The sequence below is a fragment of the Myotis nattereri genome (genome assembly GCF_964212035.1).
Source record: "Myotis nattereri genome assembly, chromosome: 7".
NCBI classification, from domain to species: domain Eukaryota; kingdom Metazoa; phylum Chordata; class Mammalia; order Chiroptera; family Vespertilionidae; genus Myotis; species Myotis nattereri.
Window position 1 is genome coordinate 73,451,176 of NC_138082.1, and position 111,325 is coordinate 73,562,500.

General features: G+C 40.4%; 1 protein-coding gene across 2 annotated transcripts; it reads right to left on the bottom strand.

The window, feature by feature from the left end:
• Positions 1 to 40,581: 40,581 nt before the first annotated feature.
• Positions 40,582 to 100,598, bottom strand: SPOPL (speckle type BTB/POZ protein like). 2 transcript variants are annotated; one of them, XM_081095928.1, is made up of 12 exons: positions 98,547 to 100,598; positions 62,813 to 62,949; positions 62,510 to 62,631; positions 62,114 to 62,265; positions 59,340 to 59,467; positions 57,521 to 57,616; positions 53,993 to 54,170; positions 53,857 to 53,912; positions 52,097 to 52,219; positions 46,056 to 46,198; positions 45,917 to 45,970; positions 40,582 to 42,696 (listed from the first exon to the last, which is right to left on the bottom strand). In XM_081095928.1, exons 2-12 carry the CDS (start codon positions 62,888 to 62,890, stop codon positions 42,552 to 42,554), a joined length of 1,275 nt encoding a protein of 424 aa, XP_080952054.1. In that variant the 5' UTR covers positions 62,891 to 62,949; positions 98,547 to 100,598; the 3' UTR covers positions 40,582 to 42,551. The 2 variants fall into 2 exon arrangements, with proteins under 2 accessions (XP_080952054.1, XP_080952055.1); XM_081095929.1 differs by lacking the exon at positions 98,547 to 100,598 and having other exon boundaries at positions 62,813 to 63,958.
• Between the last annotated feature and the right edge of the window lie 10,727 nt (positions 100,599 to 111,325).

Below are 111,325 nucleotides of genomic sequence, written 5' to 3' on the forward strand. Positions count from 1 at the left end.
TGAAGCAGCAGCTCACCTGTCAGCCCAGGTCTGTGGTGCGGCGGTGTGAGTCTCCCCTGGAAGCTCTGCCTACAGTGAGTTCCCTTAGTCCTCCCAATGATGCTGTAAACCACTTAACAAGTGGCTATAAATCCTGCCTTAAACGCACCAAAGTCAAGAGGCATTTCTGGGCCCAGCTGGCATGGCTCAGTGACTGAGCAAAGACCTATGAACTAGGAGTTCACGGTTTGGTTCCAGGTAAGGGCACATGTCTGGGCTCGATCCCCAATGGGAGGGGTGCAGGAGGCAGTTGATCAATGATTCTCTCATCATTGATGTTTCTATCTCTCTCTCCCTCTTCCTTCCTCTCTGAAATCAATAAATATTATATATATATATATATATATATATATTTTTAAGGGAGCATTTCTGTGTGTGTTTTTTAAGTCAGGCGCTAAGGAGAGATAGGCTCTCAGAGAGAAGTAGAAACAGGTCTTAAGACTGATGTTTAGATATTAAAAAATTATGTGTGGCTCAAACATAGTAGGTCTCAGGACAGACTAGCAGGAGTGGTAAATTGAGGAAGTGATATGAGAACAAATGTTAAAGTTTCCTGTATGTCACACTAAGGACATTGTGCCCCTATTTTGTAGCTAATGGGGAGCAGTATATTCACATGTGTGTGTCTGAATGATCAGCCAGGATAGGCGAGGATAATAGTGCCAAAATCGCAGTGGTTTACAACGGGGCAGGTTTGTTTCCCCACCGTTCTTTCTACATGTCTGATACAATCAGGCCCCAGCTCAGCTCCAGCTGGCTTCACTCTGGGACCCACCAAGAGAGCACCCTCCACCTGGAACCTTGAAGGTCTCATGGGAAAAGGAAAGAGAAGTTAGAAAACCATGTGTGATTTACAACAAGATGGATAAAGCTAGAGGACAAGATGCCAAGTAAAATACACCAGAAAGAGAAGACAAATACTGTATGATCTCACTTATATTTGGAATCTAATAAAAAACCCAGAGAAACAGAGTAAAAATGTTGTTGTCAGGGGCTGGGGCGGGGGTCAGGGTGGGGATGTTGGTTTAAGGCAAAAACTTTCAGCAATAAGATGCCTAAGTTCCTGGGATCCAATTGTATTTTAAACTTGAAAGTTGCTAAGAAAGTAAATCTCAGATGTTCTCATCACACACACATAAGCAATGGTAACTAGAAAGAAAAACTCACGCAGGCCATCACAGCCCCTGCTTGGACATGTCGCTGGATATTGCCATTTCATTAACCAAAGCAACTCATACAGCCAAGCCTGACACCAGAGCAGGAGAGAATCCCACCCACACTCAGGAATAGGCAGGAACAGTTTGAACTGTCCTCGCCGGTTTGGTTCAGTGTTTGATCATTGGCCCCGGACCAAAGGGTCTCAGGTGCCATTCTGGTGAAGGGCACGCACTTCAGTTTCAGGCTGGATTCCCAGCCCCCATCCAGGCACATGGGAGAGGCAACCAATCGATGTGTCTCTCTCACATCGATGTTTCTCTATCCCTCCCTTCCACTCTCTCTAAAAATCAATGGAAAAAAATATCCTTGGGTAAGGCTTAACAAAAAAAATAAATAAAAGAAAAGAAAGAAAGAAACAGTTCTGAACAATAATACATTGTCCACACTCCAGGAGGCTTGCAGAGACTAGATTGGAGAGGAATCATAGTAGCAATGAACTCTGACTCCACCCTTGCACAGTGCTGAGCACTTGTTATACACCATCTACGGAAGATGTGCTGGGGTTCCAGGGACCACAGGGCCCACGACCCACTGCGGTTCTTGGCTGCATGCAGGAGAGAATTCAAACAGTGGCCAGCATAGAGTTTAAAGGGACAGTGAGTTCAGTGAGATGGCGAGTGGGCTACTCCACAGACAGACCAGCCCTCTTCAGTGGGATTTGCGTCCTTCATTGACGTTCATTTAATTGGGAGGTGGGGTACTCAATGTGGGGGAGCACTATTTGGGGTCTCCCCAGGAAAGGGGTGGAGATTCTCAGAGGAGCTCCGTCATCCATTAGGGGTCCTTAGATGGACTTTCCACTTCTGATCCCAGGGATGCGGGCATGTCGCATAGCACGCTAATGAGGTACAATGAGCAGATAACAGGCTAGGGGTGGCTGTGAGCTGAAATGTATCACCATGTGGGATCGAGCTGGTCTCTGCTGGTTTTAAGCCATAAATCTGGTGGGGGAGTAGCCCTACTATCTTCCTGACAGTTCTTGTAGCTTTTATCAATTGCAGCGGTTTTGCCACCTACCCTCCCTCGTGTCCATTCTGCTGTGCTGGCCACAGGACGGAGAGGCCAAGACCAACGAGGCCTTTGGGAGGCCTTTGGCTTCTGGGGGGTTTTAGGCTAAAACCCATGACGTGCCATACTCAGTTATAAACCCTATTCCATGTATCCTCTCCTTTAATCGTCATACTAATATTATTCCCAGTTCACAGATTAGCAAACTGAGGCGACGTAGAGAAGAAAAAGAATTTGACCAAGTCCAGACAGAGTGTAGCCAGCAGATCTGCACCTGGGCCGTGTGACATGCGATCCCTGGCCTCCCTCAGCCCTATGGAAGCTAGTGGAGACCTGTGGGGGGAGAAGAGGGAGGAGCTTCAGACACAGACAGCAAGGAAGATGCCTGCCTTGCTCATAGAGTGGAAATGAGTGGTGAGAGAGAAGAGTTAGGGCAAGTGGCAAATGGTGAGCAGCTTTAACTCACCTTTCACTAACACAGTGAGTCAGAAGCAGCCCATGTGTGAGGGAAGGTAGGTTTTGGACATTTAGGTTTGTTATTCCTGTAAGACATCCAGATAAATGTTGGAAAATATAGTTTGGGATCCAGGAAAAAGATGAGGAATAGAAATATAGGGAAACATGATTGCCTAGGTTTTTCACTGCAGTCATGATGTGGGAGAGATTACATCCCAGGTATAAACTAGCTTACAATGGTTAAATGGCCAATTCTAAACTGCTGCAGCCAGAGGAAAGTGTGCAATTGTATAAATCAGAGTAACTGGGTGGATTGCTCCTGTAGACTGAGGGAGATGTTTCAGGTGACGCTCAGTCTGGAAGTGACTCACTTCTTGTCAAAAGTCATTCAGTAGCTGGCAACTAGTTTAGACATTTTGTAGAATATGTATCAAGGAAAGTAAACCTCTGGCTCTTCATACTTGCACGGATCTTTAATGTAGCTAAGAGAAACCAAAGTTGGGAGCTATATGGAGCTGGCATAGACTCTGCACTTAGTCTCAGGATTAGACAGAATAATCAGGGTTATTTTTCTCATAAAACAAAGCCTAGTGTAGGTAATTAGGGGGGTTGGTTCAGGGATCAATGAATGGTCTTTTCTTCCTCATTTATAATTAGAAGAGCACAAACTTTTGCACAGCATGCCCCTAGCAGACTTACAGTTCTTTCTCACGGGCAGAAGTGGGCCACTTGCTTACCCCTCATCTAGTTCAAACGAAATTGGAAAATAGAATATGTGGGGGTAAAGCAAGTGACAAGAAGAAGAGAGCTGGGGATATTGGAGGTGGGTCATTTGGAATTACCTGTCACAGAAAACTTGGCATTACAGTCAAATTAACCAAAACACCTACAGTTTTGGTACCACTTCCAATGTGTAGGGTTTTTTCTCACACCAAGTAATTCCTGTTTGATACCAGCTTAATTATGACACTGTTTATCCAGAGATAGCATAGATTTCCACAGAATAAGGGCTCCGTCCCTCAAGACTGGCGCCCCCCACCCTCTTGCCGCCCATCACAAGTCCAGGTTATCACCTGTGTATCTGACCAACTAACTACGGATTGGAGGTTACAAAGGTCCCCTCCTTGTAGGCAATTATTTGATTTGACTAATTCACTAGATCAGTTCACAGGCCTCAGAATACCACTGTACTTATTACATCCTCGGTTTATTATTGAAGGATACAACTGAGGAACCGCCAGATGGAGGAGAGGCAGAGGGAGGTATGTGGGAAGGGCTCAGAGCTCTCATGCCTTCTCAGGCCTGCCACTCTCCCAAATCCACATGTTCGCCAACCTGGAAGTTTAAACCTAAAGCCATCCTTTTGGGTCTGTAGTCTTGATTACACAGGCATAATCAATTAAATGATTAGGTGATTGATCTACCCGCCAGCCCCTAACCCAGCAGTTCTCAACCTGTGGGTCGCCAACCTGTGGATCACGACCCCTTTGGGGGTTGAACGGCCCTTTCACAGAGGTCGCCTAAGACCATCGGAAAACACATGTATAATTACATATTGTTTTTGTGATTAATCACTATGCTTTAATTATGTTCAATTTGTAACAATGAAAATACATCCTGCATATCAGATATTTACATTACGATTCATAACAGTAGCAAAATTACAGTTATGAAGTAGCAATGAAAATAATTTTATGGTTGGGGGTCACCACAACATGAGGAACTGTATTAAAGGGTTACGGCATTAGGAAGGTTGAGAACCATGGGCCTAACCCTTCCTGGGAATGCAGGAGACTGAAAATTCCAACCTTCTAATCACAGGACTGATTTCTCTGGCAACCAGCCCCCACCCTTAGTAGCTTTCCAAACGTCACCTCATTAACATAAACCCAAGCGTAGATAAAAAGAGTTCCTTAGGAATATTAAAATACCTTTATCCCTCTTATCACTCGGAAATTCCAAAGATGTTAGTAGCTCTATGCCAGTAATGTGAAGGAAGACCAAACATATATTTATTTAAAAATCACAATATTGCCCAGTGTGACTCAGTGGGTTGAACTTCGTCCTGTGCACTGAAAGGTTGCTGGTCCAATTCCCTGGCCAGGACAAATGTGGGGTTGCAGGCCCAACACCCAGCTGGGGGTATGCAGGAGGGAGCCCACTGATCTCTCTCTCTCATATCAATGTTTCTCTTTCTCTCCCTCTCCCTTACCCTCTCTCTAAAATCAATAAAAACATTGTTTGATATTGTGATTTTTTAAAAATCAGTTATCACACACCTAACATCTTCCCCAGAGAGAGCAGCAACCAGAGAGTCAAATGCACACCATCCATTTCCTGCAGGTGTGTGTCTCCCCTCCATCTAGATTAGGGGACCGAGAGACTCAGCTTCATAAACAGAGGTTCTCAACACAGAAGCCTTCCCCCTTGCCCACCCTCCCCCCCGCCCCCCCCCCAACCCCTACTCTGAGCTACTGAGCCCAGTGACTAAAAAGGCAGGCTCCAGAGTCAGGGGGGCACAGATTGAATTCTAGCTCTGCCCTTTCCAGCTGTCGACCTTGGGCAAGTTAACGTTTAAAACCCTCATGTTACTCATTTGAAAACGGAAATAACAGTATTACTTCTCTCCTGCTATCACTATGAGGATTAAATGAAAAACACTAAATACAATGGCTGCACTCAGTAAATGTTAACTGTTATTAACATTAATAGTAGCAGCAAAACTTTTCAAATGTAAAGATACTCCAACTCTATCTCAACTTTGTCCCCAAAGTCAAAGTTAGCAATGAACAGTATGCTGAGTAGTGATCTCCTTTCATTTGCATCTAACACTGACCCCATGGTTTGCTGGGATCCATCCTTGGTTCTCTGTTACTGTTGGTGTCTGAATGACAAACTCTCCCCTACGTTTTTACGAGACTTGTTAAAAAAAAAAAAAACTATGCCATCCCTGACTTTGGTGATCAGTCCTGATAATATATCTAGTAACTTCATTAATGGCCTGTGGTAGTATCTTGCCAAATTCAATTTGCAAAGACAAGAGCTGTATAGCCATTTCTTTTCATCTTGTTTGTAATATTGCCCATTAAATAGAAGATGTACCATGCCAGAGCTTGCTCGTTTCAAAGCAAATTATAGGAGGTGACTAAATTGTGCATGAAGAGAAAGAGTCCCATGTTTCACCAGCAGAGCCCCAGAATCAGACATCTGCTTTCTGACAAGCTGACAGATCCAAAGAATTGAAACTTGATGAATCTTAATGCTGTCTGTCATCTACACAATGTTCTTCAATTATTTCTTTGTGGAGGGAAAAAAAAATGACTAATGATAATTCCTACTAGAGGATCATTTGCATATTCAAGCTCAAGTGTTTTATAGAGAAGAGAATGTCAATTTGTTGAGAGGACAAACTCCTTCCCTCCAGATTAAAATGCTGTTTTCCACACACTGCTCCATTAGGCTTGCCATTGAAACCCAGGGAGAGATGAAATATAATTCATGAGTCGGGTCCAAATCTATTTTCTCATTTCCCAAAAAAATAAAAGAGTGTCCTTTCGTCATCTGTTAGACTAGACTTTTCAAAGACATGCTCCGCAGCTGCCATTGTTCATAAACGAAAACTGATCTGATACAATTGGCCTAATCACCACTTCATCTGAGAACATGAGTGGGCGATTACACCTAGTGTCACCCACACAAGCAGCTCTGACACCGGGGTCCTTTGGAAAATGCTGCTCCTGAAATAAATGCAGGCAGGTGCCTGGAGACTTCAGCCTCAGGGGCCCAGGGAAGCTGAGCCAGGGCCTCTAGTGGGCCATTCACAGGCCAACGGGCTGTTCTGCTGTCCAGGTGAATGGGTGTCAGGACATCTGTCCTTAGACCACGGGCAGCTGCTGGCCCAGGTTGCCACCTTCCAAAGAGGTGGAGTTGGAAGGAATCCACCGCTGTCAGGCTCTGGCTCCCGCAGTCTGACTGGTTGACAGTGTGATACCAGGGACATATCAGAGGACTGGCTGCTGCTAGGAGACTGCACATGTGCTTTCCTAATTGCAAGGGGAAACCAACATTATCATGCCAGTTTCGAAGCAGCAGCACCACCCTCTCTACTGTGAGCCACACCCTCTGACAGCATGAAGCCAAGCCGGGCCTGGGCTGCCTCCGAAGTCCACTCAGGAGCAGGGAGTGGGGCCTGAAGGACAAAGAGGAGAGGGTGTTTCTCGTGAATCAGGCCCACACGTTTGAAACACCACGATGTTTGTAGCAGTTTCCTGAGTGGCCTTAACAAAGTATGCAACCTGGGTAACTTAAAACAACAGAAACTCATCGTCTTACATTTCTGGAGACTGGAAATCTGAAATCAAGGAGTTCTCAGGGCCATGTTCCCTCTGAAGCTGTAGGGAAGAATCCTTTCTCGCCTTCTTCTGGTTCTGGTGATTCCTGGTATCGCGTGGCTTCTGACAGTGAAACTCCATCCTCTGCCCCACCACGGGGCCTTCTTCACTGTCTCTCATGGCCTTCTTATGAGGACACCAGGCATTGGATGTAGGACCTACCCTCATTCAGTATGGCCTCTTCTTACCTTGTCTACCACTGCAAGGACCTATTTCCTAACAGGAAACTTCACCATACCGTGTCATTCACCTCAGCACATCTTTTTGGGAGATACAATTCAATGCACAACATTGGCGCATAAAAAAGGAATAGGAAGCGTGTAAGAGAATATAGAGGAGAGGCTATTTCTGAGAGAAAAAATATCATGAGTCAGGCCATGGGACTTGAAACACCCTGATGCTTGTGCAGAAAAACAAACAATGCAGTTCTCTGGATTCCCCTCCCTGCCTTCACTCCCAGCAGACCCCCGCCTCCCTCTGCTGTACGATCTATACGTGTAAGATGACTTGTTCATTGCATATACAGAAAGGTCACTAATATAACCACAATACCTGCCCTTAACATTTGCAGGGTTCAGGTAAGAATACAAATAGAGCCCATCCAGCATTTGTCTAATTATTTCAAAGTTATATTTCATGGTACAAACTGTTAACTAAAATATATTCGGTTCTCCTATTTTGACAAATACACCTTCACTACTACAACATTTAAAGAGAAATTGGAAAGCTTTGGTTTTGATTTGACTGAAAGTCAGCAAAATATCAAAGATAATCTGCCTGGGTGTTCTGTGGGTTGGGGATGTTAGAATAAGTACCGAAATAAAGATATACATAGTCCATAAATTATCATGTATTTATTCTATAGAATTTATTTTTCTTGCCTTAATTTCAGAAAATGTACTAATTATGTTGTTACCAAGCTTTTCACATAATTTGTGTTTTATTGACAGAATTGCTAAATCAGACCAAATTCCTTGAGTGATTATTGTTCTTAAGTAGTTTTAATGAATTTTAATCTTAAGAAACTTCACTTAGCTGAGGCAAGAGCAACTGGTATTTTCAACAAAATGCTTAAATCAATGCCTAGATTCAGATATGATCCATGAATTTTATAGACCATGTTCAAACATAATTCATTTGCATATGAAAATGTATAATTTTTACAGAAAAGGTTATACTATATTTAATATCATCATAAAAATTGCTATACCATATCAGTTTTGGCCATTATTTAAAGCAATATTTAGAGCTATTCCTCATTTCTTAAGTTTTTCTTATTTTAAATATTTTAGTATTGAGATGTTTACAAAGAAAACTGAAAATAGCAGTATGTTCTCAGAGTTGTTCAAATATCTCTTTGAACAGGACTATACCATAATCTATAACAGCCAGAAGACAGCCTTCTTAAGAATTGGTTTAAAAATTATTTAAACATATTATTTTCTTCTCCTTAATGTCTTTTCTGTTTCTGACTCTTAATTATTATTTTGATATTGTGTTGACATGTCACTTTGCTTAGTAACTCACATATAGTTTATTTTCTTTTGATTATAACAATACATTTTATGATTTAAATTTATGAACCTTGGGCCCTAGCCAATTTGGCTCAGTGGATAGTCCATCGGCCTGCAGACTGAAGGGCATCGGGTTCGATTCTGATCAAGGGCACATGCCAGGGTTGTGGGCTTGATCCCTAATAGGGAGCATGCAGAAGGAAGCCAATCAATGACTTTCATCATCGATGTTTCTGTCTCTCTCTTCCTCTCCCTTCCTCTCTGAAATCAATAAATATGTTAATAATAAAAATAAATTTATGGACCTTGGTCTTAGAAAGGATTTTATGAATTTGACCCCAAAGACAAGGAAAGTAAAAACAAAAATAAATGAATGGGACTATATCAAACTAAAAAGCTTCAGTACAGCCCTAACCGGTTTGGCTCGGTGGATAGAGCGTCAGCCTGTGGACTAAAGGGTCCTAGGTTCGATTCCGGTCAAGGGCATGTACTTTGGATGCAGGCACATCACCAGTAGGGGATGTGCAGGAGGCAGCTGATCGATGTTTCCCTCCCATCGATGTTTCTAACTCTCTTTTCCTTCCCTTCCTCTCTGTAAAAAATCAATAAAATATATTTTAAAAATAAATAAAATAAAAATCTTCAACACAGCAAAACCAACTGCCAACAAACCAAAAAAGCAACAATCAAATGGGAGAAGATATTTGCAAACAACAGCTCCAACAAGGGGTTACTATACAAAATATATAAAGAACTCAACACCAAACAAACATTCAAATTAAAAATTGGTCAGAAGACCTGAACAAACACTTCTCCCAAGAAAACATACAAATGACCAACAGATATATGAAAAGATACTCAACGTCACTAGCTATTATGGAAATAAAAATCAAAACTACAATGAGATACCACCTCACATCTGTTACAATGGCTATTATCAACAAGTGTTGGAGAGGTTGTGGAGAAAAAAAAAACTCTCATTCACTACTGGTGTATATGTAAACTGGCACAGCCACTATGGGAAATGGTATGGAGGGGCCTCAAAAAATTAAGAATAGAGGCCCTGGCTGGTGTTTCTCAGGTTGGAGCAACAGCCCATGCACTGGAGGGTTGCATGTTGGATTCCCGTCAAAGGCACATAACCTGAGTTGGGGGTTTGCTCTTAGCCCCTGGTCCAGGCCCGTGCAGGAGGCAACCAGTTAACCAGTTGATGTGTCTCTCTCACCTCCCTCCCTCTCTCTCTCTCTCCTTTCTACTCTCTCTAAAAGCAATGGAAAAAAATATCTTCAGGTGAGGATAACAACAGAAAAAAAGAATAATAGAGCTACCATATGAGCCAGCAATCCCTCTTTTGGACATCTACCTGAAAATTTTGAAAACATTTATTTGCAAAGATATATGCATCCCTATGTTCACTGCAGCATTATTCATAGTGGCCAAGACATGGAAACATCCCAAGTGGCCCTTTATAGATGACTGGGTAAAGAAGCTATGGCATATATATATATATATATATATATATATATATATATATATATATATATTATAGCAACCAGTTGTTCTGCCGTTAGGTCTATTTGCATATTAGGCTTTAATAAAACCCTAATATGCAAATCAACCTAATGGCAGAACAACCAGCAGAACGACTGGTCACTATGATGTGCACTGACCACCAGGGGGCAGACGCTCAACGCAGGAGCTGCCCCCAGCCCACAGGCCCCAGGCCAGCCAAGGTTCGTGCCAGCAGGGGGCTCCCCAATCACCCCGCGGGTCACCCCTCAGAGGGAGGCAACACGTGGTGGGGGGCGGGACCAGAGATTGGGTGGCGCCAGGCTGGCCAAGGTTGGTGCCAGTGGGAGCCCCCCCGATCACCCCGCTGGTCCCTCACAGATCAGCCCTGATCGCTGGCCAGGCCTAGGGACCCTACCTATGCACACATTTCATGCACTGAGTCTCTAGTATACATATATATATATACATATACATATACATATACATATACATATACATATACATATAAAATAAACAAACGGAACTACATCAAACTAAGTTTTGCACAGCAAAGAAAACCATTAACAAAATGCAAAGACAACCCACTGAATAGGAGAACATATTCCCCAATACATTTGAAAAGGGCTTAATATCTAAAATTTATAAAGAATTTACATATTAAACACACACAAAAACACAAAGCAAAAAGAAAAAAATACACAATCCAATTTAAAAAATGTTCAAAGAACCTGAATAGACACTTCTCCAATAGTGCTATCCCGGCAGTGATATCCCAAAAGAACATATATACAAACTTTGAAAAATTATTAATCCCAGTGGGCTAGATCTGAAAAAAAGAAACATATATATAATGGACTACTCTGCCATAAGAGAAGATGAAACACTGCCATTTGCAACGTGAGTGGACCTTGAGTATATCATGTCAAGCGAAATGTCAGACAGCGAAAAATTAAGAATGATATGATTTCACTCACGTGGGATATAAAACTAAAAGCAACAAATGAACCAAGACAAACAAACAGAAACCCAACAGACACAGACAACAGTATAGTGCTTACCAGGGGGAAATGGAGGTGGGGAGTAGTGAAGGGTAGAGGGGTTGAGTGCATTTTGATGGAAAGAGATTTGACTTTGGGTGGTGGGTACACAATGTAATATACAGATGATGTATTATATAATTGTACACTTAAACCTATATAATTTTATTAACCAATGTCACCCTAATGAATTTAATAATAAATAAATACATGTATATGTCTATGTATGTGTGTGTAGACAAAACACTTGGGATTTTTTTATATTACAAAGTGTTCTTCTGTGATGGATTCAGTGCTAATTCTTGTGACCCTTCTAAACCACAAATTGGAACACCAAGAGAAACCAAAAAATGAATGCTGGACATGACAAGGAAAAGATACTTCATTCAGCAAAAATCTAGTGCATTCATGCCATGGCAGCAGAGAGGAAAGATTGGACAAAATAATTTATTTGCCTTTTCTCTTAACTAAGTGCTCCTCAAATTCAAATCTTTCTCAAGCTCCAAAGTAGTGTCTGGTTCCAAAGTTGGCAGTTATTCAATTCCAAAATTGTCACAACCAACTATGCTTTCAAGGATATGGGGTAAGACATTTGGTATCTCAGAGACATGATATGTGGGCCCTCTAATACAGAAGGCTCAGAGAGACACCCCTCTGGCCCAGGTATAAGGACGATACTGCAAATAGTCATCAATTCCCTGGGACTCTGTTCAGTATAGCTCACTGGCTCCCGGGCTCACTACCATAGGAACCTGACTGACAATAGTGGCCAGTAAGATCTCGAACATTTCTCATAGCAATATTTTTTTCTGATATATCTCTTTGGGCAAGGGAGACAAAAGAAAAAATAAACAAATGGAACTACATCAGATTAAGTTTTGCACAGCAAAGAAAACCATTAACAAAATGAAAAGACAACCCACTGAATAGAACATATTCCCCAATACATTTGAAAAGGGCTTAATATCCAAAATTTATAAAGAATTTATAAATTTATATAATTTATAAAAAAAAACACGAAATGAAAAAACACCACAATCCAATTTTTAAAATGTTTAAAGAACCTGAATAGACACTTCTCCAAAGAAAACATACAGAGGGGCACTAGACATATGAAAAGATGCTCAACATCACTAATCATCAGAGAAATGCAAATCAAAACCACAATGAGATATCACCTCACACCTGTCTGATTGGCTATCATCAATAAATCAATAAACAACAAGTGTTTGGGAGAATGTGGAGAAAGGGGAACCCTCATGCACTGTTAGTGGGAATACAGATCGATGTAGCCACTGCGGAAAGCACTTTGGAGTCACCTCAAAAAATTAAAAATGGAATTGGCTTATGACCCAGCAATTCCAATTCTGGGAATTTATCCAAAGAAACCCAAATGACTAATTCAGAAGAATATTTGCACCCTTATGTTCACTGCGGTGTTATTTACAATAGCCAAGATTTGAAAGCAACCCAATCGTTCTTCCTACATGTCTGATACAATTATACCCCAGCTCAGTTCCACTTGACTTTCAGACCCACTAAGAGCCCACCCTCTCCCTGGAACACTGAAGGTCTCATGGGAAAGGGAAAGAGAAGTTAGAAAACTATGTGTGGTTTATAAGATGGATAAAGCTGGAGGACATGATGCCAAGTAAAATACTTCACACAGAGAAAGACAAATACTGTATGATGTCACTTATAAATGAATATAAAAATGTTGATCTCCAAGAAACAGAGAGTAAAATGGTTGTTGTCAGGAGCTGGGGAGATGGGGGAGCGAAGAAAAGAGGGAGATGTTGACTAAAGGGAACTGTTCTATGACCCATTGATCCTATTCTGGGAATATATCTGAAGAACCTAAAAACACTGCAGCATTACTTACAGTAGGCAAGATTTATAACCAGCCCAAATGCCCATCCTATATAATAAAACCCTAATATGCCAATTGACTGAATATCAGAACGACCAGCAGAATGACTGGTCTCTATGAAGTGCACTGACCACCAGAGGGCAGATGCTCAACACAGGAGCTGCCCCCAGGCATTGAGGCCCCCCAAGAGGGAGGTGACCAGCAGCTGCGATCAGAGGGCGGGGCCAGCCAGTGGGTAGCACCAGGCCCCCAGCCAAGGCAGGTGCCAGCGGAGTCCCCCCAATCACCTCACCCACTGGTTGCCCTACAGATGGCCCTGATCGCCAGCCAGGCCTAGGGACCCTACCCTATATATATTGGGAACAGTCTCTTAGATTTAAAAATTAAACCCTGGCAAGGCAACTCTAACACTGAAAAAACATGATGATGCAGCGATGACATGCATGGACTCTAGTTTGCACATTTTGTGGTCAGCCCTGATTCTGACACTTATAACTGTGTGACAAAGCCAATTATTTAACTTCTCTCTGCTGCAGTTTTTCCACCCATAAGATGGGGAGAATGGTACTACTACCTCAGAAGGATCATGTTATGTACTACTTTTTATAATCAGGCCAAAAAAATGTAGTTGTCCATACAACAGCAAGATGCCTTTTACCTGTATGAAAAGTATGGTCACTGGTGCATGCAGCATCCCAAATTGCAAGAGGGGTGTCCGACTGCTGGTTTAGGCCTGACATCCCTGAGGGATCCCAAATTGCAAGAGGGTGCAGGCCAGGCTGAGGGACACCCCCGACCCAGTACAGGAATTTTGTGCACTGGGCCTCTAGTCAGTAGATAAGTGGATAAAAAAAGCTGTGGTACATTTACACCATGCAATACTACTCGGCCATAACAAAGGACATCTTACCCTTTGCAACAGCATGGATGGACCCGGAGAGCATTGTGATAAGTGAAATAAGCCAGTCAGAGAAAGACAGGTACCATATGATTTCACTCATATATGGAATCTAATGAACAAATTGAACAAGCAAAATAGAGACAGACTCATAGAGAGAGATCAGGCTGACAGTTTGTTGGAGGTGAGGGGGCGTTCTGGGAAAGTGGAGGTATTGAGCAAAAAAGAAAAAAAAGAGAAAGAACTCATGGACATAGACAACTCTATGGTGATTGTTGGGGGGGGGGGGCGTGGAGGAAGGTGGAAGAGGGTGGAAGAGGGGATGGAAAAATAAAATAAAGAAAAAATAAAAAGTGGCATTTCAAATAAATTGTGATGGGTATTAAAACAATTAGCTATACATTTGAAAAAAAATAGATTCCTACTTCCTACAAATACAAAAATAAAATGTATATGTACTGTATTAAGTATATAAGGAATAGACTGTTAACATATCTGAAGTAGGCCTAAGATGGTGCTGCTCATAATAAGTCTCATGCCAGCAAAACAAAACTTAACTATGTTTCAATGCTCGGGTCTCCCAGAAAAAGGCCTAGTTTGACCAATCACTGGTCGACTGCTCAGCACAAGGTACCTAACTTTGCTCCACTTCTCCAGCCAGCGAACGCCCACTAACATCCTGGTTCCTGCTCACTGTGATCTATAAATCTCTTGTCTTGTGCAGCTCTTTAGAGCTCTTTTCTATCTGCTAGTTTGTATGCTGTGCAATTCATGAATCACTGAATAAAAGCCTACTAGTAAATTGTCTGTGGAAAATTTTCTTTTACCAAGACCAACTTGACATTTTGGTTTATTGAACACTACACTCAATAACTGCGGAGTACACATGGAACATGCCCCAAGACAGACATGTGCTCAGCCATAAAACAAGTCGTGAAAAATTTGAAATGAAACCAGAGTAAGTTCATTGATCACAAAGGAATTAAATTAAAAAGCAATAACAGTAAGATATCTAAAAAAATTCCTAGGTACTTGATAATTAAACAACTTGATAATTAAATATACTTGATTCAAGAAATAAATCATAAGGGAAATTAGAAAATATTTCAAATTAAGAGATAATAAAAACACAATCTATCAAATCTTGCGGGAGGCAACTAAAGTAGTGCTTAGAGAGAGATTTATAGTGCTTATGTTTGAAAAGAGATAAATATAAAACAAATGATCTAAGCTTCTACCTTAAGAAGCTGCAAAAAAGAGAAAATCAAACCTAAAGTACATAAAAGAAAGGAAATAATAAGGATAAATCAAAATCAATGCAGTAGAAGACAAAAAGTAGCAAATCAGCAAAATCAGTTCACTCTTAGGAAAGATTAATAAAATTGATAAGCCCTGAGCAAATCTGATCAAGATGAGAAGAGATAAAACAGAAATTACCAATTTCAGGAATAAAGATGGGATGTTACTAAGACCTAACAAGTGAGATGGAACCAGGTAGGGGCCCACACCAGAGAAAAGAGGAGCTGCAGTGGCCCAGAGTGGGAGGTCAGAGTCCAAACAGGGTGGGGGGAAGATGTGAACTTGGGGGTGGGGGAGAGAGAGGAGACTACACTCAGGAAAGTGATCAAATAACTACATATAGTGAAGATAATGGGAGCAGTTTTCTCACTAGCCAAGAAGGGTCTGTAACTACCAAAGGGAGAAAACAAATGTGTGGGATTTGGTATTGGATGTGCAAGTGTCAATGCAAACCGTTGTTTTTGATATGCATATGGAAATAGAATAAATATAGAAAAAAGAAGTAAAGATATAAATGTAAATGCATGTGTGTGTGTGTGTGTGTGTGTGTGTGTGTGTGTACACATATACATATATTCAGGAGCAGGGATACACCAGTAGCACTAAGCATACCAAGTTCTCAGACCCTGGCTTCTAAATACCCTTCTCCACTGAAAGGAAGCGGGGTTACTTGAAGAATGATTTTCAGGCTGAGGCAGAAGAAATGTAAGTCTGAAACCTCTTGCTGCATCAGGGAGCGAGGAAGTGCTTAGTGAATATCAGGAGACAAAAAGGCACCCAAGGCAGCCTGAGTAACCAGGGTGGCCAAATCAGGGGCAATGCGACCATTAAAAGAAGTGATAGGAATGGATTATAACCCATTGGATAAAATAGAAAATCGTGTTCATACCGAGGCAAATAAACACGTAAATGAATAGGTAAAAAGTTTCATGAAGAGCGGGTACTTGCATGGTTTCAAAGTAACTCCCCACAAATGGCCTACATCTAGTTCAACCCGGAAGAACTCCAAGGGGTGGAGGGGGGGAAGGGTGCCCCCAGCCCCACTCAGTCGAAACCCTGAAGTATAATTTCTGAATCTATAGTTGGTTCTTCCCACCTGCATCCTCAGACTCAACCAACCCCAGATTAAAAACAGTATTTTCAACCTGCGGTAAGGAAACTGCGGTTGGGAATGTGAAAATACTGTTTCAATCCCAGGTTGGTGGAATCCGCAGAGAGAAAAGGCGTTGGTATGAAAGACCAACTCTACTTATTGAAAAAAAAAAAATTCACATGTAAGTGGACCCATGCAGTTCAAGCCCATGTTGTTTAAGGGTCAAATGAGATTACACGAGGATGGAAGAGTAACGTTCCAGTGGAAAGGCCTGCAGACAGCACCTTAATGAAATGATCCAGGTGAATATAAGCAGTAATGGGACCAAGGGGAGTCGCATGCCACCAGGTAAGAAACAATGAGGAGAATGGATTTATTTCTTTGAATTCCCACCAGTATATTCCTGTGTCTAACCTGAATTTAATCGTGAGGAAAAATGATCAAACCAACTCCAAATTGAGGGACATTTTACAAAGTAAAAGCAACATTAAACTAAGTATAACATGCAATGCTGAAGTGGATGCTTTTGTCATAAAGAATATATTTAGACATCGGCAAAATGAAGACTGCAGTCTCAGATTACAGTTTTAATGTATTGGTGTTGAGTACCTTATTTAGATAATTCTATTGGATAACATCCTTGTATGTAGGAAATTCACACTGAATTTCTATACAGGTTGTGGAGTACCAGGTCAGTAACTTCCTCTCAAAAAATCTAGGAAAGTAAGTTATTTATTCTGTACTTGCAGCTTCTAAGTCTGCAATTCTTTCAAAAAACATTTTTAAGACATCTACATAAAATAAGAGTATATAAAGTACACTCCAAATATGAATATAGAAAAACAAAACTACGGGCAGTTTTACATACATACCTATGAAAACAGGCCGGCACAGCTTTAGATGAACAGTGGTTACATTTGGGAAAGATGGTGGGGGAAGTTAGGAAGGATTCTTGTTTGCGATTAAAAATACTTCTGTATGTTTGCATCTTTATACAATGATAATATTTTCATACATTGCTTATATAAAATGGGAAGGAGGAGATAAAACTATCACTGTTTGTAAATGATATGATTATATACTTGGAAAATAAAATTAACTTGAAAACTACTATAAGCAGTACGAGAATTCAATAAGGTAGTAGAGTAGAAAATTAATACACACAAATCAATAGATTTCATATATACCTGAAACAAGTTACAAAACGTAATAGGAAAAAAAGCCCATTTCTAATTGCAACAAAAAAGATATAACTTCTAGGGGGGAAGAAATAACAAGATGTCAATTCTTGCTAAATTAATTTAGAAATATAATATAATCTCAAAAGTATCAATAGGATCCTTTTTACAAACTAAGAAAAAAGGATATTCTGAAGTTTATATGGAAAAGGAAATAAGGAAAATAGCTTAAATTTTTTTGAAAAGTTTCTAGAACTATCATGTTAAAACAGATAATAAAGCCTTTTATGATGAAATCAGTGATATTACTTCAAGGATAGACAGTGGAATAAAATAAATATCCGAAATAGACTATAAAACAGTGGCATCTGATTGGGGAGTTGATGCACTTTCAACACGTGACGTTGGGAAATCTAATAGCCACCTAAAAATAATAATGGTTTAATTTTACATCCTACAATCTGATAATCCATAAGGACCAAATAATTAAATGTTTTTTTAAAAAATAAAGGCACTTGACTAGAAGAAAAGTTGAGAAAGATGTTTTATAAACTTAGAGTAAGGCTTTCTAACTATGATTTAAACTAGAAGCTATTAAAGAAAAGGTGGAAAAATGAGTATATTCACCTCCATAAAAATAAAAATTATTCAATAAAAACAAAAATATAAGCCAAGTCAAAATAAAAATAATTAAATGGGGAAACTATTTAAATTTATATTAGAAATATATTGCTAATCTTCCTAAAGAGCTTCTAGAAAATAATAAGACCAAGACCCACAACTTAACAGTAAAGGGAGAAAAGAGATGAATAAATAGGCTTTTTACAGGGAAAGAAAAAAATGTTCCTTAAATGAAAAAAAAAATCTAAGCTTTATTCATAGTAATAGAAATACAAATTGAAGACATACTAAAATATTACTTTATTCCTATTATATTGACAAGAATTCAACCATTTCACAAACATATGTTTGTGAGGCTGTAGGAAAAAGGCATTTTCATTCATTGCTTGGCTGGAGCACAAACTGACCCTATGGAGGCAACATGGCTATAACTCTCAAAAGTTCAATATAGTAACTATAAAATCTTAGAGGAATCCACAGGCAGCAAAATATCAGACATATGTCGTAGCAATATCTTTACCGATACAGCTCCTAGGGCAATGGAAACTAAGGAGAAAATAAACAAATGGGACTACATCAAAATAAAAAGCTTCTGCACAGCAAAAGAAACCATCAACAAAACAACAAGAGAGCCACTGCATGGGAGAACATATTTGCCAGTGTTATCTCCGATAAGGGTTTAATCTCCAAAATGTGCAGGGAACTGATACAACTTAACAAAAGGAAGATAAACAATCCAATCAAAAAAGGGCAAAGGACCTAAATAGAAACTTTTCAAAAGAGGACATAAGGAAGGCCAAGAGACATATGAAAACATGCTCAAAGTCACTAATCATCCAAGAGATGCAAATCAAAACGACAATGAGGTACCATCTCACACCTGTCAGAATGGCTATCATCAGCAAATCAACAAACGACAAGTGCTGGCGAGGATGCGGAGAAAAATGAACCCTCGTGCACTGCTAGTGGGAATGCAGACTGGTGCAGCCACTATGGAAGACAGTATGACGTTTCCTCAAAAAGTTAAAACTGGAACTCCCATATGTCAGAAAGGACATATGCACCCCTATGTTCATAGCAGCACAATTTACCATAGCTAAGATTTGGAAACAGCCTAAGTGCCCATCAGCAGGTGAGTGGATTAGAAAACTGTGGTACATCTACACAGTGGAATACTACGCTGCTGTAAAAAAGAAGGAACTCTTGCCATTTGCAGCAGCATGGATGGAACTGGAGAGCATTATGCTAAGCGAAATAAACCAGTTGGAGAAAGATAAATATCACATGATCTCACTCATGTGGAATATAATGAACAACATAAACTAATGAACAAAAATAGATCCAGAGACATAGAAGCATCAAACAGACTGTCCAACTTCAGAGGGAAGTGGGGAGGTGGGTGGTGAGTGGGGGGAGGGGGTAAGAGATCAACCAAAGGACTTGTATGCATGCATATAAGCATAGCCCATGGACACAGACAGTAGTGGGGTAAAGGCATATGCAAGGGGATGGGAACGGCCTGGGGAGAGGTCAAGGGGGGGGGGGGAAGACATATGTAATACTTTAAAGTTTAAACAATAAAGAATTTAAATTAAAAATGCAATACATTTGCCATTTGACTGGACAATTCCAATTTTGAGATATATATCTATATTTTTAAATATATCTTAATCATCAATCTGCACACATAGGATATAATGTCAGTCCTTTTCTTCTTAGCAATTATCCTTTTTATTCTTCTAAATTTTATTTTTTAATTTATTTTTCAATTACACTTAACATACAATATTATATTAGTTTCAGGTATACAACATAGTGATTAGACATTTACATAACTTAAGAAATGATCACCCCAATAAAACTAGTACCCATCTGACACTGTACATAGTTATTAAAAATATATCGACTATATATTCCCTATACTGTACTTTACATTCCCTTAACTATTTTTATAAATGGCAATTTGTACTTCTTAATCCCATTCACCTTTTATAATGTCAGTCTTATTTGTTAAAATATTGCTTATAACAGCAAAGTATTTTCCAATGAATTAATAGTCATCTTAAAATTATCATCAACCTGAAAAATTAGTCAATCGGGGCCAATAAAATAAGACATATTATACTCTTACAGTGGAATATTTATATACTTGGGTTTTTTTTAAAGGATGAGACATAAAATAAGTTATTACGTTTTTCAAAAAGTCAGGCACGGAACAGTGAGTATGGTATAACACCTTTATTTGCAAGAAAAAGAAAACTGAATGCATATTTTTATTTGCTTATGTTGAGGTAAAGATATTCTGGAAGGAGACACAGCAACCATTAAAAGGAACATTAGGCTTGGATGGAGATAAGGGTGGGAGCAAAAATAGTACTAATTTTAAGCACCCCATGGAGCATGGGGTAAAATCAGCTGGCAATATTTAACTCAAAACCCTGAGAGGCACAAACATTGACCAGAAAGATAGGAAATCACTAAACTTCAATGTAGATGAGAGATGAAGATACCCCTTATTATAACCAAGAGCTGCAAAAAGAATAAATATAGCCATCACTTAAAGACCTACCACAAATCTGAAAATAAGAAACATTTTTTAGAGGAAGTGAAGGAATGAAACACTGCCTGATTGGAAAACGCAAGCGAGCAGATGTCTGATTCAGGCAGAAGGATAGACCATGTGAGGAACATTTAATTTACAGATTAGCAAGATGCTGCCGCGTCATCTGTTTGCTCTGCTGGCTTCTCACCCTCATGGCTTCTAGCTCAGGAAGTTGGTTGAACGTGCTTTTTTGAGTTGAGAAATCAGAGCATAGGTCTTCTTATTAAAAAGACCAATTGTTTCAGCCTCGATAAAGATGACAGTGAAATTTAAAATAATTAGATCGTCCTTAAATTGATCAGATTATGTTCATCTACTTTTTCCTTACTATTTATGGCATTTGAAAGTCAATTTTTCTCCCAGGGAAATACTAAGAGATTTGCCCTTAAGAAGGTAGAGATTGATCTTCAAAACTTTGAATGTAGGAGAAGATCACAGGAAACTACACAATGTAGGTCTTTAAATGAGAACTGGTCTTATATTAAATAAATCTATTGGGCTGGCTTGCTCTTTACAATATTATGAGAAAACAAAAAGATCACAGTGAAAATATAGTTTGCTCCTAACTTTCCATTTCCAATGTATAATTAATGACAGATCTACAGAAGTTTACAAAGATTCTTGAAGGCTTGTCACACAGAATGAGTTGAACAGATTCTTAACAAGAGTTTTGCATTTGAAATATTGCATTGTGAATTTCCACAATGTCAGTGATTTCATTCATAATCACTGAAACAAAAGACACCTGTGTGTGTTTGTTTGTTTCTTTGTTTTTTATCTCAGAAATAATTCAAGCCCCATTTCTGATTTGTAAGACATAAAGAGATTTTCCTAGGGTTACCTTATATTTAAAGGGGGTAAAAGGGAAGAGACAAATTAAGACAAACTCTTTACTTAAAGCAATAGGTCTTCTTATTAAAAAGACCAGAATATCACAAATTTTTCTTTTGGTATCTCAGCGTCCTGTGTCCTTGTGATCCCAGTTTGCAAGGAGGAAATAAAAAGCTTGACAGGTCTCATGCTAATTTGAAAGAGAAAAGTCATTAAGCATAAGGGTACCCAAAGGCTTTGGCCAACATCTGCTCTAGGACGGAGCTGATCCATTTTGGAGAATTAAGAGTCCATAGCTAAGTACTAAAAGTAAAGAGTCAATTTCTGAGAGTAGCCGCATCTGTGGAATGGTTTATTCAAGTTTAGTGATTAACCAGAAGCTCTTAGCAGCGTTAGGAGTGAATTAATATCCCTTTTTTGAAAAACTGTTCTAACCTGTATTATCTCACTGTCTGGGGAGGTTTCAAGTTTTGTGAGGTTTGAAGTTTCTACAATTTGGTGGAGGGGCATTTTTAAAGAAAAAAAAAAAAGAACTAAGTTATTAATACAAAATTTGTTAGAAAAGTCAATATTTATTTTGAATGAGAGATGATAATAAATTATAAATTTATAAAAACTGATAAAGAAATCACAAAATTAACATAAACACAATGTTTTTATTAATTACCTGCCACACACTAAACTTTTTCATACAATTTTCATAACCTTTGAACACTTCTTCATATTGACAATTTTGTAATATATTATCTCTAGAAGTAACAGACACATAATTCAGTCTGAAACATGGCTGATGAAATTTGTGTTACAGTACTGATATTAAAAAAAGGGGGGAGGGATTGTTTGCAGGGCTAGCTGAAAAAGGTAAAGGGATTAAGAAAAACCAACTCATAAACACAGACAACAGTATGGTGATTACCAGAGGGAAAAGGGGCTGGGGCAGGTGGAAGAGGGTAAGGGGGGTAAATGTTGATGAAAAGAGATGACTTGGGGTGGTGAACACACGATACAGTATACAGATGATTTATTATAGAATTCTGTACCTGAAACCTGTAAAATTGTATTAACCAATGTCACCCCAATAAATTAAAAAAAAATAAAAATACAGCCCTAGTTGGTTTTGTTCAGTGGATAGAGCATCGACTTGCAGACTGAAGGGTCCCAGTCAGCAGCACATGTGTGGGTTGTGGGCTCGATCCCCAGTAGGGGGGCGTGCAGGAGGCAGCTGATCAATGATTCTCTCTCATCATTGATGTTTCTATCTCTCTCTCTAACCATCTCTGCCTCAGCCCCCGTTCGGCTGTCTGGTCTAATTAGCATATTACACTTTTATTATTATAGATAGATGATCACTTTCACAATTATATTTGTAACACTTATATTTTACATTCTATAGCTCATATTTCTACACCAGCCAGGGCTCCTCAGGGAGCAAGGCAGCCCCTCTGCAGGGAGGGTAATAGCTAAGAGTGCTTGAGTCAAAATGTTTTTTTCACTTAGAGTATTATCAGAGATATATAACTTTTAAATTTTTATTTATTGCTTGGATGCTCATACCACTTATCTTTCCAATTTGCCAGTGATCTGGTGTGCCTGCGTTTGGATATCTGTTCATGAATACTACCTGGAGCATTGTACATTTTCTCACTTGTAAAATTCACATATTTTTAAGGAAAATGATTGACATCTTTAATCACTGCTTCTATTCCAATTATGTATGTGGTAACATCAATTATAAAAACATTGGTCTCCTCAGTTTATCCTTTATGATGTCATGGCCACCAGTCTCAGCCGGGTCATTCATATTTTTTCTCCACATTTTCCCAAAACTCCTCTGTCCTATTCAAACCTATAGACTCAGAAAACTAAATATAGCGCAGGAGTCAATTCCATCCCTCTGTGTACTTTTGTACATAGTTCCAATGCGCACAGCCACACTATTTAATTTACATATTGTCTATTGCTATTTCCACACTAAATGGCATAGTTGAGCAGGTGAAATATTTACTTCAGTCCTTTACAAAGTAAGTTTGCTGACCCCTGTTTTAAATTCATCACCCACGCCCTTTATTTTGAATATATAACTTCACAAGGAATAATAAAAAGGATAAAATCAGTATATTAGCTTTCAGGCTAAAAACATATGTATAAACTAGAGGCCCAGCGCTCGATTGAAATCACTCGAGGTGGTGCCCCGCCCGGAAGACCGGGACCCACACCTGACTTCCGCCCCAGGCCTCCTCGGCCCCCTGCCTGTGTCTGCTCCGGGTCCCCCTGTGCCTGTCTCCATCTCCACTCTGGGCCTCACCTGCGTGGGCAACCTCCTCCTGTCTGGTCGTGACCCATTGCAGTGTCCTGGCCTAATTTGCATGGGCAACCTCCTCCTGTCTGGTCGTGACCCATTGCAGTGTCCTGGCCTAATTTGCATGGGCAACCTCCTCCTGTCTGGTCGTGACCCATTGCAGTGTCCTGGCCTAATAGAGAGAGAGAGAGAGAGAGAGAGAGAGAGAGAGAGAGAGAGAGAGAGAGGTCACTCTGCATTCATGAATTTCTCCCTCACACATTAGGGACAAACTTGTTTGGCATCTGTTTCCATTTCTCTTCTCTCCTGACTAGGACCTCACTAATTCCTTCTGCTTTCTCTTTTCCTTATCATTACCTTATTGTTATCATTACCTTAACATACTGACACTTCTCCCTCCATAAAGGAAAGCAAACCAAAACAAGAAACCAGTCCTAAACTCTGTCCCATTGCTACAATTCCTCTTTGCCATCTTAGCCAACATCCCATGTTTCATATTTGCAGCATCCATTTCCTTACTCCAATCCTACTTCTTTCCCTCTCTAAAGACTCCTGTCTTTTCCTCTCTCAAAAATTAAATTTGTATTTTAGCTTCTTATTCGACTGCTCAAAAGCATTTGACACTGTTAGCCATTCCTCCTCTTGAAACATTCCCTCTTCCAACATCTGAGGACACTCTTCTGGCTTTACCTTTGGGATCATTCACCCTCTTTTGCAAGCAGCTGCTCCTGTCCGTCTCTGCCCTGCCTTGCTTCTCTTCACCTGAGGCTACGCACACCGATTATCACCTGTATCCCGAGGATTCCTGACTTCATAACCCAGACCTCTCCCGCATTGAAGATTCACATAGCCAGCCAAATGCTCAGCAGGATCTGAAAACTCAACAGGCTCCAAATGAAAATAACTCCCTCCTCCCATAACTGCTGTGCCCCTTGTTCTCCTATGTCAGTGACCCATACTATTCTCCATCCAATTTCTCAAATAAAAAACTTGGGGTCACTTGACTCCTCTCTCCCTTCTAACATGTGCAGTTGGTTCATTTCCAAGCTCTCTCAGTATTTCCTCTCAGATCTCTCCTTTATCCAGCCCAGTGCTTCCAGCCCAGCACAGAGCACTATCATTCCTCACCTCTTCAAAGGGCCTCTCTACCCTCTTTGAGCCTCCTACAATCCATCTGAAGATCTAGTTTTTTTAATTCCTATCCCCCCACTCTCTCCCCTTTAGATTATCATGACAGAACCCCACTTAAAATCCCTAAGCACTCATAGTTAAGTTTGACTCCTCTAATAAGGCCTTTAAAAAAGCATGACCTTCACCGACTGGTTTAGTCTTCTCCTCCCTTCACACAGTAGGATATAGCCATGTTTCTTTCATTCCTGTAAGTGCTTCATATAATCCTTGGTCAAATTCTGAGGCTTTACACAATGAGCTGGACAACACTCCCGCTAGGCGGGACTTCCACTGTCCCGCCTCTCTCTCTCTCTCTCTCTCCCCCGCATCTCTCTCTCTCTCTCTCTCTCTCTCTCTCTCTCTCTCTCTCTCTCTCTCTCCGCATCTCTCTCTCTCTCTCTCTCTCTCTCTCTCTCTCTCTCTCTCTCTCTCTCTATTAGGCCAGGACACTGCAATGGGTCACGACCAGACAGGAGGAGGTTGCCCATGCAAATTAGGCCAGGACACTGCAATGGGTCACGACCAGACAGGAGGAGGTTGCCCACGCAGGTGAGGCCCAGAGTGGAGATGGAGACAGGCACAGGGGGGCCCGGAGCAGACACAGGCAGGGGGCCGAGGAGGCCTGGGGCGGAAGTCAGGTGTGGGTCTTCCCTGGGGCGGAAGTCAGGTGTGTGACTTCCACTGTCTCAATTTAGACAGCATTTCATCAGGAGGCTATGTGGGATCTCCACCGCCACCCCAAGGCTGAAGCTCTTATATGTGCAGCACAATTCACATGCTGAATTGAGTGGTTGAGCATTAACCTATGAACCAGGAATCACTGGTTCAACTCCTGGTCAGGGCACATGCCCGGGTTATGGGCTGGATCCCCAGTAGGGGGCATGCAGGAGGCAAACATCATGATGTTCTATCTCTCTCTTCCTCTCCCTTCCCCTCTGAAATCAATAAAAACATATTTTCAAAAAAAGAGTGTAGACTTCCTGAGGATATGGAACATCTGTACCTTGTTTCTCACTGTAAACATGTTCAGCACAGTGCCGGGCACTTCACTTAATTCACTATTGCTAGAAGTTAAACTGAATCACCTTTATTTTCATCTCTCTATTCTTGTCCTTGTGATCTGGGACAATTTCTGAACATTGTCTTCTACTGACTCAAACTTCTGTTATCATCTCCGGTAATTATCAAATTTAAAGCCTCTAATTTTACTACTCTTTTTCAATTGCATGTTATTTTCATTTTCCTCATTTTTTGCCCAATTTTTATAATGTCCTGACATCTTTTTAGCACTCCAAAAGTATACATTCTGAAAACCTTCTGCTGTGGTGGCAAATCTATTTCAGAGCAAAGTGAAAAGCAGAGTCATTGGGGTGCAGATTGCTCTTTTGTTTTGTTTTTTTGTGCTGTAATTAGTATTTCTAAATCCTATAATGTTTTTCTTTCTTTGACCATATCTCTTAAGGCCTGGCTTGAATTTGGGCAAAAGGGTAAGATTAGATACTACAGGAATTGTTTGGCTGTTATTCACAGGACTACACCTGAATCCTTTACAAAAGGACTAACAGTGGAAGGCAAGAGACAGGAGAGGTGAAAAGGAAGCTCTCCTTAGAGGAATGACAAACTTTTTTTTGCCACTACCCACTGCAGATGCATGCAAGCCTGCCTGTTACCAAGAGAGAAAAAAGTAGCCACAACATATTATGTGTAAGATTTCCACCAACGTATGTTCTATTTAAAAACAGTGATCAAAAATAAATCCCTCCTAGCCTCCTCTTAGAAACAAATGATTCTGAGGTGGTGAATGGAGACAACACAACATTCTAATATTCTAAAATAAATGATTAAGGCTGCTGATTGCTTCAGAGTAGAAGGGATAAGATTATATAGTTCATTTTAAGTTTAGAATATATGACCACTTGTCCTATCCTATATAATAAAAGCCTAACATGCTAAGTGTCCAGTCCTCCAGTCATCTATTCAACCAATCAAAGCATAATAAGCTAATGATATCTCTCCTACGGTGAGAGGCGGAAAGCGAGCTCAACTGCTCATTATGACATGCATTGACCATCGGGTGCAGACGCTTCGACCACTGGGTTAGCTTGCTGCTGGCATCCGGCAGATCGGGACTGAGTAAGATGGTCCAGACACACCCTGGAGCCCTCCCATGGTCCCTCTCCAGCTGGCCAACCTCCCGCGTCCCTCCCCGGCCCCGATCATGCACTGGTGGGGTCCCTTGGCCTGGCCTGCGCCCTCTCGCAATCTGGGACCCCTCAGGGGATGTTGGAGAGCTGGTTTTGGCCAGGCCGAAGGACCTCAGTGGTGCACAAATTCATGCACTGGGCCTCTATTTAACTATAATCACATAGACAATATTCTTAAGTTTTCCCACCTTTCTTTTATTCTTCCAAGGGGAATAATAAAAGGTTCACGAATATGTTCCTATTGGGTATATGAAAGGTTTTCCATTGTGTACTTCTGCCACTTTGGCTATCATTTTTCAGCAGTAATTGTCTTACTGTTACTAGGATGGTCCAGGAATGTACTGCCCCAAATCAGTTCTTTTTGAAAACAGCAAATGATCAAGTTGCTAGTTGAAATTAAGAAGGTGTAGGGAGGACTCAGGAAAGGTGATTTTAAAATGCTACATTAAAGTTACATGACATTAACATAACTCCTTTAATATTGATGCATATGTTAAAGTAAATACATGTGTAATACCTAACAGTTAAGAAATAAGTCTTTAGTAGATTGCAAAAAATATGGCTCTGCATAATTTTAAGTTATCATATAAAATACATGGCTTTTTTCAAAGTATCATAGTAATCTAAAAAAGAAGAGTTCAATATTATTGTGCTTCATTTGTCAAATTCCTTCTTTCTTTTAAATTTGATGTTTCAGCTCTGGACCCTGGCACCTCTTCTCTCCAGCCTTGTTAAAAATGTAAATGAGGGAGAACCAAGATGGTGGAGTAAGGTACAGACCTGTGCATGCTGCCTCCCACAACAACATTGAAAATACCAACTATAAGACAAAACAGCTATCATTCAGAACTATGGGAAAGCTGACCAAGTGGAAGTTCTACAACTGGAAGGAAAGAAAGAAGAGCATTGAGACTGAGTAGGATCTGCAGAGGCGCCAAGAACAGAGGTACAGAGTTGCGCGCCAGGCGGGCTGCAACTGGATGTGCGGTTTTTTTCAGCTGAAAGGGGTTACAGACTCTCAAATCCACTGAGCTTGTTTGGGGCGGGATTCTGAGGTCCCAGACCCCTACGGGGAGAGGCGGGACGGCCTTGCAGTGGGTCGGAAAGTGAGAGTGGCTTTCCCGTGGAGCTGCTCGCCAGCACTCGGGGACATGGAGACGTGGAGTCACGGAGAGGCGAGGAGTCGCGGAGACGCCATTGCTGTTTGCTCTCCCTGGTGATTCCCTGAGACCCCGCCCTACTCAATTTATATCCCCGCCCAAGCTGTGCCACTGGCACAAAAGGAACCACCTGTGCTTTTGCAGCTTAACCCAACAAACTGCAGATTTCAACTCCTCACACCCATAAGGGACACACTCGAGAAGCAGAATCAGGTTTGGAGGAAGCCGGAACCAGACCCGGCTGGGCTGGAAACATGGAACCACTGTACCAGCAAACGCACAAACAGGTCCACCAGATCCAGTCTCACATGGGACACCAGGAGACGGCAGACAAGCAGTCTGTGCACTTAGTAGAAAACAAAATCCAAGCAAGCATACCAGATATTCAGCCAGCAAGAACACCTAGAGATTTTGTCCAGCAAGGAGCCGCCCAACAAAAGACAGAATGCCAAACTTTGTGTTGACCAGTTAAAGTATGATGTCCAGAACCTGCAGACTGCTCTCAGAAACTTCCAACATCAGCAATACGCAAGGGAGAAGCAGGAGAGACAGCGAGAGGAGCTTCTGTCTCACACATTCACCCCCAACGTGGGATGCGGCGCCCCCTGTGAGGCTGCGCCGGTCCCTGCAAGGCTGCACCGGCCCTGGCGAGGCTGAGACGGCCCCTGTGAGGCCGAGGCAGTCTCTGTGAGGCTGAGATGGCCCCTGTGAGGTGGCAACTGCCCTTGTGAGGCTGAGATGGTCCCCGTGTGGCCAAACACAGGGACACGGTGCGGATGGAAATTGCTACATTTTCCATGTGTATGACCTGGCAACAAAAAGTGTACACCTATGCATGAGGACATTGGGGGGGGGGGGGAGTAAGGGCAGAGGGTGGGGTGGGAACTGGGTGGAGGGGAGCTATGGGGGGAAAAAGGGGGAACAACTGTAATAATCTGAAAAATAAAGATTTATTTTTAAAAAAATGTAAATGAATTCAGTAAAGCAGCAGAATACAAAATAAATATCCAGAAACCATTTTTTATATGCCAATAATGAATTATCAGAAAGGGAAACTAAGGAGACAATACCACTCAAAATTGTTTAAAAAATAATAAAATACCTAGAAATAAATTTGACCAAGGATGTAAATTTAACCAAGAAATAAATTTAACCAAGGATGTAACAGACCTGTACTTGAAAATTTATACTAGTAAGACACTGAAGAAGATACAAATAAGTGGAAGCATGAACTGTGTTTGTGGATAGGAAGAATTAACATCATTAAAATGTCCATACGACCCAAAGCAATCTACAGAATAAATGCAGTTCTTATCAAGATACCAATGACATACTTTAAGAGCTAGAACAAATATCTCAAGAACTTATATGGAACCACAAAAGACCCCTAATGGCAACAGCAATCTTGAGAAAGAAGAATAAAGTAGGAGGAATCACACTACCTAATATGAATTTATAAGGCCAGAGTTATCTAAACAGCATGGTACTGGCATCAAAAGAAACTATGGATCATGGAACAGAATAGATCCCAGAAATAAATCCATGCCCTTATATCAATTAATATTTGACAAAGGAGGCAAAAACATACAACGGGCTAAACGCAGTCTATTCAATAAATGGTGTTGGTAAAATTGGACACATAACATGAAAAAAAATGAAACTAGACCACCTTCTTACACAACACACAAGAATAAACTAAAAATAGATTAAGGACTTAAATGTTAGATTTGAAACCATAAAAATCCTCAAAGAAAACATAGGCAGGAAATCTAAGACATCTCTCATTCTATCTAATAAAAGACAAAAAGGGTAATTGACTGTACCTTCGCCACGCTTCCCATTGGCTAATCAGGGCGATATGCAAATTAACCGCCAACAAAGATGGCAGTTAATTTGCATACTAGGCTTCAAGTGGTGGAGCAAAGCCAAACATACCCAAAGCCGCCGAGCAGCGAGGCCTCATGCCCCCGGGATCAGCGGAGCCGCGAGGCCTCACAGCCCCGGGATGGGCAGAGCAGCGAAGCCTGATGGCTGGGAGGGGAGGTTGGGGGAGGGGCTCTGGCCAGAGCGAAGGCCTGGGTCCCGGGTGCCAGAGGAAAACTGGTGTCAGCAGCCAAGGGGAGGGAAGGCCTATTGCAGGAATCTCTTCGTGCACCAGGCCTCTAGTGTATATATATTTACATATCTTCTTGGGCAAGGGAAACAAAAGGAAAAATAAACAAATGAGATTACATCAAACTAAAATGTTTTTGCACAGCAAAGGAATTATCAACAAAATGAAAAGACAATCCAATGAATGTTAGGACATATTTGCCAATGATACATCTAATAAGGGGTTAACATCCAAAATTTATAAAGAACTTATACAACTCAACACCAACACAACAAACAATCCAATTTAAAAATGGGCATAGGACCTGAAGATCCTCTTCTCCAAAGAGGACATACAGATGGCCAATAGGCATATGCAAAGATCCTCAATGTCCCTAATCGTCATAGAAATGCAAATTCAAACCGCAATAAGACATCACTTCACACCTGTCAGGATGGCTATCTTCAATACATCAAAAGGCAAGAGTTGGGGAGGGTGTGGAGAGAGGGGAGCCCTGGTGCCCTGTTGGTGGGAGTGCAGGTTGGTGCCACCACGGTGGAAAACACTATGGGGTTTCCTCAGAAGTAGAACTGGAACTGACTTATGACACAGCGATTCCAGTTCTGGGCATTTACCTGACGAAACACTCGTTAGAAATAATATATGCGCCCCGATATTGCTTGCAATGTCAGTGACAATAGCCAAGATTTGGAAGGAGCCCCAGGGTCCATCAGCAGATGAGCGGATAAAATAGCTATGGTACATTTACACAGTGGAATAGACCGTGTAAATATACCATAAAAAAGAAGGAAATTTTACCCTTTGCAAGGCATGGATGACCTAGAGAACATTATGCTAAATGACATAAGCCAGTCAGAGAAACAGAAGTACCATATGATTTCACTCAGATGGAATCAAATGAACAAACTGAACTAACAGGTAAAATTGAGACAGACTCATAGAGAGCAAGCTGACAGCTGTTGGGAGTGGTGCTGGAAGAGGAAGTATTGAGGAAAACAAAAGAGTGCCCAGCAGGTGTAGCTCAGGGTTGAGCATCAACCTATGAACCAGGAGGTCACAGTTCCATTCCTGGTCAGGGCACATGCCCAGGTTGCAGGCTCAATCCCCAGTATGGGGCATGCAGGAGGCAGTTGATCAGTGATTCTCTCTCATCATTAAAGTTTCTATCTCTCACTCCCTCTCCCTTCCTCTCTGAAATCAGTAAAAATATACTCAAGATGAGAGAGAGAGAGAGAGAGAGAGAGAGAGAGAGAGAGAGAGAGAGAGAACTCATTGACTTAGACAATGGTGTGGTAATTGCAGAAGGGGAAGGTGGAAGAGACTATGGAGGGATAGTGATGGAAAATAAAGAAAAAAAAGTGTAATAGTGTAATGGCTTCCTGTGGTGCTAAAGCCTGGATTCTTCTGTGCTCCCAACACCTCCCTGTGCAATAGATTCCTTCTATCAAATTCTCTGTTGAAAGAAATGAGTGTGGTTTCTATTTTTCTGGTTTGACTCAGTACATTTATTCATTTTATATTTTCACTAGAGGCCCGGTGCATGAATTAGTGCAGGGGTGGGGTCCAGCTGGCCCGCCCCGATCAGGGCCAATTGGGGCCGGCCAGGGTGTGGGGCCAAGGGAGGTTGGCAGGCCAGCCCCGCTCCCAATCAGTGTATGTGGGGCCAATCTGGGATGGGGCTGGCCAGGGGCGGGGCCAGTGGGGGGGAGGGGCCACGGGAGGTTGTCTGGCCAGCCCTGCCCCCATTGGGCTGGTTGGCTGACTCCAGCCTGCGTCACAGTGACTGGTCATTCCGGTTGTTCCAGTTGCTTGGCTTTTATATATAGATTGATAGATAGGGGCCTTATCCTGTTTAAAGGGGAAAGAATGATTTTCACAGGGAAGTAGTCACTTTAAACTTAGGAATCTGTGTGGGCTCCTCCATGTAACTTGACTAATCTCATTGTTCTTTCTGCTTCTTACCTCCCATACTTGCTTCCCACCTACATAATGCCCAACCCATGCCCTGCTCTCTCCCACTCTTCATTCTTAGAGCATATGACATCTGTCTCCTGGAATCATATTCCCATAGATGCACAATAATTTTAAAATTTTTAAATCCCTCTTTATATAATGTTCCTAAGAATATCACAGGCCTGGCCAGTGTTGCTCAGTGGATAGTGTCCACCTGCACATTGAAGGGCCATGGGTTCAATTCTTGGTCAAGGGCACATACCTGGGTTGCAGATTCGATCCTGGCCCCAGTTGGAGCATGTGTGGAGGCAAATAATTGCCGTGTCTCTTTTATATCTCTTTATTTCTTTCTCCTTCCCTCCATCCCTCCTTTCCACTCTCTCTAAAAATCAATGGAAAAAATATCCTTGGGTGAGGATTAACCCCAAATTAAACAAAACACAAAAGAATATTCCAACTGTAGGATAGCAAAAAAGTCACTGGATTTTCCATCCAGAATTTGAATCTGTGTGACCTTGCTTGATTTACTGAGCCTCTTCCTGCACACCAGTGCCTTTGACAGTAAAACAGGAAAAAAAGATGACTTCATCAGGGCTATGAGCAGCAAATGAGAATAAAGCACATGAAAGGATTTTGTAAATATCTTCCACTATCTCTAAAAATCAATGGAAAACTATCCTCAGGTGAGGATTAAAATAAATAAATAAATAAATAAATAAATAAATAAATAAATAAAAGTAAATTGGACTACAGTGGAGCTTGGGTTCTCAAACTTTTTTTTTTTTTAAATATATTTTATTGATTTTTTACAGAGAGGAAGGGAGAGAGATAGAGTCAGAAACATCGATGAGAGAGAAACATCGACCAGCCGCCTCCTGCACATCCCCCACCGGGGATGCGCCCGCAACCCAGGCACATGCCCTTGACCAGAATCGAACCCGGGACCCTTCAGTCCGCAGGCCGACGCTCTATCCACTGAGCCAAACCTGTTTCGGCGGGTTCTCAAACTTAATGTGTTCTGGAAAGCTGTTTGAGAAGTGATTTGTTTGTAAACGGAATCATTTCCCCCATTAGAAATAATGTAAATTGAATTAATTTGTTCCAGACCCCCAAATAATTCTGTTTTAATCTTTCTTATAGACAGTACTAGAGGTCCGATGCATGAAACTCATGCAAGAGTAGGCCTTCCTTCCCCCAGCTGCTGGCATCAGCTCCCTCTGGCACCAGGACCCGGGCTTCCTTCTGGCCACCAGCAGGCACCTGGGACCTGGGCTTCCCTCACAGCCCCAGCTTCATCCAGAATGACATCCAGTCTAATTAGGATATTACCCTTTTATTATTATAGATGTCTAATGTACTGTTTAATCTATACACTTTTCTTAAATTTATCTAACTACCCCCTGCTAGCCTTAAAAAGATCACTTTCAGCACTTGTTTCAGGGGTGTCTTTCAGGTCAGTAAGCAGCATCTTCACTTTTTCACATATCACTGCCTCCAAAATGCTGTCACCAGCTGCTTTTCCTTTCTCCAAATCAACAAGTTTCTCTCCCTCTTTAATTGCCCGTGATCATTGTTTCTTTCACACCCTTAGCAACAATAACACTCTTAATGACTCTTTAAGTTTTAAAATTGTACTAATAGCCCATTTCACCAGCAACAAATGCAAAAAATTAAAATATTCATGTCCTAGCCAGTTTTCTCAGTGATTAGAGCATTGGCCTGAGGACTGAAGGGTCATGGGTTCAATTCCTGTCAAGGGCACATACCTGGGTTGCAGGCTCTATCCCCGGACCCGGTCGGGGTGTGTGTGGGAGACAACCAATCAATGTGTTTCTCTCACATCGATGTTTCTCTCTCTCTCCCCTTCCCTTCCACTCTCTCTAAAAATAAATGGTGAGGATTAACATAATATTCACAGCACAATTTCCTGAGATAATAATGCAATGTTTAGCAGTAAAATGATTCATACTGGCACATTCTCTCCTTTGTGGCCTGAGAGATGCTTGTTTTCAGGCTGTTTGAGCATGAAAGGGTTGTCAGGCCCAGAACTGAATTGTTCCAGATGGGAAACATTTGAGACTCAAGGTTTAACAGTAGTTACTTTTTCTTGGAACAAATGTAATATTAAAAGTTAGTAGCAAACGTTTTTCTCATTTGCAATTTATACTGGTTTAATAGCATTATATAGCCTTCATCTAAAACAGGGTTTCTCAATCTTAGTTCTACTGACGTCTGAGACTAGGTAATCCTTTGTTGTATGGGTCTACCCTGTACATTGTATAATGTTTAGTGGAATCTCTCCCTTTATCTGCCAATACCAGTAACACCCTCCTCCTCAGTTTGACAACCAAAACATTTCTAAACATTGCCAACTGTCCCGTGGGAGAAAGGAGGAGCTAAAGCACCCCAGGTTGAGAAACACTTATCTAACCAAACCTATTTGGAAAAATGGCACCTCATTTTAATTTTTTTTTTTTAAAGTTGGGTTTAAAAGAATATTTTGGAAACAATCTTTTAAAAATGCAGTTGGGTAATAAACATAACCTCTTAGAGATCCATGAACCCACAAACCCAGTGACAGTCAGTGGTTCTTATGCCAGTAATGATGTGTGCTATTAAGCGATGTTGAAGAGCCTAATCTTCCTGCCGAGTATTGTGGTTGGACTGCCCAACCAAGATGGGCTTTCCTCACACAATTAATACTTTTGTTACTTTTTTGGTAGGTATCGAAAAAACCACACTAATACTTTATACCTGATCATTATGTTGATATCTTTTGATGTCATTTATGTCAAGGAAATTCAGACTAAATATTAGTAGGAGCGTATATTTCAGAATATGACTCAGACATTCTGGGTCTGTACCTGTATAGACTACTTTTGAGTGACAGCAGGAGTCAGAATTTTATGAACATCGTGACTAAGTCATAATCAGTGGAAACTGCATATTATTACTATTCCTAATATGATGTTCTTAGGTACCATTGACTTTCTAGAACATTGGAAACCAAACTATAGCTATGTAAAACCTAAAAATTATTATTTAAAAAATAGATCCCAGCTCTCCAAACATGCCTTTTTTTAGCTTAGTTTATCAACAGGTTTCAAAGACCAATTTCCCATTCCAGATGTCCGTTAGTTTTCTTACTAGCTTAAGAGAATATTGATCAAAGCAGGGGGGGGGGGGAGGGGGAGAGGGGAGAAGAGGGGGGAAGGGGAGAGGCGGGGAGAGGTACAAGAGGGTAAAGTGGGGATAGATTGTGAAGAAAGGAGACTTGACTTCAAGTGGTGGACACACAATACAGTATAGAGATGATGTATTAGAGTTACTAGAGGCCCGGTGCACAAAATTTGTGCACTAGGTGGGGGTGGGGGGGGGGATCTCTCAGCCCAGCCTGCACCCTCTCGCAGTCTGGGAGCCCTCTGGAGATGTCTGACTGATGGCTTAGGACCTCTTCCTGCAGGGAGTGGGATTAAGCTGGCAGTTGGACATCCTTAGTGCTGCCACAGAGGCAGGAGAGGCTCCAACCACCGCCGCTGCACTTGCCAGCCATGAACCCAGCTTCTGGCTGAGGTGTTCCCCCTGTGGAAGTGCACTAACCACCAGGGGGCAGCTCCTGCATTGAGTGTCTGCCCCCTGGTGGTCAGTGTGTGTCATAGTGACTGGTCTTTCTGCCATTTGGTCAATTTGCATATTACCCTTTATTATATAGAACTAGTGGCCCGGTGCACAGATTCGTGCACATTGAAAGAAAATTAATTAGAAGAAATATTTTAATATCACTATTTGCCTTTTCTCTATAATAGAAGTGTCAACCAAATTCACAATCGACAGATCGTAACACACACGTGAATGGCACCAGCAAGAGTTTTCTATGCATTGCACATGCACAAATCAACTTAGTGCTTTATATCTATAGAATAGACTTGCTTAATTAGACCTGCTTTCTGACTTAAACTTTTTCCAGCCCAATGAAGCACCACAACTTCTCTTTCAGATAATTGTCAGCAATTCAGCAATAAATATCAACACTAAGCAGATTATTATTGTAGATCACACAGGGAGAACAAAGGGTAAAATATTTAACTGCAGCAGTGTTTGACTATATTCTGCGCAGTGAGAAAAACTTAAGTCATTTTCAAGGTCCACCATTTCTTCTTTTCAGTTGGGTCAAGTTTCTAAACTTTCTAAATCTCCATTTTCTGGCTAATGAAAAAAAAAAAAAAAAAGGATTCTGCAGAGACTCCTATCTACTTACTCCAGGACTTCTGTGAGGCTCAAATGAGATGAGGCACGGGAAAACACTTCACAGACATTCGGTTAATGTAAAATGTTTGCACCTGGCTATAAAGCAAGTCACATTCCTGGGCTGAAAAAACTCTAAGGGGGCTACTCACTAGGGAGAAAAAGCTGGGTACTGATATGTGACATTACCCAGTGCCCACAGTGAATGTTGCGGGGCTGGGCTGCATTTTGTGCCATGGGGTGTTGGCAGCATTGGCTGCGATTTGGTGGGGTGTTGCTCCGGGGTGATGGCAGGGCCTGTCTCTCACTGGAGGGAAGCTGAATGTTGCTTTGTTGGTGCCAGGTCTGTGGTGCCGTTTGTTTGTAAATGGCCAGTGCGAGTCACAGCAGCTCCTGTGTTGAGCGTCTGCCCCCTGATGGTCAGTGCATGTCATAGTGACTGGTTGGACAGTCAGAGGGACACTTAGCATATTAGCCTTTTATATATATACACTGGAAACCCATAATTATATTAACCACTGTCACCCAATAAACTCAGTTTTTAAAAAAAGAGCAAGAAAATATTGACCAAAGTATATTGCAAAACAGAAGCAGGTTGTAGTGATGGGCTACTTTTGCTGGGAAGACGGTAGAGATGTACTATCCTTTACATGTGTCTATTGCTAACTTTGTGGATACACGTCTCTAAGGTTGTAGAAAAGATACTTCCTGTTTCAGGAGAATTGGACTCACTTCCTCATCTATGATTTTGCATTCTGCTTAATCTTCCTTTGGGGGACTATGGGCCCTCTTTGAAGGACTTATGAACATTAATAATTCCACTTTAATCATTAATATTATACAATGCTCTGCTTCGGTTTAGGTAGGTAGGAGTTTAGGATACAGAGAGTGCCATTAAGTTGGGCCTAAGAGTTAGGGCCCTCTTATTTGCAGTCATACTATTGAATCTGCATGACTAGACCAGGCCCACCACTACATTGACTGCCATTTCCCTAGTTCAGTGATGGCAAACCTATGACACGCGTGTCGGAGGTGACACGCGAACTCATTTTTTGGGTTGATTTGTCTTTGTTAAATGGCATTTAAATATATAAAATAAATATCAAAAATATAAATCTTTGTTTTACTATGGTTGTAAGTATCAAAACATTTCTATATGTGACACGGCACCAGAGTTAAGTTAGGGTTTTTCAAAATGCTGACACGCGGAGCTCAAAAGGTTCGCCATCACTGCCCTAGTTTATCACATATTATACCTGGTCTGCGACTTCCCTTCTATCAGTTCTTTTGTTAACATTTGAATTTGTAAACTCTGCCAGGACAAAGCTTGAGCTAGCATTCCACACTATAAATGAGTATTCTCCAGTAAAATTTTCTTATTTTTTTAGAAGAAATCCACTTGAGGTATCAGTGTTTGCCTCATGTTTTTTTTTTTAAGATCTGAGAAACGGATATATATATATTCGTTTATGTATATGATCTGAGCCAAATTCCCCATCTTCATCATAACTAAGGAATGACATTGATAATGTGCCATTTCACAGTCCTTCCTGTTACCTCTGATGAAGGAAAGCTATACTGTCCAGATGGAGTTACAGGCACTAGATTTATCCCCCCACTTGTAATAACCAAAACTAAACGAAACCAAAAACAGATAAAATACATGAAACAATGGTTTTCATGATAAAATATGAGTTTATATTTTCAAATAAACACAAAATAGACCAATTAATTCTGAATAAGTAGTAACAACTTTATTTTAACACAAAGTGCTGAAATGCCAAAAATATTTTCAGCAACAAGATACCAAAAGTATGTATCTCATCAACATGAGCTGATTAAAAATGAGGCTGAAAAGTTCGATATAAGTCTTTATACATTTGAAATTTGAAAATCAATTTCCCCCAGAACTAATATTTAAATAATTTTAGCAGAATTTTATCTTCAAAAGTGGGACACACTTAAGTTTTATCTTCATTCTAAAAACCTGAATGCACAATTAACTGGGTTACAGTATACAATGATAAACTCTAACAACAGAAAAGAATTTAAATATAAGAATTCCTTTTCAAACATTAAGTCCATATACTGCAAGCATAAAACACGGTGTGATGATTTAATTCCTAGTGAAAAGGAAGTCCTGCATATGGTAGGCACTCTATATTTATTCAAATGGACCTAAAATTTACATCATTCCATGAACACTTAAATAAAGTAGAGCTCATAATCTGTATAAAAGAGGGTTGCAAAATACTCTTATTTGTGTGTGAAAGTGCTGTCTTTATTATCTGAAAACACTAAACCCACCCGCCCACCTTATTTTGCAAGAATATATTGAATATTTTTATTTTATTCACCAAAGAGCATGGAAGTCCAACTTGGAATAATTCAATACTTGAAGTATACTTGGCTATGAAAAAAGCTTGTGAGTTTAACAAAACAACTTACTGAAGTCCCCAGTGTTATATTTTAGTAACACTGGGTAGCATCTATGATTCACAATTTTATAAAGAATTTTGCTTAGGTTTTAAAACTTATGCACAAAACTTAAATGGGTAAGTAAATTAGTAATTATATTTTTGGCAATTTAAGCTCTAACTTAGGTATAGTTTTTTAAAAGCCAATAATGTTCATGACAACATTTTAAGAGATCGTTAATATTTTAAACTTAATTTTAGAATTAATGATGTCCTAAAAAGGCACTGTTTGTCATGCAGTAAATTAGTCACATTTTTGAGAATTATAATTTCCTCTATCAATCAATTGTCCCAAGTAAAGCACATTTAAATGGTATATTTCAACTAGCCTGAACTTTCAATGTTTAACTGAGTCCTATTTTTAGAAATTAACTCTTGAATATATCACACACAAGTCCAAGTGAAAACAAGTACATGTACACTCACACACACACATGCACGCAAACGTGCACACAGATGCCTAAATAACCACATAATACATGCAAGGTTCTCCAATTACTATTTTAAGACAATGACACACGAATATTCAAGGAGGTAACAATGGCAGCCATAATATTATGGCACCTTCATATTTGTGCTCCAAATACCAATACACATTAAAATTCAAAAACAAAAAAGGCACAAATATAGTGTTTCCCTATCTGAATCTAAAGAACAGTTTTCTAATGGTTACTTTTGTATTTATGTAATGTTTAAAACCAGTCACTACTTTTTAAGAAAAGTTCTGTTTAGGTGACAAAAGAGAAACAGGAGCAGGCTGATAATCAAAAGGCAAGACTGCTCTAGACAGAATCTGTGCCTACTGAAAACAATGAATTTTAAAAACAAAAAAAGGCTATTAGAGCACTTATTTCAGAACACATTAACAGTTTTCTATCACAGCCTCAAGAACCCACACAATACCAAAAATATACATAATAAATAAAAAAAATAAATCAGTTACCATATGGTTCTGTTAGTATAAAGGTAGGCATTATATTATCTGAAAAGTGGACATTTCTACAAACATGGATCTTCTTACAGCACAGTGTTTGACGTTTTTGGTACAAAATGTACTACCAAACTAAAATAATACTTATAATAAAACCCTTAAGATTTGCAATAAACATGAAAACAAGTAAGCGAGGGAAATCTGAAATGTTCATTATATGGTGTTATTAGTGAAGTCACTATAGTTAGAAATGTAGATTCAACAGTGAATTAATTCACAATGTGCCTCTGTGCATTTGATATACATGGGTTCACCAGCGTTTTTGTTTTTATTTTATATATATATATATATGACAACAAAATTCTATAGCCCGAGGAAGGAGTTTTTGTTTTCTTTTAAGACCCAGGCAAAATTTAAATTAAAATCTTAGTATATATGTATGTGAGCATGTATTTTTTAATTGTACATTACAAATTTAATTAATTCAATCTTATGGCAAAGTTAAGCAAGTGAATTTCTGCTCACTATAGCACTGATGGAGTCCACTAATATTTAAGAATCTTTCTTTTATCCCAAGGTATTCTTCCAATTTAAAACTTAAGTTAACAAAGACTCAACGAAATTACAAAGAGCAAAATAAAGATATCTGAAAAAATAAGGTCTTTCAAACTCGTTTGTTATGGATAACAAATGTGTATTTGACAGTGTTGTTCAATGTAAATATGAATCACTCTTGATGTATTAGAATTGCTCAGTGAGTATCTAACAAAGAAATACAAAAAACCTATTTTAAGACCTCAGGCTTAATTATTTTCTTTTTGTACTGAATTAAAAACTAAATAAACAAATTATACAAATTTTAATCTGGAGAATAGTTATGTATGCAAATATATAGGTATGTGCATTTTTTTCCAGTGACACACTTTTCCCCTTGTGGTCCAACATCAATCTTGCCTAAGAAGCATGCTGTCCCTATTTCAGGAAACCCGATGCAGAACAGACCTCCACTGTGAACAGAGCTATCCAACACTGAGCATGTGTATGTGTTTAAAGCTGAAATTCATTTACAATAAAGAACTGGCCCATGAAAAGCAGTTTATAAGGTTTATCCTGTTCACATTATGCAGAATTTCAGTATCATCCACAATGTTAGTACAGTAACTGAAACAGAAAGGAAAAACTAAGGGGATGGGGAAGGTTCAGAATGTGGCCTGACAAGTTTCTGAGGGTTTTCATAAAAGGAGAGACTTTAGTCTGCAAATAATATCAGTTTGTTGTTTTTAGGAGAGTAGACCGTCCAGGATTCACTTATTGTTCAGATGCCTTCTCCAATGTGTGATAAAAAAAAAAGAGTGAATTTAATAATGATTAACTGAAATGGAAATGAATTTAACTATAATGAAGGATATCTTTCTTATCTATTATCACAAACAGCCAGTTACCTCCATCTGTCTTAAAAAATTATTTCAAAAGTTAAGACACAATTAACTATACCTTATTAATTCCCTCAAAAGCAAAAAAATATATGTACCATTCAGCATACAAAAGTTACACATTAAAAGTGCATATATATCTCTCTTCATTGGCCCACTCATTAAATTTACATTTGGTCATCCTTACTTTTAACATGTACAGAATTCTTCATATAAATGTAGGCCACTATAAATTAAAAAAAATTAATTCAGCACAAAACATGCTTTCTTATTGAAATCTTATCCTCAATCAGTTCTCAGTAATTGTAAACTTGGATAAACCCACAAAGAAACACAAGCAAAGGTTTGTTATGCTTCTTAGTTTTCTGGACAGTTAACATATAAACATCACAAATTCTACTAAAAATCTGGGCCAACTCATTGCATAATTGCCCCTGAAATGAAAAATAAATTAGAACTGAAGCAGTGTATTGCCATAACTTACCTTGAAGGCAAGCAGGTTCTCCTGTATTTATAGAACTTAGACTGGAGACATTAACAGTTATCTCCAATACAAGTGCTTTTAAGAACCTAGTCTTAAACTTTGAGATAGCATAGCAAAAACCCTAGAAAATTAATTTTGCTTTTCTGAAGCTAATGGAAGATCCTTTTGAAACTTAATATCTTCAGTTGTCAATATTACTGCATTATGGAGCTAGTGCAATCCTGCATAGCCTTGGTCAAAATGACAAGGCACAATAAAAAAATTAAAGTATCATATGAACAAGAGAAGTCACTGGAGATAATTTAAGGCCTTGAAGTGAATTAGAGTATAGTCAGTCTAATTTAAAGCTGAAGAATAAACCATAAATTATCCACCTGAAATGCAAGCCATACGCTTTTTCAGCTTCTGCTCTGTAGACAACAGAAACAACTCTTGCTTATGGTTTGTCTATTAGAATCCTTCTGGACCTGGAGGAATAAAAGTCAATTCCATTTTTCTACAGTTCATGGAAGATTTCAGGACTGTTTTAGCCGTTTGCGTGGAATGCCAAACTGTGGACACTGTGCAGATGCTAGTGCTCGGAAGGCTTCTGCTACTAAATGAGGGTGAGATTGAATCATGGACTTCCACCCTGATGTTTCCATTATGTCCGTTGCTTGGCTGAAAAATAAAATTAAGAGATGTTTGTTAAAGAATACTTTTCAAAATGCATTACTGTATTGTCAATTTTTAAAATTTATGGATTTCATAATGTTTTGAACACTCTGCCTCTGTATGTATTCCAACCACTTGAATTCATTAAAATATCATTCACAAAATATCTTAGTAGTATTTCTGTAACAAATGAAACTATTAGAATTTTCTGGAAATTCTATTCTCCTGAAGCATGTGACACTTGTCTCCATAGTTTAACTTTCAAGAGCTCTTTTCCCTGGCTTACACTCAGGTTTTTTCTCAAGTTGCAACTTTTGCCTTCTACTCTTTTAACATTCATTATTCATCCTATCTCATCCATTCTTCATAATTTTAGCTATCATATTCAATGATGACAACTACTGATTTGCTAAATCCTAAGCCTCCTAACAAGGTTCATTCCCAACCACTTGTTCTCTTTACTTGGATGCGTTTCAAGTTCCATAAATTCAGCATTGTTAGATAAGAACTCAACATATCTCCCCAAACCTCAAATTCTTCCTCCCTTATTTCCAATCAGCTAATGCTTCCATCATCATCCAGTGATTCAAGTCAGAAACCTGGGTATAGGAGCTCCAGTGGCGCAATCGGTTAGCGCGCGGTACTTATAAGAAACCTGGGTATCATCCTAGACCAGTGATGGCGAACCTTTTGAGCTCAGCGTGTCAGCATTTTGAAAAACCCTAACTTAACTCTGGTGCCGTGTCACATATAGAAATGTTTTGATATTTGCAACCATAGTAAAACGAAGATTTATATTTTTTATATTTATTTTATATATTTAAATGCCATTTAACAAAGAAAAATCAACCAAAAAAAGAGTCTGTGTGTCACCTCTGACACGTGTGTCATAGGTTCACCATCACTGTCCTAGACCCTTTCCTCTTCAATCAAAAATCAAAACTCTGATGATTAATAAAAACACAAACCTATTGGGGCCTGGCCCAGGCTGCAATCTTTTACTGGATTAATCTTTGAGTAATGTCTTAAAAAGCCCTTAAAGTTAATTTATATGGCTTCCCAGGATCTTATCCCCGCCTGCTTTCTCTAGCTCAGCTTCTTCTCATAACCTCTCTCTCACTCTATACTATTGTTTCTTTTCACCCAATCTTTGCATACCTGATTCCCTTTTTCTGAGATACACGTTTCTACCTCTTCCCTCTTCTTTATCAAGGTAACTCCTACTAATGCTTTAGGTCTTTATTTATACAATTCCTTGAAAAGGTTTTCTCTGACCCCTAGATTAGGTTCGGTTCCTTTGCTATATGCTCAGATGGGTATGCTATACTTTACCTATCATCATACTTTACTTCAAATACTTGTTTAATTACTATTTATCTCCTGCTAAACCACAGACTCTGGGAAGCCAGGGAAAACATTTATCATGTTCACTATTATATTCTTGATATTGAGCACAGTGCCTTGGGCCGTATTTACTGAATAAATATAAATACCCGTAAAATGAATGTTCAATTACTGCCTTTAGGTTTCTGTACTTTAAGTTATCCTTTCTGTCTGAAATGCCTGTTATTTCTTTTTTAGTTCCTCTAATTCCTCTTCATATTTTAAGACACATCTGTCATCTCCAGTAAGCCATCCCTAAACCTTCAGCACATACCTTATCACACTGCTTACCATATTATAAAAAATAATATATTCATGTATTTGTTTCATTAAATTTCCATCGACATATGGATGATATATTCATATATTTGTTTCTTTCATTAGATACATTTCTATATATAAATGACATATTCATATATTTCTTTTATTAAACAAATTTCTCAAGAATAGGGACTTTTTCCTCATAACTGTTTTTAAAGGCAGCACATTAGCATGGTGCTTGAGTCACAATAGATATGAGGTACACATTTGTTAAACTAAACAGTAGCTAATCATAAAACTACCTTATTTGCCTGACATCAGAGTAACCAATGTGTTTATAATTTCAACTATAGTTGTTCAGAATCACACAGATATCTCTTAATATACCTGACATTTTCACTTATTTAACAAATATCTACTGAAGGTTTGTACATACAACAGCTTCTTCAGGGGATATTAAAATACTCTTGATATTTTTTGACATTGAAAAAGTTAAAAATGTAAAATATTTTCTTAACAGAATAAAACTAGAGCTTGTAAGTGGCTAAGTACAAAGGATCATAAATTGTCATTTGCTGTAAACACATTATGTTTTAAATTTAAACTGATTTTTGTTTAGATCACATACCATAACATATTATCACACTGATCAATATTCAGAAAAACCAATAAACTAAAAAGAGAACTCACAAACTGACAGGAATTCAGTTAACTTCACACATAGCAAAACAAATTAAAACAATAGGAAATAATTAAGTAAAAAAACATTAATTTTATTGTCTCTAACACTGACTTCTCTGACTTTCTTTTATCCACTTGTCTTTTTTGACATACTTATATCAACTTTTGCTAACTTGCAAAAATGAAATTTAAGGGTTTACAAGCAAAAATGAATCAAAAGATTCAACTTTCAACCTATCAACTCTATCCTTTTTTATTTTGAGTAATTATAAAGAATAGAAAATTCTCCCTAAAAATGAGAGAAGAAAACAAAGAAAGGAAAAATAAATTCTAATATTCAGAAAGCTTGGTCTTAGAAAAGATATAAGAACTATGCTACCTCTTACAGTTTTACCAGGAAAAGTAAAGATCAAATTACTCCCATTTTTAGAATATTAGGCAGCTGGCTTAATAAAGCATTCAATGCAAAGTACTTGGCTAACCTAAGAAGCAATGGGTTAGCATTCAAATGTGAAGACGTTTAGGGCAAATATGAAGGGTACATTCCTCAGAGAATAAAATGAACATTTTCCATATTCTTAGAAATTCTTTCTGAAGGGACAGGAAAAGGATCTCCAGTTGCCATTGAAATACCTGGACTCAACTACATACTAAGTGAGCATATGAGCTTCAGAAATTAGGGCATTCATCTCAGTTCACATTAGCAGCTGATCTACAAGGGGGCATAGCCTCAAGAATCCACTAAGTTAGTCAAATTTATTTTTTTTTTAAATAACCAGCAGTTTACTCCATATAAATAATATTTCAATTCCTACTTATTGTAGTTGAACAAAAGGCCTATGCAAACACTTAATTCTATGTAGGCAGATCAACTTTGAGTCAGAAACTGATGTCATCTTACTTGCTGTTCCAGTTTTTCCCATCTTTACACCCAAGCTGTCGAAGTACACTGCACCTGCATTGAAGATTTAAACACACTTAAAAAAGTTCGGTGACAAATGCTGAAGGTGTCATGCCGCTGAAATACAAGCATAGCTTACCTATTAATAAAGTCTATGGCTTGTGCTTTCAACTGTTCTGCACTGTGCAAATCTGCAAGGACAAGGGTATCAGCAACGTTTTCCACTGAGAGGTTACTACACAAAGCTTCTTCACACAGGACCTTCAGTCGTTCCAGTGCATACTATTCAAAAGGAAAACATAACCATTAAACATTCACTGAAAATACCAAGATTTTAAATACATGAAAGTTGGACTTAGGAAATAAAGTTAAAGCACGTTATACTTTGAACTAAGGGTATTTTAAAAGTCTCTAAATTATTTTTAACCTAATATGAAGAAAATATTAATGAATATATTCGAGAGAAAGACCAATTTTCTTTATGAAATTTCAATTTCCATAGTATAAAATACTGTATTTTAAAAATAGGGTTTTATTCTTAAAAAAACACACACACCTTATTACTTAATACTTTTAATGAGTACAGTTCTCTATTATTATGAACACTAGAGGCCTGGTGCATGAAATTCATGCATGGAGGGGGGGATCCCCTCAGCCCAGCCTGCACCCTCTTCAATCCAGGACCCCTCGGGGGATGTCTGTCTGCTGGTTTAGGCCCGATCCTGGGGACTGGGCCTAAACTGGCAGTCGGACATCCCTCTCACAATCCGGGACCGCTGGCTCCTAACTGCTCACCAGCCTGCCGGCCTGGTCACCCCTTACTGCCCCCCCTCTGGTCTGGTCACCCCCAACTGCTTCCCTCTGCCGGCCTGGTCGCCCACAACTGCTCTCCCCGCCGGCCTGGTCACCCCTCACTGCCCCACCTGCTGGCCTGGTCACCCCCAACTGCACCCCCGCTGGCCTGGTTGCCCCCAACTGTTTCCCACCTCCCCCCAACCCCCAATGGCCTGGTTGGCCCCAACTGCCACCCCTGCCCGCCTGGTCACCCATGCAGCCTGTTCGGTCGTCCGTCTGGTTGTTTTGGTTGTGATGGCCCCTGGCTTTTTATATATTAGGATGAATGTACCAACCAGTACACTCACTGCATGTTGTCACAATCCAATGCATGTAATACTTGAAGAATGAATTACAAAGCTAAAGAAGTCATATTCATAACCACTAAAAATCTTTAGTGTATATAACATCTTTAGTAGCTTTATTGAGGCCTAATTAACATACAATAAACTGCACTTATTAAAGTTTATACTTTGATAAGTTTATAGACATATAATCACCATTAAATCAAGATAGTGAACATATTCATCATCCCCAAGTTTCCTCCTACACCTTTGTAATCCTTCTCTTTCACCAAATCCCAAGCCAACGGCTCATATGCTTTCTACTGCTAAAATTTTATTCACAAAGTATAATTATTTTGAGATTCACGCCTGTTGCTGCCTGTGCATCAAAAGGTCAATGCTTTTGCCAAAACCGGTTTGGCTCAGTGGATAGAGCATCGGCCTGCGGACTGAGGGGTCCCAGGTTCGACTCCGGTCAAGGGCATGTACCTGGGTTGCGGGCACATCCCCAGTAGGAGATGTGCAGGAGGCAGCTGACCAATGTTTCTCTCTCATCGATGTTTCTAACTCTCTATCTCTCTCCCTTCCTCTCTGTAAAAAATCAATAAAATATATTAAAAAAATAAAAAGGTCAATACTTTTTATTGTTGAGTATTATCCCATTGTATATAAACACACCACAATTTATCCATTCATCTGTTAATGAACATTTGGGTGCTTCCAGTTTTTACCTATTACAAAGAAAGCTTCTATAAACCTTCATATATTAAGTCATTATATGGGCATATGCTTTCTTTTCTCTTGGATAAAAACCTGAAAGTTGGGTCATATGGCAAGTGTAAAATGTCTTAGGGAACAGCCAGTCTTTCAAAATAGTTGTACCACTTTATATTCCCATCAGCAGTGTATGACAGTCCTAATTCTTCCACAGCTCTTGGTCTTGTAATTTCTAGTTATGATGATATGTGTGTAAAAGAATCTTGTGGTGCCAAAACCGGTTTGGCTCAGTGGATGGAGCGTCAGCCTGCGGACTGAAAGGTCCCAGGTTCGATTCCGGTCAAGGGCATGTACCTGGGTTGCGGGCATATCCCCAGTGGGAGATGTGCAGGAGGCAGCTGATCGATGTTTCTCTCTCATCGATGTTTCTAACTCTCTATCTCTCTCCCTTCCTCTCTGTAAAAAATCAATAAAATATATTAAAAAAAAAAAAAAAGAATCTTGTGGTGATTTTAATTTACAGTTCTCTAATGGCTAATGATGTTGAGCATCTTCTGACACTGATTGACATTATTTTGGAAAAAGGCTGTTCAAATATTTTCTATTTTTAGAAATATCACTGCTCTTTTTTAAAAATTGAGTTTTGAGAGTTCTTTATATAATCTGAAATAAAAGTCCTTTATCAGATATCTTCTGAATAAAAGGCATTCATCAAATATATACTGTGCAAATATTTTCTTTCAAGCTGTTGCTAGTCTTTTTATTTTCCTGTGTCTTTTGAAGAAAAAAAGTTTTCAATTGTATTGAAGCCCAATTATCAAATTTTTAATTTTATGTAGTACTAGGGGCCCAGTGCATGAATTTGTGAACCTTGAAAGAAACTGTGGGCGGCGAGGTTGCGGTGGGCACAGGGGTGGGTTTCGGTACATCCTCCCTGCCCCTGCCCGGCCCCTCCCGCCATGGCCCCCAGTTCTCTGCTGGCAGCCCCGCTCCCACTGCCATCGCTTCCACGTGCTGATGGCACCGGCCCTGCTTGCACCCACTGATGGCGCGGAGCTTTTGGGGCTGGCTCCAGCAGCGGGTGCGAGTGGGGCCGGTGACAGCAGTGGGTGCAAGAAGTGGCTGCTGGCACCGATCACCCCTCAGGAGCAGGGGGAGATGGAGAAGCCCTGAGGGGCGATTGGGGCCTGCAGCTGCCACTCGCACCCACTGACAGGGTCAAGTGATTGGACCTGGCACCAGATGCCAGCAGCAGGTGTGAGCGGCAGCTCCAGCGCCAGCAGTGGGTGTGAGCAGTGGCACTGGCGCAGGACTGTGGCACGTAGGAGGCCTGCCTTGGGTCTGGTGCCCTCGTTCACCTGCCCCACCATCCCACCGCGTGGCCAACGCCTGCCACGTTCCGCGCCCTGCCACCTGCTGCCAACGCCCACATGTTCCGCACGCACTTCCTGTTGGTCAACACACGTCATAGTGGCCAGTTGTTCGGTTGTTCTGTTGTTCGGTCTATTTGCATATTAGGGTTTTATATATATAGATGTTTTTGGTGTCATAGTTAAGAAATCTTTGCCTAACAAAAGATCACAAAGACTTTTTCCTATGCTTTCTTTAAGAAGTTTTAGATTTTTAGGTTTATAATCCCATTTTGCATATATTTTTATATATGATGAAGTTCATCTACAAAGGTCACTTTTTCAAATGAGTTCAATCAAAGTTCACTTTGGGGGGCATTTGAGTATCTGACTTTTCCAGCACCATTTGTTGAAAAGACTGTCTTTTCTCCACTGTGTTATTCTTGCACTTTTATTAAAAATTAAGATATTCATATATGTGACAGTCTACTACTGTACTCTCTCTTCTGTTCCAGTGAATTATTTGTCCATGTTGTCACCAACAAAACACTGTCTTAAATACGGAGGCATTAGAATAAGTCTTGTTGTCAGACAGTGACAGTCTTTCAATTTGATTTTCTTTTTCAGTTCTTGATTATAGGTCCTTGTTAATTTATTGGGGGAAAAAGCCCATTAGGACATGTTAATTCTCCTAATTAATTTTAAGGAGAATTGAAATTTTAATAATATTCAGACTTCCAGTCCATAAACAAAATTTACCTCTCCATTTATTTTGACCTGCCTGCATTTCATTTAACAATTCATTGTAATTTTCTGTATACATATCTTGAACATTTTTTGTCTATGTATTTATTTATGCCTATGTATTTAATATAGTTGATACTAATGTAAATAGCATTTTTAATTTAAATTTTTATTGAGATAGTTATAAATTCGTGTGTAGTTGTACGACATACTAGATTCTATATACATTTGGCTCAGTTCCCCTCAATGTTAACATTCCGCAAAACAAGTGTAATAACACTTCACATATATACATATATACTAGAGACCCGGTGCACAAAAATTTGTGCACTCGGGGGGTCCCTCAGCCCAGCCTGTACCCTCTCTCAGTCTGGGACCCCCTCGGGGGATGACCACCTGCTGGCTTAGGCCCACTCCCCGGCAGATTGGGCCTAAGCTGGCAGTCAGACATCCCTCTGGCAACCTGGGAGCCCTCAGGGGATGTCCACTTGCCAGTGGGGAGCACGCCTAAGCTGCAGTCAGACAACCTTAGCGCTGCTGAGGCGGGAGAGGTTTCCACCATCACTGTTGTACTGGCAGCCGTCAGCCTGGCTTGTGGCTGAGCAGAGCTCCCTGTGTGGGAGTGCACTGACCACCAAGGGGCAGCTCCTGCATTGAGCGTCTACCCCCTGGTGGTCAATGTGTGTCAATAGTGACCAGTGACTCCCAGTTGCTCTGCTGTTAGGGTCAATTTGCATATTGCATTTTTATTATATAGGATAGAGGCCTGGTGTATGGGTGGGGTCAGCTGGTTTGCCCTGAAGGGTGTCCCGGATAAGGGTGGGGGTCCCACTGGGGTTCCTCGCCAGCCTGGGTAAGGGGCTGAGGGCTGTTTTCAGCCTGGCCACACCCCCTTCAGGTTGGGGGTCCCCTCTGGAGTGCCTGGCCAGCCTGGGTGAGGGGCTGAGGTCCGTTTTCAGGCTGGCCACACCCCCTTCAGGGAGGAAGGTCCTGCTGGGGTGCCTGGCCAGCCTGGGTGAGGGGCTGATGGCTGTTTGCAGTCTGGCCAAGCCCCCCAGCAGGGAGCCTCAACCCATGAAGGTGTGGCCAGCCTGGGTGAGGGGCTGATGGCTGTTTGCAGGCTGGCCACAGCCCCTTAAGAGTGGGGGGTCCCCACTGGGGTGCCTGGCCAGCCTGGGTGAGGGGCTGAGGGCCGTTTTCAGGCTGGCCACAGCCCCTTCAGGGTGGGGCGGGGGGGTCCTGCTGGCGTGCCTGGCCAGTCTGGGTGAGGGGCTGATGGCTGTTTGCAGGCTGGCCAAGCCTCCAGCAGGGACCCTCACCCCATTATAGTGTGGCCATCCTGGGTGAGGGGGCTGATGGCTGTTTGCAGGCTGGCCACGGCCCTCAGCCACCCACGCTTCCAGTGGAGGCTGGCTGGAAGCAGGTATCTGGGATTTATTTATCTTCTAGAATTGAAACTTTGTTGCCTTGAGTGGAGGCCACAGCTGACCAGGCAGGCAGGAAGCTTGGCTTCCTCCATCAACAGGACAACCAAGCCTCCTGCTTGCTCCACCTCCGTGGCTGCCGGCCGCCATCTTGGTTGGGGTAATTTGCATACAGTCACTCTAATTGGCTGGTGGGCATGGCTTGGGGCATGGCAGAGGTACGGTCAATTTGCATGTTTCTCTTTTATCAGATTTTGTATACACACACACACACACACACACACATACATTCACATATGCATATACATGGATGAACGTCACATGACAATACTTTTGGAGAAAGCTCCCAATGTGCTCTCAGGATTGAAAACTACTGGCTTTAAGATTTTTTGGTATTTTTGCACTGTTTCCCTATATTAAAAAAATCACCATCATAAAAGAGCATAAAATTATCATTATTTTCTCTTTCTACACTATTAAATTAAAAAAATCAATCTATAAACAGAGAATTAAATTAGTCAATATAAAAAATTTTCAATTATATATAATATTGTGTGTTCTTATAAAACAGTAAAGATACACTCAAAACTATTGAGTTTATAATTTAATCTCCCATAAAACAATTTACTTTCATATAAAGATATTTTTGTCTTATTGACTAAGAAAACCTCACTGTATGCTATTTTTTAATACTTTCAAGAGCCATCTACAAATAGTATAAATCAATCCAGTATTTCAAGTTATTTGGGGTTTTCATTTGATGACAGCATTCTTGATATATCAAAGGCTTGAGGACATTTTTCAGCTCTTTAACACCTAATTACTTACTTTGTCTGCAGCTGCCAACAAGTTGTCAGCCATTTTGTCAAGGTTTGGTGCTTTCCCTGTGTAAATGAATCTCATCATTTCTTTAAAAACCTCGGGGTCTACATCGTTTATTTCCACTCGATTCTGATATTGAAAACAACACATAAGAGTTATACTTAAAGAACACAGACACACAAACAAACCAAGGAGAAACTTTGACAGTAATTTAAAAGCCCCAAATCTGTACAACTCAAATATAGATTAAACTCTATTTTAAAATTTATCTTTGGTAAGCTACGCAGGCAAAGTGAAACAGGCAGGTCTAAAAGGAAAGTATATGTACCAAAAACTACCATGTAGAAATATAAATCCAATTTCTTACTTTAAAAGAGTAAAACAAAAATCTATAGGCCAAACGAAATACATCTGCATGCAATTTCTGACCTCTATCTTAAAGATGTCTATTAAGTTTTTCTTTGCAGAATTCCTAAGCTGTACTACAATGCCTAAGATCCTGTAACCACCTTTAAGTAAAAGAATGGCCAGGTAAATGAGATAATTCCAGAGCACCCATTATATCTCAGAACTCTCCCTTTTGCAAAATGGCATGTACTATTATCTATGGCACCTCACCTCTTTGCTTAATACATGCTCAAGTCCAAAGAGGACCAGTTCTTTTTTATTCCTATATCTTTGTAAATTTGGTTTCTCTCCTGGGATTAATCAAGCTAAATATCAAACAATAAACAATAGTAAACTTTTCTGACCCTTTGCTGACAATAGCACTTGACACATCATTGATGTCTGCTTACTTGGAAGTGATCAGAAAGTTGATTATAGTACCTGCCCAGACCAACAATCAAAGGAAAGGAAGCAGCTATTTTGTTGCAGCCTCTAGTTCTGCAGAAAGAATAAAGCTGAACCCACATAAACCCTGGAGTCGTCCAATTGGAGCACTAAGATTCGATCACATGTAATGATGCAACCAGCAAAGAATCAACCTCTGAGCTTTAATCTGACATTTCAAGACGACAGGTGACAGAAAAACACCTGGGAAAACCAAATAGGTAATATCTTGATTACAGCTAATTTATAATAATGTAATTTATGCCATTTTTTGTTAAATCTAATAAAGAGCAACTTATTTTAGTGGTTAAAATGTAGGCATTATTTTTGCTCTAGAAAACAACTTCCAAAATCTACTCATAAAATCTAGAAAGGAGAAATATACTTCTATTATAAATAATATGTTTTTATTGCTTTTTAGAGAGAAAAAGGGAGAGAGATACAGAAATAGAAACATTGATGAGAGAGAGAGAGAGAGAGAGAGATATTGATTGGCTGACTCCTGCCCAGCCCCTACTGGGGGTCTAGCCCACAATCTAGGCATGTGCCCTGACCAGGAATAGAACCAAGAACCTCTTGGTTCATGGGCTGATGCTCAACCAGTGATCCACCCCGGCTGGGTGAGAAATACACTTCTTAATCAGAGAACTCCCAAATAGCTATGGCCAAGAACAGTCCTTTGATAACTACCCTTCTGTACAAGAATTACCTAATTATTTTTCTACCAAGTGGGCACCCAAATAGCTGTTATCTGGAATATTCACCCACTTTAGGTTACATCGACGGTTCTACTAGAGAACCCATTTTCCCCATCTTTCTATTTTTTTCTAAAATCACAGTATAACAATTGAGAACATGCACTGTTACTTTTAAAATATACAGTCCACTATTCTACTTTTGCACAAATTTATTGTTAACCCTTAAACTATGGTTACCTTTTTGCTTTCTTCCATTTCATGTTCAAACATTGCATTAAAAACTGGGGATCGAGCTGTAACAAGATTAAGCATCATTATTTAATGCACACATTTATAAGAGAAATGTACTATATTACCCAAAAGTAGAAAGTACCTGCAAGTACAGATTTATGAGCTCTAAATTCGTGTCCTCTCACAAAAAAACTGCAATCTGTAAATCTTGTGTTTTCCCAGAGATTACCTAAATCTTCTGCTAGTCGACATTCAGGAACCTTCAAAGTATTTGTATTAGTATGCCCTGATATATTTACTGAATCTTGGACCACACTCACCTAATAAAAAAGGGACAGTAAGAAAAACACTTTTACAATTTAATATCAATAATTAGTTACTAAGACTATACTTAAATATCTTATCATTAAAATTATTTGAATAATTAAATGCACTCCTGATAAAGATGCTAATACCTGATCACTGAATTTAAGGATACAATTTAAAGGTTATAAAACTACAGTCTATGATTTGCAATTTGGGAAGTATTTTAAGTGCTATTCCTACATGTTTCAACTCTGGTAAAACTGATTTAAATATATAGTTAAATTGATTTAAATTTTAAAGTATAAGAATTCTCACAAAAGCAACTGTAGTTATTAAAAGTTCATGGGATCTTTTATTTTTTAAAAATCAACAGTAAGAATACAAATATGATTTAGTTTTTCAGACCTTTTATTTACTGAATTCACTAATCAATAAAAACTGATATAATTTCAACATTGCTTTTATACAAACTCAAATATAAAATATGGATTAAATTATTACTCAATGGAGATGACCACTGTCTACTGAATATAATATTAAAACACTATTAAGTCTTGTACACCACTTTGAAAGAATTCTACTATAAGAAATTTCAAATTACGTTTAATAAACTGAAGAAAATACTACCTCAACAAGTAAAGCATATTTTTTAGAGTAAATAAATCATTTTTTACAAAACTGCTGTTAGTTAGCCATTGTTTTTAAGCTTTTAAGTTTTGTGGTCATTTTTTTTTTTTAAATCCTCATCTGAGGATATTTTTTCCATTGATTTCTAGAGAGAGTAGAAGGGAAGAGAGAGAGAGATGAAAGGGAGGGAAGACAAAGAGAGAGAGAAACATCAATGTAAGAGAGACACATTGATTGGCTGCCCCCCGCACATGCCCCTACTGGGGCTGGGGTTCCTGCAACTGAGGTATGTACCCTTGATCAGGAATTGAACCTATGACCCTTCAGTCTACGCCAACGCTCTATATATTGAGCAACCGGCCAGAGGTGTGATCATTTCTTATGCAGCAATAGATACATATGTTCATTTGAAAACATTTCATATGGCTTTTATTAAATAAGAATAGATATAAATAAGGACACATATAAATACAGTAAACTACGTAGAAAATGTAAATTACAAATATGTAAATTGAACCAAACTACTAACATGCTAACACGAAAAGTATAATAATAATCCAGTATAAAATATCTGGAGAATATTAAATCTTGGAAGTTCTCATTCATCTAGATGTATAAACATGTATCTCACTTATGTGAATGGGCACTTCTAAAGAAAAAATTTATTGAGGTATTTTTAATTAATCATTTTGTTTTTCCAACTTGCATTATTAACCTTTTGGAATCATATGTCATAGAAATCATCTAATCAATCACCTTATTTGGTAAAAGTTTTCAAAGTGAGAGCAAGAGAAGGTAACCAAAATGTCCTAAATCACACTGCTGGTCAATATCACAGGGAGACTAGACCTACATTCCCAGATTCCATTTTTTCAGCACTCTTTGTACTGCACAATATTTCTTTAGATATATGTTTTTTAAATTAGTAGTACTACTTTAGTGCAATTATGATTCAGAAAGGATTTATCACAACACTCTTTTGAGATGCTTTCCTAAATACAAGTGCCAAAATAGTGTGTATATAAAGATTCTCCTATTAAGTTTTTAATTATCCAAATAGTTTCTAAAACTTTAATAACTACAAAATAGAAAAAAGCATCATCAATCTTTACTTGATTGCCCTGTTACACCATTATCACTTAATGATACATAAACCAAATATGTTGGTGTTAACTCTCAGGATTTAGTTAGGGATCAGTTTTTTATCACATAGTATTTATTTGTTCATAGAAAGCATTTCTCTTGAGATTTCTAGACAGCAGGAACTCTATCAGTTCAATTACTTGCATAATGTATGCAGTGGAGTTATAAAAATGTAATGATATGTTTAATTTAGGAATGGATTTCTTAAATTCTATACATTGCCTATTATCCTAACTCAAAATAACACATTTAATGTAAAGATTTGGCAAAAATCTGGTAACTAAGGAAATAAAAGCATCAAAAAATAAAGCCATTATTATCAGGCTAGAACGTGATGTTACATTTCATTTGTATTTTGTATATGTAATTATAATTCAAAAGAATTTATATTATTGACATACATATCTATTGTCATAGCAACCACAAATTTTAATTAAGACATTCCATTCTCCAAGGGTATTCAAAGGACTATTTATTGAGAAGTTAATAATCTAATTAAAAATTGATATGCATTAAATTCTGATAATTATTTTCTTGATACCTATATTAAGAAGTTAGTTAAAATTTTAGTTTGTCCCTGGTACATATTTAAATACAGGTAATAAAACATTCTTATTGAATGGAACCTAGAGTAAAAAATTCAGAAAAAAGGCTGAGATTCTTTGCTGAGGTTAAATTGTTTTTCTTTCAAAATAAAAGGGCAAATGCAGAATACTCAAAATTGACTAAATACTGCAAAGCAAAGTCTCAAATTCATTTGACAGCTCTTTCCCAAATTTGCTTTTGGCTCAACTCAGACTACTATTCAGACTAAAAAGAAACATGTGCATGCTCTTCTCAACTGTAAGTACTCTGAAAATCTGGGTCTCCTCAAGTGTGGAATTAGGTGACGGAATTAGGTTCCAATTTTTAAAAAAAATCTCAATTCTCTAAATTAATTCTGAGAGCTAGGAATTTACAAAGGTGTATAGGACTACAAATTTTTCTGCTCTAGTTAACTACCTAACCATCCCTCACACTGGTTCCAAAGTAAAGTTTTAACAGTGTGATTCCACAACATCTTATAGAATAGTGGGTCTTAGATTTTTTGATTTTCCTAAATAGATGGTATCCCATTTTGAAATCTGGGTGAGAGAAACAATGTTGTCAAGTTTTCATTTTGCTATGAAAGAGCTTTTTAGAGAATAAAAGCCAACGTTCCAAGTATTTTAAAACTGAAAGAATATCTTGGCAAGAAAAAATAGGATGGGAAAAGGGTATCTTTCTAAATGAAGTAAGTTAATTTTATGAAAAATTCATATATATACCACCCAGTCCCCCTCGAATATATATAATAGAATGGCATGGGTCTGTAGACTACAAGGTTATTTAAAATCTTTTGGATTTAAGAAGATGAATTAACCTAAATAATTTTCTATTTTTCCTATTTTTCTACTTATTCCTCAATTCCTGCCCTTTGTATCACTTTGGGAGAGAAGGCATAGAGCTGTTTACACAGTTAGGAATTTCTACCCCTGGCTACTTGATTTACAGTATGGAACTTGCAAGATTAAATTATGTCTTGCACAAAAAGGGTAGCACCAAACTGCCTTACCTGTCTACAGCACCACTTGCAGGGGAGGGGGAGGAGGCAGTTCTTTACGTGGGCAGTGCAATGCTTCCTCCTCTTCTGCAAGCAGTGCTGGAGATGCTGTAGAAGGAAGGGCAGCAATGAGAGGTGTGAAGAAATGGTGGAGGGCATGAGGAATGTCTGTTCAAAGTACTTTTTGCCTTCCTATGCCTAATATGGTGCCCAGGGTATAAATGTCTACATTGATAAAATGGCACTTAATTACAGTATCCAAACTGAATCTGATCAAAGCCAACTTAAAATGTAAAGTCCCTGTGGGCTCTATTTTAAGGTCACTAGCGTGCACAATCTAGCAGATAAAAAGTATACCTCAAAAAAGTGTATTTTCAATTTCAGCCTTTATTCTGAATTTCTTGATTGTCTAGGTTCCAATAAAACATGCTTAAGAACATACCTGTAAATAATATTTCAATTCTAAAAAAAGAAATATTACCTTAAAAAGTTAAAATTAAAAGTTAATAGTAAAAGTCTTTACAAACAGAATTTTAGCTATAGTAGTTTTTAATTGGATTACATAGCTTTTAAGATTTTTTAAAATTCTAAGATTACAAGATTTTTAAAAAAATTAACATGCTAAAATTTAAGATAACTACTAAAATTCTTGGAAATGTTATATTAAGAATACTAAAATTTTAAAACAATATGACATTTATTTAGAATACTTCTTAGAATCTCTATTGATAACAAATGTTTAGTTATTTTAAAAAAATTATTTAATAATCATTTATGCTCAAGATATTTGTGGTATGTACTTTATCAACCAAATAACTGTATTCATAACAAACTCATCATACACTTCATTTAACTTGTCTAAGTAAAAATAAGATGTACTATATTTGCACTATATCATCTCTGGGGCGATGTTTCAATTATTCTTCTAACAGCACAATGGCGTACAATTAGTTTGTAATCTTGCCAAGAAATCGTCCACATTTTCTACAAAGAAATCAAAGCTAACTTAGTAGTAATTAAGGAAGTTACTAAGTTTTCAAAACACTCATCTGTCTACAATAACCTATTGAAATATATTTAACACTGAGTTTACCTGATTATATCCTATTAACTGGCACTCCTTTGAAAATTATCAACTACTTTAAAATTTTTCAATAAAACTATGTAACCGATGCATAGTCTTTATAGTAAACTATACTGGTAACATAATTCTTGAATTCACTCCAAAGCTGAATCTCAACAATTTGTATACATAAAACTACATAATGATAACATGCAGACAGGGGCATACTTAAAAATTTGAGAAACTATTGCTAAAAACATTATTTTATTAAATGAATCCAACTACTTGAATGAATAAAAAGCTTCCCAATCTTTTTCAGGCAGTTCACTGTTCAAATATGGTTTCAAACTGGTAAACTACTAATAATGTCTTAATGTTTAATATGTCCAATTTGAATATGACAAAAAATATTCAGTATCTACGTCAGAATTATCCAGAATGATGAAGATATTTACATTTTTCAAATAAAAATATACACACCCATAGACACTCATAGTCTTCATAAAAGAAAGGAATGTTCAGTATGTGTTAGTGTAACGGCATATATAACTTACAAGTAGAGATATGACCAGATTTTTTCATAGTGTCATATCTCTGATTTCTAAGACAATCTAGTCAACTTTTATAAGTAAAATATTTTCAAATGAAACCTTATCAATTATCCCAGTTATTATTTTGTATAATATACCCAATATTGTTGTTGTTTATAATTTTGCTCCATTGCTAAATATAACCACGAAGTTCCATGAAATAAAAAAATGTACCCACCTCACAAAATAATGTAAGCTTGTCATCTGGTAAAAGACCATTAGCTTCATCAAGCAAAAAATCCCTTCGAATGAATTTTTTAAAACCCCAGTCCTTCCCTTGTACAAATCGATATGCTCTTTGGCTTTCTGGTGGGAAACAGAATAGAAGTTTAAATAAAACAAGTATCCAAGAAACATTTTTGTAAATGATAACACAATTAAGTGAATACGAAAAAATAGTAAGAAGTACAGATATTTGTGTTCATAAATAAAATGTGTCATTAGAGGTATATCAGGTAGAGCCAGATCATTCCCCAGCACTCATCAAATGAGCTCACTTTCAGATTCCTGAATTTCTAGGTAGAAGAAAATGCAGATCAAATCTCATGGAGAAGAAAGATCTAGGCCCTATAATAATAAAATAAGATCAAAATACACTGGCATGGGCATACTGTTCATCATCTACCATCAGCACCTGATTACAAACACAACTCTCATTTTCTTCTTCTCCCTTTAAAAGCAGATGCTCTAAGTCATCAGGAAATCCTTTAAACTTAAGCTTTCCTGGGATATCCATCCCACTGACAAGTTTTACTGAACCAGAAGATACCCATTAACTGATGAAAAAGCTAAATAATGTCACTTATCATTCCCAGGTCCTTAGACATAGTCCCCTAAAAACAATTTTCATAAAAGTCTGAAAGACGGTTTTTAGTATAATTTAATAAATAAATGTCTGAAGTAAACTGTATACTATGACATAAACAACATCCTCTACAATTAAGTATTCACTGTCTGTTACACAAAAAATTAATTGGAGGTGGAACCAGTAGTAAATCTAATTGCAACACACTATGTTATGGACTGAATGTGTGTATCCCATCAAAATTCTTATGTGGAAACCATACTGTTACAGGATTCCAGGCAGGAAGAATAGGGAAAGAGAAAAAAAGTTAAAACAAGGCCAATTTTGCAGCTAGCTTGTAACGAACAAGCCATTATCTTCCCCAGCCAAGGACAGGAGAGCAAATGGTTAAAAAAAAAAACAAACCTCCCTAAGGAGACAATACAGAAGGGGGGGGGGGGGGGGGAGGTGCTGGGAAGGAAGGGAAAGGAAAAAAGGGCAGTTTTACTCCCTAAGTGGAGAAGCCAGCAGTCTTAAGGCTTGGCAAGATAAAGTTGCCAGGTGCTACTCATGATTTCTGGGAAGGCCACAATAAAGTAAAAAAAGGGACTTTGAGAATTAACCTGTACCAAAATATTCAGCAAAGGAATTTTGAAACCTATAAACAAAAAGGCATATAAAGCCTTGGACTCCCTCCCAACTCACTCTTCAGAATAGCTGAGAACCCATCTGTGCTTCATAACCAGAGGTACAGTTTGCTTGCTTTGCTTCTTTAATAAAGGTGCATGCTTTAATAAATGGGCTTTCCACAATATAGTTAAGGTCTCTCGTATAAATTCATTTATATGAGAAGATAAGGATTGAGGTTGGAAACAGCCTTCTCCCACTGACTCAGGGCACTGTCTTGGAACACCTCTCTGGAGATGGTGAGAGGTGCCTATAACAATACCTTCCAATGTGATGGTATAAGACAGTGATGGCGAACCTATGACACGTGTGTCAGAGGTGACACGCAAACTCTTTTTTTGGTTGATTTTTCTTTGTTAAATGGCATTTAAATATATAAAATAAATATCAAAAATATAAATCTTTGTTTTACTATGGTTGCAAATATCAAAAAATTTCTATATGTGACATGGCACCAGAGTTAAGTTAGGGTTTTTCAAAATGCTGACACGCTGAGCTCAAAAGGTTCGCCATCACTGGTTTAAGAGGTCAGTGATTGGGACTAGATAAGTTCATGAGGATGGAGTCCTCATGAATGGGAATGTTGCTCTTATGAAAGACCTCACTAAGCTCCCTAACCACTTCCACCATGTGAAAACATGAGTAGTTAGTCCACAACCCAAAAAAAGGATCTTCATCAGAATCTGACCATGGTAGCAACCTTATTTTAGACTTCCCAGCTTCTAGGGTCAGTGAGAAATAAATTTCTGTTGTTTCTAAGCCATCCAGTCTGTGGTATTTTGTCATGGCAGCCTGGACTGAGACACTCCACTGTCTTAAATGCCAGATAATGTGAAACTGTATTACTTTGGCAATAAAAGATAATATTAAATAGTATGTATTTAGAGGAGGTTATTTTGTGATGTTAACTTGATTCTGTGAAAACACTTAAAATTTAATGCAGCAGTTATGATATATTATACATCTTCTTTTAAAACTCCAGGCTACATGATTTCAGCAGGTTACATATGGGAACAAGTCTTAATGCTAAGAAAAACTGACTTCCTTTCAGTCAATGTTCTGGTCTATTATTTAAATAAAATTTTAGGGACAAAATAAGACATTAAAAATCTTTCCAATATTCTTCAGATTTTATCTAACAAAAATAGCAAGGGAGAAGAGAAATATTTCCTGAGCACCTATTACATATGCCAGGCATGGGACCAGCAACTGTGCTTTCAAGTGACAAGTGAATGTCATTTTAGAACATGAGAAAATTAACTTTTAGTATTATTTTAAATAATTTTACATGTCTATGAAGTCTAAAACTTACTACAAAAACTATAGCTCTATACAGGTGTTTAAAATTAATTAATAGCCAAATTAAATGTTTTAGGTTAAGCAGACTTTAGTGGGAAAATATATCCTAAGCTTTGTAGGCAGACATGCAGAAGTCACAGCAAGTAGTTACAGAGTCTTCATTCAGTTTGCAAATCACTTACCCATTGCTTTTGTTTCTTCTCTTTTAGCGTTCAGAAGGGAAAATTTGAATTTTGCTCGAACTTCACTTTTTGGGCAGCTGACTAAAAGCAAATATAAGGACAAGTAGTCTTTACTTTCATCATCTAATCCTTTTGGATTTACCCTCAGGCACCTAAAATAAAACAACAGGCTCACATGGAGGAATATGATACTTGAAACATTCAGAAAAGAGAGGCAATACCGAAATCATTTGTTAATATCCCCTCAATCCCCCCCCCCCCTAGTTCTTTACAATCCTCTATACTATTCTTAGAAATCTATGGTAAAATAGACTATTATCTGTTCAGGTACATTAACAACAAAACAATAAAGTAGCCAATGATAACATCTAAACTCTAAGCAAACAAAAATCTTACCATTTCATTTTGTCACTTGGGCTAGATGAGAATGTTGAACTTTTTAACACTTCACCCATTTCTTCTCGACAAAAACTGAAGTTATTAATGGTCCACATGTAGGAAAATTTTACAACTTTAACCTAAGAGATTCAAAAAAACACTTTCATAGTGAACTTTATGCTTTTAGCCTGTCACATGTTAAACATCCTATGACCCAGTCTTTTAACATTTCTAATAACTATACCAAAGTACTTCATAATACTCTCAAAATACTGTAAAATTTGCAAGTAAAATAAAGTGAGGCATTTCTACGACATGTACCTGTGTATAACACCAGCTTTCTGCTATAGGAGCAGTAGACATATCTCCAGGGAGAGGTGGGGTGGGTTCCCGAGACATTGCCGATTTATTGCAGTCTTCCAAGATTTATGCACTATCCCATACAGTTGAGTACTTTACTAAAAGGAAAAAAGTTTCATTTACTGATCAAAAAGCTTAACTGACTATATTCAGGGAAGAAATATTTAAACAATCATAAAACAATTATATGGGAACATGTATTTCATTATTTTTATAATTTCAAGAAATCAGCCTTTGTAATATAACACTAGAAACATAAACAAACCTAATACTTGTAGATAAGGTATTATTTTATAAAGGTAAACTTATCAAAATACTATGAATCAAAAATTACATAGCTTAATAGTACGATCATAAACACTAAATAATATAGAAACAATATTTGATTCACCTTCCTTCATCTTTTTATTGACTATTTGCAAAAATCCAAGGGGTTCTAAAGTCAGAAGAGCTTTGGATATTACAAATATTGGTCACTCATATGGTAGATCCCAAAATTTTGACCAGTGAAACACAGATGGGACCTAACTGTAATGCTGTGTAGTAAGAAATAGATTTCCACAAAAGTCTAATTTTATCTCACAATAAAACTCCATCCCTATCAGTTTGTTCCCTATTAAAGACTATGTGTCATGCTGAAAAACCAAGATGATGGCATAGGTAAACACCGGAAATTGCTGCCTCACACAACCACTTCAAAAATACAACTAAAAGACAGAAAGGTCATCATCCAGAACCACAGGAAGGCTGGCTGTGTGAAAATTCTACAACTAGGAGAGAGAAAAGCACACTGAGACTCAGAGGAGGTGCGGAAGTAAAGGGCAGAGGTATGGAGGCGCACGTGGAAAAGGGCTGGCAACTGAGGACACGGTTGTCTTTTTCAATCGGGATGGAGTCTCAAGCTCCCAACTGCTCTGAACTCCAGTTCCGAGCAAGTCTCTGGGGACCCAGATTCATACGGGGAGAAACTGGACTGTCTGTCATCGGGCGGAACATGAGGGCGGCTTTCTCTCAGAGGTTCTTGCAGCAATTACCGGGACACTGAGACATGGGGCCGCTTAGGGTAGGACTGAGGATCAGCCATAGCTGTTTGCTCTGCCCTGATGATTCCCTGAGACCCCGCCCCATCCAAGCTGCGAGCAGAGGTTTTTGCATATGAATGCCCTGGCCCTTTGTAATCTGAAATTTACCTAACAAACTGCAGCTGGGTCAGAGAGACCCAGAACTTCCAAAAGAAGGCCCAAGAAGGCCCACAGCAGCTTGCACTGCTTCACAGCTGGGCCTCATCTGGGCACCTCCAAACCCCCAACAAAGAAGAGGAATCTGCAGATCTCTCCATAGCTCCTGTTGGGTAGCCTCAGGCAGAGGCTAAATTAGCACCTCCTTAGAGATCGAAGAGCCAGTGTACCCAGTGGTCAGAGTGGGACCATCCAGATTATAACTCCTCAGATCCATAAGGGACACAATCAGGGGGCAGACTCAGTGAGCACCAAAGCCCCACTGAAGCAAGTCTTGCCCCAGAAGGGTGTCTCCAGCACAGAAGTTCTCCCACTGCAGACACAGCTGATTCTCACATTCAATTGGCCTGGAGGTCAATTCCTCCCAGTGATACCTTCAACAATCAAGGCTTAACTATGACAAGACTGTGCACAAAGGCCACAAAAGGGTGCACCAAGTGTGTCCCCCACAGGTAATTGGGGAGGCTGAGCCATTAGACCCTATAGGACACCTAGCACAGAAAGCCACTCTATCAATACAGGAAAGCACAAAAAATGTGGAGACAAAGAAACAGGTCACAAATGACAGAAATGGAAGAAAGAAAACTACTGGATATAGAGTTCAAAACCACACTTACAAGGTTTTTCAAGAATTTTCTAGAAACCGCCGATAAATTTAGTGAGACCCTCAAGAAATCTAGTGAGACCCTCGAGGATATGAACAAGGACCAACTAGAAATTAAGTATACACTGACTTAAATAAAGAATATTATACAGACACCCAACAGCAGACTAGAGGATCGCAAGAATCAAGTCAAAGATTTGAAATATGAAGAAGCAAAAATCACCCAACCGGAAAAACAAAAAGAAAAAAGAATCCAAAAATACGAAGATAGTGTAAGGAGCCTCTGGGACAGCTTCAAGCGTACCAACATCAGAATTATAGGGGTGCCAGAAGATGAGAGAGACCAAGATATTGAAAACCTATTTGAAGAAATAATGACAGAAAACTTCCCCTACCTGGTGAAAGAAATAGACTTACAAGTCCAGGAAGCGCAGAGAACCCCAAACAAAAGGAATCCAAAGAGGACCACACCAAGACACATCATAATTAAAATGCTAAGAGCAAAAGACAAAGAGAGACTCTTAAGAGCAGCAAGAGAAAGAAACTCAGTTACCTACAAGGGAGTACCCATACAACTGTCAGCTGATTTCTCAACAGAAACTTTGCAGGCCAGAAGGGAATGGCAAGAAATATTCAAAGTGATGAATACCAAGAACCTACAACCAAGATTACTTTACCCAGCAAAGCTATCGTTCAGAATTGAAGGTCAGATAAAGAGCTTCACAGATAAGAAAAAGCTAAAGGAGTTCATCACCACCAAACCAGTATTATATGAAATGCTGAAAGGTATCCTTTAAGAAGAGGAAGAAAAAGGTAAAGATAAAAACTATGAACAACAAACATGCATTTATCAACAAGTGAATCTAAAAATCAAGTGAATAAAAAATCTGATGAACAGAATAAACTGGTGAATATAATAGAATCAGGGGCATAGGAAGGGAATGGATTGACTATTCTCGCGGGGGGCGGGGGGGAGTGTAGGGGGTGCGGGAAGAGACTGGACAAAAATCGTGCACCTATGGATGAGGACAGTTGGGGGGAGGGGGTAAGGGCAGAGGGTGGGGTGGGAACCAGGTGGAGGGGAGCTATGGGGGGACAAAAAAGAGGAACAGCTAATAATCTGAACAATAAAGATTTAATTTAAAAAATAATAATAATTAAAAAAATAAAAGTTTAAAATATATATATATATATATACACACACACATACACACTTAGGTATATAATTTATATGTAGAAATAGAATGTCTTATACAGCACATCATTATAAAAAAAAACACAAATCTTATAGTAGTAGTGTCTTGCCTCGGGAACAAAACTAGAAGCAATACTCTAGGGTCACTATTTATTCACTGCTGTCCACTCAATGAAACAAGAAACCTGTTCATTATTATTAAAAGGTAATCAGATCATCTGAGTAAGAGAAAGCAGCTTGCAAAGAGGAATGGAATCCAAACAGGAAATGGCAAGAAGTCTTCTGAAAACATCATCTATTCTCTAAGGACAAAATTGCTACATCAAATGGGATTGTCACTTTATAATACATCTTGTGGCTTCCATGTGGAAGAAATAAAAAGAAAACTTCCACAGTTTCCTGGGGGAATCCAGTGACCTTCGGAAGGAACACAATGGCATTGGCTTTTCTCACTATGAACAATCCAAGTACAAGAAATGACTTCTTAAGTGTTAACTTTCTCCTCAGGATCTGATCTGAAAGCAATAAAAGTACTAGGAACCCTCCCCCCCCCTCAAAAAAAACAAAACAAAACAAAACAAAAAAAAAACCCAAACCAGTTTGGCTCAGTGGATAGAGCGTCAGCCTGTGGACTGAAGGGTCCCGGGTTCGATTCCAGTCAGGGGCATGTACCTGGGTTGCGGGCACATCCCCAGTGGGAGATGTGCAGAAGGCAGCTGATTGATGTTTCTCTCTCATCGATGTTTCTAACTCTCTATCTCTCTCCCTTCCCCTCTGTAAAAAATCAGTAAAATATATTAAAAAAACAAAACACAACAAAAAAACAAACAAAAACAAACTATGTGTCATATCATAAAATTTCCTCCCAGTTAGCTGTTCTCATACTATATCCATTTGGATGCAAAATTATTTCCTGAAAATCTGGCCACGATATTAACGTCTAGATGATTATGCTTCGTAACTTGGAAAGTCAATGAAAGAGCTGCATATGTAGCTTTGCAGTGGTAAAGGTGGGGGTGTGTGTGATGATTACATTCCAACATAGGAACTCAAATCTGGAGGACCCTCTTTTCATTTAAGAATAATTAATAAGGAAAGAAAACCTCACGAGTCCTACAAAAAGAAACTACTCGGGGGGCGGGGGGGAAGCAAGAATTTCATTTGCTATATGTCTATACCCAATGAAATAACAGCGTAAAATGAGAAAACAAAGATTGAAGAAAGCCATCTAAAATATACATAGAATCATCTGGCTGGCTCAGTTGTTGACTGTCAACCTATGAACCAGGAGGTCATGATTCAATTCCCAGTCAGGGTACAGGCTTGGGTTGTGGGCTTGATCTCCAGTGGGGTCTCTCATTGTGATATTTCTTTCTCTCTCTCTCCCTTCCTCTCTCTGAAATCAATCAATCAATCAATATATTTGCACCACCATATATATATGTATATATGTATGTATGTATGTGTGTGTGTATATATCTATATATATATACACACATATATATATCTATATATATGTATATATATAAAACCAAAAAGACATGTAAAAGGTATGAAAACATTTTAAACTACAAATGAAGAAGGATGTTAAAAATGTGCACTAGACTTGAAGCTGTGGCCTCATGTAGCAGATGAACCTTGTTGAACCCTGCCTGATCTCTTGATATCGCTCAAACCTTTGTGCTTGTCCAAGGAGCCTATTACTTTAAAACTAGAGGCCCACTGCACAAAATTCATACACGGGTGGGGGGGTGTCCCTCAGCCTGGCCTGCACCCTCTCCAAATCCCTGTGGGATCGGGCCTAAACCGGCAGTCAGACATTCCTCTCGCAATCCAGCACCACTGGCTCCTAACCACTCACCTGCCTGCCTGCCTAATGACACCAACTGCCCTCCCCTGCAGGCCTGGTTGCCCCCAGCTGCCCTCCCGTATAAGCCTGGCCACCCCCAACTGCCCTCCCCTGCCGGCCTGATCTCCACCATAACTGGTCTCCCCTGCCGGCCTGATCGCCTCTAACTGCCTCTGCCTTTGCCCCTATCACTGTGGCTTTGTCCAGAAGGTAGTCGGACCTCTGGAAGATGGCCAGTCAACCTGGTCTAATTAGCATATTACCTTTTATTAGTATAGATAGATCCCAGTAGTAAAGTATATGCCAGTACTTGTCAATGTCCCAAATGGGAGGATGTAAGCACCTAGATACAGGATGACTGGCGGCCATGCTCTCAAGAAGCAGCTTTTAAAAGTATGCAAATATGTATACAGTCTGTGGGACCCTGCTACCCACCACAACCAGGTGATCTGGAGGTGTCCCCTGGTGGCAATTGCAAAAATAAGGGCTCTAGATGCATATAAATGCATTTTTTCTGGAGCAAGGCAGAGGGAGAGCACCAAAAGGTGTCCAGAGCCTATAATCCTTGAGAACAGCTATTTAGGACACTAGACTTGTGCCAAGCATAAGGCCGGCCCCTCAGGTCACAGCTCCAAGACAAGCAAAGAGGTCCTGCCTAGTCAGCAAAGCTGCTGGCTGTCTGTCCTCTTTCCTTCAGACTCCATTTGCTACTTTTAGCTGACAAAGCCATAAGTTCCCTAACAGCAGACCCAAATCCAATTCAACTATCTGGCAGCAAAGATACTTGGTTTTCCTGCCTAGCCCCAGGATGGTGAAACTGTGCTGGGGATAAAAACAGGAGTAGAAATATGAGTTGGATAGTTCTCTTAAGCACATTCTTTCTATATAACAAAAGGATAATATGCAAATCGGCCAAACGACCGGTCACTATGACATGCACTGACCACCAGGGGGCGAATGCACAATGCAGGAGCTGCCCCCTGGTGGTCAGTGCACTCCCACAGGGGGAGTGCTGCTCATCCAGAAGCTGGGCTCAAGGTTGGCGAGTGCAGCAGTGGTGGCAGGAGCCTCTCCTACCTCCGCTGCAGGCGGGCAGTAAGGAGCAAGGGGTCCCAGACTGTGAGAGGACGCAGGCCAAGTTGAGGAAGCCCCCAACCCCCTAGTGCATGAATGTGGTGCACTGGGCCTCTAGTAGCTAAAAAATATACTAAAAGAGTAATGCTTCTCAGACTTACAAGTGAGAAATATGTGAAAGGGTTTTACGCAATACTTCTGCCAGTGACTCTTCACCATGACCAATTTTAAAACAATAAACCAAGAGAAGTATTTGCAATGCATATAACACATAAAGAGTTCATTTCCCTAATATATAAAGAATGCCTAAAAACTATAAAGAAAAAGTAAACTATAAAACACACAGAAAAAGAACCTGACTCATAATTAGACAACTAAAATGAAAACTAAATTAAGACACAATTTTTTAGCCTATCAGACAAGCAACAATCCAAAAGATTGGTGACAGTATAAGCACAGGCACTCTCATACATTTCTAGTGGGAACATAAATTTAAAGTTGTTTTAATAACTTCCCATTTAACTTTTTATGGTGAAATTTAAGACAAAATAGGAAGAAAATGATAATGTATAGCTAATTTTATATAAAAATGCCGACAGAATATTTGATGTCCACGAAAACCATCCTATCTAATAAAAGAGAAACATGGTAATTAGCGTACATCTGCTACCCTTCCCATTGGCTAATGAGGGCGATATGCAAATTAACTGCCAGCCAAGAAGGCGACCGGCAGACAGGCAGCTTGAAGCTAACATGAGGCTTGCTTGCTTCAGTGACGGAGGGCTCCAACGTTCCCCGCCTGCCTTGCCGGCCTCTGAGCCTGCAGTCTGAAACATTGTTACAAATATAGAAGCTAAACAAAACCCCAGAAACCTGCTTTCAGCCGGCCAGGATCTCAGAGCTGGAGTTGATACAGTGTTTCAATTATAGAACCCAAACAAACCAGATACCTACTTTCAGCAGCAGAGGCCTCAGAGCTGGAGCCAGAGCTAAAGCTGGCCCAGAATAAAAAAAAAGAAAAGGAGCAGTTGGGAGCTTAAGTCACCCGCCAGCCTGAAAACAGCTCTCAGCCCCTCACCCAGGCTGGCCAGGCACCCCAGTGGGGACCCCCACCCCGAAGGGTGTGTGACCAGCTGCAAACAGCCATCATCCCCTCACCCAGGCTGGCCAGCACCCCAGAGGGGACCCCCACCCTGATCCAGGACACCCTTCAGGGCAAACCAGCCGGCCCCCACCCATGCACCAAGCCTCTATCCTATATAGTAAAAGGGTAATATGCCTCCCAGCACCGGGATCAGCGGAGCCGTGAGGCCTCCCAGCACCGGGATCAGCGGAACCACGAGGCCTCCTGGCACCGGGATCAGTGTGACTGGGGGCAGCGCACAAACCCCCTGATCGCCCTGTGGCTCTGTGTGTAACAGGGTGCACTGCCCCAACCCCCTGATTGGCCCTGCTCTGTGTGTGACAGGGTGCGGCACCCCAACACGCCCCACCCCCCTCGACAGGCCCTGCTCTGTGTGTGACGGGGTAGAGCCATAACCTCCCCATCGGCCCTGCCCTGAGTGTGACAGTGGCGGCGCCCCAACCCCCTGATCAGCCCTGCTCTGTGGGTGATAGAGGGCGGGGCCCCAACCACCCCCCCCACGGGCCCTGCTCTGTGTGTGACGGGGTAGAGCCATAACCTCCCCATCGGCCCTGCCCTGAGTGTGACAGGGTGCGGTGCCCCAACCCCCTGATCCGCCCTGCTCTGTGTGTGACAGGGGGCGGTGCCCCAACTCCCCTATCGGCCCTACTCTGTGAGTGACAGGGGGGAGCTCCTCAACCCCTGATCAGTCCTGCTCTGTGCGTGACAGGGGGGAGCTCCCCAACCCCCGATGGGCCCTGCTCTGTGCATGACAGGGGGGAGCTCCCCAACCCCCTGATCAACCCTGCTCTGTGCATGACAGGGGGCGGTGCCCCAACATCCCCATCAACCCTGCCTTGAGTGTGACAGGGGGTGGTGCTCCAAGCCCCCAATCGGCCCTACCCTGAGCGTGACTGAGGGTGGCATCGCAACCTCCTGATCCGCCCTGCTCTGTGCATGACAGGGGGCGGTGCCCCAACTCCCCAATCGGCCCTGCTCTGAGCTCGACCAGGGGCTGCACCTAGGGATTGGGCCTGCCCTCTGCCACCCGGGAGCCAGCCTAAGCCAGCAGGTCGTTATTTCCCGAGGGGTCCCAGACTGCGAGAGGGCACAGGCCGGGCTGAGGGACACCCCTCTCCCCCGAGTGCACAAATTTTTGTGCACCGGGCCTCTAGTCCTATCTAATAAAGAGGGAATATGCTAATTGACCCTCACACCATTGCAAAGATGGTGGCACCCACAACCAATAAGGAGGGAATATGCTAATTGACTGCCATGCCCTCAAAGATGGCGGCGCCCACAATCAATAAGGAGGGAATATGCTAATTGACTGCCACGCCCGCAAATATGGTGGTGCCCACAGTCAGAAGATGGTAGTGCCCAGTTTCCCTCCAGACACCCAGGGCCGGCCCGAGGGATGACCAAATGACTGAACAGCAGGCTGCGTGGGGCGACCAGGCTTGGGGGGGGGGGGGACTGTGAGGGGCGGCCAGGCGGCTGTGGGGGTGCAGTTGGGGGCAACCAGGCTGACGGGGGGTGGGGGGGCAGTAAGAGGCGCCCAGGCCGGATGGGGGGGGCAGTTGGGGGCAACCAGGACAGCAGGGGGGGCAGTGAGGGGTGACTAGGCCGGCAGGGGAGGGCAATTAGGAGCAACCTGGCCAACAGGGAGGGGGCAGTTGGGGGCGACCTGGCCAGCAGCGGGGGGCAGCTAGGGGCGACCAGGCCGGTACACAGAGGCAGGGAGAGGCGATAAGGCCGGTGGCGGGGGAGGGGGGTGGCAATTAGCGGCGACCAGGCAGGCAGGCCGGTGAGCGATTAGGAGCCAGCGGTCCAGATTTGTGAGAGGGATGTTCGACTGCCGGTCTAGACCGGCAGTCGGACATCCCCTGAGGAGTTCCTGATTGGAGAGGGTGCAGGCTGGGCTGAGGGTCCCCCCCCCCGCCCCCCCTCCCGTGCACAAATTTAGTGCATAGTTCCTGACAACTAAGAATGATTTCAGAAACATTCATAAAAAGGTATTGAGATGAACAAGCAATTCATAAGAAAGTAACTACAAAAGGAAGAAAAATCTTAACTTCATTTGTAATCAATGAAATACAAAAAGAACCCATACCATTTTTCACCAACAGTATCATCAAAGATTCTTTTAAACTGTCAATCCCTACAGTCAACAAAATTGCAGACATTACTGGTAAGACTTTTCTGCAGGAAAATTTTACAATTCGTATCAACAAAAATTCTTTCTCAGAGTCATCCTAGAAATTTATCCTGGGAAAAATGTTACAACTGTGGGGAAAACATTGTTAGCTATAAACATAGTGTATGTTGGGATATATTTATACATGAAGAATTATGAAACCATTAAGAGTGTATTGGCAGGGTAAATATGTAAGATATGCTATATATTTAAAAAATCAAAGAGTATGTATGCCTGAAAGGACCTCACTTTTAAGTAGAGATTGAGAGATGTTAGGTCAAAGAGGATGGTAAGTCAAAGAAAACTTTTATAAGACTCTAGTTAATTTAATACTAATAAAATACTTAAATAAGTTTTAAAAACCTGAAGAGTAAAGAAGAAAAAGTTCTTTAATACCTGTGTAGGAGTTATTACCTTCCTAAATGTAACTCACAAAATAATCTTATATAAGAAAAGGCTAATATGCAAATAGACCGAATGGTGGGACCGAAAAACAGAGCTGCTCTCTATGACGTGCGCTGACCACCAGGGGGCACGTGCAGAACATGGTGGGTGTCAGCAGCAGGTGGCAGAGTGTAGAAAATGGCAGGCGTTGGCCGCGGTGGGATGGTAGAGCAGGTGAGTGAGGGCGCCAGACCAAGGCGGGGAGCCGGTTGCTGTCATTGGGGAGGTTACTGAATTCTTTGTTCCTGCATGCCACGGTCCCACCCAGAACTCACACCCACTGCTGGCACTGGCCCCAATCCCTCCGCGCCGTCAGCAGATGCGAGTGAGGCTAGTGCCATCAGCGCATGGGAGCAGCGGTGGCAGGAGCGGGGCTGCTGGCAGATAGGGGACTAGGGCACCGAGGATGGGCCGAGACCCGCCCCTGTGCTCACCACAGCCTTGCGGCCCACAGTTCCTTTCAAGGTGCACGAATCTGTGCACTGGGCCCCCAGTTCATATATAAAAGCAAACTAAATAAAAGGTAAAAAAAATTCTGTTTTCATTCCAGCTACTTCTTCAAATGATATAGTTGTGGGATGGAGATATGGAGAATGCTGGTGAGCAGACTGCATTGGTTAGCACTTACAAGACATTCTGTACCAACACTGTTTATTCTTCAGCAACTCTATGAGATGGGGTAGTAATAATCTCATCTTAACAATGAGAAAATTATTAGATTGGCTAGATGGCTTACTTTACACTTTAAGTAACCAGAAAGTAACTGAACACAAATTTATCTGGCTCCAAACTCTATACTCTTTCCACAGAATCATGCTAAACCTCCTGATATTATAGAGCTATTTTAAGCCCTTAACTATCTAGTGCCACTCTTAATTAACAGATGAGGATCAAGAATAAAAATAGGTTAGACTAGAAAAATAAACTGTCCATGCTTACACTTAGATAATTAGAAGAAAAAGATGTCCCAATATTCATTTCAGTGCTATTTCCAGTATTCTAGTTTTTCCGTCTCTTCAAAAAGAAAAAAAAATAAGATAGTTGAATATCCACTACATTGCAGATGCTCAAGACTTCCTATTCTTGTTACTGCAGAAAAGCTTGCAGAAAGAGAGAGAACAACCAAAATAAGATCTAGAGAATATAAAACAAGTGATCTACACCAATTACCAATTAAATAAAGGATTCTTCCATGTAATTTTTTATTTTAACAAAATATTTGCATGTCAGAATTAATGTTCTATATGCACATCATAGACACATCCACAGCTACAGAAATTATAAAGTATTTCAAATATTCAGAAAACATAAAGAATCATGTCAAACAACCATCTTTTCACCATCCTTGTGTATCCATCCCCGCCACTATCATCAAATCTTTTCCCCTACCAGAAGTTATCTGTATCCTAAATTTGTTACACCAATGAATTTCTTCACATTCTTATTTTTCTGTGAATCCTACACTGTAGAGAAAGAAGTTCACAGATATGTTATAAAGTATATGTACATACACGTCACTAAAAATGGCGAAGTGGGGAATTCTAAAACTCCATCCTTCCACAAAAGCAATGAATAAGCTGACAGTAACTATCAGAATCAGTTTTTTGGAACTCTGGAATTAAGTCAACAGTTACAATCTGGGTATTGCTTAATGAAGAATGCAGCTTCAGAATTTTAGGGGAAAACTGGCATTTTAACATACTCACTTACCATGCCCCACTCCCGAATTCGGCAGCAGTCATGAAGACATCAGCCTGGTGCAGGCTGCTGGTACCAGAGCGAACTATGTATTAGACCTATTCGTAAAGAACTGTGTGGTTGTGTGCTTTGTCCAGTTTGGTAAGTCCCTAAAGATTCAGTTCAAGGTCTTAGCTTTGTTTCACCTTCCCTGGAGCTTCCCCAGGGGAGAATCATTTCTGGACAGCAGTATTTGTCAAAATCATTTAAAGGCAAATGTATTAGCACAAACAGTAAGAGTTGGGACTAGCAATAGCCAAACAGGAAAGCCTGGAAAGAAAGAAGCTGAGAAATATATTTGGGAAAAAGGGGATTTGAAAAGTTCCCATACTAGAAAAACTAGAAGGCTATGTGTATACCTGGGACCTAATCCATGCTTGAAAAATGTGTGAGAAGATCCTAAACCATCAACTTGGCTGACTATTAAAATGCCAAGCAAGCAGAAAATGAAGCCTAAGCCGTCAGTCAGACATCCTTAGCGCTGCTGCGGAGGTGGGAGAGGCTCCCGCCACTCCTGCTGCGCTCGCCATCATAAGCCCGGCTTCTGGTTAAGCAGAGCTCCCCCTGTGGGAGTGCACTGACAACCAGGGGGAAACACCTGCATTGAGCATCTGCCCCCTGGTGGTCAATGCACATCACAGAGACCAGTTGTTCTGCTGTTTGGTCGATTTGCATATTAGCCTTTTATTATATAGGATAAGCTACTACATAGACAATATTGCAGAAACTTATCTGTTTTGTAAGAAAAGAGCTATCTAAAATGTATAACTAACATTTTTCTGAATAGAAGCAATTTAATAAGGCCAAGAGTAGATACGTTTTAAAGACTTTCTATATGCCAGGCTTAAGTATAATTTGATTCCCAAAATAACTCTATGAAGAAGGTTTTAAGTGCTTCTGCCAATACTGTAGATGCGTAAATTAGCGTACAAAAGGCTATGTAACCTGCCCAAGATTATAATGTTAAAATATGGCAATGCCTGCCTGGATTTCAGCCTAAGCTTACACTAAAGACATGTATGTTATTAAAGACACCCTTTCCAGCACGTTAGTAACCCCTACTGGCCAAAAACACACACAAAACACCTCATTTTTTTAAAAAAACCATAACAAGGGGGATTATTCACTCTTCCAAACTCATATCACACACACACACACATCTGGATCAGATATGGTACTTAAGATGGAACTTTGAAACAGTCCAATGCTCAAGGCACAGAAGTGAGAACACTTATGTTTCTTTTATTTCCCCATCATAACAATGAGATGACAATGAACATTTACAAAAGAATGAAGGTGCCCAGCCAGCATGGCTTAGTGGTTGAGCATCGATCTATGAACCAGGTCACAGTTCAATTCTCGGTCAGGGACATGGCAGGGTTGCGGGCTCGATCCTCAGTGTGGGAAGTGCAGGAGGCAGCCGATCAATGATTCCCTCTCATCATTGTTGTTTTTCTCTCATCTTTCTCTTTTCCTCTCTGAAATCAATAAAAATATATTTTTAAAAAAGAATGAAGGCATAAAAAGGTTGGAATATAAGAAAGGGTCATATTGGTGATCAGAAATTGAGAAATTCAAGGCAGATATATGGAAACAAATTAGCAGAGAAATCAATCAGATGGGAGCAAATTAGCAGAGAAATTAAGAGAGAAAATCACAAACTAAGATAGGTATCTCTCCACAGTTTTTTCATGGAGGCCGAAAGAAGAACCACCCCTTCATCAAATATAAACAGCAGAAAAAGGGCAAGTGGCGATCATCAGGTTAATAACTTTAGAAACAGCATGTCGGCTATCTGAAAAGTAGGGTCCTTTCCCTTTCTCCAGGCTGGCAGTTGTGGTTTTTACCATCATACCAAAGCCCAAGAATTGTCCTCTAAGGAACTGGGCCATCTGTCTGGGTACATTCCTTATGAAAGTGTCAGTGCCTGAGAGACAAACAGGATTGTGAAAGTGTCAGTGCCTGAGAGACAGGATTGTGAAAGTGTCAGTGCCCGAGAGACAAACAGGATTTAGACTGGACTATCTCTGAATATCATAACAGACATATAAGGATAAGATGGTGAGAAGAGATAATTCCTAATAGAATTTCTGTATTAAAGCACTCTACACAAAATAAAGCCCTCCTTACTTTGACATGTGTGGAGGTTCCCAACCTACCCACAACCTACACTGAGTAATCACTACATTGAAACACTTTGCCTACTTACACTGAATGCATCCATAGCCCCTTCCTTTTAAGGGAGAGGCCTGCCCCAGGTCTACTTAACTTCAGAGAAAACCAAGCCAGATACCATTACTTATTAACTTAATTCTTCATCTCAAAATATTAATGGAAAACCAAAGGCAACAGATATTTGGGAAAAGATCCAAAGAAAATAAAATAAACCAATTCAAGTAACCCTGGGAGAAATGGAGACAATTAAGGGTCAAAATGGTATACTTAAAGTATACTTGAATAAAACAAGAACAAGATGCTTTTAAAAAAAGGTCAGAAAACAAGGAAGGATTCTTGTTAATTCTCATTACTTATTAATAACTTATATACAAGGTCCAGTAAAATATAAGCCTATCTAAATCTATATTAATAGCCATACCTACTTAAAATATATAAAGCAAATATTTCTCATTTCTAAAGGAGGCTGTTTATAGAAATCTTATAAAGACAGTATAGGGATTTTTGAAAAATCAACTTTATTTAGTTGGTATGACAGTTTATAACTATGGTTAATAAATCTCATGAGGTAAGATTTCAAATTATAGTGATGTATAAACTGTGGTGAATTAAAAAGGGGAGAGACTATAGCAGTCAGGAGACTACTCAATATGGACAAGTCTCAAGACCTCTCTGATTCTTTCTTTCTTTTCAACCATTCATTCATTCATTCATTCATTCATTCATTTATTCTCTTTCTTTTTCTCTTATTCACTGACCCATCTGAATATTTTGGGGGAACCCACACTGATGCAGGCCCTGAGAAAACAAAGGACAAGAGAAAGGCAACACCTGATCTCGTAATCTGAACTAGATCTCAGAAGTACTGTGGATAAAATCCTATGTAATAAAAGGCTAATGTGCAAATAGACTGAATGGCGGAACAACCAGTCGCTATGACGTGCACTGACCACCAGGGGGCGAGCGTGGAAAAAGGCAGGTGTTGACTGTGGTGGGATGGTGGAGCAGGTGAGCAAGGGCACCAGACCAAGAAGTGGTGCCAGTCGCTGCCATCGGGGCGAACCTCTGGTGGTTACTGAAAATTCTTTGCTTCTGCACGCTCCCACCTGCTGCTGGCACTGGAGCCGCCACTCATACCCACTGCTGGCACTGGCCCCAATTGCTTGGTGCCGTCAGCGGGTGTGAGCAGGGTTGGTGCGTCAGCACATGGGAGTGGCGGCAGTGGGAGCAGGGCTGCCAGCACACAGGAGCCTGGGGTCCGCGGCAGGAGGGGCCAAGCAGAGGGGCGGAGGATGGGCCAAGACCCGCCCCTATGCCCACCGCAGCCTCGTGGCCCACAGTTCCTTTCAAGGTGCACTATAGGCCCCTAGTCTTCTATAACTTCAAATGTGCTTAAGAGAATAAACAACAGCAAAAGCCTGGTACCTTTTCTGATAAAAATTTCAAACAGCTGAAACCAGCCCCTCCTCTCCCGTTCAAGCTCTAATCTACACTAATAAAAGAGAAACACGCAAATTGGTGTCACTCTGCTACACCCACCAGCCAATCAGGATGAGTATGCAAATTAACCCAACAAAGATGGTGGTTAATTTGCATACGCAAATCCGGAGTGAAGACTGAAGACGACTGAAGACTGAAGAGGTTTGGCTTCTCCACTGTAGCCAGAGCGAAGGCCTGGGTCCTGGGTGCCAGAGGAAAACCGGTGCTGGCAGCCAGGGGAAGGAAGGCCTATTGCACGAATCTCTTTGTGCAATGGGCCTCTAGTTTATAAATAAGGTAACGCCCTTATCCAAAGCAGAGCAGTAAGTTATTTCAATTAACAAATCATAATTTAACCTTATCCATTCTTCAAACACCAACACTGTATTGGAATCTGCCCACCTTTTTTAAAAAAAAAATTCAACTATAGTTCATATTAAATATTATACTGATTTCAGGTGAACAACATAGTGGTTAGACAAAGTCATGTACCCACCTGACACCACATACCGTTATTACAATATTGTTGACTATATTCCCTACGCTCTACTATAAATCTCAGTGATGATTTTGTAACTGCCAATTTGTACTTAGTATAATCCCTTCACCTTTTTCATCCAGTCCCCTAACCTCTCCTCCCATCTGGCAACCATAAGTTTGTTCTCTGTATCTGAGTTTGTTTCTGTTTTATTTGTTCATTTATTTTGTTTTTTAGATGCCACATAAAAGTGAAATCATATGGCATTTTTCTTTCTCTGACTTATTTCACCAGCATAATACCCTCCAGGTCCATCCATTTTGTCACAAATAGTTAAGGTTTCATTCATTTTTATGGCCCAGTAATATTCCATTGTAAATATGTACCAGTTCTTCTTTATCAATTAATCTTTTAACTAAAACATTTAATCCATTTACATTTAAGTGATTATTGCCCTAGACCAGCAGTTCTCAACCTGTGGGTCGCAACCCCTTTGGGGTCGAACGACCCTTTCACAGGGGTCGCCTAAGACCATCGCAAAACACATATATAATTACATATTGTTTTTGTGATTAATCACTATGCTTTAATTATGTTCAATTTGTAACAATGAAAATACATTCTGCATATCAGATATTTACATTACGATTCATAACAGTAGCAAAATTACAGTTATGAAGTAGCAAAGAAAATAATTTTATGGTTGGGGGTCACGACAACACGGTGAACTGTATTAAAGGGTCGCGGCATTAGGAAAGTTGAGAACCACTGCCCTAGATGTTTTGTTTCAGTGGATAGACCATTGGCCCCCAGAGGGTTCCCAGGTTTGATTCTGGTCAAGGGCACATTCCTCGGTTACAGTCTCTGGGGCATGTGCAGGAGACAACCAATAGATCTCTCTCACATTGATGTTTCTCTGTCTCTCCCCCTGCCCTTCCAGTCTCTCTAGAAATCAATGGAAAAATATCCTTGGGTGAGGATTAATAACAAAGAAGTTAATATTGATAACTTGAAGTTATTATTGAAGGTATGTAACTATTGCCATTTTATCGTTTTCTAATTATTTTTGTAATTCTCTGTTCCTTTTCTTATCTCTTCCTCTCTTCTCTTGTATGGTGATAATATTCTGTAGCATTGTTTGGATTCTTCTCTTGCTTTCATGTATAGCTCTTGTAGACTTTTGGTTTGTGGTTACCAGGTGCTTCATATACAAGCTATGTTTATAGCAGTCTATATGAAGTTGACAATTGCTTAAATTCCAACACATTCTAAAATCACTACCATTTTTATTCACCCCTTCCACATTTATGTTTTTGTCATAACTTTGTATTTCTTCTGTGTTTGTGTATAACCCTTAATTTATTGTTGTAATTACAAATGATCTTCTTAATTTTGCCTTTTGACCTGTGTGTGTTAGTTGACTACCTTTGTCGGTAAATTTTTTCTTCTCTTCTCTTAAAGAAGTCTCTTTAACATTTCTAGTAATACTGGGTTTTTCTTGTTTTGTCTTTTTTTAAAAATATATTTTTATTTATTTCAGAGAGGGAGGGAGAGGGAGAAAGAGAGAGAGAGGATTGTTGATCTGCTGCCTCCTGCACGCCCCCCACTGGAGAGTGAGCCCGCAACCTGGGCATGTGCCCTTGAATGGAATCCAACTCAGGACCCTTCAGTCTGCAGGCTGACACCCTATCTACTGAGCCAAACCAGCTAGGGCTAGTAATACTGTTTTGATGGTGATGAACTCCTTCAGCTTTTTCCTGCCTGGGAAGCTCTTTATCTCTCCTGCTATACTAAATGATAGCTTTGCTGGGTAATCTTAGTTGTAGTCCTTACTTTTCATCAATTTGAATATTTTGTACCAATTCCTTTGGCCTGCAAAGTTTTTGGAGAGAAATCAGTTAACAGTCTTATGAGAGCACCTATAAGTTATTAGATAACTGATTACTTTTTTCTTGCTGCTTTTAGGATTCTTTGTCTTTAACCTTTGGCATTTTAATTACAATGTCTGGGCCTCTTTAGGTTCATGTTGTTTGGGACTCTGCACTTTAAGTTCCTCCCTTTATGTCCAGGGCACTTTTCCAGCTGCTGTCTCTTCACTGTAGCTTAGGGTGAGTGTTTCTGAGCAGTGAGTCTATGCACTATGCACAGAGGGCTGTCCTTTAAGAGGACGCCTGGGTCTGCAGCCCTCTGTTTCGCCCAGAATGAGTTCCTGCTGATTTTCAGAGGCAATTATTATGAGGGCTCCTCTTTCTAGCAATGCTGCTCCAGACTAGGGAGCCTGGTGTGGGACTGAAACCCTTTGTTCCTTAGAGAGGATCTCCGTAGCCTCCTGATTCTTTTTAAAAAAAATATATTTTCATTGATTTCAGAGAAGAAGAGAGAGATAAAAACATCAATGATGAGAATCATTGATCTGCCTCCTGCACACCTCCCACTGGGGATCAATCCCATAACCCAGGCATGTGCCCTGACCAGGAATCAAACCCTGATGTCCTGGTTCATAGATTGATGCTCAACCACTGAACCATGCTGGCTGGGCCCTCCCAATTCTTAACCACCACAGGTGAGTGTGGGTTAAGCTGCTCATCTGTGTCTCTGCCCCTTTTACCCATCTCAACATAGCTTCTTCTCTATATACTTAGTATAAGACTTCTGTTCAGCTAGTCTTCAGTTAGTTTTCAAGGGTGGTTGTTGTGTAATTCAGTTGTAATTTTAATGTAATCATGGGAGGAGCCAATTCAGCAATGACCTGTTCTGCCATCTTGAGAACTTGAATCTGTCCATCTTAAATGTCACCCTTTCCATAAAACTTTTAGTAACCAACCGATGTACCCCATACCATTTTCCATAGTAAAATCACTGAATTATTCCTTAGCTACCTAAACACTTTTACTTTAGAACTTTACTCTTATACATATTATCTCACTTGATCCTTTAAACTACCATGTGAAGTAAGTTGTTACTTCTATTTTACAGATAGAGAAACTGAAACACTGAAGCCATGTGCTCTAAGGTCACAAAAGTTAAAAAACAAGCAAACAGACAAAAAAAACAAACAAACAAAAAACCAGCAAGGAGTCATAAATTGAACCCAGGATTTAACTGAAAATTCTATTATTTTTCTGGAGAAAAAGGAGCCCTTGTGCATTGTTGGTAGGAATACAAACTGGTGTAGTCACTATGAAAAACATTAAGAATGTTCCTCAAAAAATTAAAAATGAAACTGCCTTATGACCCAGCACTCCACTTCTGGGTATATATTCAAAGAAACTGAAAACACTAATTCCAAAAGACATATGCACCCCTATGTTCAATGCAGCATTGAGCGTCTACCCCCTGGTGGTCAGTGTGTGTCATAGTGACCAGTCATTCCCAGTCGTTCTGCTGTTAGGGTCAGTTTGCATATTACCCTTTTATTATATAGGACAGAAGCCTGGTGCATGGGTGGGGGCCGGCTGGTTTACCCTGAAGGGTGTCCGGATCAGGGTGGGAGTCCTGCTGGGGTGCCTGGCCAGCCTGGGTGAGGGGCTGATGGCTGTTTTCAGGCTGGCCACACCCCCTTTAGGGTGGGGGGTCCCCACTGGGGTGGCCTGGCCAGTCTGGGTGAGGGGCTGAGGGCTGTTTTCAGGCTGGATAAGCCCCCCGGCGACGGAAGCTCCCAGCTTCTCCCTTTTTTCTTTTATTCTGGGATTTATTTACCTTCTATAATTGAAATTTTGTTGCTTTGAGTGGAGCTCAGAGCCCGCCGCGGCAAGAGGGAAGTTTGGCTTCCTCCATCATTGGGGCAACCAAACCTCCTGTTTGCTCCAGCTCCGTGGCTGCCAGCCACCATCTTGGTTGGGTTAATTTGCATATAGTTGCTCTGATTGGCTGGTGGGCATGGCTTAAGGCATAGCAAAGGTATGGTTAATTTGCATGTTTGTCTTTTATTAGTGTAGATAGCCAAGATATGAAAGTGACACCAGTGCCCATCAATAGACAAGTGGATAAAAAGTTGTGGCACATATATACAATAGAACAGTATTCAGCCATAAAGAAGGGGAAGGGGAAGGGGAAGGGGAAGGGGAAGGGGAAGGGGAAGGGGAAGGGGAAGGGGAAGGGGAAGGGGAAGGGGAAGAGAAAAGAAAAGAAAAGAAAAGAAAAGAGAAAAAAGAAAAAAGAAAAGAAAGAAATCTTGCCTTGCCCAGGTGGCTCAGTTGGTTGGAGCAATATCCTGTACACTAAAAGGTTGCGGGTTTGATTCCCTATTAGGACACATACCTAAGTTTTGGGTTTGGTCCTGGTCAGGGAGTGTACAGGAGGTAACAAATCTGTATTTCTCTCTCTCTCTAATCAATAAACATATCCTTGGATGATTAAGAAAAAAGAATGAAATCTTAACATCTGTGACAACATGAATGGACTTAGAGGGCATTGTGCTAAGGTGAAATAAGTCAGACAGAGAAAGATAAATGCCATATGTTTTCCAATTCATCCAATCTCCTTGAGATGACTATATTTTCAAAAAAAAAGTATATTGATTTCAGAGAGGAAGGGAGAGAAACACCAATGATGAGAAACAATCATTGGCTAACTCCTGTATACCCCACACTGGGGATTGAGCCCACAACCTGGGCACGTGCCCTGACTGGGAATCAAACCCTGACCTACTGGTTCAGAGGTAGAAGCTCAACCACTGAGCATACCAGCCGGGCTATTTTCATCTTTATGTAATCACTGCCTAGTACAGAACTTGGCAGATAGTAAGCAAAGACACACTGGGCTTGAAGTCAACAGTTGAAAAAATATTACATATTTACTAGATAGTAAGTGTATTGCCTTCTAAAAATCAAAGTACCAAGTATAATTTAGTATTACAAAATAATCCAGAGAAAATCATCAGATTAAAGAGTTTGGTTTCTAATAACAGACGTAGGTTCAAATCCTGACGCTGTGTGAGCTCTCTGGGATTTAGTTTTCTTATTTGTAAAATGAGAATAATAAAGGGAATTATCTCAAATAATTGATATAGCAAATGGGAATGTATGGAAGACACCTATCATAGTGTCTGGTACATAGAAAGCACTCAATAAACTGTTTTAATATGTAAGAGTATTAAAATAAAATTCAAAGATAAAACTAGTTTACAAAGCAGTAATAATCTCAATGAACTATGAAGAGGAACAAAGTTAAATCTGCCTAAATATGTCTTTTAAAGTTTTACTTTTGCTTTTTCAATCTTGAAAACTTGGCTTTGCATCAGTTATTACACATCAGCTATTAGCTCTGTTACACACAGACTTCTTATCTATAACAGATACCATCTCCTTTTTCATGCAAATAATGCAGAGGTGTAGTTGGAAAAAGACAAACTGATGTCCAAAATGTCTCTTAGGACTTGTATAACCTTCAAGGGAACTTTCTGGAATAATGGAAGCGATCTATATCTTGATTGAGCTGTTGTTACACAGATGAATACATCTGTTAAAATTATTGAAATGTAAGGTTTGTGTACAAAACAATGCAAATTTATTTTATTTTTTTAGGTTTTATAACTCTTCAACAAATTACTTTCTTTTCCTGGCCCTTAGCTTTCTCATCCTTAAAAAGGGAATAATTCCTTACTCAAAAAGATTATAGTGAGGCATTTGTTCTCTCTCCCTCTCTCTCCCCCTCTCTCTGGAGCGGGCCCATGCCCTTCCCCACTTCCTTCTCTCAGCATTTTCTCTCTCTTTGAAGCACGCCCCAGCCTTTCCACATCTCCTCTTTCCCTAGGCCCTTGCTTTCTTTCTCCTAAGTTCCAAGGGACCTTCTTTTGCCTCTGTAACTTGTTTCCTGAGCCCATGCAGCCTAGATGGCTCACTTTTTCTACCTTTGACTTTCTAAATTAAATAAACTTTTGCGCCCTAACCGGTTTGGCTCAGTGGATAGAGCACTGGCCTACGGATTGAAAGGTCCCAGGTTCAGTTCCGGTCAAGGGCATGTACCTTGGTTGCAGGCACATCCCCAGTAGGAGGTGTGCAGGAGGCAGCTGGTCGATGTTTCTCTCTCATCGATGTTTCTAAACTCTCTATCCTTCTCCCTTCCTCTCTGTAAGAATACCAATAAAAAATATATTAAAAAAATAAAAATTAAAAAAACAAAAACTTTTGCTTGTATTTGAAAAAAGAAAAGATTATAGTGAGTAGCCCTAGGCATTTTGCTCAATGGTTAGAGTGTTGGCCTGCAGACTAAAGGATCTCGGGTTTAATTCTGGTTAAGGGCACCATGTACTCGGTTGTAGGCTTGGTCCTGACCCTGAACGAGGGGCATGCTGGAGGCAATCAATCAATGTGTCTTTCCCCTAAAAAAAAAAAAATCAATGGAAAAAATAGCCTCAGGTGAGGATTAACAAAAAATAACAAGATTATAGTGAGTTTAAATGAGATAAGGTCTGTAACATACTTATACTAGTGTCTGCATAGTTAGCTGCCAATTCTGGATCTACTAATATTAATCCTAGGCACTTTTCCAAATTCACCTGAGTTCTAAAACATTCACACAAAATAAAAGCTGTATTCTCTCCCTCTCCCTTTTCCAGCCACTTTTGTTTTAGGAAAATATGGCTAAACGTTTAAAACTTTTGTCCTCATAGGTCTTTTGTTTTCGTTTTACCAAAATCAAGTCTTTTGTTTTCATTCTTCTCCTCCTGCTCATTTAGGAATATCTAGAAATTTTTACCTTAAATCACTGAAGACTTCTTTACCTATCCTGCCCAAAGTTAACCTGCTACAATTACTTCCTCAAAAGCCTAATGTGCTAATGAAAGGAAAAGCAAAATAACTAGTTACCAGCCCGGCCAGTGTGGCTCACTGGTTGAGAGTCCACCCATACACTAAGAAGTCGCAGGTTCAATTCCCAGGGCACATGTCTGGGTGATGAGCTCAATCCCTGGTGAGGGCCATGCAGGAGGCAACCGATCAATGATTCTCTCTCAATACTGATGTTTTTATCTCTCTCCCTCTCCCTTCCTCTCTGAAATCAATAAAAATATATTTTAAAAAATTTTTTAAAAGTTGCCAGAGATTAGAGTTGTAATAATCACTGAAAAGTTTGAAAGATATGCATCAATTTTGCAATATCCTCTTATAAGCCTCTAAGAATCAAGAATAGTGCCCCAAATATCCTAGTTACCTTAAAAAACCCATTAAGAAACTACCATCTACCAATTTATGTTAAAGGTTATATAATTAATTTCCTACATTACCTTTTGAAATACAACATTAAAATTTGGGTAATTAAATCCATACTTTAAAACACAATTGTATTAAAGTAACAGTATATTATACTAATTTTCAAATCACGTTTTTTAAATCCTCACCCAAGGATATTTTTTTCATTTTTAGAGAGTGGAAGGGGAAGGGAGACAGAGTCAGAGACAGTGACTGGTTGCTCCCCCCATGCTGGGGATCAAACCTGCGGCCCATCACCAGGAATTGAACCGGTGATGCTTCAGTGCGTGGTTCAACACTCTAACCACTGAGCCCACCGGCCAGGGCTCAAATCACTTTATTATAGTATTTAAGCAATACCCCTTGTTCTAAAATTCCAGAACACTGGAACAAATTCACATTTGTCTAGCATTTACTGAACAAACATGTATTAGGTATCTACACAGGTTAGGAACTAGACAAACAAAGCAAAGCTCAGAGAGGCAAATACCTAACCAAAGCAGAAAAAGTAGAATAACTAAAATAATATCCTTTTCTTACACATCACTTTTCCATCCATTTGGCAACTGTATGAGTCCAATGTTATATTCTCTTATGTCTTCCCTTTACTTTCATCTACCCTCCCTTCCAGTTAGGCTCCCTTAAGGAGGACTTCAGCACTTGTTCATTGTCTTCTTCACTATTCCTACCATCACCTTGCATAATTTCACTCCTGCGGACTTCTGACCTACCATACCAGCACAGTTCCTTGACCTTTGTGAATGAGCGATCTCATCCACTTTAGATATTAGCAATCTTTTTTCAAAGCTTCTGACTTGGAACTTAATACCTGGAATAGTTTGACCCACTATGAAAATAAACCTCAGTATATCATTTTATAACATAACTAATTCCTGATGTTATCAATTTAATGCCTAGTATCTCTATTACCAACACTTTGTTGAGTCTTTCCCTTCTTTTTTTTTTTTTTTGGGGGGGGGGGGTTAATCCTCACCCGAGGATATTTTCTCCATTGATTTTAAAGACAGTGGAAGGGAGGGGGCATGGAGAGAAAAACATCTATGTGAGAGACACATCAATTGATTGCCTTCTGCACGTACCCCAACCGAGGCTGGGGATTGAATCTGTAACCCAGGTAGTACATGCCCCTGACTAGAAATCAAATCAATTTCTAGTATGGCTCAAGTGTGCGGGCCAAGGAACTATACTGGCCAGGGCTTCCATTCTTCTTAAGTCATTATCCCCATTGTGACTTCACTTCCATATCAAACTCAAAACCCAAAATGCATCAGTTCAAATACTCTCTAGTGAGTATGCTTAACATTTCACTCTTTTTTTACCACAACCATTCTGTAAACCCTTCACTCTTCATCAATATAATTACCCACTGTCTGCTCCTTTATTTTCATTGCTGAGCAATGTTGTAGAAAACCTTTAAAAAAATCAACATAGCAACTTCTTAAGTGCATACTTTCATTAAATACATACTTCTGTTTTTTAACTAAGGGGTTTGTTGCAAAATAAGTCCTACCAAATTAATTAAATTAGAAATTCAGTTTACTAGACTCATTTTAAATGCTACATAAACACAAGCGGCTAAAGGCTATCATAATAGAAAGTGGAGATTACAAGACATTTCCATCAATGCAAAAAGCTTTATTAGATAGTGCTGCTCTACACATTCTACGGCAGGCCTGCTCAGCCACTATTTCAGCTCACATAACCTCTATTTTCCCACTGACACTACCTATTGCCATCTTTGTGACTTCATGAATCTTACAAGCTGCAGCATTAACATGAAACAACAGGCTGGTACCAAAGTGATCAATAAGAGCAATGGCATCAAATCTATCTCTTACCATCACTTGAGACCAAAGGATTTAGTTGACCCTAATCATTTGGGTCCTGGCCCACTTTGAATCCCAATACTGTCATTAAAGAAAAGTGTTAGAAAGAGAGGTGTACTTTGGTTCCTTTCAGATTTTACCACTTGTTAAAGATGGAACTTATCACTTCTCAGCCTTTTGGCTAAGATCGAGTGTAGTATATGTTATTAGTTTAATATCTGATACGTCCTCTATCTGAGGACAATTATTTTACATGGATTTCTGGAACTAGGAGATGGAACAGAAGTTTGCTCCATCCATTCCACACATCGACCTGGTATTACAGTACTTCCAGGATCAGTGCACCAAAAAAATAAAACAACAAAAACAAAAGCAAACAACAAAAACAAAAGCAAAAAGAAATAGAACTCATTAATGCACTTGTATCTCACCTATTGATAGACCAGCGGTTCTCAACCTGTGGGTCGTGACCCCTTTGGCGGTCGAACGACCCTTTCACAGGGGTCGCCTGAGACCATCCTGCATATCAGATATTTACATTACGATTCATAACAGTAGCAACATTACAGTTATGAAGTAGCAACGAAAATAATTTTATGGTTGGGTCACAACATGAGGAACTGTATTTAAAGGGCCAGAAGGTTGAGAACCACTGTGCTAGACTATAGCATGACAGCAGCTGGACATAAAAATCTACCAAACTACTCAGGCTCATTTTAATGCAACTATTAATAATAGTGTTGTTTTTTTCTAAATTATCTATTATAACCCTGGCCGGTGTGGCTAGGTTGGTTGAGTGTTGTCCAGTGCATAAGAGGTTGCTGGTTGATTGCCCAGTCAGGGCATATACCGGGTTGTAGGGTTGATCCCTGGTAGGAGGTGTGCAGTGGCAGCCGATCGATGTTTCACTCTCATATCAATGTTTCCCTTTCTCCCTCTGCCTTCCTCTTTCTCTAAAATAATAAATAAAAAAGCTTAAAAAAAACGATTACAAGTGCCAAGTCAAAAAAAGGTTACTGGAAAACAGACATAAACTAGTGCTATCCTAGGCAAAAGCAGGATAAACCAGTATGCTTTAAAAAGATAACAGGAACTACTACATTTTGGACCTTTAAATTATAAAATCTATGGGAAAAAATTGACAAATAGCATGACTTAGGGTAAACAGTAGTAGGGAATAGATTTATATGCCTATATCATAACCATTAAAAATGGCTTAATTTTCCCAAGAAAAATTTTTGCCATACAGCTGCATAGTTTACAGAAAAAAAGAAAGACAAAGAAATGAAAAGAAAACAACGAAGCCATATGATCCAGGAAGAGCAATGTGTAAGGAGACCCTGGATTTTAATCCAACCTTTTCTGAAATGAAGGGACACTTAGTCAAACTAGACTTAATAAAAGGAAGCTATTGCCATCTAACTACCAGCCCTATCTCTCTCACAAAGAAATGCTTTGCAAAACAAAATGAATTGTTCTTGTACCTCACAGAAACTTTTTAAGGACATGAATGCCATCTCAGGTCCTCTGCTGATGAGTTAATAATTCCAAGATTCTAAGGGGACATCTGTAATACTTTCAACAATAAAGATAAATTAACAAAAATAATAATTCCAAGATTCTTATGACTAGCAATAATCAGTAAATGAATATGAATATGCAGAGCACAAGTATTTATCAAACAGCTGTTCTACCTTGAAATAGTACTTTGCAGCAGTAAAAAATGAAGTCAGATATAAAAGTACTAGCTACAAAAAGGCATATAAAATATTGAAAAGGAAAAACTATGGGCTTATCTGCGGTTATGAGTCTATATGTGTGTTTCAACAGATGAAATCAACAACTTAATTATGATGCCCGAAAGGTGATTCCCTATATATGATTCTAACAATCTACATTCATTGAGGACTATGAAGAGACTAATAACCAAAATCCTAACACTGAAAAGAATACACAAGCAGAAATGTTTTTCGCATTCTTGTTTTCACTACACAATTTGATATGAAAAATACATATTGGCAACACTGCCTTTGTGACACAAGGAAAAAATCCAAAAGTAACAAGAAATTAAATATAAAAACACACTGCATGCTGTGGGCACACTTATGGCAAAATTTCCTCAATTTTACTTTCAAGTTCTGAAAACTGAGGAAGCTCTACTGTGTATACAGTATTTCCCTCATTTAAGGAGTAGTAAACCTCACAAAATAATGAATGAACACAAATTACAATCTAGGTAGAGAGTCAAGTAAAAGCAAGTACATTTCAGCATTGTGTAATTAAAGCTTCAGGCCAATGTTGCAAACTCGCTCAATAAAAGAGCCTATAAAACTTTACCCCAGCTTGCAAAATCTTAAATCCTTTTCCATGTTTAGCAATAGTTAGGCAGAAATGCACTATTTGTCAGAAAGCCAATGAACTACACAGTGACAAGGTAACCAGAAATATCCAATGGGTTTTGTAAAAATAAACATGTCTCTATTACTTTCCCTTGGTGAATGCATGAGATGGGTATGAGTGGGGAAAGGAATTAGATTTATTTTATAAAACTAGCCTATCCACAATGCAATACCCTTTCATTCACCAGGATAGCTAAATTAATGAGACAATATTAAGCAATGTTACAGAGTAGTTGGAACAAATGGAACTCTAATTCACCATTCCCTACTAATGAGACTACATAAATTGGTACAACCACTTTGGAAAGTACTGGATAATATATACTAAAACTAAATATAAACACACCCTACGGCCCAACAATTCCACTACAAGTTACATGTCCTAAAGAAATGCATACATATGCACCAAAAGATATGTACAAGAATATTCAATAGGGGCACTATAATTTGTGGCTCCAAACTGGAAACCTAGATGTTCATTAGCAGTAGAACGGATAAAATATAGTATATACAGTCATATAATGAAATAGAATGCTACAGAACTACGAGGATGAATAAGCTACAACTACACACTACATGAATGGATAACATCAAAATAAATGTTTATGGTAAGAAACCAGATACAAGTGTGTACATGGTGTATGGGGCTGTGTGCATGTCTTTGAATGTACGTTATACTTCAATAAAAGTTTACTTAAAATTAAAAAGCAAACAAATATTTAATAAATAAATAGGCAATCTTTATGCCAAGACAGATATCTATACATAATAAAGAGGGAATACGCTAATTGACCCTCAATCTGTCGCAAAGATGGCAGCACCCACAGTCAATAAGGAGGGAATATGCTAATTGACTGCCACGCCCTCAAAGATGGCGGCACTCACAGCCACAAGATGGCAGCGCCCAGTTCCCACAGCCTGCCTCCAGAGACCCCCAGACCCCTCAACCCCCAGCCAACCAGAGCCAGCCTGAGGCACAGGGAAGCCTCGGATGGCAGCTACCCAGCCACCCAGTGCCGCCTGAGGCTCAAGTAACCAGGGCCGGCCGAGGCTTGTGCTGCCGGCAGTGGCAGCAGCAGAGGTGTGATGAGGCATCTCCTTCCCCTGATCACCGGGTCACCTCCCACCCCTGAGGGCTCCCGGACTGTGAGAGGAGGCAGGCCGGGCTAAGGGACTACCACTCCAGTGCATCAGTTTTCATGCACTGGGCCTCTAGTCTATATATAAAAACCTAAGCAACCGAATGACCGAAAGACCGAAAGACCGGTTGACAGGTTACTATGACGCGCACTGACCACCGGGGAAAGATGCTCACCGCCGGGGTTCGGGCTCCCTCCTGTGTGGATTGGGCCTGCAGGGATCGGGCCGAAACCAGCTATCTGACATCCCCCAAGAGGGTGCAGGCCGAGAGACCCCACCGGTGCACGAATCCACGCACTGGGCCTCTAGTTCATAATAAAAATCGTGCTCCCAATGCCGTGTTCCCATCATCCTAAATTTAGGAAAGAACACTTTTTTTAATCTCCCCTCATGCTAATTTAAAACATTTTTATATTAAACAAAGAATGCTATATTAAGGTAATAGAATCTAAGAGTCAAATCCTCTTTAGGAGAAAACACTAATTTGAAAAAATTTTAACACCTAAATACTCTCTCTCCACCACTAACTACCTTGATCACATTTGACCTTCACTTTCCTTCCATCTGTTAAGGTTATTCTTTTCTGCCACTTATTTAGTAGTGACATTTGAAAAGTAATGACCTACCCTAAGAGGGTAATTATGAGGATAAAAAAAAAAAAATGTGTAGCCTTGGCCGAGTAGCTCATTGTCCCTATATGCCAAGGCTGTGGGTTCGATATCCATCAGGGCACATACAGGAATCAACCAGTGAATACATAAATGAGTGGAACGACTCTCTCTCTCTCTCTAAAATCAATTAATAAAAAAAAATGTTTTAAAGAATATGTATATAAAGATTTCAGCACTGGGCCTAAGCACTCAATGATTAGATGGATTAATAAGCCCCAAATAGTAAATCTTCCAATTCTATTTCTAATTCATCACTGTAGACACAAAGGCTGGCATTTAATAGTTGGGTCAATAACTATTTGTGGAGTAAATGAACGATGTGAGCTCAAAACAGGAGAAAAACAAGGCAAAAGTGGGAATAAGAAAAAAAAGCAAGTTCAAAGGGTCACAACCTATTTTTGTTATCAGGGTATATAACAAGATTTTTAAATCTCAAGATAAAACAACAAAATCATCCTATCTAATAAAAGAGAAACATGGTAATTAGCGTACAACCGCTACCCTTCCCATTGGCTAATCAGGGCGATATGCAAATTAACTGCCAGCCAAAATGGCGGCCGGCAGCCAGGCAGCTGGAAGCTAACATGAGGCTTCCTTGCTTCAGTGACGGAGGACTCCAACGTTTCCTGCCTGCCTTACCAGGTCTGAGCCTGGAGTTTGAAACATTGTAGTAACAAATATAGAAGCTAAACAAAACCCCAGAAACCTGCTTTCAGCAAGTCGGGATCTCAGAGCTGGAGTTATACATTGTTTCAATTATACAACCCAAACAAACCAGATACCTGCTTTCAGCAGCAGAGGCCTCAGAGCTGGAGCCAGAGCTAAAGCTGGCCCAGAATAAAATTAAAAAAAAAAAAAAGGAGCAGTTGGGAGCTTCAGTCCTCAGCCCCTCACCCAGATTGGCCAGGCACCCCAGTGGGGACCTCCACCCTGAAGGGTGTGTGGCCAGCTGCAAACAGCCATCATCCCCTGACCCAGGCTGGCCAGGCACCCCAGTGGGGACCCCCACCCTGATCCAGGACACCCTTCAGAGCAAAACAGCCAGACCCACCCATGCACCAGGCCTCTATCCTATATAGTAAAAGGGTACTATGCCTCCCAGCACTGGGATCAGCGGAGCCACGAGGCCTCCCAGCACTGGGATCAGCGGAGCCACGAGGCCTCCCGGCACCGGGATCAGCGTGACAGGGGGCAGCGCCCAAACTCCCTGATCGCCCTGCGGCTCTGTGTGTGACAGGGGGCGGGCCACAACCTCCCTATCCACCCTGCTCTGTTCGTGACAGGGGAAGGCGCCCCAACCTCCTGATCAGCCCTGCTCTGTGCCTGATACGGTGGAGCTCCCCAAGCCCCTGATCGCCCTGCGGCTCTGTGTGTGACAGGGTGCAGTGCCCCAACCCCCTGATCGGCCCTGCTCTATGTGTGACAGGGTGCGCCCCCCCCCCCCACACACACACACACACAGGCCCTGCTCTGTGTGTGACACGGTAGAGCCATAACCTCCCCATCGGCCCTGCCCTGAGTGTGAGAGTGGCGGCGCTCCAACCCTCTGATCGGCCCTGCTCTGTGGGTGATAGAGGGCAGCGCCCCAACCCCCTGATTGGCCCTGCTCTGTGCGTGACAGGGGGTGGCGCCGCAACCTCCCCATCGACCCTGCCTTCAGTGTGACAGGGGGCGGTGCCCCAACCCCCCAATCAGCCCTGCTCTGAGCTCAACCAGGGCTGCACCTAGGGATTGGGCCTGCCCTCTGCCACCCGGGAGCAGGCCTAAGCCAGCAGTGCGTTATCTCCCAAGGGGTCCCAGTCTGCGAGAGGGCACAGGCCAGGCTGAGGGACCCCCCGTTCCCCCCGAGTGCACAAATTTTTGTGCACCGGGCCTCTAGTATACATATAAAACCATTAAAATAAACAAAAACTGCCTCAGTATTACTTTTCTTCCATATACTTCACAATGGAGAAGTGGCATGTTTTAACTAAAATTAAAACATGTTTCTTTAATATTGAAACCCTTTAAAATATTTCTGAATGAATTCTTTATGAAGTTGACAGGAATCATAAGTATATTGCAGTTATTTTTAAGACATTCATCACAGCACATCAATATTCTGACTAAATATGTCACAACAGAGAAGAAAGAAAAGCAGGTTTCAGCTGAACCTTCCTAAGTATTTTTTATGAAAATAGAAATGCAATGTAGATATCAAAATTGTCAAGACTGCAATCTTACATTAGTTTTCAAAGACAAATGAAATACTTTAATATTAATTTTGTGCACAAAATATCAATTAATGATTTGATAAGGCCCTTTTCCCCTCCACTTTAAGCACATCATCTGCTGATATATCTTAGATCAGACATAGCATTACTGTTTTTCATTAACCAACATTTAGATAAAGCACTAAACTATGTGGAAAACAACACTCTAACTGTAAATATAACTCATTCAGGTCTTAGACCAGCTTGAGATAGACACTGTTGTCATTTCCATTTTACAGATGAGTACATTGAGGTAGAAATGCTAAGTAACTTGCCTAAAGTAACAAAACTAAAGCTTTAAATAGTAGACGAAATAAATAAATAAATAAATAAATAAATAAATAAATAAATGGTAGACGGGTACACACGCTTAGCCTCTATGCTATGCTGTCTGGAGAGCTCTGAAATAAAGCAGAACAAAATTTATTCTGACTTGATGTTGGGAGGTTAGCTATTTTGATGACCTTGGGTGATAACCATAAAACGATGTAGCACTAATGCTACATTTCATTAATTCTAAGAAACCCATTTTATGTTCCATATTTTAACATTTCTGAAATTGATGGCATTTTACAATTGTAATTGATAGTGCCCTCTCTCTTTGGGGTACATAAAATAATGGAGCATATGGTAACTAGTGACAAGTACCATTGAAAATTTATATTATCTACAACTCATGGGTTAGTAATAAGAAGTAAATGAAATAAAATAAAACTAAGGTACTTGATACTGTCTGGTATAAGTGCCTAAAAAAGGGTAGTTCATCCCTACCAAAATGACCTATGAGGAAATTCTATTAAAGCAATTTTTACACTAGAGTAAGTTGTTACTCAGGTCCATGTTTAAATAATCCTGGTTATATTCTGATAGGAAAAAAAATACTGGTTTCATTACACAATTTGATGAAGAAAAAAATTTTTTATAAAGGACTTGGGACTTGGGACAAGGCAGATAGATGAAAGGACAATGGAAATAAAACACCAAAAAAAAAAAAAAATAAGCAACAGTGAAGCATAGATCAAGATACCCCAAAATACCACTTGATTCAAGCCAGTTCTCAAATGCGATTGATAAAATATTTACATGAAAGAATGTTTTCAAAAATACACTTGGAATACAATCAGAAATGACCAAATCTGTTTAGTGAGTGCCTATATCCCTCCTGTGCTTCTCTAGCAAAACTAGACATAATTGAACTGCCATGTCAAATAACTGGTTAATAAAGGTTCAAACCGATCCTAAGAGTTACCAACAAATAAGAAATTTAACTAAATAAAATCCAATTTAGCCCGGCCAGTGTTGCTCAGTGGTTGAGTGTCGATCTATGAATCAAGAGGTCATAGTTCGATTCCCAGTTAGGGAACATACCTGGGTTATGGGCTCGATCCCCCCAGCTGATCAATGATTCTCTCTCATCATTGATATTTCTCTCTCCCTCTTCCTTCCTCTCAATAAAAAATTTTAAAAATAAAATTAAATTTATTTGCATATTTGATAGGTTTTTGTATTATCTGCCTTGATAATTTCAGGATGAATTTATACTAAATTTTGTGTTTGATTTTGTTTTTGTATTATAGGATGAAAACTATTTACTTTTAGGGGAATTTCCCACCGCAAAACACCAGAAATTGTATCCAAATTACAATAAAAAAAAAAAATGCCTTGAGACAACTGCACTCTTTACCTTAAAAATCAATTATTCGAGTGGCAAACACAATACAGGAAAGGAGGAACACAAGTATATTTTACACAAGAAAAAACTTAAATTTATCTCAGAAACCATACCCAGATCTAGCTGGTTTGTCTTAGCGACAGAGTGTCGGCCTGCGGACTAAAGAGTCCCAGGTTCAATTCTGGTCAAGAGCACATGCCCAGGTTGTGCACTCGATCCCCAGTAGGGGGCGCGCAGGAGGCAGCCAATCAATGATTCTCATCATTGATGTTTCTCTCTCCCTTCTCCCTTCCTCTCTGAAATCAATAAAAATGTATTTAAAAAAAAGAAACCACACCCAAACAGAAAACAATTTTTTCTTAGTTAAGACATCTCAAATATTTAAAAAGCACCATCTAGTTGGTTTGACTAAAACCTCTGAAATCTTTCATTAACTAATACACAAGTGAAACCCTTCTTTTTTCATTTTGAATTGTTATTTCCAATTATTTTTACTCCTATATCTAATAAAGGGTGAAAGCAAATATGAAAACTCCAAAGAAGTTTGTGCATGTCTGTGTGGAGTATCTTCTAAGCACATTCATATTGCACAGATGAATTATAGTATTCCCAACATACTTTTGCTTCAGATATATAAACAACCTATCCCAACCATACTTGAAGGTAATGCAATTTTATATTTGTAAACAAATTTTTAAATCTGTCTTTACCTACGTAAAGTTCTGTTTCACAACACAATTCAGAATATAATGCTAATAATTACTCTGGAAAAGGGAGCCTGTTTTTAAAAACCATAATCTTATATAATAAGAGCCTAATATGCAAATTATCCCCTTGGAGGTCTACCACTCGCTATGATGTGTGCTGACCACAAGGGGGTAGTGCAGAACATGGTGGGCACCAGTGACACAGTGCTGGCAGCGGGCGGCAATGGAGGCCCCAATGAGATTGGGACCACAGTGAGCCGGTGGCGCCAGGCCAATGCAGGTGCAAGTGGGGCCCAATTGCCCCACCGATAGCCCTGCAGATGGCAACCAGCATCCATTACAGAGAACAGGCAAATAGCAGTATTAAAATAAGAGGCCCGATACACAAAAATTTGTGCAAGAGTAGGCCTTCCTTCCCCCGGCTGCCGGCACCAGCTTCCCTCCAGCACCCAGGGCCAGGCTGGCTTCCCTCAGGCCACCTGCAGACACCTGGGACCTGGGCTGGCTTCCCGCCGGCCCTGGCTTCGTCAGGAAGGACGTCTGAAATGACATCCAGAATGATGTCCAGTCTAATTAGCATATTACCCTTTTATTATTATAGATTTCTTCTAATTATTTTCCTTTCAATGTACACAAATCTGTGCACTGGGCCACTAGTAATATACAAAAAGCATAGAGTTCTTACAGAAGAATTTAGTTATAATTAAAAAACTAAAAACCAGGAAGAAGGCAAGAGTAAAAAAAATATTAAAGCCAGTAAGAACTAATAAAAATAAATTTTGAAAGTTATAATTTTCTTGGTATAAAATTTAAAGAAGACTGCCTTAGCAGATGTTTCTACAATAACACAAAAATGGTATATCCGAAGTTTTGATATAACCTACCCCCTTTTATTTTAAAGCGGATGTCTCCTAGCACCTTTACTTACTGTGTTTTCAAAATCCATTCTACTATCATTTTCCCTAACACACTATTTTTATGAGACTTTGATCTTGCCAATTAAGGTTTTGCCAATTATAGTTTTCTTCAGGAAGTAATCCCTACAGATGAACTGTTTTCTACTATGGTGGAAAAGATAATTCTAAGGATGTTGAGATGTTGCGACAACTAACTAAAATAGCATTTAAGGTATCAACGGACTATTATGATACTACTAAGCCTCTAAGCACCATCACTGGCCATATATCTGAGGTTTAGCAGTCAACTCTTGCCAAGGCCCTCATTTAACTCTCTAAATTGGAGAAAAAGTTATATGCATAAGATTTCTCCCATTTAAAAAAAAATCACTGAAGCATAACTGAAATACTATTTAAGTAATATTATTGGTTACTCAATAATTTTATAAGTATAGGTGTAATATATGAAACATAAAGCTAACCAGCAAAAATAAAACACCACCCTAGATAACAAATACCACAACAAAGGCAATCTTTAATTTTTGAAGATATTCAAAAGATATCTCCATGTTGGGTGACTACGAGTGGTGATAATATTAATTAAAACAGGAAAGAGGTACAAGTTCAAGAGAAAAACTTTTGAATGGCATGGCCAACCTCACTAATATACCATCCCTATGCTATAGCCACAATTCCTTACATTTGCATGCTTTCAAAATACCTAGAATATAATTTCTTTAAACTCTTCTACCACTGCACTGCTGCCTCCACCTCTCTATTTGTCCTTTGGAAACACTTTGCGGAAGTGTCATTTTTCTTAGAAAACCTTCCCTAATGCACCTTTTCGCTGTGCTTCCAAGGCAACCTGAGTAAACTGCTATGACAACTCTGATCACACTATAATAACAATATTTAATTGTTCATTGTTCCCGTCTCTGAGGTCTAATGACATTCCTAAAAGTCTAGTATTCAATGCCTGATAAATAGTACTTAAAATATATATTCTGTTTGAATATGTCTTGAATGAGTTGAGATGCATATAAGACTATCCAGATGTTGATAAATAAAAATATGAGTCTGAGCTCAGGAAGGAAGATACAGATGATGCTATAGATTTCAGTGAATTCTAAATTTAGGACTGTTACTTTAGCAGATTAAAACAAAATTCAGGGAGAAACCAAGATGGCGGCATAGGTTAACACCGGAGATTGCTGCCTCGAACAACCACTTCAGAGATATAACTAAAGAACAGAACGGACATCATCCAGAACCACAGGAAGGCTGGCTGAGTGGAAATTCTACAACTAGGAGGAAAGAGAATATCATACCCAGACTCAGAGGAGGCGCAGTGCTGAAGTGAAATACTCAGGTGTGGAGTGCACGCCTAGCGGGCTGACGGCAGAGGGCGCGGTTGTTGTTTTCAATCCGGAGGGAGTTTCAGACTCTGAGCTCCAGATCCGGGCGAGTCTCTGGGGACCCAGGCTCAAACGGGAGAAGCAGGACTGTCTGGCTTCGGTCAGAACTCGAAGGCAGCTTTCTCTCCGAGGTTTGCAGGTTTGCAGCGGTTGCTGGGACTCTGAGAGGCAGAGCCCCTAGGGACGGAACTGAGAGCAGCCATAACTGCTTGCTCCGCCCGCCGTGTAGATCCCTGGGGACCCGCCCCGCCCAAGCCCTGTGCAGAGCCATTTGCCGGACAGCCTCAGGCAAAGGCTAGATTAGCACCGCCCTAGAGATCCAGCACAGAAGCTCTCCCACTGCAGACACAGCTGACTCTCATAGCCAGTTAGCCTGGACGTCAAATCACCCCTGGTATTACTGACAACAATCAAGGCTTAACTACAAGACTGCGCACAAAGACCACTAGGGGGTGCACCAAGAAAAGATATAAAAATGCCGAGACAAACAGGACGCAAATGTCAGAAATGGAAGATATAGAGCTCAAAACCACACTTTTAAGGTCTCTCAAGAACTGTCTAGAAGCTGCCGATAAACTTAGTAAGGCCCTCGAAAAGACTGGTGAGACCGCTGATAAATGTAGTGAGATCCTCAAGAAATCTAATGAGACCCTCGATCTTGTGATAAAGAACCAACTAGAAATTAAGCATACACTGACTGAAATAAAGAATATTATACAGACACCCAACAGCAGACCAGAGGAGCGCAAGAATCAAGTCAAAGATTCGAAATGTGAAGAAGCAAAAAACACCCAACTGGAAAAGCAAAATGAAAAAAGAATCCGAAAATACGAAGATAGTGTAAGGAGCCTCTGGGACAGCTTCAAGCGTACCAACATCAGAATTATAGGGGTGCCAGAAGATGAGAGAGACCAAGATATTGAAAACCTATTTGAAGAAATAATGACAGAAAACATCCCCCACCTGGTGAAAGAAATAGACTTACAGGTCCAGGAAGCGACCAAACAAAAGGAATCCAAAGAGGACCACACCAAGACACATCATAATTAAAATGCCAAGAGCAAAAGACAAAGAGAGAATCTTAAAAGCAGCAAGAGAAAGAAACTCAGTTACCTACAAGGGAATACCCATACAACTGTCAGCTGATTTCTCAACATAAACTTTGCAGGCCAGAAGGGAATGGCAAGAAATATTCAAAGTGATGAATACCAAGAACTTACAACCAAGATTACTTTAACCAGCAAAGCTATCATTCAGAATTGAAGGTCAGATAAAGAGCTTCACAGATAATAAAAAGCTAAAGGAGTTCATCACCACCAAACCAGTATTATATGAAATGCTGAAAGGTATCCTTTAAGAAGAGGAAGAAGAAGAAAAAGGTAAAGATACAAATTATGAACAACAAATATGCATCTATCAACAAGTGAATCTAAGAATCAAGTGAATAAATAATCTGGTGATCATAATAGAATCAGGGACATAGAAAGGGAGTGGACTGACTATTCTTGGAGGGGGGGGGGGGAGGGGTGTGGGAGATGCGGAAAGAGACTGGACAAAAATCGTGCACCTATGGAAGAGGACAGTGGGTGGGGAGTGAGGGCGGAGGGTGGGGTGGGAACTGGGAGGAGGGGAGTTATGGGGGGAAAAAAGAGGAACAAATGTAATAATCTGAACAATAAAGATTTAATTTAAAAAAAATAAAAAAATAAAACAAAATTCATCACCAAATAGTTTACAGATGGACTGACTACTAAGAAATACATAACTTTGTTCATGTTGCTAAATACCATGTGTACTTTTTAGTTCCCAACTTAATTGATTTCTCAGTTTCATTCAACATGGTTGATTAGCCATTCCCTCCTTTTTTCAAACAGTCTATTGCCTTGGCCTTACTGATGCCAAGGAAAATTTCCCCCACCTCTGGCTACACCTTCTCAGTCTCCTTTGCTCCATTTACTTTCCCCCATGTTTAAATATTGAAGATTCATAGAGGACTATTTCCCTTTATCTTCTCTCTAAATACTTTCCCCTTAGGCAATCACATTCCCCCCTTCCCTCAACTATAACATCAATTATAAGCTATATTGACTATTCCCAACTGCATTATGATCAATACCCACTCCTTCCCAGAAACTAACAAACAAAAAACTGGTATTTTCCCAATATTCCCTGTTCGGTACAAGAACCACTAAGCCAGAAATCAGTCTTCTCCTCTCCCTAGACCCCCAAATCTAATCCATCATCAAATCCTATCAATTTTACTTTGCAAATATTTGTCAAATTTAGCTACTTTATCTCTATCACCACTATCCTGGACCAAGATTCCATCATCTCTTGCCTAAACTGCTATAAAGCCAAACTCAATTCTACTCAAAGTGGTCTGTGGCCCAACACTGTTTCACGAACTATTATTACAAGGTAAAAACTAAGAGGGAGCATTCAGAAATTTTTATAGTAATTTGACACTGCCACAACATTCATTTTATTGTTACTAAAGTACCAGTACGTATTAGAAACCAAAACACAACAAAACAGGTCCTTAACCAGATAATTTTGAGTAGCACTGGCCTAACTGGTCTTGGTTTTTACAGCTGTCTCTCTCCAATCTGTCCCCCACAGAGGAGCCAAGTGTTTTTAAAACGAAAATCTAAATAACTTACTCAGCTGTTTAACATTCTCCAGTGCTTCCCATTTCTTTTAAGATTAAGTACAAAATGCTTAGCAATAACGGACCAGTGTGACCTCTTCCAGTCTCATTTCACATCACCCAGCCTCGCATGCTAAGGTCCAGCCCCCACAGACTCTTCAGTTCTAGAGAGCTGAAATCACCAGCAATGCTTGGGCAAGTCCAGTTGATTCTTCAGGTTTCAGTCTAAAAGTCCTTTCTTCAGAGAAGCTTTCCTTGATACATTAGCAGGCTTTCACTGTTTACAATAATTTTCCTTTGAGGCAGTTATAACTGTAATTGTAATTTTTGTAATTATTTGTTTAGTTTCTTTATTCGCCAACAGACTTTTGCCTCCATGAATACAGGTACACTCCATTTGCATGTGTCACAAGAGCCTAGCACAGTGACTGGCACAAAATCAGTTGTTCAATAAACTCTTGCTAAGTGAATAAATCCAAGTCAGGAAACAAAACCGTGAGCAGGACCACCAAATGTAAATGCTTTCAATATTAGTCATATATAAGACTTAGGATAAGTCTGTGTATAGGTGCTTTACAAACGTTAAATTTTTTTTAGCTTCCTAAACAATCTAAAAATACAGAGAAATCTATAAAAAAGAAACAAATGCAAAATAACAAAAAGAAAAAAGACTTTGCAGAAAGATGAACAACCTTGTCTAAAGTAACCACCATGGAACTGGAGTGTCTGAGATGTAAGAGGTTCTACAACCATATTTCCTGGCTCTGCTGCTTACTTAGCTGTATGATTTTGTGGAAATTAAGTAATCTCTCTGTTTCTCAATTCCTCATTTGTGAGACAGAGACATAATAAAGCCTTCTTCAAAGGATTGTTATGATGTTTAAACAAGTTAATATATATAAATATTTGAAACAGTGCTTGGCATAGTGTTTTAGCAATGTGAGAGATTATCGTTATCTTTAATATTACCAGTATTCCCTGTATTATTGTCTGACGAAGCTTTTGTCAACCAAGATTCTGTAAGAATTAAACTCTACAGAAACTGAATTAACTATTTCCTCAGTTCTTTCGCTCAAGTATGGTATATAGCTAGTACCATTTTAGGTGCATAGGAAAGGAGTTAATTCATTATATAGTTTGGATGCCTTAAATCAATGGTTCTCAACGTGTCAGTTGCGACCCCTTTGGGGGTCGAACGACCCTTTCACAGGGGTCACCTAAGACCATCGGAAAACACATATATATTTACATATTGTTTTTGTGATTAATCACTATGCTTTAATTATGTTCAATTTGTAACAATGAAACTGGGGGTCACCACAACATGAGGAACTGTATTAAAGGGTCGCGGCATTAGAAAGGTTGAGAACCACTGCTTAAAGCATTAGGGCTTGATATTCACTGAAACCCTGGTTGGGAAGGGCTGTATCCCCAATGCCTGGCATGAAGAAGGTGCTCATTAAGTATTTTTGGCAAGAATGAATATTTACAAAACCAAAGGAATAGTGCTTAGCACAGAGTAGATGCAAATGCCAATTTTACTGCACCCCTTCAAAGTTCCCATAAACTTTAAAAGTCTGATTCCAGAGGAGCCATTTTTCTTGAATGAGACCTGCTTGTATTATTCAAAGCCAAAAATACAAAATACAGAAAGTAGAAAAGCCAAGAAACAAACCAATGTTGGCAGGAACCATGTGGAAATAATAAGAGGTAAAAGATGGGTAGAATTTGGATATGCAGGGGAAAGGGCAAAGGTTTTTTATTCTAGGCCAGGAAACAGCTTAAGCAAAGGCAGTGTCACCTAAAGTTTGGAGTACATTCCGCTTGACACAAAAGTGATATTAAGCTACACATGGGCAAACATCTTTATGCTGGCAGTTGCAATATGCACATAATTTTATGTGTGATTAGGACAGCAATTTGAGATTTCAAACTTTTACTATTTATAACACTAAACAGTACCTATTTGATATATTTTTAAGTGAATTGTTTCAAAAAATGTATTAAAGTAATAATACACAGGAGGTAGGCAAATAGCACAAACATGTCAGGGTTTTAAAGAGTAAAATTTGGGAAACATCAAGGACTGGTCATGTGCATGAGCATAACATGTTAGGAGAGAAAAGCCACCAGTCTTCTGAATGAAGCCAAAGCTCCATCTTGAGTAGCAAGTCAACATAAAGGACAGACGGATGTGGAGAATCTCACCAATTTTGAGTATTTAATTTGTAGTTCTAAAATTCACATCTATAAAATCCTCGTTTTCCGCTATGATATTTCTGCTAAAATAGCTCAACTTCATTTACTCTTAAAACAAAGGTTAAATTTTAAAATTTCTAAGCAGGTACCTGAAATTGGGACTGACCTGCTTGTAGCCTGGTAAACTTACCTGAAACTGGGGAGCTAAAACTCTGTATTTTTCACACCAGCAGGATTTACTTTACACCCTAACAAAATATGAATCCGATCTATATCAAAAAGGGTATATTAAACGAAACAGAGCAAAAAGCCAGCTTTCGATCCCTACCTTCCTCTCTCAAGATTAAGTCATCAATAGTGAAACCAAGTCAAGAGGTAAAAATAAAGAACATCCCTGGATGCCTACCACGCGCCAAGCAGGGTTGCACTGCACCTGCATTAAGTCCTGCGACCCCCAGCCCCTTCTTACGCGGTGGATCACTATCCCCCTTTCACAGCTGCAAGGACAGGGAGGCACCGGGAGATCAAGCGTCCGGCCCCCCCCCCAGGCCAGCGCTGGCAGACGGCAAGGCAGGGGTTTAGACGCTGGCAGTGTAGCCGGAGCCTGAGGTCTTCACCACCAGCCACCAATTCTCTCAAGAACAACAGGACAATCTGAGATATCCACTTTTCCCGGTATGGCAGGGGAGATGTAATTGTTCAAGGCACGAGCCTTTGACGACTCAAGTTTCCAGTCTTAAGAAACAGTGGGTTCGACTGTGAGTTCAAGCCGGGGAGACGAGTATAATAATGGAACAGCCTAGGCCGGGGGTGACTCCGACATAAACAAAGCATCGGAAGAGCCAAGAGCGCGGCCGAAGGGCACTATCCACAGAGGAAGACGCCGGGAGTTGTGGCGAACAAACATGCATCTTATTTCTATCCGATCTACTGCGGGGGGGTGGGGGGGGGTCCCACCACCCCCTTCCCTTTGGGAGCAATCGGGAGAAAGAGCAGCAGAAGGCAATGGAATGAGGAAGAGTCCAGACTTGGCCCAGAACCGCCGGGTTAGCCTGCACCTCGGGACGGGAGACGGGAGACGGGAGAGGGCAGGGCGGCGTGTGCTCGGAGCCAAGGAGGCGGAGGCCGCGGCCGCCGGGTGGGTCCCGGCGGGGAGGGGAGCCACCCTCACATGGGTACCGGGATGGCCATTCCGAGCGTGTACAGGCGAGAGAGGAAGCACCGATGTGGGCGCTGGAGGGTGGAAGAGACGGGGATGAACGGACGGAGGAGGACGGAGCCTGGGGAAGGGGAGAGAGGGGCCAGGCTAGTGGGAAAGTCTGGGGGCTCCCCTCCCGGTGGGCGGGGGCTGAGAGGGGGAGTCCCAGGGGAGGCAGACACTCGCCCGGGGGTGGGGCTGAGGGGCGGGGGAGGAAGACCAGCCTGAGAAGGGGGGAGGCAGGCCGCGGGAGCGGGGTCCCCGACCAATGGGAAGGGGCGCGGTGCGGGGAGGAGGAGGCCGGCTCCAGCGTCGCCGAGTGCGCGGGCGAGCGGCCAGGGCTGCGGCGGGGGCCCCGGCGGGGGAGGGGCACCTACCCGGGTGTGCGGGGCGGCGGCGGGCGGTCCCGGCGGCGGCTCCTCTCCGCGGAGGCGGCGGCTGCGGCGGCCGTGGAGGCAAAGGTGATGGCGGCGAGTCCCTGTGGCGGCCGCCTCCGCCGAACCGCATCCCTCCTCCCGGCCCGCCCTCCTTCCCTATCTCCCGGTCCTAAACTTCTTCCTCGGGATAAACAAACCCGCCGCCAGGGGCGGCCGCCTCCGCCGCTCCCGCCCCCGCCCCCGCAGCCCCCCCACCCCCCGCCCCGGGCCCGTCCGGGCTCTGGCTTCCGAGTGGCGATTCCCGTCCCAGCCCAGCCCCGCGAGGGCGCGTGCGCGCGGCGGCGACGGTGGGGCTCGCGAGGCTCTTCCTCCCTCCCCGCCGCGCCGGGACTTCCGGTCCAGCCCGGATCTTCCGCCGGGTTTTGGGAGTAGCCGCCGCCGCCGCGCCGGGCACTTCCGGTCCAGCCCGGATCTACCGCCGGGCTTTGGGAGTAGCCGAGGCCGCCGGTGGGTTCCCGGCCGGCAGGCCGCCTGGAAGAGGAGGAGGGCGGCCCTGGCCTTGCGGTACCCGCGTCGGCCCGGCCTAAACCCTTCCTTCCCTGAAACCTCCGAACTGGTCTGGCTGAGCCACGGAGGGTGCGAAAGGCAGAAACAGTTCCTGCGCACGATGGCCCCGGGGCCGTCCGGATAGAGAGCCCAGGTGCAGCTCAGAACCCTGTAAACCAATGAAACGGGAACAGCGGCACGCGGCCTCCAAGGAGAAGGAAATCCGCGCCGGAGCGGGTTGGGTTTTGTCCCGGGATGAGCGCAAAGGGAAGGAGGGGAGGGGTCCGCCAAGGGGCAGCCAGGAGCAGGCGGCCTCCCAAGATGGGATGTGGGCAAAGAAAACTTCACCAACCTCGTCTCTTCGGACATTTGCTTCAAGTGTTCTCTGCCGGCCTGGAGTTTAAAGAAACAGGTGATAAAGAACAACTTTATTCTGCAAACAATGGGCAAAAGATTATGGATCCAGCTGCCTAGAAGGTTTCATTAAAGAGGTTTGAGAGACTTGCCAGGCAGTCATGAGTGTCATTTAAGGACCTCCCAGGTCATTCCACCGCAATGGCATCACTCACCTGATGGCCTATGTGGGTTTCCAAGAAGAGAATGGGGGGAAGTGGAGGAAAAGCTCGTATTATTTTACTATGTATTGAGCACTGTAAGCCGACTTATATGATCTTTTTTAATCCTTTCAACTTTACCACTTCCTGGTAGAAATCCTTCTCATCAGACGGTTCTAGCAACTGAGAAGCAGAAAGAATAGCTCATCCTGTTGTAGAACCATAAGAAGTTAAGGAAATTCCAGGACAAGTGGAGTAGGGAAACTAGGACAGACAGTTCAACAGCAGCTTGCAGCCACCTACTAAGTCCTGTCTTCCCTAAACCAAGGACATTTGAGAGTAAATGATTTGCATTTCTCCTCCCCAACCAAGGGTGAATAGCTTCAATCACCCTACCCAGGGAGACAGATAACAGAAATCTAATTAGGTGCCATTCGCCAACCACACCCAAGGACAGACAGATTAAGAGAAAAAGTCTCATTTTGATAAATCAGCATAAAGCTGATGAATGTTCGATTGATTCTCCCCTAAACGCCCCGCCTTTAACACTCCTGAAAATGAAGGTCCCAGCACATCTCAGCAGGCAAGTGCCATTCCCACCCCCACAGGTCCCTTATCCCCAACCTCTAAGGGACCCTATGAGACTTGTAACCCTGGGAGCAAAGGGCAGCGACAGCGTGTCCTGGGCTAACCCTCTGAACCAGCCTCGGAGGCCCCCTTTCCTCCGACTACCCAGTGAGCCAAAGCAGCTCAGCCTAGGCCGTAGGCCCGAGGCCAGTGGTCGGTCGGCAAACTCATTAGTCAACAGAGCGAAATATCAACAGTACAACGATTGAAATTTCTTTTGAGAGCCAAATTTTTAAAAAAATATATTTTATTGATTTTTTACAGAGAGGAGAGGAGAGGGATAGAGAGTTAGAAACATCGATGAGAGAGGAACATCGATCAGCTGCCTCCTGCACACTCCCTACTGGGGATGTGCCCACAACCAAGGTACATGCCCTTGACTGGAATCGAACCTGGGACCCTTCAGTCCACAGGCCGACGCTCTATCCACTGAGCCAAACCAGTTAGGGCAAATTTTGTAAACTTAAACTATATAGGTAGGTACATTGTTATTAACTTAATTAGGGTACTCCTAAGGCGTAGGAAGAGCCACACTCAAGGGGCCAAAGAGCCGCATGTGGCTCGAGAGCCGCAGTTTGCCGACCACGGCTAGGCTCTTGCTACCTCTATGCCCTTCCTTGTTTCATGGTCCTAAGTATATTTTTGCTGTGGTCAATAAATTATTGCTTTCTTTTCTACACTTTGTCTCTTGATTGAAATCTTTTCCCCAAGAAGACAAGAACCGAGGTCTCATTTTGTCAGTAACAATACCGGGTTTACTGAAATTCAAAGGTCTTCATCGCTCAAATTAATACTACATTGGCAATCTCACTTATATATTTAACATACAAAACATGTGTTTAAAAATAGCAGAAAAATGCCCTGCCAGTGTTGTTCAATGGTTGAGGCCCCACCTATGAACCAGGAGGTCACGGTTCAATTCCTGGCCCGGGCACATGCCGGAATTGTGGGCTCAATCCCCAGTGGGGGGCAGTGCAGGAAGCAGCCAATCGATTATTCTTTCTTATCGTTGATGTTTCTATCTCTCCCTCTCTGAAATCAATAAAAATATATTTTAAAAATAACTAAAAATAGCAGAAAAAGATAAAATCAGCCGTAGAGGTCAAAGTTGTCTTAGGCCAAGAGTTTAAAAACAGAAGCAGAAGTGAGCACTGGCGTGCTGGTGACTTGATGGGGAGAGGAAATATTAGTGTAAAAATTCACGTTCTCCAAACATGAAGAAAGAACAATTAAAGTTTTTTATTATACTCATGTGGGCCTTGTTAACATCATGATATGTGACAGAAACAGTGAAAATTGCATGTAATTTTTGACTAGGCCTGTTAATTATTTCAACCCCTTAACATTATACCCTGCCCTCTCTCCCACTGGTCAACCATTAGGCAGTAGTAAATGTAAAACACTCAAGGAATCAAGCTATCATAAATCTTTAAGTAGATTTCCAATTGGGAGTTAAGAAATGAGTGGTACTGATGACCCTTGACTGAGTTCTAGTCCGGGAGTGGTTCAGTAAACTAGACTATTATAATAGGCTTTAGTTTATTGCTGCTATAAAAATAAGAGTCTTATCACTGGGGTACAGCATAGTGTACTTCCACTTGTCCTGTGTCAGGCTTACATCGCTTACAGCATTAGCCATTGCAATCACCCAACTAACTAACTCCTTAGACACCAAAATTATGATACTCATTTTGCTGCTCTTTTGTCAATTTTCTATAGGAAACCATTCAGAGTCCTCAATGTATGTGGCTGACTTGGGGGTTTTTCTTATTGTAATTAATAGGTTGGCAGTTAGTAAAGATCAGAAGAGCCATTCTCTGAGCTTAATGAGCACCTATGAGGACCACACTTTGGATCTTCTTGACTCAACCCTATGAGACTCTGTCTGAAGAGCCAACAGACCATCCGACTTTGGTATTTAGGGACTGCAGCATCGTATTTTTCTTTTCTAAAACATCACGGGTCGACTCTCATCCATACTCAGACCACTGCAGAGCTTTCCTCTGCTCTGATGGCCTGCACGCCACAAAACCCTCTGGATTCCTTGACCCGGAAGTCTCCATTGATTTTTTTAGAGAGTTGAATGGAGGGAGGTGGAGAGAGAGAGAGAACAGCATTGATATGAGACACACACATTGATTGGTTGCCTCCTGCTCGCACCCAACGGAGACCAGAAAGCAAACCTGCAACCCTTTGGATCAAGGGCTGACACTCTAGTCACTGTGCTACACCAGCCAGGGCCCAATTTTCCTTCATTTTGGTAAGTTGTGTTTTTCCAATGAATTTATTTCACTTACATTTTATTCATTTGAAATGTCTTCTTATCTCTTTGATAAGTATAATCATAGTGACTCTTCTTCATTCCTAACATTGGTCTTGCCATTTTTTTCTCACCAAGAGTTTAGCAATTTTTTTTTAATATATATTTTTATTGATTTCAGAGAGGAAGGCAGAGGGAGAGAGAGAGAGAGAAATATCAATGATGAGAGAGAATCATTGATTGGCTGCCTCCTACCTGCCCCCTACTGGGGATGGAGCCCACAACCTGGGCATGTAACCTTGACTGGAATAGAACCCGGGACTCTTCAGTCCGCAGGCCGACGCTCTATCCACTGAGCCAAACCAGCTAGGGTGCAATTTTTTTTCTTTTAAAATAACTGCTTTAATACAGTTTTTTTGCATGTTATACTTCCATTAGTTCCTGCTATTATTTTCTTCCATTTATTTAACTTTAATTTGTAGTTATTATTCTGCTTTCTTAAGAATGTTATATAGCTAATTCATTTTTAGCCTCTGTATTTTTGTTTTTAAAATATACTTTTATTGATTTCAGAGAGGAAGAGGTAGGGAGAGAGAGATAGAAACATCAATTATAAGAATCATTGATTGGCTACCTCCTGCACGCCCCACAGTAGGGATCAAGTCTGCAAATCAGGCATGTGCCCTGACTGGGAGTCAAACCATGACCTCCTGGTTCATAGGTCGACACTCAATCACTGAGCCATGACAGCTGGGCTAGCCTTTCTACTTTCTAAATATGCATTTAAGGCTATAAACCTCCCTTTAAGTATGGCTTTAAGCACACACCAAATATTTTGATATTCATATTTTCATTCAGTTCAACATAATTTCTACTTCCCACTGGGTTATTGGGATGTACATTTCTTCCAAATTTGTAATTTTTGTTTTTTTTATTAATCCTCACCTGAGGATATTTTTCCATTGATTTTTAGAGAGAGTGGAAGGGAGAGAGAGAGAGAGAGAGAGAGAGAGAGAGAGAGAGAGAGAGAGACAGGAACATTGATGTGAGAGAGAAACATCAATTGGTTACCTTTGCACATGCCCAGAGCCGGGGATCTAACCTGCACCCAGGTACATGCCCTTGACCTGAATCAAACCTGGAACCCTTCAGTCCACCGGCCAACACTCTTTCCACTGACCCAAACAGGGTAGGGCAAAATTTTGTAATTTTTGGTACCAATTTTTAGACAGAAGGGGGTTCATAAGATAGAGTTAGGGACCAACCACATCCTTTAATCCAGGTTCTGGGTCCTCAAATGTCAGACAAATATAGTCATGTGTATTAGTTTCCTAGGGATGCTGTAACAACTTACCCAAAATTGGGTGGCTTATCAGAACAGGCCAGAAGTTCAAAATTCAGGTATCAGCCGGGTGGCACTTCTGGAGGCTCTATGGGAGAATCTCTTATCTCTTCTAGTTTTAGGGGGCTGTCAGCATCCTTTCACCTGTGGCTACATCTCTCTGTTGTCTTCACATGACCTTCTCTATGTCTATTATTTTCCTTTGTCTCTTTTAAGAACACTGGTGATGGATTTAGGGCCCCCTCACATAACCCAAAGGAATCTCCTCATCTCAGGATGCTTAATGGCATCTGCGAAGACCCTTTCCTAAAACAGAGTGACTTCTACAAGTTCCAGGGAGTAGGGCTTTGTATTTTGGGGTAGCCATTATCCAACCTACTACACTTGTGTTTAATATTTTCCAAATAAAGGAATGAACTAGTGGAAAAATAAAAATAAATAAATAAAAATAAATAATAAAACATCACAGGTTGGCTGGGTACGCACAATGGACATGGCAAACAATCCGCAAATACATTATTATTTTTTTAGAGGATAAAACCAGAAGTAATATGCTTGTTAGTAAATGTGGTATACTTCATGAATCCTAAGTGATGACTCTATGAGCTTCCCTGGACATTTCATCCTGTGGCCCTATTTAGTGTGGTTCCCCAAGCTCTTCCTCCCCTAGTGAGCTGGCTTCCATATTTTTCTAACCTTCTATCTTAAATTTTCTTCAAGGGAACCAAACTCAGGCCTTACTGCCATAAGCTAACACTAGTGATCAGATGTGTAAAATAACATTTAGCTTTTGGAATTTATGTGGAAAGAAAAGAATTACTACTTATTTTTCACTGTTTTAATTACTAGGCCTTTAATCTGGAAAAGAACACTAAAACCCTCTTTTAATAACTTGTAAGTTATCTTACACATAATTTCATTTTCTCTTCCCATGTCTCCATT

Excerpts from the sequence above, each read along its gene's own strand:
- SPOPL (XM_081095928.1), bottom strand. The coding sequence starts at position 62,890 with ATGTCTCGGGAACCCACCCCACCTCTCCCTGGAGATATGTCTACTGCT. Across the intron at positions 54,171-57,520 it reads GCAAGTGGTGCTGTAGACAG|GTGAGTGTGGTCCAAGATTC; the intron begins GTAAGGCAGTTT and ends CTTTTTTATTAG. Across the intron at positions 52,220-53,856 it reads AAATGGAAGAAAGCAAAAAG|AATCGAGTGGAAATAAACGA; the intron begins GTAACCATAGTT and ends TTTCAATATCAG.